The sequence below is a fragment of the Dipodomys spectabilis genome, unplaced genomic scaffold (genome assembly GCF_019054845.1).
Source record: "Dipodomys spectabilis isolate Male_0828 unplaced genomic scaffold, ASM1905484v1 ptg000240l, whole genome shotgun sequence".
Lineage (NCBI taxonomy): Eukaryota > Metazoa > Chordata > Mammalia > Rodentia > Heteromyidae > Dipodomys > Dipodomys spectabilis.
In genome coordinates, this window is record NW_024870917.1 from 3,753,531 (window position 1) to 3,887,877 (window position 134,347).

Here is a 134,347-nt window from a genome sequence, read left to right on the forward strand (position 1 = left end):
TTTAGAGCCTCAGGATCCTTCGGCTTAGTGCCTGTCATTCTCCTGGCTCTGCGTAAGCCCTGGATGCGTGTAGGGGATTACTGGGGTCTAGGAGCCCTTACACAGGGAGGGGCTGCACTACCAGTACTGCCAGTCAAATAAAACCTGGGGTCCTCTCAGGGCCCCCAGCCTGCACGCAAGGGGGCCTGGGCAGTGGGCGCTCTTCCAGGAGGGCCTCCTGCCGCTCATTTGCCCCACGGACCACAGCCCAGCCCCAGAGAGCCAGGGAGAGGCGTAATTATCCCGACTCATCCGGCTCCCAAGGGGGACCAGCCCGCTTGGCAGCCTGCTTTCAAGGCGTGTCATTCAACTTTCCACACCGCTAATTACGGGGGCGGGAACATGAAAGTGGAGGGAGGGGCGGGGGTGGTCAGCGGCCTCCTGCCCCTTCCTTTCAAGTGCGCCTTGTGAAGTATTTATCTGATTGACAGCCCCGACAGCTCCGCCTCTCCAGGCACTTTCATGTTGCGGGGCTCAGAGCCCGGTCCCTGCCCCAGGCCTCCCAGCCCGGCTCCTCCCGGCTCCCCCTCCCCCACTACTACCAGGAGGGAGGGGAGGCCCTGGGCTCACCTTGGAGGAGGAGCCTGCCCTCCACCTGGAGACTCCTGAAGTTTGGAGGACTTGTCCTTCATTCACCTTTGTGTGAGTGAATGAGAGTGTGTGTGTGTGTGTGTGTGTGTGTGTGTGTGTGCTGGTCCTAGGGCTTGAACTCAGGACCTGGGCACTGTCCCTGAGCTTCTTTTGCTCAAGGCTAGTGCTCTACTACTTGAGCCACAGCACCCCTTCCCGCTTTTTCTGTGCATGTGGTACTGAGGAATCGAACCCAGAGCTTCACGCATGCTAGGCCAGCATTCCACCACTGAGCCACCTTCCCAGCCTTCATTCACTTCTGGTGAAGCTGAACTTCTGGAAGAAGAGATGACAGGAGCAGGCAGGCTTTTCAGTAGATGTCTGACATGAGATGCCCGCCCCCCCCCCCTCCCAGGCACCACTGTTGGGGGAAGGGCGTGAATGAATCAGGGACATATGGATCTGGTTTTCTGTCTATGAGACCTCAAAAACAGTCTCAGCAGCCACAGACAAAACAGAGCTGGTCTGCTCCCAGTGTGAGCGGCTGGGGAGTCCTCACCCCAGACGGTCCCATTAGTTACTCACTCATTCAATCAAGAGATACCTGCAGCCCTACTGTGTGCTGAGCACAAGCCACGCCTGGGATGATGGGGACTCAAGGAGGCAACCACCGCCCTCCCCGCCCTCCCCAGAGTCAGCCTAGAAGGACCTATACCATCCTGGGGCCGCGTAGGCACTGAGGGATTGGGGTGCCCCTTCCTGTGGCCCCCATCTGCAGACAGGACACTGAAAGGGGCAGCGCTTTCTGTCCCAAGCCTGGGTTCGAGCCATCTCCTGGTTCGAGCCCCAGCTTCCTGCCCCTCTCCTCCTCCTCCACTGGCTCTTCTCCTCTGGTCTTCAGGAGGACAGTGCTCTTCACCTCCTGAAGGATCACATGACCTTTGTACATTCACCCCTACACCCTTGGAGCCTTATTAGGGGATTTTCCTAATGTCAACTTCTCAGTCCCAGAACACTCCGACGCCCGCGGGTTGCGGGAGGGGATCATCTCTCTCTTCTGCAGCATGGCTTTTTTTTTTTTTTTCCTGTAAAAGGACAGACAGAGCCTTAGGGCCACCTTTAGAGGGCAAAGGCAACTAACTACCCGTAGATGTGTGCATGGGCCTGGGTACCAATAAAACTTTATTTGTGATGCGGGCAGGCGGCTGTCTGCAGACCTTTCTTCTCTGAGGTCGCTCCTGGCTGGCTGGGGCTGCTTTGTCACAGGCAGGACTCGTGCTGTGGGACGGTGCGGAGTTGGCTTCAGAACCTGCCCCTGATTTCCCAGTTCCTGAAGCCAGGGTGCAGGGAAAGCGGCTGGACAGTGTCCATCCGATCCTCGGCGTGTATGCTTATTTGGGAGCAGCGCTTTGTCGAGTCATTAGGATAAAGGTGGAGATGAGAGAGGACAGGGCAGCCCCTAAACCCAAGCGGAGGGAGCGTCCACCGGCCGACGAGGAGCTGTGGGCAGATGGGGCCACAGCAGAGGCGGGGGAGGCCGGAGCAGGGCCTTCTTTCTGGGAGAGCTTTTGCTCCAGAGGGAGAGGACTCCTCCTAGGGTGCTCGGCCACCCAGGGGGGGCCCCTATCATGGATCGCGGCCCTCGTCCTCCATGTTCCTGTCCCTGGAGGGAGCAGCAGGTCTCCCATGGGTCCGTGCCAGGGCTCCCACAGTGCTGGGATTTCTGCTCCCGTTAGGTGGCTCCACAGAAATGGTGCAGAGTGCCTGCAGTGCTGAGCCAGCCAGGGTAGGGCAGCCTGGGGGGCAGGTGACCTGGAGCAGGAGGCGCTGGCTGCCTGTCCAGGGTCAGGGCAGCTGCTGGGGCTCGGGGTTTGTTTGGATGAGTCCCAGCGGGGGCCTGCCCACCCCAGTGCCCCCTGCTGAGAAGCCGATCTCAGACAGCCCCCCATGGCACACTCTGATGACCTGAGAGAGGGCAGAGGGCGGGCCCCACAGTGGGGTGGGCGGGATGGGGTGTGTGTCCAGCTGGGAGTCCCTTTCCAGGGCAAGGAGATCAGGTTTCGCCAGGGCAGGCAGGCAGGATGGCAGGCGGGGAGCCGAGGGTCAGGGACCCCTCTGGAAGTGAAGAGACAGGGTCAGATCTGATGGGAGAGCAGGGAAGCCCCTCCTCCACGAGGCCAGCTCCCCAGGAGGCCGGGAGGCCAACCGGCCCGGGTGTCCCAGCCACCTCTCAGCTCCCCACTCTTCCGGATGCTTGGCCCCCCTCCCCCGCCCCAGGGCCTTAAAAGCCAGACCGACCTCTCTAAATATGAGCTGAAAAGAAAAAGAAAGGAAAGGAAGGGAAAATGTCTTGGCAGCATGTGTCACCAGGGGTGAGGGCCGGTCCCCGTGCTGGGCGTTCAGAAAGATGCTTTTCTTCATCTCTCCAAACTGCCAAGTCCCAGTGACTTTCAGTAGCACACAGGCCGTGGCGATCTTTATGGGCCAAGCAAAGTCCCACAGAGGGAGTGTTCCAGCCCTGTCCCCTTCATCCCAGGCCTCGGGGCAGATGCTCCATCTCCTGGCCACCAGCTCCAAACTTCATTTCTGTCCACGAAGAAGAAAGCACGCTCTCTGCGTCCCAGATCATTCCAGAACCTGGTTGAAGTCAACCCCAGGGGATCTGAGCCAGACTGGGAAGAAACCATCAGAGAGCGTTTCCATGACTACTGATTTTGACATGATGGACTGGGAGCATTCTAGCATTCGCCACCCCAGGATGACAAAACTCCGGTAACTTCAAAGCTGTTAAGGATAGCTCCGGGGCAAATTTTAATTAAAATTAGATAGCATATAGAAAAGCATCTAATTTGTACTCTATAAAGAGTTTGGGAGGCATAACTCCAGAGCCCCAGGACAGTGGCTGTAACAATTATCCTGCGACTTTTCACAGCCCCGTCACAACATGTTAATTTGTTAATGAGTCAGTCAGAGCCAGAGAGAGTTCTGACAGCGGGAGGAAAACATACAGGCTGCATTTACATTTCTATTTTTAAATAAATTAAATGTTTCAAGTCAAACTCCAACTTGGTGTGGAAGTTTGCATTCGTACTTTTTTTTTTAAGAGAACTTGATTTGCCAGCTGACAGACCAATATTAAGATTCTTAGATTTCTCCCAGAGAAGTAAGTGATTTCTTTATTCCAAAGTGGTTACAATTACATATGTGCTAAACGCGTCCATTAGAGGAGGGGAAGTGCTGCTCTCCACTCTCCTCTCCCTCTCTCTCTCCTTTCTCCTCTTCTGGTCTCCTCTCCTCTCTTCTCATCTCTCTTCTCCTCTCCCGTCTTCTCTCCCTCCCATCTTCTCCCCCTTTGTGGAATTCTGGACTCTCAGGAAGGAGAGAAAAATATCTCAAAAAAAAAAAATCATAGTTAGGCCCTGCCCTGTTATTGGGTAATGCAAAGACAGCAGGTGAAAGGGGGAAGAAGGAGGAGGGAAGGCGGGAGCAGGGGAGGGGTCAGGCTCTGATGACCTTGGATGACTTCTGACCGCACTTCAGGAGAAGATCTTTTTTTTTTCTAAGTATGACACCGAAAGCTTAAACAACAAAAAGAAAAAAAAAGTCGCATCAGCCTTCATCAAACTTTTGGTCACCAAAGGCCGTTTTCCAGTGAAAGTTAACCTAAGGAGAGGAAGAAGGTGTTTTCAGATCATCTATCCGGTTAGAGTTTTATGTTCTTCCTGTTAAAAAGAATGCAATAGCCATCTTTAAAAACAATTTTAAAAAACAATTTTTTAGATGGTTACCTCCAAAGTGGAGCATGAATTGACACGCGCTTCCATAATTGCTCTTCCAGGCACGTTCCAAACACCCGAAAAGCAAAGACTCAAGCAGATGCTTTTTCAGGTTGTGAGTTGTAATATTATTCAAAGCAGTACCCCCCGCCCCAAATCCACCAACAGATCAATAAATACATGAAATGTGGTCTGGCCACATTGTGGAATATTATTCAGCCATAAAAAGAAATGAAGAGAAGGGGAGTTCTCAAGATGGCGACGGGGCAGTAGGGAAACGCCACAGCTCTCTCCAACCAAAAAGAGAGTTCGAGTTCCAACCTTTAATCTCCCCAAGAGACCGACAACAACAAAAAGACGAACACTCAGAGAAAAACCAGAGGCGGAAAATAACAAAAAAAGAAAGAGAGGAAAAGAAGAATTTCAGAACAGAGAAGAGCGAAGACCCCTCCCCCAACCTTTACTGGCCGCGCGGCAGTGCGCCAAGCCGCCGGCCAGCCGGCCCGGCGGGGGCTGCCGGAGCCACAGAGACACAGGGGGCTGCTTGCAGATCACCAGGTACCGGATTGCAGAACAGCGGATCGCCAGGAACAGAGAAACCTACCAGCCGGGAGTCTCCAGGAGGATCCCACCCCACCCATCACTCTCCACCGGAGCGGAGAGGCTCCATCCCGCCAAAGCCGCCCGGCACCAGCAGCGCCACAAAGGGACCTGTCCCGATCGCAACGACCCGGCGGGGGGCCGCCCAACCCAGCCCGCAACCACCCCAACTGAACTCGGACTGCAACAACAACTGACGGACTGCAACAACAACTGACGACCTACAGGGTGAGTACCCATCAGGGGACAGGGAATCCATCAAGGGAGACCAGAGCTGGAGGGAATCCCCAGACCCTGACCTAGACTCCCTACCCCAACACCCGGACCACAGGACCCACTAAAACTGGGAACTGTTCGAGAGCCCCACCAGCCGGTGGAGCACACTCTGCTGGCCAGGCCAGAGCAAGAGCGCCCCGGGAAGGGAGCTTAAATGCTCAAGCCAGGAACAGTGCCCCTGGGTCAAGACTACCAACAGTAGAAGAAATTTGAACTGTGTCCTCCAGGCTGCATAACCAAGGTGGTATACACATTAGCACAGGCCTAACGAGCGCGCTCCAGGCTGGGGCCGGAACCAGGCCAGGGGACCGGCGCCTGAACAAAGCAAAAGGGGTCAGAAGTGGGGCTGTGGCTCAAATGGTAGGGTGCCAGCCCTGAGCTGAAGAGCTGAGGGACAGCACCCAAACCTAGAGTTCAAGCCCACAACCAGCCCAAAACAAACAAAAACACATCAGGAGCCCATAGCAGACTCCAGTATTTGGGAGAGTGCATCCAGAGCATCTGATCTTCCCAAGAGCACCCGCAGGAGCAAACACAAGCAGTCTAGGCTGCTCAACCCTTCCAAAGGCGGGAATTGCTACAGCAGAGAGCTGAGAATCCTAAGTGAATAGCAGCTGGAAATAGGCTCCCAACAGAATCCAGATCAGACACAGACTCTCTCTACCAATAGAGAATCAGCAACCAAGCAAAGACAGACACACCAAAACAAGATTGAAGAGCAGTCTCCTGAACCCCCATGCGAAAATCACAGAGAAAAATCACAAGGTTTACCACTACCCAGGACAGCAAGCTCACCTCAAAAGCCAGCAGCCACGCAGGGGAGAGCCCCAGTGGGAGCAAAGCAGGAATGGAAGACAAAAACTACATCCAAGGGTTGCTGGAGGCAATGACTCAAGAAATAAAGCGAGAAATGGATCAGAAATTGAAAGAGCACAAGGATGAACTATCAAAAGATATACAGGATATCAAACAAAAATTGGATGCAAAAATAGAAGCTGCACAAACCTCAGTAAGAAGTGAGATAAACGCCAAATTAGAGGTAATGCATACTGATATCACCTCATTGAGAGGTGAGATCAGTACTCTGAGAACCAACATTGAATCCATAAAGGGATCCATTTCCATCATGCAAACCACAATAGAAGCCACGGTCAACAGAGTGAATGAAATGGAAGGTAGAGTGTCAGATACAGAAGACAGAATACACCAACTGGACCAAAAAGTGACAGATATGGAAAAATCACTCAAATTAAACCAAAGGGAAATTCAAGAGCAAGCAGATAATGCTAAAAAATTTAACCTTCGCATAATCGGAGTGGACGAAGGTGAGGAATTCCAGAGCAAGGGAATGCAACACCTATTTAACAAGATAGTCAATGAAAATTTTCCCCACCTCAAAAACGACCATCTTAACTACATCACAAAAGCTTATCGAACACCCAACAAGCAAGATCCCAGGAGAAACACTTCTAGGCACATAATAGTAACAATGATGGATCTGAATAATAAGGAAACAATCCTGCATGCAGCAAAAATGAAGAAGGAGCTATACTACAACGGGAAAAAAATTAGAATCACTGCAGATCTCTCCACACAAACAATGAATGCAAGAAAAGCCTGGGAAAGCACCATACGAGCCCTGAGAGCCAATAACTGCCAACCCAGACTGATATACCCGGCAAAGCTAGCATTCACATTCGATGGAGAACTGAAAACTTTTAATAGCAAAGAAAAACTAAATGAATACATAAACATTAAGCCAGCATTACAAAGAATTCTAAGAGGGGGGACACAACCTGAAGAAAGCAACCAGGAACTGGGACCTGCCCCAAACAGGCATTACTCAAAGTCTAACTGAGCAAGCACAGGAGGAAAGGAAAGAAGAAAAACTTAGGAAAACGGAATGGCAGGGACAACAATGCATCTCTCTATACTTTCTCTTAATATAAATGGGCTGAATTCGCCAATTAAAAGAAAACGAACTGAGGACTGGATCAGAAAACAAGACCCATCCATCTGTTGCCTTCAGGAGACCCACCTCTCAGCCAAACATACAAACAAACTCAGAGTGAAGGGGTGGAAAAGGATCTACCAATCAAATTCCCCCAATAAGAAAGCAGGTGTAGCTATCCTGATATCTGACAAAATAAACTTTTCATTAAAATCAGTACAGAAAGACAAGGACGGACATTACATATTAATAAAGGGAACAATCCAAGAGGAGGATATAACCATCATCAACTTATATGCCCCAAATATCGGTGCACCCAGATATGTTAAACAAATGCTCTCAAACTTACAGAATAAAATAGATCCCAATACGATAATACTAGGAGACTTTAACACGCCACTCTCACCAAAGGACAGGTCTACCAACCAGAGGATTGGCAAAGAAGCTACCGAATTAAGTGAGGCCATACTTCAAGCGGAATTAACTGACATCTACCGAGTATTTCACCCTAAAACAACACAGTACACATTCTTCTCAGCAGCTCATGGAACTTTCTCCAAAATAGACCATATCATAGTTCATTCAAGGAACTTAAGCAAATACAAAGGGATCGACATAATCCCCTGTATCCTATCTGACCACAGTGGAATCAAGCTAGCTCTCAATAACAAAGCATACCGCAGAAATTTCTCTAATACATGGAAATTGAACAGCACACTCCTTAACAAGGCCTGGGTAACAGAAGAGATCAGAGAAGAAATAAAGCATTTCCTAGAACTCAATGAAAATGAAAACACCTCACAAAGAAACTTGTGGGACACAGCAAAAGCAGTCCTGAGGGGCAAATTTATTGCCCTCAGTGCCCACATCAAGAGAATGGAGACAGACCAAGTAAATAATCTCATGTTGCAACTAAAACAGCTAGAAAAACAAGAAAAAATGGGACCTAAAGCTACTAGACGAAGCCAGATAACCAAATTGAGAGCAGAGATTAACCAATTAGAAAATCAGAAAACCATAACCAAAATAAACCAAACAAAAAGCTGGTTCTTTGAAAAAATAAACAAAATTGATGGCCCGTTGGCAAGATTAATTAAAAAAAGAAGAGAGGAAACCCATATTAATAGGATTAGGGATGCCACGGGAAACATCACAACACGTACCCAAGATATCCAAACAATTCTAACAGACTACTTTCAAAAGCTATACTCTCTAAAGGAAGAAAATCTGGCGGAAATGGATGCATTTTTAGAGAAATACAAATTACCCAAACTGAGCAAAGAAGAAGTTAACCAATTAAATAAGCCAATATCCTATAATGAGATACAGGAAGCTATCAAAAGTCTTCCAACAAAAAAAAGCCCAGGACCAGATGGATTCACAGCAGAATTCTATAAGACCTTTAAAGAAGAACTAATACCCATACTCCTCAAGCTCTTCAGAGAAACAGAGAAGGAGGGAGCTATCCCAAACTCATTCTACGAAGCCAATATCACACTCATCCCCAAACCAGGCAAAGACCCAACCAAAAAGGAGAATTACAGGCCAATCTCCTTGATGAACACAGATGCAAAGATCCTTAACAAGATTCTAGCTAACAGAATCCAGAAACACATAAAAAAAATAATACACTATGATCAGGTAGGCTTCATCCCAGAGACACAGGGATGGTTTAACATACGTAAGTCAATAAATGTAATCCAGCATATCAACAGAGCCAAGGTCAAGAATCACATGATTATCGCCACAGATGCAGAAAAGGCCTTTGATAAAATTCAACATTCATTCATGCTAAAAGCTCTGGAGAAAATAGGAATAGAAGGTACATTTCTAAAAACAATAAAAGCCATTTATGACAGACCAATAGCCAATATTATACTTAATGGGGAAAAGCTACAACCAATCCTCCTAAAAACAGGAACAAGGCAAGGATGTCCACTGTCTCCACTCCTCTTCAACATAGTCCTAGAACCCTTAGCCAGGGCAATAAGGCAAGAAAAAGACATTAAAGGGATCCGCATAGGGAAAGAAGAAGTGAAACTATCCCTTTTTGCAGACGACATGATACTATACCTCCACGATCCCAAAAACTCCATCCCCAAACTTTTAGAAATCATAAGTCACTTCGGCAAAATAGCAGGATACAAAATAAACCCACAAAAATCAGTTGCCTTCCTATACACTGATAACGCACAGGAAGAGAGGGAAATAAAGGGAGCAACCCCATTCACAATAACCTCCCAAAAAATAAAATATTTAGGAATTAACCTAACCAAAGATGTAAAAGAACTATTTAATGAGAACTATAAAAAGTTAAAGAAAGAAATTGCAGAAGACACTAGGAAATGGAAAGACCTCCCATGCTCCTGGATAGGCCGACTTAATATAGTAAAGATGGTGATACTTCCAAAACTAATATACAAATTCAATGCAATTCCTATTAAAATCCCAATGACGTACATCACTGAAATACAGAAAACAGTCCAAAAATTTATATGGAACAACAAAAGACCTAGAATAGCCAAAACAATTCTAGGGGATAAAGACAATATGGGAGGGCTATCCATGCCGAACTTCAAACTCTACTACAGAGCTATAATCACAAAGACAGCATGGTACTGGCACAAAAACAGACCCGAAGACCAATGGAACAGAATAGAAGATCCAGATATAAATCCACAGGCCTACAGCCAGCTGATATTCGACAAAGGAGCCAAAGACATACAATGGAAGAAACACAGCCTCTTCAACCGCTGGTGCTGGGAAAACTGGACAGCCACATGCAGAAAACTAAAAGTGGACCCCAGCCTATCACCATGCACCAACATCAACTCAAAATGGATTAAAGACCTTAACATTAAACCTGAATCTCTGAAACTACTGCAGGACAGAGTAGGAGAGACACTTGAACTAATAGGCACAGGAAGGAACTTCCTGAACAGAGTCCCAGGGTCACAACAAGTTGGAGAGAGACTCGACAAATGGGACTACCTTAAAATAAAAAGCTTCTGCACAGCTAAATCTATCGCAACTAAGCTAGAAAGACAACCAACTAATTGGGAAAAAATATTTACCAGCAATATATCAGACAAGGGGTTAACATCCTGTATATACAGGGAACTCAAGAAACTAATCCCTCCCAAACCTAACAAACCAATTACTAAATGGGCAAGGGAACTAAAGAGGGACTTCTCAAATGAAGAAATAAAAATGGCAAAGAAACACATGAGGAAATGTTCATCATCCCTGGTGGTGAAGGAAATGCAAATAAAGACAACCCTGAGATACCACCTTACCCCAGTCAGAATGTCCCACATCCACAAATCAGCCAACGACAAATGCTGGAGGGGATGTGGAGAAAGAGGAACCCTATTACACTGCTGGTGGGAATGTACACTTATACAACCACTTTGGAAAGCAGTCTGGAGGGTCCTTAGAAAGCTAAAGATTGACCTCCCTTACGACCCAGTCATACCACTTCTAGGCATCTACCCTGAACAACAGGAACCAATATACAAGGACACGTGCACCTCCATGTTTATTGCAGCACTGTTCGCAATAGCTAGGATATGGAAACAACCTAGGTGCCCCACCACAGATGAATGGATCCAAAAATTGTGGTATCTATACACAATGGAATATTATGCAGCCATTAGAAATGACAAAATAATGGCATTTGCAGGGAAATGGATGGAGCTAGAAGGAATCATGTTGAGCGAGGTAAGCCAAGAACGAAGAGACAAACGGTACATGGTCTCCCTCATAAGTGGATGCTAAATCCAAAAGGTTAGTGATACGACAAAACTAACAGGACTTAAGAAACAAAGAACTCCCGCTCATCTGGTTGAACCACTACTAAATATCCTCATGCTGCTGATCACAAATATGGTATATAACATGTGAACACTGTTATATATTACAGACTGTGGTAGACAATTTGCTCCAGGGAAGTTAGAATGAACTTGTGACTTTGAAATTATGTAATCATTTAATCACAATCAAAAAAAAAAAAAAAAAAAAAAAAAGAACCTCGGGGAAGGGAGGGAGGGAGGGGATGGTAGGGGGAAAACAATGGAGGGGGTAACAATGTTCAAGAGGAAGTGTACTCATAACCTCACTCATGTAACTGTGACCCTCTGTATAGTAGCTTTACAATAAAAAAAAAAAAAAATAAAAAAAAAAAAATAAAATAAAAAAAAAAAAAAAAAAAAAAAAAAAAAGAAATGAAGAGCTGATACCTGCTTCAACATGAGGATATGAATCAGATACAAAAGAACCAACCTTTTCTGGTTCCATTTACATGGAATTCTAGAACTAGCCAGTGGATAAGAGACAGAGAGCAGACCCGTGGTCCCAGGAGCCTGGGGTGCGGGTGGGGGCGGGCTGGGGGGGGGGCGGGGGGGGGACGGGGGGGGGGAACGGGGGGGCAGGCAGGGGAAACAGAGGAACCGGGGAACAAGAAGCTGTTGCTTCATCAGTTTCCATTTAGTGTGATGAAATCCTCCTGGAAATAGACAATGGCGGTGGTTTCCCAACACTGCAAATGTAATTAATGCCACTGAATTAAATGGAAAATTTTATATTGCATGTATTTTGCCAGTGTTTCCCACACGGCCTCCAAGAGTCAGTCATACTAGAAAAACCAGTTCCAGCCCAGGTTCAGCCCCCAAGAGCCGCCCGCCCGGGAGGCAGCAGGCTGGCCGAGGCTGTGGGCCTGGGCTCCTGGGCTCTCACTGCCTCATCCAGAAAGCCCAAACTTACCCACAAGCAGAATCTTCCTTTAAAATCTGATCGGGGCAGCGGGGCTGGTGGCCCCAAAGGTATTTGGTCAGTGATTTCAGGAAGAACCCAACAAACCAAGCAGCTGGCCCGGCTGGGCCTCTGTGGTGAATTCAGGCTCTCCCAGGGCCGCCCCAGCAGAGGTGACGATCGTTCCCTCGTTCATCTCAGCGATCCTGACAGCACCGCACATTCAGAACATCAAACAGCCCGGTGCCTGATGAGAAAAGGTGAAAAAGACAGCCACAGCGCCACAGCTGAGAAACAGAACCAACACGGCGCAGAATGAATGCGACACAGGATTCATGCGAGGCAGAATTAACATGATACAGAATTAATACGATATAGAATTAACACGGTACACTCAAGACAACACAGAATAGGACACAGCCAATGACGACTCAGACCCCACTGCTGTCGCCCAGCCAAGCCCTCCGCACAAAGAAAATGTCATCATGAATTCCCCCCATGGTGTACTTTCCACATTCACAGGGGGGTGAACTGAGGTGCAGGGATCCCACTCCCCAAGGTCATGGGCCAGTCTGCGGATCCAGGGTGCATCCTGTCCCTTTGCTTAGAAGCTGGGGACGCAGTGGGCATGCCCCCCTCCACGGGGGGTGGCGGCGGAGAGTCAGGTCCCCCTGGGGGCTGCATGGAGAAGCCCCTGGTCACTGAGCAGACCTCTTCAGGAAGAGGACCAGCATATGCCAGGAGCTGGCAGAAGCTGGGTGAGTTGGAGTTTGGCTGTCAGATGAGACCTGAGTAGGGGCTGTTGGAGAGACAGTTAAAGTTGGTCGTGGGGCTTGAACTCTGGCCTGGGCGCTGTCCCTCAGCTCTTCGGTTTTGCAAGGCGAGCACTTTACCACTTGAGCCACAGCACCACTTCCGGTTTTCTGGTGGTTCATTGGAGATAAGAGTCTCAAAGACTTTCCTGCCCGGGCTGGCTTTGAACCTCGAACCTCAGATCTCAGCCTCCTGAGTAGCTAGGACAGGCGTGAGCCACCTGCGCCTGGTGATTGTTTATTTTTCTAAAGCCACCTTCAAATGTAACAGAATGGGATTCACAAGGTGACACGCAACTGCACAGCTGCAACCTGGCTGAGCGGGGGAGGACAGGGGCGCTCCCTCGGGGGATGCTGGGCATCGGTTCACCTACCTCCCACTCTGGGGACTCCAGCAACCCGGCCCTGGCCCTGGCCATGCCTCTCTGCTCAGGGTTCGGACTCCTGACTCCCCCAGAGCTTGAGGGTTCAGCCACCCGATGGGTTCCTCTAGCAGGGGACCCCCTCCGCGGAGTTCTTTTCCAGGGACCTGTCCTCTCCTGGCCACACACGGAGGAGGAGCCAAGAGCCCCGGGCTTCTTGCTTAGGGCAGTAAGCGGGGCTGTGCTGCCCTGGAGCCCCAGGCTCGAGCTGTGGGCAGCATTAACTGAAGGCACGTGGAGCACCCAGCAGCTGCCATGAGTCACCCACTCCAGCAGACAAGTGGAGGCTGGCTTGGTACTCGCAAAAGTTGAAATGGCCCATTCCAGTGGGCTTCACGTGGGCGGCTGCGGGCTTGGTTCAAGTGGTGGAGCACCAGCCATGAGCAAGCTAAGAAGAGCAGGAAGCCCTGAATTCAAGCTCTGGAGAGCACCAGCCATGAGCAAGCTAAGAAGAGCAGGAAGCCCTGAATTCAAGCTCTGGAGAGCACCAGCCATGAGCAAGCTAAGAAGAGCAGGAAGCCCTGAATTCAAGCTCTGGAGAGCACCAGCCATGAGCAAGCTAAGAAGAGCAGGAAGCCCTGAATTCAAGCTCTGGAATGCCTCATGTTCTTAAGTGCCATAAAGATGAGGTTTCCTGTTGCTTCAGGCCCTAACCAATGATGAATTCCCAGTCTCTCTTCCAAGAAACAGCATCGACAGCTCTAAAGTGCTGGATTTCCTCATGCAAGAATATTGTAGGGCCTGTCTCACCTGGCTGCTGTATCACAGTGTGCACATGCCAGAGACGCAAGCTCAAAATGATGCATTGGAGCTGGCTGCCATGGCTCACGCCTGTCATCCTAGCTACTCAGGAGGCTGAGATCTGAGGATCACGGTTCAAAGCCAACCCGAGCACGAAAGTCCATGAGACTCTTATCTCCTATAAACTACCAGGAAACCGGAAGAGATGCTATGGCTCAAGTGGTAGAGCACTTACCTTGAGCTGAAGAGCTGAGGGACAGTGCCCAGGCCCAGAGTTCAAGCCGCACGCCTGACCAAAAAAAAAAAAAAAAGTGATTTCCAGAGAAGGAAATGCTGCCCCCCAGAGGAGGGGGAGGAGAGGAGACGGGGTCTCTGCTGAGCTCTGGGGCAACTCACCAGCTGCAGACAGCTCTGCACAGGCCCATTTTACAGACAGGGAGACTGAGGCTGAGGCTGGGTCTAATGGGTCCTCCAGGCTGGACATGGACACAGCTAGTTCTCACCCTGGGTGATGTGTCTGTATGGAGATTGCCCTGGGCCATGTGTCTGCATGGAGATGGCCCTGGGTGGTGTGTCTGCATGGAGATAAACCTGGGCAGTGTGTCTGCATGGAGGTCACCCTGGGCGGTGTGTCTGCACGGAGATCGCCCTGGGCGGTGTGTCTGTATGGAGATAAACCTGGGTCATTTGTCTGCACAGAGGTCGCCCTGTACCGTGAGTCTGCATGGAGATGTCCCTGGGCGGAGTGTCTGCACGGAGATCACCCTGGGCTGTGTGTCTGCATGGAGATGTACCTGGCCCGTGTGTCTGCATGGAGATCGCCCTGGGTGGAGTGTCTGTATGGAGATAAACCTGGGTCATTTGTCTGCACGGAGGTCGCCCTGTACCGTGAGTCTGCATGGAGATGTCCCTGGGCGGTGTGTCTGCATGGAGATCGCCCTGGGTAGAGTGTCTGTATGGAGAGTTGTTTGGCCGTGGCTTTGCTCCCGACCTTGGGGTGACCCCCTCTGTGGGGGTGAAGGGCACTGCTCGTGTCAGAGCCACCCCAGCCTTCGCCAGGGGCCGCCATCAGCCCAAAGTGTGACCAGCAACAATCCTGGACACATTGCTGGACGCCCCTGGGAGGGAGGAGGAAGAGAACACACACCCCGACCCCCACGGTGGCCCTCGTGCTCTGTGAACCCCAGCAGAGCCTGGAGGAGGCCACGGTGCACATCCGCACTCAGTGGCCACTGCGGGCCAGCCACCACCCCAAATTGCTCCCCCATCTGTCCCGCTCTGTGCCCTCCCCCACCCCCCACCCCCACTGCCATGTTGTCTGGCCAGAGAGTTTGGGTTTCCAGAGTGGCCAGCACCTCCACCGGCCCTGCCTCTGCCCTGCCCAGCGTCCCAGAGCGGACCCTGCAGGACCAGAGCCCCCAACGGTCACACAGCGCCAGCCGGGGAGACACTGGCATGAGCGGACGGTTCCCAGGCCTCCTGGAGCTCAGTTTCCCCGGCTGGAGGCCGCAGGAGGCTCCGCATCTTAGGGCTGGCGTGGGAGCCAGCGAGGGCAGCGGGACCCGCGTGGAGCAGCGGCCTGGCTGAGACGTGCGGCCACAGCAGCCACCACGGGTGCACGTCCCAGGGCGAGGCCGGGCCTCGGGGTGGCCCTGCCCCCCAGGGTGAGCTACCGATGGAGCTTGGAGCCCAGTGTGTCTCCACATTGGAGAACGGGAAGGTCTCACTCAGGAGTGCCCGTGTCGGGCTTCCTTTGAAGAAGCCGGGATCCCGGCTCCGTCCCCACCGCCGTGCGGGCCCGCCAGGCCCTGACCTGTCCAGCTTGCACAACTCCTTCCTGATCTCCTCTGGGGACACTGGGGACACAGGGACGGGCGCTGGCCGCTGGGCTGGGAACAGGAGGTGCTCCCCAGGTCCCTTCTGGGGGTCCCCACATCCCCCTCCCCATCTCAGGACAAGAGCCGCACCCAGCAGCGCACTCGCCCACCCCCTCCCTCCCCGCCAGGTAAGAGCTGTGCCGCAACAAGTGCAAGACGCTTCCCAGCGCTCCTGCTGTGCTGCTCCTTCTTTTCATAGTTTTCCCAGGCTTGCTCACCTCTCAGTTTACATTCGCTGCATTTTATCTCATCAGGACAGGACAGCAAAATACACATAAGAATTTGGGGAATTAAAACCACATGTCAGGCAGGAATGCTGCTGGGGGAGCCGGGCGCCCCTGCGAGACCCCACGTTCCACACGCCAGGCGGTGGGCAGAGCACGCAGACCCGGGGTGCCCTGCGCCCCCCATGGCTGGGGTGACAACTGGATGCTGACCATGGGGTCCCACGTGGGTTTAGAATGGCTGCAACCTCGGAGCATTGTAAAAAGAGAAACAAGGGCCTGGAGAGGGCCAGATACCCAGCTCAGGCTTATAAGCTATCACGCTCAGAAAGCTGACAGCTAAGGATTATGGTTCAAAGCTACTCTGGGCAGAAAAGTCCATGAGACTCTTACATCTAATTCAGCACCAAGAACTGGAAGTGGAGCTATGGCTCAAGTGGTAGAGTTCCATCCTTGAACAAAAAGGCCCAGGGACAGCTCCCAGGCACTGAGCTCAAGCCCCAGGACTGACATAAAAATAAAAAAAAAAAACTAAAAACATAGCAGAGGGAAGAGCCCAGTGTGATCTGATCCTTTTCCTGGTATTGATATGAGATCAAAGTTTCTTTTCGGGAAATTTCTTTTACCCCATTTTGCTTTGGGGTCAGAAAAATGGGCTTTAGAGTTCCGCCTCAGCCACTATGCAATCCAGAGAGACGTGCCCAGTTCATCCTCAACCTCCCTTTCCTGTGTGTGGGGCAGGAGCGGAGCTGTTGCCCTGAGCAGACCATTCTGGGGGCGATGGAGTTGGGAGGCCCCACATGGGCAGGGGGGAGAGGCAGAGGGGGGGAGAGGCAGAGGAGGGGAGAGGCACCAGGCTGCAGAGTTCCTTTGTCCCTGCCCCCCACCCCCTCCACCACACACACACACACACACACACACACACACACACACACACACACACACACACACACACACGAGAGACATTTCACTTCACACCCAGGTGTCTGGAGCTGTCAAAATTGAGCAGAGGCATTGCTAATTCTCCACCAGAGGATGGAGGTCACAGCGCCGAGAGATGGAGGAGAGGGAAGATTGGAGGGACTGTGGCCAGGGCAGGGAGCCTCCGGCTCCTCTGGGAGCTCTGCACCAGGCTGCCAGGCTCCCACCAGGTCTCAGAGGAAGGCTAGGGCCAAGCCCCGCCCTCCGGCCTCTTATGGCTCTCTCTTGAGTCCTATGTGTGTAGCTGAAGGGGAGCCGAAAAAATGCCCAGACACTAGATTCCAGGAATGGACTTGGCTGGAAACTTTCTTATTAATTCCCCAAAAGACATGAGCCCAACAGCCACGAAATACTCCAGAAAATTCAGTTAGTGGCTTTCAGGAAAATGAAAGACCTGGGAGCACCCGGACAGGGAATGCATTTGGTAAGATTCCACCTTGGCCTGGGACCAGAAGCCCCGGCTTGGCCTTGCAATCCCTTTCCAACCCCCACCACTGGACAAACAGCTGCACCGTCTCCTTTCCTGGGCCTCAACTGGGCACCCAGTGTGTGCATGAACGAGCAGATCGGTGGGGTGGTAGATAGTGGAGAGATGGGTGGATGCATGCACATATGTAGTATGTATGTAGGTAAGTAAGGGCAGAAGGATGGATGGATAGATGGATCAATGGGTGGTTGTATGTATGTATGTATGTAAGTAAGGATGGAAGGATGAATGGGTGGGTGGATGGATAGATGGGTGGATGGGATGGATAGATGGATGGATGGATAGACAGAGGATGGATGGATGGTTGTATGTATGAATGTAAGGATAGAAGGATGGATGAGGGCTGGGAAGGTGGCTCAGTGGTAGAGTGCTTGCGTCGCATGCACGAGGCCCTGGGTTTGATTCCTCAGCACCACATAAACAGAAAAGGCTGGAAGTGGCGCTGTGGCTCAAGTGGTAGAGCGCTAGCCTTGATCTGAAGAGGCTCAGGGACAGTGCCCAGGCCTAGACTTCAAGCCCCACAACCGACAAACAAAACAAAACAAAACAAAAAAACCAGAAGGATGGATGGGTAGATGGATGGGTGGGTGGATGGATAGATGGATAGATGGGTAGACAGAGGATGGATGGATGGATGGTTGTATGTATGAATATAAGGATAGAAGGATGGATGAATGGATGGATGGATGGGTGGATGGGTGAGTAGATGGATGGACAGATGGGTAGACAGAAGATGGATGGGTGATTGTATGTATGGTTGTATGTTTGTATGTATGTAAGGATAGAAGGATGGATGGGTGAGTAGATGGATGGACAGATGGGTAGACAGAGGATGATGGGTGGTTGTATGTATCTATGAATGTAAGGATGGAAGGATGGATGGGTGGATGAGTGGGTGGGTGGATGGGTGAGTAGATGGATGGACAGATGGGTAGACAGAGCATGGATGGTGGTTGTATGTAAAGATAGAGGGATGGATGGATGGATGAGTGGGTGGGTGGATGGGTGGGTAGATGGATGTACAAGTGGATAGACAGAGGATGGATGGTGGTTGTATGTAAGGATAGAGGGATGGATGGATGGATATGTGGATGGATGGACAGATGGGTAGACAGATGATGGATGGGGTGGTTGTATGTAAAGATAGAGGGATGGATGGATGGGTGGGTAGATGGATGGACAGATGGGTAGGTGGATGGATGGACAGATGGGTAGAAAGAGGATGGATGGTGGTTGTATGAATGTAAGGATAAAAGGATGGATGGATGGATGGGTGGATGGGTGGATGGGTGGGTAGATGGACGGGCAGATGGGTAGAAAGAGGATGGATGGATGGATGGATGGGTGGATGGATGGGTGGATGGATGGATGGGTGGATGGGTGGGTAGATGGACGGGCAGATGGGTAGACAGAGGGTGGATGGGTGGTTGTACAGTTGGGTGCAGCCGTTGTCTAGGTCTGGCTGATCGGTGGATGGAAGAATCTGAAATCCAAGAAAGCCAAGAAGACGCCTCAGGGCACAAGTGAGCCTCGGGCTTTCTCAGCCTCGGTTGCGCTCACCAACCCAGGCCGCACCCTTGCCCCGCCTGCCTGCCGGAGGATGCTGAGAGCCGAGAGGAAGAGCCAGGAGGGAGGACTCCGAGGACAGGGCTGGAGTCACCATGACAACCTGAGTGTCCCGCTGGCCCCGTGGGCTGGAGAATGGTGTCTCTGGCACTCAGTCTCAGACAAACATGGAGACACTGAAGGAATCCGAGCTAAGTCAGTTGGATCTTAAAGGGTGTGAAGAGGGTCAGTTTGAACTTGCACCCAAGTCCCGAAGTTCCAAATGTCAGGGACTTGAATTGAGGACGTGTGTACCAGGGAGCAATCTCCTACAAAGGGCTTGCCTTCGGCGTTAGTGCTTTCCTGTGGGAGGAGTGGCAAGGAATGGAGGCTTTGCAGACAGACAGATGGAACTTTGAATCCCTGACCAACTCTTCTCCTGAGTTTGGCATCGGCAAGGACTTGCTTCTCTAACACTCAGTTTCCACATTGGAAAATGGGGATAATGACACTATCTTGCGCTGAAGGAAATGGTGGTAGGCCAAGATAAAGGGCCAGCATGTGCAAAGGCCCTGGGGTACTTGGGAAGTATCATCTAATGATCAAGGGGAGCAGTGTGGTAGTGGCTAGCTCAGGTACAGGACTGGGGCTGTGGAGGGCTGTACAAGGTTTAGACGGTGGAGTCTCAGAATTTGGATGGAGAGTTGTAGGAGCTGGAGAAATTCAAACCCTCAGGCCCCAGCCGACCTCCTGAATGAGACACTCCAGGGCAAGGTCCTGGGGTGCACAATTCCACACACCAGAGCAGGAGCCCCATGGCGAGGGGCTCCAGGATACAGCTGGTGAGTTTTTCAAAAGGCAGTGAGCACTGGGCACTGGTAGCTCACGCCTGTAATCCTAGCTATTCAGGAGGCTGAGATCTGAGGATCGAGGTTCAAAGCCAGCCCGGGCAGAAAAGTCTGTGAGACTCTGATCTCCAATGAACCACCAGAAAAATGGAAGTAGCACTGTGGCTCAAGTGGTAGAGCGCTGACCTTGAGCTGAAGAGCTGAGGAACAGCGCTCAGGCCCAGAGTTCAAGCCCCGTGACTGACAAAACAGGCAGTGAGGGTCAGATTCAGGTTTGGAAAAGCCTCCCTGTCTTATGCTATGTTGAGGTTCCAGGGCTCCAAACGTGGGGTTCCCCCTCAGCTAGCCCCAGTGAAAGCAGGGCTGGGGTACAGGCTGGCCTCCTCAGAACCTCCTGGAACTGGGGCGTCATCCTGTGATGCTCCTACTGATACAATTACCTGCAAAGGGGGACGGCTCAGCACCTGCAGCGTGACTCACACTGAACCCATCCGTCCCGGAAGAAAGAAAGAATCGTAAAATGACGGAGAGGAGAGCGCGGCTCCTACGGGCTGTGTTTCTGGCCGCGGTATGGCAAAGCCGTGATTGATGGGCCGCACTCTGAGGAGCTGGGACCAACCCTGCCTGGGGGGCGCTTTCCACCACGGGGAGGGAGCTGTGAAATGTCCTGTGTGTGTGCACGTGTGTGCATGTGTGTGCGCCTGTGCGCGTGTGTGTGCAGTGCTGGGAGGGCTGGTACTCAGGCCGTGGGTGCTGCCTCATAACTTTTTCCACTCAAGGCTGGTGCTCTACTACTTGAGCCACAGCTCCACGTCTGGCTTTGTTGGTTCACTGGAGATAAGGTCTCATGGATTTTTCTGCTTGGGCTGGGTTCAAACTGCGATCCTCCAGATCTCACCTATTGAGTAGCTGGGATTACAGGTGTGTGCCTCTGGTGTCCGGCTTCCTTCCATCTTGCTGATAGCTGGGAGCTCCGAGGCGCCCTTCACTGGCCCCAGGAGGCTGGAGGAGACTCACAGGGCTGGGGCGGGAGGGTGGGAGGGGAGGACTTGTTTCTACCTGGCCAAGCTCAATACACCATGCACCCCATGTTTCCTCCCAAGACCATGGAACCCAGGGACTACAGGTGAGCCACCGGTGCCTGGCAGAGAATGCAGTGATTTTAAAGTTAAAATGAATTAAATATCACTGGGTGCTGGGACTCACACTGTGAGCCCAGCTACTTAAGAGGCTGAGATCCAAGGCTCCCGGTTCAAAGCCAGCCTGGGCAGGAGAGACCTTGGCACTCTTTATCTCCAGTCACCAAAAGCCAAAGCAAAGCTGTGGCTCATGTGGTAGAACACCCACCTTGAGCAAAAAAGCCCAAGGACAGCATCCAGGCCCTGAATTCAACCCTGGTACTCTCTGTCTCTGTCTGTCTGTCTGTCTGTCTGGGAGAGCCCAGCCTGTCCAGCCACGGCCTGACCCTGGCAGCACCCTGGGTCCTGGCTTGGGAAGTCTGTCCCCAGAAGGCGCTGGCTTGCTCTGTTCTGTCTCCACAGCCCCGAGGTCTCACCCAGCTGCCTGCGCCCCGGCCCTCCACTGGCCTGTGTCCCCTCCGGCCCTCCCCCAGCCCAGAACCCCCCCCCCCACCCGGCACCCCGCCTCAGGGTGGGGCCTTGCCGAGTGCAGCAGACCTGGGGGGTTCACAGGTCAGAAGCAGGTTCGAGGACCGGCTCCCCTAGCTCTGTAGGTGTGGGGGCTGAGCCGGGGGCTCACCGGGTGGGGGGGGGGCAGCCCAGGGCCTGGATGGGAGTGGCACAGGGTCAGGTGAGGGGGCGGCCAGGGAGGGGTGACGTTGGGTGGGGTGTCCATCCCGATCCCCTGGTCTCATGCAGGAAATCGGGGTCCCCTCAATCCAGTTGGCAGAGGCCGGGCAGGGCTCAGGATCAGCATGGCCGGTCTGAAAGCCTGTCCCCTGCTGTTCCTGTTCCCCGCCCCTCCCCCTCCCAGCCAAGGTGGTGTGACTACAGGCAGCATTTGGGGGACAAGCCAGTGCAGGGCCAGAAGGGAGGGAGGTGTTTCCAATAAACCTCGGGCATCTAATGAGTCCTTTACAACTGCTAAACGATTAAGGCCAACACTTAAACCAGGGCCCCAAATCTTGGCAGCAAATGAGAGGGCCCGGCCCCACCCTGCTGTCCCCTGGGGCACCCCCCCCTTCCTCCCCTCCCCCCCCCGTGAATGACGTCAGTAAGCCAGGTGCATTTAATTAATAATCTAATAAACACCGCCAGGCTAGTCCCCCCCCCACCTGCCTTGGTTTTCTTTGGGTTCTGGGGAGAGGGAGCCTCTCCCCAGCAGGATGGGGACCCCGAGGTTCTCAGGGGTGGGGACCCCTCCTCCCGTGGGGCTGTGGGCTGGACCGGGCCTGTCCTGACCCGCTGTCAGTAGGCAGAATCCCAGTGCATCTGAAGCTTTGAGAAACTGGGTTGCTGGGTGCTGTGGCTCACGCCTTTAGTCCTAGCTACTCAGGAGGCTGAGATCTGAGGACTGTAGCTTGAAGCCAGCCCAGGAAGGAAAGTGCGTGAGACGCTTATCTCTGATTAAACACTGAAAAGGCAGAAGTGGAGCTGTGGCTCACGGGGTACAGTGCCAGCCTTGAGCGGAAAAAGCCAAGGGAGAGTCCAAGACCCCGAGTTCAGGCCTCAGCACGGTCACAAAATGATAGTAAAATAAGAAAAAACCAACATACAAAAACACAGACAGAAAGGAGAAAAGTTGGCTGTGGAGCCCAGGTTTGCACTCTGCCTTTTTTTTTTTTTTGTGGTTAGACCCAGGAAAAAGGTAAAAAGGCAAAACAGTAGAGACGGAGCACAAACTAGGGCCTTAAACTTAGTGGCCTGCTTCCTTCTCGTGGAAACCTTGTCTGCAGGACAGAGACATCAGAGACATCAGAGACAGAGACTCCTGCCTTTCATTCTTAGCATGAGATGTGCAACCTCCTTGGAGCATCCTCATGATCCAAAATTGGCTGCTGGAGTTCCAGCAATTACGACTTATCCCCGGAGGAAAAAGGAAGGGAGTTTGTACTAAGACAAAGATCCACTTAGGAGGTGAATCAGCCTGCCCTCAGGAAGCCTGCCTAGCACCCCTGAGTGACCTGTCTTAATGTCCTGGGCCTCCTTCGCCTGCAGGAAGTCTAGGGGAAAAGGCGTGGGATGGAACATAAGGAAAGAGAAGGAAGGGTGGAGGAAGGAGCCATGTTGGTCAGGCCCCAGCCATCCCGGGACTCCTGACCCCAACCACATCTCCAAACACAGAAGAGGAAATCCAGCCTGCGGGCAGGGGGCAGAAGGCGGGGCTCCAAACCCCAGTGCCTAGGAAAGGCCAGCAGAGCTGCCCGGGGTGGCCAGACCGGGGGCAGTGGGAGGAGCCAGCCATGTCCCAGCGCCTCAGCGGCTCAGCTCTGACTGGTGGGTGGGGCCAGGCTCGTGCTGGAGCCACGCCCCATCCCTCTGACTGGTGGAAGGGAACAGGTTTGTGCTGGAGCCACGCCCCTAGCCTCTGACTGATGGGTGGAGCCAGGCTTGTGATGGAGCCAAGCCCCCAGCCTTCTGACTGATGGGTGGAGCCAGGCTTGTGATGGAGCCACGCCCCCAGCCTCTGACTGATGGATGGAGCCAATCTTGTGATGGAGCCACGCCCCCAGCCTCTGACTGATGGGTGGAGCCAGGCTTGTGATGGAGCCACGCCCCCAGCCCTCAGCTTCCAGCTCGTGGTCCAGGTCTCCCACTCTCGCCCAGGCCCAGGCCCAGTCCTCGACCGAGTATCCTTGGCTTGCAGACGGGACCCCGCCCAGTGGGGTGCGGGCAGGGAACGTCCCCAGGAGTCCCGGACACGCGTGGGGAGCGCCTGGCCCCGCAGCCTCCTGGGGGTCGCGGGCACCACGGCTCACGGCTTACCTAGCTAGGGTACGGGCGACACGCGCAGGCCTGCGCGGCCCTGCACCCGAAGGAAACTGAGTCACCCCCGGGAGGATGTCGCAGAGGCCCCGGGGTCGCGTCTGGGCCCCACCACGGGTGACAGAAGGGACAAGAGGTCCGTCCGCAGTGGCATCGGAGGCTGCAGAGGCTTCTATGGCCTGGGGCAAGGGTGGGGGTGAAGAGCCCCCAAAATCAGGGTCCCAGAGCCCCCCGCGCCTGGGTCCCGAGCAAGGTCAGGGTTCAGGTCCAGCGAGGGGAAAAGCCACGGGTCAGCTTGGGGTCTTCAGTCCTGACAGTGCTTTCTTCCTCCTAAGAGCGGCTGCTTCCTCCTCCTCCTCTTCCTTCTTCCTCCTCCCCTTCCTCTCCCTCCTCCCCCTTCTCCTCCCCTCTTCCTTCTCTTTCTCCATCTCCCTTCCTCCTCTTCATCCTCCTCCCTCCTCTTCCTCCTTCTCTGTCTCCCTCTCTTTCCCTCCCTCTCTTCTTTCTCCACTTCCTCCTTCTCTTCCTTCTCTCTCCCTCCTCTATGTTCCCTCTCTTCCTCTTCCTCCCCCTCCATCTCTTCCTCCTCCCCTTCCTGCTTCTCCTCTTCCCTTTCCTTTGTCCACCTCTCCATCCTCCCCGCCCCCCTCCTCTTCTTCCTCATTTCCTCTCACGAGTGGACTTTCCACCTAACCCCACAAGTGGGCTCTGTGGAGCCTGCGCCCGGTGCCCGTGCCTGGCTCTCGAGGTTGGGCTGGGTCTTTCTCAGGGCCTCTCTGGTGTGAAATAGGACACATTTGCTTGCACAGCTCCTTGGTGTAATTAATTAAGCCTGTAATTACAGAGCAATCTTTAAAAAGGTAATTTGTAGCTTCCCCACAAAGCTCATTTCAAATCCGACTTCTGATGTGGCCTAAATTATATTGGAACCAATATTTTACTACTTGGAGACTCGGGAGAAACCTGGCTTCATTGATGATTGATTGAGTTTTATTGTCATTTCCACATTTATTGGAGTGGCTGGAGCCAGGCCTCCCCTGGGTCTGGGCGCAAGGCTGTGCAGGGGGCGTTGCTTCGGGTTCACAGCGCCCTCTCCTCACTTCCCACACTGGGGAAGCAGCACACGGAGAGGCAGAGCCTGGCTGGAGCCAGGGCTGCACCTCAGTGCCAGGCCACTGCTGTGCCAGGGCCACAGTGCCTCCACATGCAGGTGCGCATGTGACTACATGCGTGTGTGCATGCATGCATGTGTGTGCATGCCAGTCCTGGGGCTTGAACTCAGGGCCTGAGCGCTGCCCCTGAGCTTTTTCACTCAAGGCTGGTGCTTTCCCACTTGAAGCATGGCTCTATTTCTGGCTTTTTGGTGGTTAATTGGAGATAAGAGTCTCTCGGGCTACCAGGGATGGCTTTGAACCTTGATCCTCATGGCTCAGCCTTCCAAGCAGCTCGGATTACGCCGGCAGGGGAGTGAGGATTGTTGTTGTGATGAATTTGCTGCACAAAGGGGTGACAGTTCTGTAAGTCGAGTCACCAGATGAAGTGTCACCCTTGTCAGCGTCACCCCTTGCTCTGTCCCCGTCCCCAGTTTAGGAGAGGGGAAGAAATGAGGTCAGCAGGGCGATGTCTGGGGTGGGAAGAAATGGCTGCTGGGGCCTGGCTATGGTTTTCAAGGCTGGGCCAGGCTCTCCCTGGAAGGCTAAGGTGAAGGAGCTTAGCTGGAGGCCCGGGAGGGGCTCAGGTAAGCGCGACTGCGAAGTCTGGGGCTTTGCCTCTGCTGAAGGCAAAGGCCTCGTGTAGAACGCAGACGCTGGAAGGAGAGCACTCCCACGGCGCAGCCACACAGGCCTGGTCGCAGCCAAAGGAAGATGGCAGGGAGCCTTTGCAGCCCGGCCGGCCCAACTTTTCTGGGCAAAGGCACTGTGGCCCCTGGGCTTTTGTCCCAAGAGGCAGCAGCAAGGAGAGTCCCTAGTCCTTGGCTCTGTGTTGTGGATTTTTTTGGGGGGTGGGTGTGGGGGGGGCTTCCCACGCCTAGGGAGGAGCCCTTGGCTGCAAACACCTGCCAGAGGGGCGTCTAGAACATTCCTCCACCCTTACAGGTTTCCGGACTTTGCACTTTCACCTTGGAGCCGGCGGGGGGTCTGGGCGGGGTCTGCGTCCGGGTGGGCGGGGTCTGACCCCACCGTTTTTAACCCCCCCCCCGCCCGCCCACCTAATTCTAATTCCATCTTTAAGCTGGGCTCTGGCTCTCGAGTGCCGTCGGGGCTCCCGGCCCCGCCCGGCCCACCCCAGACCCCAGCCCAGACCTCGGCCCCAGACCCCACCCAGACCCCGGCCCAGACCCCACCCAGACCCCGGCCCAGACCCCACCCAGACCCCGGCCCAGACCACACCCAGACCCCCCCCCGGCCCCAGACCCCGCCCCAGACCCCGGCCCAAACCCCGCCCCAGACCCCGGCCCAGACCCCGGCCCAGACCCCGGGCCAGACCCCGGCCCAGACCTCGGCCCCAGACCCCCGCCCCAGACCACACCCAGACCCCGCCCCAGACCACACCCAGACCCCGCCCCAGACCACACCCAGACCCCGGCCCAAACCCCGGCCCAGACCCCGGCCCAGACCCCGGCCCAGACCACACCCAGACCCCGGCCCAGACCACACCCAGACCCCGCCCCAGACCACACCCAGACCCCGCCCCAGACCCCTGGCCCAAACCCCGGCCCCAGATCCCGGCCCAGACCCCGCCCAGACCCCAGCCCCAGACCCCGCCCCAAACCCCACCCAGACCCCGCCCCAGACCCCGCCCAGATCCCGCCCAGATCCCGGCCCCAGACCCCGCCCAGACCCCGGCCCAGACCCCGGCCCAGACGCCGCCCAGACCCCAGCCCCAGACCCCGCCCCAAACCCCACCCAGATCCCGCCCAGATCCCGGCCCCAGACCCCGCCCCAGACCTCACCCAGACCCCGCCCAGACCCCGCCCAGACCCCAGCCCAGACCCAGACCCCGCCCCAGACCCTGCCCAGACCCCATCCAGACCCAGACCCAGACCCGCCCCAGACCCCGGCCCAGACCCCATCCAGACCCAGACCCAGACCCGCCCCAGACCCCGGCCCAGGCCCCACCCCAGACCCCATCCAGACCCCGCCCCAGACCCCGCCCAGACCCCGCCTAGACCCCGGCCCAGACCCCACCCCAGACCCTGCTCTAGACCCCGCCCAGACCCCGGCACCCAGTCCAGACCCCGGCCCAGACCCCACCCCAGACCCCGCTCTAGACCCTGCCCCAGACCCCACCCCAGACCCTGCTCTAGACCCCGCCCCAGACCCCGCCCACACCCCGCCCAGGCCCCGTCCTAGACCCCCATCCAGACCCCGCCCAGACCCCGCCCAGGCCCCCGTCCTAGACCCCCATCCAGACCCCGCCCAGACCCCGCCCAGGCCCCGCCCAGGCCCCGCCCAGGTCCCGTCCCAGACCCCGTCCAGACCCCGCCCAGACCCCGGCCCACGAGACCCTGGGCCCATTCGCCGCTCCTGCAGTGCCCCCTGCTGGCGCCGCCCCGGGCCGCGCGGGAGGTGAGCCGGGGAAGCGCGGGAGAGCCGGGCCCTGCATCCGCTCGGCCCCCGGGCCCTGAAGACTATGCTCAGAATGCCGTGAAAGGTCGTGATGGAGACGCAGTGCACGCGCACAGGGTGCACATGTATAGACGGCATACATACCTATGGTGCACGCACACATAGCACGTGTGCACACAACACACATGCACACACAGCACGGTGCATACACAGCACCGCACACAGCATACATGCATACACAGCATGCATACCTAAAGTGCATGCACACATAGCACATGTGCACACATATGCACACACGGCACTGCATGCACAGCACAACACAAACTGCATACATGCACACACAGCATGCATGCATATAGTGCATGCACACATAGGTGTGCACACAACACATGCACACGCGGTACGTGTACACAGTACAGGCACACGATATGCATATGCACACAGCACACATGTATACACAGCTTGCATGCATACATTGCATGCACATATAGCACATGTGCATACAACACATGTACGTGCATACAGTGCATGCACACAGCACAAGTGCACACGTGTACACACATGTTCCTACCCCCCTTCCTCCACCACACAATGTCCATTCAGTCCCTGGGACCCTGCAGCTCAGGCCTTTCCCCAGGCTGCCCACCCCATTCCCCACACCTCGCTGCAATATGAACCCCAGAGAAGCCCACAACCCCAGGCCCAGCAGGTCTTCACTAAAACAGGGCAATCAGAAACACACACACACACACACACACACAATCACACTCCAGTAAAACACACACATACAATCACACTTCAGTAAAAAAAAAAAAAAAAAAAAAAAAAAAGACACACAGTGGGCGCTGGTGTCTCACGCCTGTCATCCTAGCTACTCAGGAGGCTGAGACCTGAGGATCACGGTTCAAAGCCAGCCCAGGCAGGAAAGCCCATGAGACTCAGATCTCCAATGAACTATGAGAAACCCAGAAGTGGCGCTGTAGCTCAAGTGATAGAGCACTCGTCTTGAGCTGAAGAGCTGAGGGACAGCGCCCAGGCCCAGAGTTCAAGTCCCATGACCAACAACAACGAAAAAGTCACAGACAGCAAACCCACATGCCAGGAGCCACACCGGCTGCCCGGCACCCTGGTCCTCTGCTGGGCTGGCACAGCAGGCCTTGCCTGTGGGAGATTCAGCGTCCCCTCTGCACCATAGACTCAGCCTGTGGCCACTGTTTTAAGCAAGAGAGTGGGAGGGAGGTGCAGGGGGAGGTGATGTCTCCCTCATGTGCATGTGTGGAGATGCCACACGAAACCCCTCCCGTGTGTGCTAAAAGAACACGGAAGGGAAAGGAAGGCAGGTGGACTGGATGGAGCCCAGTTTCCGTGCTGCCAGGCTGGCATCTCTCCCGCTGCTCATCTTCCAGAGAGATCGGAGAGACCAGGAAGGGGAAGCCAGGTGTCTGAGGCTGAACAGCCCAAGGCAGCCTGCTCCCTGGCCTGGCCAGGGACAGGGGCCTCACTGCCCCGGGCTGGGGGTGTGGGAGTTCAGGTCTCTGTGGCACCCATACACCATGGGGGCCGCAAGGACCCCAGCCCAAGAAGCAGGAGAGGCCCCGCCCACCCAGCAGCACAGAATGCCAGAGCCATGCAGCCAGCAGGGGCCAGCAGGGGCCAACTGTGGTCAGCAAGGGAAGAAGGGTCAGCAGTGGACAGGGGGCAGCAGGGGGCAGCAGTGGCCAGCAGGAGCCAGCAGGGGGCAGCAGAGGAAGTAGGGACAGCAGTGGACAGTAGGGGCAGCAGGGGCCAGCAGGGGGCAGCAGGGGAAGTAGAGGCAACAGTGGCCAGCAGGATGCAGCAGCCGCCCCCTGGGAAGGGCCCAGGTCGCCCCAGCCCAGGTTGTCCATGAGGTGGGGCCGGAGCCACGCCGCGAGGTTCCCTGGGATCTGCACCCCGTCCCCCGTGCAGTCCGCAGTGCCTTCTCCAGCGTGATGAAGGCCCCAGTGAGGCCTGGGGCCATCCCCAGGGGAAGGCAGGAGGGGCAGCGGGGGTACGGTGCGGCCCAGGCCCCACAGGAGCAGGCCCAGGGCTTCCTGAGGGGCGTCGGGGCGTCACCCCTCCGGGCCACGCCTCAGCACCAGCATGGCGGGTGCCGTCCCGGGACCCCGGGTCCCCAGGGCACACGGATGGAGCTGCCGGGTGCCAGGCACAGCCCTGACCAGTCCCCACGGCGTCCCTCCACTCCTGGGGTGCCCGGGTGACCACAGTGAAGGGACCCTGCCTTCCCCACTGCGCGGGGTCAGCGCCCCTAGGCCCTGCCTCTCGCCGTCCCTGTCCCCGGCTGGCCATTTGTGTCAAGGACATCTCCCGTCCACGGAGACAGAGCAGGAGGACACGGTGCCACCAGCCCTGGCCGAAACGGGTTCACACCCGGGGCAGCAGGAGGCAAGCAGGGGTCCCAGGACGGAGGGCGGGCGTCCCGTGACGCGGCCGTGACCACCACAAAGCAACACGGCCACCGGGGTCTCAGGCCGTCCATCACCAACCCCGTGCCCCCGTAACAGAGGGGGAAACCGAGGCACGCCGGCCTCCTGGCCTGCCCAAGCCTGCAAGGGCAGACTCAGGGTTCAAACCCCAGCAGTCTGTCCCCCGTCTCATCTAACAAAGCGTCCAGCAGAGTGGCTTAGGACAGCGCGGCGGAGTCACAGCCACGGCCGCTGCCCTGGCTCCGCCCCGTGGTGCCCGTGCCCTGCGCGGCTGTCACCTCCCGCGCTCTGTCCCTTGCCATCTCTGGGCCTCACGCCACCCCCCACCCCCCACGTCCCCCGACCTCCCGCGGCCCTCCCCTCCTCGCCATTTGCTCTCCCCCATCCCTGCCTGGCTCCCCCTGCGCGAGCGGCCCTGGTACCACCTCTCTGCCTCTCCTCGTCCCCACCCCTGCGTCCCCCCTCAGCCCACCCCTGGGGCCCCCTGCACTTCGCCCCTCCCCTCTGACCCCAAAGCCTCTTTCCCTTTTCCTCTTCTTCAAATGGGGGTGACATAGGGTTGTAAAATCATGCCCTGGAATTTGCAGGAAGCAGCGAAGCCCCCATAAAAGTCTTGTCGTCTCTCACACGGCGTTCACAAGCCAGTTACCCGGAGAGCTGCTGAGCACCCCCGCTTCAACGCACCCCCTTGCGCCCCCAAGCCTCCAGCCCCAGCCTCGCCCGCGGCCAGGGCCGGGTGCGGCGCTCCCTCGGCTCCCATCGAGGGGACCCTGGGTAACCTACTATGGCCCCAGTCTAGGCTGTTTCCCTCCACATTGGATTCCCTCACCAGAATAAAAGTCCCTGCTACTCACTGTCAAAAGACAGCTTCTGATGGGGTGTGGGGGATGAGTGTGGACACGTCCTCCACTCATGGAGACCTATCCTGACAGCTGCCCGGGAGCTCCTTCCTGCCCCCAGCCAGGGTGTCTGACGTCCTCGCCCAGGGCGCCCTTCCCTGCCCTCCGGCCCCGCAGGCTCCCACCTTCCAGACTTTGCTTACGTGCCACTCCTGCAGGGAGCCCTCTTGACAAAGTAGAACACTCTGGACAAAGTAGAGCCACATCCTGCATGCACAGACACACGTGTTACACAAGACACACACATACCTAGACACACGTGGAAATACAGACACGCAGACAACTGTACACAGAGTACACATATGCATAGAAATACACACAGACACACACATGCACAGAAATATAGACACACAGACACAGAACTGCAGACACATATACACACCAATGTCTACTTTTTCCTTCTCTATGGTTTGTGGCGCACACAAATTCATTTGTTCAGTAAGGATTTATGAAACACGTACTGTGTACTCGGCACACACATATGCTCACACACACACACACACACACACAGACAGAATCTAGCCCAGGCATGAGGCTGGACACTGTGCTTCCGTCCGCGGCCAGCAGGGGGCGCTTGCCAATGCCGCGCTGCCTCCCTCCTGCTCGGCCTCTTCCAGTCCCAGCCCAGGACCCTTGCCAGGCACCTGCCCTTGAGGGGCTAAGACCCCAGGCTCTGCCAACCTGCGCCTCTGTTTCCCCACGGACATGCCAGTGGAGCCCCAGCCCCTAAGTGCTGGGTTGGTCTGGCTGCCTGGACGTTTCCAGACTCGCAGTAAAATCTGACCTTCGCTTCAACTCAGCACCAGGAGCGAGGCGGGCGTGGGCCTGGGCGGCCTGTGGGGCTGGGCGGCCGGAGGCTCCCTCTCCTCACTGGACACTCGCCACACCCAGCCCTGCGGAGAGGCCGTGAGCTGCAGACTCCTGGGGTGTGGCCGCCCCGCCCCTCGGCGCCCAGGCGCAGGGGTGCACGGCGGCCTCAGTGGTGGTGGTGGCGGGGTGGGGGTGGGGCTGAGGGATGGTGAGGTCGGGCGCACGGGGCACGGGCACGGGCGGCGGGGTTGTGTGCCCGGTGCCTGCCGATGTGAAGCGGGAGGGCGCGGTGACCCTACAACCTCACCCCACGCGCCCAGGCCTGTCGCGGCCCCGCTTTGCGTGTCAGGAGGTGACGGGACCCTCCAGGCAGGTCTGGGGCTCATCCGCCCTCCAGGCCGCTGCGTGTGCAACACCATGTTTAATGTGGGGACTGAAGCGTCACCGCAGATCAGATGTGTCATTGGTTTCCAGAGCCCGTGAGCACCGCGCTGTGCGGGGGGGGGGGGGGGGGGGGGGGGGGGGGGGGGGGGCACGCTGACGGCATGGCTGCCTCCCGGATGTGGAGCTCGTTTTCCCAGCGTCCCGCTAAGAGGGAGGAAGAGCAGAGGGGGCCTGGTGACAGCCCCGCAAGGGCACAAAGTTCACAAAACCCTGCCGTGGACAATCGCTGGGAGCGGCGGTGCACGCCTGTCAGCCCAGCTCTGAGGGAGAAGAGAAGCACGTGTAGGACGCCCGGGCAGAAATGTCAGATCATATTAAAAAGGCAACCGAGCCCAAGGATGGGTTGTAGCTTAAGTGGTGAAGCACCTGATTGGCAAGCTCAAGGTCCTTAGTTCAAACCCTGGTACCCATACCGATGATGATGATGATGATGATGAGACAGAGACAGAGAGATGATAGATACATGGATGATAATTAGATGGATGATTGATAGATGATAGAAAGATTAGATGACAGATAGATGAATAGATAGATAGCAGAAAAGTAGGAAGGGAAGGAGAGAGGGAGAGAAAGAGAAAGAAAAGGAAGGAAGGAAGGAAGGAAGAAAGAAAGAAAGAAAAAAAGAAGTTAATTTTGCAGTTCTATGCGCTGGCCGCTGTGGACGTGGGGAATTCTTTCAGGCCCTGGAGGAAGCGGTCAGCTTTATTTCAACTGGTGTCTCAGTTCCCAGTTCCCAGGGTTGCAAACTAGGGCCCAAGGGCCAGGCCCAGCCCCTGCTTGTCTATGTGAATAAAGTTTTATTGAAACAGCCACACGCTCTTTGTTGCACATTGTCCGGAGTTGCCATAACAACACTAAGAAGCAGCCACAGAGAAGGGCTGGCCCTAAGGGACCGTGGGCCTTTGTACAAGCGTGTCCCCTTCTGCCCCACAGCAGGTCACCACAGTCACAGCCTAGATGCCCCACATTCTAGAGCTGTACCCCGCTTCCTTCTCGATTCCAGCCATGCCCGGGAAGGGGACACTGGGAGAGGGGAAGCGAGGCTGCTTCCTCCAGACTCGACCCTCCGCTTAGCCAGCCACTGTCCCCTTCCTGCTTGCGATGGATGGGGTTTCCCGTCATGGCTCCCCAGGCCTCTCCACACCCCGGTATTTCTCCCATCACCCTGTGTTCCAGGAGAGGTCGAGGCCCACCCACCCTACACCACAATGCCAGCTCCCACATCTGCCTCCATGCATCCCAGCCAACCTGAAACCTGAGCTCAGAGATGAATGGGAACGGCGCAACCCAACCCCAGGAGTATTATTATTATTATTATTTTTTTTTGTCAGTTGTGAGGCTTGAACTTTGGGCATGGGCGCTGTCCCTGTGCTCTTCGGCTCAAGGCGAGTGCTCTACCGCTTAAGCCACAGCGCTACTTCTGGTTTTCTGGTGGTGAATTGGAGATAAGAGTCTCATGAACTTTCCTGCCTGGGCTGGCTTTGAACCACAATCCTCAGATCTCAGCCTCCTGAGTAGCTAGGATGACAGGCGTGAGCCACCGGCGCCGGGCTTGGAGTATTATTTTTATAAGCAAGTCCCCAGGGCTGCTAATTGGATGCACGGTCTGCCAGATTCGGGGAAGACGGGGTGCTCCAGCCGCCAGCTGGCGGCTTGCAGCCACGCCAGGGCCGCTTCCCAGGCACCGCCAGGCCCTACCTCGTGTGGAGCCTCCGCGTGTCCTTAGGGATCCACTTCTCCACCCCCACCCGGCCAGCCACGTCCAGTCCGGGCCCCAGATGAGCTGGGAGGACTAGAGGATGTCCAGTACCACCACCACCCCTTTCTGTTTGGCCTGCTGGGTGTTTTGAACCTTTCACCAGTCAAACCCAGATTTTCCTGCCGCTCCAGCAGCACCATCCCGCTAAGGGAGCGATGTGCGTGCTGGCGGCCCCTTGTGGCGGACGCGGGTTCTGCAGCCTCTGTCCCCACCCGGGGCCTGTGGTCTCGGCCCTGGCCCCGGGATGGCTTCGAGTGTGCGCGGTCCTCAGGACCCCGCAGCATCTGAGGATGAGCTTGGTCCTCAGGACCATCAGCAGGTGGGGCACACGGTGTTGAGAAGCCACAGGAGCTCCCTGGGGGAGACACGCAGGGCCTGGAGACAGGGAGGGAAGGAAAAGTCACACCAATAACTCAACGGGGCCTTTTGATTTCCTAGCCTGCCTCCAACACGGCTCCAAGCGAGGAATCAGAAAAGCCCATTTCCTCTGCTTTAACCAATAATAAGAACCCAGCGAGCAAAAGAAAAAGTCAACGTTCAATAAAACGCGGGGGCTGATGCAAGCCTCGCCCCCCCCCCCCCCAGCTGTTAATTGCTTCCTTCCCGGACGCGGGCCCCAGCGCGTGTCAGGGAAAATGCCAGCCCCGTAACTCTCGGGGTGACACGACACAGCCCCCGGAGGGAGCCAGGATCAACACGTTGTTAGCTGTTTGATCCTGGGAGTCAGAATTAATGCTAGGTATTTTGCACAAAGGGGAAAAAATGGATGTTAAGAGCCTGTTTACACTAACCGAAGACATCCCGAGCACCGGGCTGCGTCGGAGGCGGTTTCCTGCGGCACAGCTGGTTCACGTTTGGTTGTCTGTGGGTGGTGGGTAGCAACTGGTAATCGGAGCCAGACTGAGGGTGGGGGGGCTCAAGGGGGAAAGGCAGAAGCCAGAAAGCCCCAGGGAGCTGCTGGAAAAGGGGTCCTGGGCTGGCGCTCAGAGACTTGGGGAGAATCGGGGTTCATTTATAAACGTCCATCCTTCAGCTGATCCTGCAGCTGAGCCCTGGGAATGGAGTGAGCCAGGCAAACACCTAGGGCAGAATGTTCTGGCAGAGACTATAGCCAGTGCAAAGGCCCTGAGGCAGGAGAGACTGGAGGGTCTTCCGGCCACTGCAAGGCTATCCTTGTGGAGGAGCTGAGGGAGGGAGGGGATTGGAGAGGGGCACCAGAGGCCAAGGAGCCTGGCTGTAATTCTGAACATAAAGGCCTCTAGTAGGCGGACACTAATGAGATCTGATTTTTCAAATCTCTCTGGCTGTGGCTGAGAACGGGGGGGGGGGGGGGGGGGGGGGGCGAGGGAACAGTTGGAGGCCAGAACCCAGCACAAACAGCTGGAGCCATCTGGGCTGGAGGGAGGGCGAGGTGAGGAGGGGGTGGCCCAGGCTGGCACGAGGGCCCGCACCGCCCAAGCCTCAGACCAGAGGGGAGAACTGCCACCAGCTTGGGGATTACTACTATAAAAACTCCCAAGGGTCAGCCGGGTGCCGGGGGCTCACGCCTGTCATACCTAGCCACTCAGAGGAGGCTGAGACCAGAGGATCGCAGTTTAAAGCCAGCCCAGTCAAGAGAAGTCACTGTGAGACTCCTATCTCCAATTAACCACTCAAAAACCCGAAGTGGCCCTGTGGCTCAAGTAGTAGAGCACTAGCCTTGAGCACAAAGAGGCTTGGGCCCCAAGTTCAAGCCCCACAAATGACCAAAAAAACAAAAACCAATCTCAAGGATCAAGATAAATGTGGACACATCCAAGTGCTGTTTTGCCTCAGGTTCCCCTGGGGCCTGGCACTGCCATGACGTCTCTCCCTACACTTTAAAAATTTTACTCACTGTGGATTGCTAGTATTTTATTCACCATTAATTCTGATCTTTTAAAACACTGCATTAAAAGTTGCTTATCAGAGCCTGGCAGGCCCATAACCACAGCACCCAGAAGATGGAGGTGGAAGGATTAAGAGCTCAAGGCCACCTGCCGGAAAAGTGAACAATGGCTGGAGATACAGTCCTATCTCAGCAAGTGGCGCTGTAGCTCAAGGGGTAGAGCGCTCGACTTGAGTTGATAGAGCTGAGGGACAGCGCCCAGGCCCAGAGTTCAAGCCCCACGACCGACAAAAAAAAAAAAAAACTATATAGAGCAGTCCTATCTCAGCTCAGCGGTCCACTGCTTGCCTAGCCTGGGCAAAGCTGTGGTTCTGAGAAGAGGAGAGGAGGGGAGAGGGGAGGGGGGAGAGGAGGGGAGAGGGGAAGGGGAGAAGAGAGGGAGGGGAGGGGAGGGGAGGGGAGGGGAAAGGAAGGGAAGGGGCACAATCACCAGAGGACTCGGTGCCCAGACCCTTGCCTCGGGCCTAAGGCCTAATCCCCACTCTGTGCCAAGTCTCACCAAACTTGGGGAGTTGGTGTCACTGCTGTCACTTCTCAGTCCACAACAATTACAGGAAAGCTTCCTGGCCACGGAGGAACAGGTGCCAGGCGGTGTCCAGAACCTTCCTGAGTCCCCAGCCCACCCAGGACCTTTCCTCCTCAGCCTCTGGTTCTAGGTCAAAGTCCCAGGAGAGGCTGTGATTGGCTCGTCGTAGGTCACATGTCACAGCTGAGCCAATCAGCTCACACTCAGGCAGTCCGTGAGAACAAACGTGGCTGCCTGGGAGGGGCAGTTCTGGAGAAGAGAGGTGTGGGGCCAAGTGGGATTGCTCACACTCACCCCGGCTTATGTCCTCAGAGCGCATGCTTACTCGCAGGGGACGCTTGGCAATGTCTGGAAGCAGCTGGGGTTGTCACACTTGAGGGGAGGCTTGTGGGGGGAGGTTGGGGGGGCCTCCCCAGTGCGGCCCCCACCGTGGAGAAACACTGGTCTCCAGGGCCCGGATGCCCACAACGGGCAAACTGTCAGCACACCCCGCACTCTGGAAAACGCTTCCCAGGATGGAGGGTCAGACGGACCTGCCTCGGCACTGGGCCTGGAGTTTGTCGAGATGGCTGAGCCGTGGAGAAGGGTCTCGGCCGCACTGTCACACACCAGGTATGTCTTCGGGCCCGGGGGCCCCAGGGCCCAAGGAGTCAGGTAGGTCCGTCGGGAAGGTCGGGCCCCGCCCCGGCGCTGGGGGAGGGGCAGCGGCCTCAGGCTGGCGCAGGGTTCGGAGCCAGGCGTGGCGGTTGCAAGAGTCTGTATTCTCCACGCAACCATTTTAACAGCTCTGGTTATGGGAAGCACCTGCCGCCGCTCGCCCTGTTTTGGGTGTCGGGAGACGCGGCCCACAGTCCCCCGTTTGTCCTTCATTTCCTTTCAGTCCCAAGTGCCAGGTAAACCCAGGCTGGAGGGGTTCACACTTGGGAGGGTCCGGGGCACAGGCTCTGCTTGGCGGCCCCCACGGGGGCCGAGCCGGGCTCCGGCTTCCCCAAGGTGCTGCCAGTGCTCATGGCCCTGCTATGCGCGGATGGGACTCTGGGGGATGGGGGTGCCATCCTGGCAGCCCCGTCCCCCCACAGTCCGGCCAACACCAACGCCCCCAGGCTGGGCAACACGCCCTGGCCCACCCCTGATCACCAGAAAGCCACGGAGCACACGGACGCGACCTTCGACCCCTGCAAGTCAAGCACTGCCACGCACGTTCAGATCCCGCAGGGAGGGCTCAGGGGGTCCAGCGGGTGCACGGCGCCCACGCCACCACCCGCACACCAGGGGGCTCAGCTCAGAGCCCCCTCTGCCAGCCCGAAGCCCAGGGAGAGCCACGGCGCGGGTGGGTCCTGGGATCCCCCCAGGAGGCTGGGCAGGCGTGGAAGGTTCTAGCGTGGCCTGCAGACATGGACAGGGCCATCGTGAGCACAGCTGAGGCCCCGCCCCCAGGAGCCGGCCAGATGCAGGTCAGGGAGCCCAGACCACACCAACGCGGGCAGAGCTCAGCCGCAGCGGGCCGGGCCGCAGCGAGAGCAACTCGCTCTGTGCAGGCCTTGAACCCCAGCACCACCCAGCACCAGGCGCTTTAGCCTCCGAGCCTCGGTTTGCCCATCTGCACCTACCTCATGGGGCTGAGCACAGCACCCAGCAAGCGCGGCATACACGCTGGCAGCTGCACGGGGCGGGGGGGCGGGGGGCGCTGCAGGGCGGGGGGCCCTACCCCTGCCCAGTCCCCCCAGCTCCCTGACTCCTGCCCTTGCTCTCTTACGTTCGAACCCCCCCCCCCATACGTCCTGGAGTTGGCCAGGCCTCCAGACATCTGCGATCATCACCACCAGTGCCAGCTCCACCCCTCTGGGGTCTCCAGGTCCCACCCCAGCCCAGATCCCCATGGTAACCATCGTCCCCGAGACCCCCAGCCGCAGCTTCTCCCACACATGGTTATCCTAGTGACAGACTTGGCCACCGCACCACTTAGGCCGCGAGACCACACAGGCTGTCCCCCAAGGGGGGCACGGGCTGGAGACCAGCCTCCCAGCCCTCCCCCTGATCTCCCCCTGTGCCTCCCAGCCCCCCCCCCCAGAGCCTTCCCCCCCATGCCCTGTGCCATCAGCTCCAGGAATCTACACAGCAGCAGTGACTGGTGCTCAATACATGCCACGGCAGAGGAAAAGGAGGATCAGCGCCCCGGGAGGGGGGGAGAAGGGGGCGCTCAGCAGGCCTCTGTCCTGCAAGCGTCTGTCCCCACACAGTTAGAGCCAGTGACCGGAAGGCCAATGCATCACACCACCAATCTGTGGGGGTTCGAATCAAGAAGTCGCAGATGGCCGTTGTCTGTGGGGGGAGAGGGGAGACCTGAGGGGGTCCCACCCAGAGGCCCGGGCGTGGTGGGCTTTTACCCATGTCAGATGATGTCACCTGGACCTAGTTCCCCAGGGACTTTCTTGGGTCAGGCACGGAAGTCTCCTCTGGAGCCCCACAGGCCCAGGCCCAGGCGCAGCTGGATGGGCGGTGACCCCGCCCAGGCCCTTCCTGCTGCTCTGGTGGCCTTGGAGGGCCGGCCCCATGCACACACCGACACGTGTTCGGCAAACTGCGGCCAAAACCATCCCTACACCTTGTTTTTTGGGTTGGTCGTGGGGCTTGAACTCGGGGCCTGGGCGCTGTCCCTCAGCTCTTCAGCTCAAGGCGAGTGCTCTACCACTTGAGCCACGGCGCCACTCTCGGTTTTCTGGTGATTCACTGGATCAGAGTCTCACGGAGTTTCATTGCCCTGGCTGGCTTTGAACTGTGATGCTCAGATCTCAGCCTCCTGAGTAGCTAGAATGACTGGCGGGAGCCACCGGGGCCCTGCTATCTCTACACCTTTATACAAAACCCCTACTGCGATGCTATGGCTAGCCCTCTCCTTTTTTTTTTTTTAACATCTTAATTCTACAGCCTTTTCTAGGCCTCTCCCGCCTTTCTGGACATGGCCCTCGCCTTGTGTGCATCCTAAATCAACGAGAACGCGGCCCTGGCCCCACAGCTGCAAGCCCAGCAGAGCGGGCCAAGCTGGCGGCTTCCCCGCGCCCGGGGAGTTCTCAGGCTGAATTATCGGCTCATCTGGCACGCCCGGTGGGCAGGATGCTTGCCAGATCTCCGCTCGGGACCGTGCAGTGTCCGTCACCAGGGAAGAGACTGTTTTCCTTTCATTCATCTCCACGGAGCCTTGGCTAGACTTTCCCAGTGCACGTTCTCAGAGCGTGGCCCTGCACTGCTAGGGCCTGGGGCGGGGCCAAGAGGAACAGGAAATGACCACGGGTCCATGGAGAGTCTACGTCTGCCCCCTTTGCCTGGACAGAGATCCTTCCAGAGAGTAGAATAGTGCCAGGTGCATAGCCCTGATGTAGCTTGTGACCTTGGCAGGTTACTGATTCTCTCTCTCTCTCTCTCTGTCTCTCTGTCTCTCTCTCTTTCTCTCTCTCCTCTCTTTCTCCTCTGGGACTGTCTCCGAAACCTCTGAGTATGCATATTTATGTCTGGATGCAGTGACTTATGCCTGTAACCCCAGCCACTCAGTAGATGGATATAGGAGAAAGAAAGTGATACCTCATCTCAACTAACAAGCCAAATGTGGTGATTTGTGGCCGCCATCCCAGCTATTCAGGAGGCACAGGTGGGAGGATCCTGCTCAGAGGCTGACCCTAGGTAAAAAAAGCAGGAGACCTTGTCTAGAAGATAACTAAAGAAAACTTGGATGGGTTACAGCTCAGTGGCAGAGCTCCTGCCTAACAGATGCCAGGCCCTGAACTCAACCTCCACTATAGCACACACGCGCGCACACACTGTAGTCTTTGTGTATTCTGTGCACACCCGTTTTCAGTGGATACTTTTATTCTACACACGGCCCTCATTGGACAGTCACAGAACTCACAAGGCCTCAAGCAGTGTCTTCGATACTGACCCCTGCTAGATGTCTGCCGGTCGTCTTTTCTATCTGGAACCGCGGTGTGGACGGGTCAGGGGTCACAGGGGTCAGGTGCGGGGGGGGGAGGGGCAGACCAGGGCCTCCTGGACAGGCTGGGCCAGTGCCCGAGCAGTGGACGGTGTGTGGCAGGGCCGGAGCAGAGCGGCTCCGGAGGGGAGGCCGGGCAGGGCAGGGCTGGGGGCAGCCAGGGGGCAGGCCCAGGGGACAGGAAGGTGGCCACACCACGCATGGTCTTTGAGGGGCTGTGGCCCGGCTGTGAACCCGTCCCCACGGCCGGAGGGGCCGCTGTGCGGAGTGTGGGGAGGACCCGCATTCGCAGCACGGCACCGGCGTTTCAGGGCGTGCCACACGCCAGCGTCGGGAGGGGCCGCCGTCCCCACGGGCCCCGGGGACCCGGACGTCATGCGTGACCGAGCAGTCAGCGTGCGGTGGGGGTGAATCTGAGCCACACCAGCACTCACGCAGCCCTGCCCGCGGCCACGCATCTCCGGGTTCGCTTCCAGTTATGTCTAACGCTCATAAACGAGACACGGCCGCGGTCAGGCGCTACGCTGGCCTCGGAGAGCGCGGCCAGCCCACAGCCAGCAGCCTCCGTGCCCTTCACCTGGATATTCCTGCCCCTCTCAGCCTCGGTTTCCCCACAGGGAGGGGCGTGACAGAAATGTGCTCAGGAGAACCCGGGGAGAGCCGCCGGCGGGGAGTCGGAGAGGCCGGCGCCAAGGCCAGGCCACCCGGCCCTCCCAGTGTGCGCACTGGACCACCACTCTCCATGCGCATCCTGCGTCCACTCATCCCTCACTGACCAGCCCCACGTGTGTGGAGAAGAGGGGGCGGAGGGACGGTGAAGATGCTGGTGCTGGTCGTAATGGTAAAGGTGGTAGTGGTCACAATGGTAGCAATGGTGGTGGTGGTGATGGTGGTGCTAGTGATGGTGGTAATGGTGCTGGTGATGCTGGTGATGATGGTGGTGATGATGGTGGTAGTGGTGATGATGGTGGTGATGATGATGATGATGGTGATGGTGGTGATGGTGGTGGTGGTGATGATGGTGGTGGTGGTGATGGTGGTGATGATGGTGATGATGGTGGTGATGGTGGTGGTGGTGATGCTGGTGATGGTGGTGCTAGTGATGGTGGTGATGGTGCTGGTGATGCTGGTGATGATGGTGGTGATGATGATGGTAGTGGTGATGATGGTGGTGATGATGGTGATGGTGGTGATGGTGATGGTGGTGCTGGTGATGATGATGGTGGTGGTGATGATGGTGGTGATGATGGTGATGATGGTGGTGGTGATGGTGCTGGTGATGATGGTGGTGGTGGTGATGATGATGGTAGTGGTGATGATGGTGGTGATGATGGTGATGATGGTGGTGGTGGTGGTGATGGTGGTGGTGGTGATGGTGGTGGTGGTGATGGTGGTGATGGTGGTGGTGATGATGGTGGTGATGGTGGTGGTGGTGATGGTGATGGTGGTGATGGTGATGGTGGTGGTGATGATGGTGATGGTGGTGGTGGTGGTGGTGATGGTGATGGTGGTGGTGGTGGTGGTGGTGGTGGTAGTGGTGGTGGTGGTGATGATGGTGATGATGGTGGTGGTGGTAATGGTGGTGTGGTGATGGTGGTGGTGATGGTGGTGGTGGTGATGGTGATGATGGTGATGGTGGTGATGGTGGTGGTGATCGTGGTGGTGGTGGTGATGATGGTGATGGTGGTGGTGGTGGTGGTAGAGTGAGGGACACTCAGAGCCAGGCACATTCCTGAGCCCTCCCAAGTTCGAGTGGTCATTAGTTCCGTTCGTGGCAGTGGCTTGCCACGGGTCCCACCCTCGTTGTGGGGCAGAGGTGTAAACCCAGGCAGCCCAGCGCCCAGGCGCTCAACACCATCAAATACCCAGGAGGCCGAGGCGGGAGGATGATGAGTTGGAGGCCAGCCTGGGCTACCTGGTAGAGAGAGGGAGCTACGGGGCCAGGACAGCACTGCGATCCACCAGTGAGACCAGGACACAGCACAGCACAGCGCCCTCTGCGTCTGAGACCCCAGCGCGCCATCCTCCGTAGGACAGGTGAGCTGAGGACCTGCGGGAACCCTTGTAGCGTGCGGGAGGAGGCGGCGGCCGGGGCGGGCCGCGTCTCCCCACTCCAGGCGCCAGGACGCAGCAAGCACTGGGGAGAAGACGTGCCGGCAGCAAGGAAACGCAGCAGCCGACACTGAACACCAACACCCCACCCAGGACAGGGGCTGGGAGGCCCTGGCTGGGGAGGCTGGGAAAGTGAGTCCCCCAGCCTCCCAGGAGCTCGCGGGCCCAGCTTGGCTATGACGTGTGGGCAAGGCGGCCGGCCTCTCCACGATGGGGTCCAGCCTGCTATTTATACTCTCCGGATGCCATCAGACAAGCCGCGTAGCAGACGCCTTCAAGCCCAGCACTGCTCCTACATCTCATCCAGCATATCGGCCAGGACCCACTGCGCGTTATCACAAGTGGCTCCACAGATAAGAGCTTCCGCCCCCGCGGTGTTATTTTCGGGAGCACTCGGGACAGGCCGGGATGGAGGCCCGGGTCATCTGTCATCTTTCCCTTCATTGACACCCGAACACAGGCAGAACAGAGACCAGCGCCTTGTGGAGGCTGGAGCGGATCTACCACCAGCCCTCCCTCGAGGCCGCTGGGCGGGGAACCCCACGCACACAGCCACCGCAACGCTCCTATTCCATTTTGCTACAGCTCCATTAGGCTGTCCGTGCCCCAGCGGGGGCCCAGTTCAAGGACAGGGGCCCTGAGCCCACGGGGGCCAATGTCCCCCCCCAGCCCCCACCTCCACATCCGTACCCCTGGGATCCGTGCACCTGCTGTGGAGGTGTGTGGTGGGCTTGGGCTCCATTCCAAGGCCAGACGCAGAGTTCTCGTGTGAATGTGGAACCCTGAACTCAGAACCCCAGGGGTGCCCAGCCGAGAGCAAATGCTTGGTTTACTGTGCCACACCTTGCGGAGGTTCATGGCTGCGTCAGGTACCCGTCGCAGGAAGAGGAGAGAAGTGGGGGGGCGCAGCTGGGGGCTCTGTGTGTGTGTGGCCTGTGGAGGGGTCTCTGCGGGGAGGGAGAGGGGGATGGGAGGCTCGGCATCGTTTAGGAGACTCGAAGGTGGTGCCACAGCAAGCAGGGCCGCTGGCCAAAGGACCGGCCTGCCCAGCCGAGGACGTTCCGGAGCCTCACACCCGCGGAGCTCCTGGCAGGGGACCCAGCCGTCACCACCTCCCCGGGGTCCTGGGGGCCGGGGTGCGTCTCAGCTCTCCCTCTCGCCCAGTAGAAGTCGGTAGAAGGCTGGGTGGCACCGTCTGCATGGGCACCATCGCCCCAACGTGGCTTCCCCGGACACTTGTCACCAAGGGTCACACACTGAGCACCTGACAACACCACGGACGCAGTCTCCTTGGCTCCAGAGCCCTGTGAAGAGCCGCTTTCCCCTGAGGCTCTGCCCCGGGGACCCTCCCCAAGCCTGGCCGGCAGCCAGCTCCACTGGGGGCTCCCGGAAGCAGGGGGGGGCTTCCGTCCCCGGACCCCTCACCTGCGGATCCTGAGGGTCACACGCGGACCGCCCTCCCCCCACCCCTCAGCTCCCAGGCTGGAGCCTGGCTTGCTCTCCATCGTTCCCAGGCATTTGTGGCTGGGAACAGCTGTGCCCACCTGGGCCTGTGAGTGGTTGGCACAGGCAAGGCTTTGCCTATAGCAGAGAGGTGCTCACATCCCGCGTGCCCACGGTGTCCCTCCGCCCCCCAGGGGATGGGCCAGCCGCCCCATGCGGTCTTTCCCCGGGCAGCTTCTTCCCGCTGGTCCTCTCCTCCATCTGCCCCTGGGCCTCAGGGGACCCCTGCTTGCTTCCCGTCGCCCTCCTCCACGGCGCCTGGCTCCCATGATGCCAGCGCCCTCCTGGAAGCCAGGCCCTGCTCTCCTGCCCCCCTCCTGCCCGGTCCGGCCTCCTCCTCCACCGGCGGCCCGTGTGCTCCCTTGATCGCTTCATCGCCCACAGCGTGGCCGGCCGTGAGGCCTTCGGGCTTTGTGGTCCACGGCGTGTGCTTCATGCAGAGGCCAAATTGGACCCCGGGACCTGGCTCGATCCCTCCCCAGGACAAAGGAGTAGAGGCTGCAGAGTCTGAGGCACCCAGAGCAAAAGGATTGCAGCCCTTGTCCAAAAGCCGGTAAGAAGTTTAAGACATCCAGCAGGCCCAGCGCCCTGGCTGGCGGTGGCTGGGGCTTGGCTTGTAACGGGCCAGTGGGGCGGGGGGGAAGAGCGCCTGCCAGGGCAGCGGGGCTGTGCGGGGCCAGGTGCATCCACCGCCGTCCAAGTAGCTGTCAAAACCCCAGAGGTTTGGAGAGCTGCGTGTTTTCTTCTATTTTTACTTCTTCAAATCTAGGACCAAGAGAGGCCAGCGCCAGACTACTGTGGGCCCGAGCCAGGAGGCACTGAGGCACAGGCGGAGGGGGTTGAGGAAATGGTCACGCTTGCCGTGGGTGCCGTGGATGGGAATGGGGGGGGGGGGGCTCGCGCTGGCAGCACTGAGCAGCACCTGCACCTAGAAAGGCCCCTCAGCCCAGGACCTGCCTGATCCTAGGGGCCAGCCTGAGCCCCAGCATGGCCGCTCAGCCGGTCGAGGCAGCACCAGTAAGTGATAAGGACCCCGGAGACTCTGAGTAGAACGAGGGTTCCAGAACAGGAGGGTCACCCCCAGAGCCAGGAGCCCGGGGCTGCATCTCTGCATGTGTGGCTGGGGAGGCTTCTGCGTGGATCAGCCTGCAGCCTGTGCCAGACCCCAAATGTGACGCAGAGAGACAGTAAAGGCCTCAGGAGGAGGCACAGGCTGGGTGATGGGACCACAAGCCAAGGGATGCCGACGAGAGGCATGATGGGCCTCCCACCACCTCCAGAGGCCCATCAAGTTCTGTTGTTCCAAGCTGCGGAGGTGTGGAAACTGGCTGCAGTGACTGCAGGCAATGGTCGCTCACCAAAGGCCAGATCTGGAGAAGGAAGGGCTGCGATACCCACCACCTTCATGGGGTCCCAGCGGCCAGATGGGGACCCCCCTTGGGAGTGAGCAGCAGGGTCAGGACTGTTAGTATACCGGCAGGTCAAGATCGCCTCAGGTCAAGGCCTAGGAACGCCAAGCACACGGGATGGAGGCCCACGCCCTGAACACAGCCGGGAATGGAGCCTGGCGGACAGGGTTTGGGGGGACAAAGCTGAGAGCTGGGGATCCCATTTCCCATGCAGCCCCAGGAGATTCTAGGCAGGGGGTTTGTCTTCCTGGTCCAGCCATTGTTAGCCGGGGGCACGTGACGCTCGTTGCCTGTCTGTGTCCAGCAGCAGCGGGCAGGGGAGGGAGGAAGTGTGAACAGGCCAGAGAAAGGCAGAGGAAACAAGCCAGGGACGTGGCCACGGGGCCCACCACGGTGGAGCGAAGCCACGGGGCCCGCCACAGACATGGCCACAGGGCCCGCCACGGCGGAGCGAAGCCACGGGGCCTGCCATGGACATGGCCACAGGGCCTGCCATGGCGGAGCGAAGCCACGGGGCCCGCCACGACGGAGCGAAGCCACGGGGCCCGCCACGAACATGGCCACAGGGCCTGCCACGGCGGAGCGAAGCCACGGGACCCGCCGTGGTGGAGCGAAGCCACAGGACCCGCCACGGTGGAGTGAAGCCACGGGGCCCGCCACGGACATGACCACGGGGCCCGCCATGGCGGAGCGAAGCCACAGGACCCGCCACGGTGGAGCGAAGCCACGGGGCCCGCCACAGACATGGCCACAGGGCCCGCCACAGCAGAGCGAAAGCCACGGGGCCTCGCGTTCCTGCAGCCAGTGCCTCTTCCATCTTCACCTCCCACGCTCACGGGAACATGGGCACGAACAGATGTGCATCCGCCCGTTCTTAACCAGTCGCTGGCCTTCACCTCTTGTGAGGGGTCGCAGGGTGCTGTGGAGGCTGCGGTGCCGGCTAGCCTCGCCCGTCCCCGGCCAGGGCAGTGGGCAGGAGCGGCCAGGTGGCCAGCATGGCTGGTTACTCAAGAGAAGACAGATTTGGGGACTTTCCCCTCTACCTTCTGATTTAAAACATGTTGGCAGTGAATTGACATTTAAAAAATGTGTGAGCAGCATTGCGGGGAATAAGACATCCTCGGGCCACATCTGGACCTTGGGTCTCTGGCCTGGAAACGAGAACAAAGGCGAAATTGTGCAGCAGAGCACTGACAGGAGAGTGTGGTAATCACGGCTGCAACTCATTAGGCACAGTGGCTGGGCCAGTCGATGCTGGAGGGGTCGGTGCCGGAGGGGTCAGTACCAGAGGGGGTCAGTAGCAGAGAGGTCAGTACCAGAGGGGTCAGTGCCAGAGGGGTCAGTGCCGGAGGGGTCAGTATCAGAGTGGTCAGTATCAGAGGGGGTCAGTAGCAGAGAGGTCAGTACCGGAGGGGTCAGTGCCAGAGGGGTCAGTATTGGAGGGGTCAGTACCAGAGGGGGTCAGTAGCAGAGAGGTCAGTACCAGAGGGGTCAGTGCCAGAGGGGTCAGTATTGGAGGGGTCAGTACCAGAGGGGGTCAGTAGCAGAGAGGTCAGTAGCAGAGGGGTCAGTGCCAGAGCCACAGGGGCCAGGGGTCAGTACCGGAGGGGTGACTTAAACTGCACCTATTAGGTGACCTTAGTCACACTTCAAAAAGCCTGGAGCTCAGCACACCCAGAGCAGTGGGGTGTGCCCGCCCCCCCCCCCCCCCCCCCGCCTGGCAGCCGCAGTCCCCACTGGCCTGGCCTGCAGGGCAGCAGCTCCTCACTGCTCAAGGGCTGTGCGGTAGACCACGGCTGCTTTCAAGTTTTGGGTGAACATCCCTCCACACCCCCCCACCCTGTTTCTGTTCTTGTGCCTCGCTTTTATTGGGATGACTGAATCTTTCAGCTATGCTAGCCGTAAACAGTGCTCATTTAACCCCCCCCTGCCCCGCCCCCGAAGCAGCTGCTGACAGCTGGGCTGTAATTCAATCAAGGATCTCTGCAGTCAGGGCCTACCAGAGTCCCATTTGTTGCGTGGATGCATCTGCGGCCCAGAGCGGTACACAGCTGCAGTAAAATATCAACGGGCGCTCGCTTCGCCCCAGGCCTAGACAAGAAACGGCGAGTTTGCGGTGGGGGCCGAGGCCCTGTGCGGCGCTCTGGGAAATCCAAGGACGGCCCAGTGGGGAGAGGACAAACTGACAGGCCAAGAACCACACCACAAGCCTCCTTGTTCTGCAGAGTCAAAACCCTTTTATTTCATCTAGTCATACAGAATTTCCACTAAGGACCACTTTCTTAAACAGCCACGGGTACAACTGGTCCAACCATTAATAAATAGTCTTAAATAAGAAAACAAACAGGTTGTAAGAAAGCGAGCTCACTGGTCCCCAACAAGGATGCAAAGAGCTTTCGGGAGAGCTTCCGATGGAAATAAATAATTTCTTTGTCTTGTCACAACTATTTACATGTTTAAACGTACACATGAGAACTCAAGGCAGGTAGGAGCGGTGCGTGTGGGCAGACCGAGAGTGGGAGACGGGCCAGCACACAAAACGGGTGAAACAGAAATGCTGCCCCTCGCCGTCGCCACGCGGCGTCCAGGCCGTTGCCCAAGCGACTGAAGGAGAAAAAAATAAGGGCGTACAAGTAGAACCCAGGAAGCAACTCCATGGAGGCAGAGAAGGGCTCCCAGGGGGCTGGACTCCACAAGGCCACAAGGCTTGCCTGGGCAGCCTGTGTGTTGGTGCAAACTCGGGAAATGTGTGCACACGGCTTCTCCAAGGCCTTGTGCTCAAGACAATCCTGTGATGAGACTCACAGGAGGACTCGTCCCAAGAGCCACGTCCGAAATGCCATCCCCAAGTCGGACACGTGGTCGGATTGCCCTCTACAACCGCTGTCTGCAGCTGGCCGTTGGCACACCCTGCACACGTGAGACACACCCACACCCACGCTCTCTCCCTCGTTCTGAGAAACCAGGGCACTGCCGGAGAGAAGCCACACATGGACTCCATCCGAGGCCAGGGCTTCATTCCCTCGGTGCTTCTCAATGTCACGGGTAAGCTGTACGTCCCATCCTACCTGCTGCCCCGTCCCTTCCGCGGTTTCTCAAGTATCCCCTGCTACGTGGCGTGGGGGCCCCTGCGCTCTGCAACATGCTCCCATCCTCCTCCTCCAAGCAGACCGCTGTCCTTCCCCTCCCTGGAATCTCTGATGCAGTCCGGTGTGTGCAGACGCCCCTGCAGCCTCAGACCGAAACCAAGCGGCAGAGGGGCCTCGCTGTCCTCCGCCGGCCGCAAGCTTCTGTTTACAAAATCAGAGTAAACCAAGAAACGGGGATAAACTGTTTAGGAAACATATCTGTAACATCCTGGCCGCTTTCATTCATTCGTTTTATTGTGACATTTAGTAAAGAAACTTCCGCTGGGCCTCCCTTCAGCACAGAGACCGTGGGCGCCACCCCTGGCCACGCCCCTCCTCCGCACCGGTGCCACCGGTGGCAGGGGGCGCAGGCGCAGTGCGCGGAGGCGGGGCTGCACAGCCGCGCCTGGGCCCGGCTGGTTTTCTTTGTGGATTATTTTTCCGGCTGGTCTTTCTCTGGCAAAGCTGGCCAAGATCTCATCCACAGGTGACTAAGCAATCGAAGCTCCGACCCCAGTGAGCTGGGGAGGGGAGAGGTCCCAGGGACGGTGGAGGGCCTCGGGAGCTTCTGGGTGGATCCGGAGAAGTGTGGCCGGAAGGGTTGGATTCCTGGAAGGCCTAGTGGCAGCCGCAGGCCCGCACCACCATGTTCCTGTACTTCTTCAGAATGACGTTGGAGCTGTCGTCGAAGTAGAGCACAGAGATGGCGTTGAGCTGGGTGGGTGCGCAGCAGGGCTTGGGCACCGTGTCTGGGTTGATGAAGTGGACCTGTAACGCACCGAGCGTGGACTTCCGTGAGAGGCGTGTGAGTCCCTGCGAGTGGCCCCGGCTCCTCTACTGTGCTGCCTCCCTCGTGCCCCCCATCCCCCTATACCCCCCAACCCAGGTGGGGGGTACCCACCAGCGTCTGCACAATGGCGTGGTTGGTGGCGTTCATGTAGGAGTTCAGCGGGAAGGCGCATTCTCCCTCGCAGTAGTAGGCCGCATAGCCCTCGGGTGCGATGATCCAGTCCTGCCCAGGGAGAGGAGCACAGGCGGCCAGGGCCAAGGTCAGCAGAGGCTGGGGGCCCAGGGAAATGAGCGTGGCTGCTCACGCTCGCCGCAGAACGAAAGCCAAGGGCAAGGCGCGGCAGGGCCGGGCCACGGCAGAAAGCGCATGCCTGGAGCGGCCATGCTTCCCGGGTGGCAGGGGCAGCAGCAGGGGAGGCTTGGTGCCAGGCAGATCTGGTCTAGCACCCACTCCGCCACACCCCAAAGCTTCAGCAGCTGCAGCCCGCCGGAAGGAGCCCTCTGCGCTCTGGGTGCACTTCTCTGCCAGGAGACCAGGGAGCCACCACGCGGTGGCGGATGCCAACAGCCGAGGCGGGCACGGGGGCCCTGGGCCCGTTCCACGCTGGTCCTCGAGGTCCCCAAGCACCCGTGCAGCCCCTCACGGTGAGGGCACACCAGGCCTCCCGCAGACGCCCCTGGAGTTGGGGCTCTGCCCAGCTCCGGCCCACATGTGCTCCCTGCCACCCTTGGTCATGGCACCACCGTGAATCCCAGGACAGACCACAGGAGACCACCGTGCTGCCGTGGCACCTGTGTTCTGTGGGCGACTGGCCTGAGCGCGCTGAAGAAACCGGACTCCCCAGTGAGCTCACTCACCGGACTCCCTTACACCCCTGCTGGGGCTCTCCCCCACACTCCCCAGGGGGCTCTCAGCAGATTCTCCTACTGGACTCCTCTCGGCTCTGCACTGGACTGACTCCCCCCTGGCTCTCTCCTTGGGTTCCCCACAGAGCTCCCACATGGAGAGCAGCACCATCTTATAGCATCTGGGCTCCGTGGGGCAGTCCCGTGCTCAGCCACGCTGCACCACGCAGAGCCCCGAAGGCCGCGGTGCGCCCGGCAGCTGCTGAGGGGCCTCCCCGCCCTCTCCACCTGGGCGGACGCGGTCGAAGGGCTGCGCTCCCACGATCCCACCCGGAAACCACGCGAGGGCCGGTGGCCGGGGCAGAGGGGAGCTGGCCATGCCCCACATTCCACATTCCCCGCCAGGCGTGGGGAAGCAGCAGGCCACGGGCAACAGGCGGGGCCGGGTACGTGGAGAGTCCAAAGGGTCAGGGTTCCTAGCTGCACCGGGGCCCCAGCCCAATTCTGCTCTCTGGTTTCAGGGACCCCCCTCCCCGTACCCTTCGCCCTAGTCCTCCCCTGCCAGTCCACCCAGCACTGGGGCACACACTGGCCAAGAGGCCAAGCCGGCCCCCACTCACCGCACTGGGGAAGCAGCCCCTCGCCTGGCCACACCAGAGTCCTGGTGAGCCTCAGAGCCCTGACCGGCCCTGACCGGCCCTGACCAGCCCTTACCTGCCACCCCAGGTCCCGGAAGCTGACGTAGAGCTCATGCTTCTTACACGCCTGCCTCTGGTCACTGCTGCTGTTTTCTGCATGGTTGGTGGAGAGCGAGCGCAGGGCCCGGGAGGAGAGACAGGCACAGGCGGTCAGAGGCCCTCCGGGGGCAGCAACCAGGCTTCCAGCCCAGAGACCCCAGCAGGAGAGCGCCCCCACCGCCCCTCACTATGGCTCAAGGTCTGCACTTTCCAGATCTTTTGTAGACATTATTTCCTTTATATGTATGAGGGTTGTTTTCTTTTGTTTTCCAATACTGAGGATTGAACTCCGGGCCTCGAGCTACCACTTGGGCCCTACTGCCTGACCAGCTCTCAGTCTACTTTTTAGGAAGCATTTTGCTAACTTTTTGTGGGGGCTGGCCTCATAATGATGCTCGGCTCTCTCCTTGCCTGGGATTACAGGGATGTGCCACTGTACCTGATCTGATACGTGTGTTTTTTGTTTTGTTTAGTCTTTTGGTGGATAGAACCGGGATTTGAACTCAGGGCCTTTTGCCTACTAGGTAGGAACTCTACCACTTGAGCCATGCCCTGAGATCTCTTGCTCTTTTTTTAGTTTCTGAGGTGGTCTTTGTGGTGTTTGTACCCCGGGCTAGCTTTAGCCCACAGCCCAGCACCCACGCCTCCGCTCACAGGTGCAATGCCCAGCCCACAGCCTTGTACCCACGCCTCCGCTCACAGGTGCGATGCCAGCCTGGCTGGATGCCGTCTTGCTCACTTTTTGCCCAGGCTGGCCTCACACCACAGTCCTCTGGAGTGGCGTGGCGGGGGCAGGAGGTGGGGGTACAGAGGACGGAGCCCTTGCCACCACCAAGAAGAAGCCGGAGGGCTGCAAGGTGGAGACCTTGAAGCCTCCTACACGCAGCGGGGCAGCGGCTTTCCAGATAGGCTGTAAGCGCTGGCAAAGCTGCAGTCATAGCTGACGGCTGCACACACACATGCACACTGAAATCCCCCTCCCCCTGCTCACACATACACTGCGCTCCCCCCTCCCCATGCACACTCACATTGCACACTGAGAGGGGCTGGTGTGTTGTTGACCACACCTGTCTTCCTCTCCCGGACACTCGCCAAAGCTGCCTGATAGACTCAGAGCCACCCAGAACCACCTCAACACCAAGCCAGCGTCACAACAGCCTCTTCCCGGGCTCCAAGTGTGGACCTCTGGAGCTCCACTGTCTTGGAGAGGGCGCAGCTCCCGGGCAGCACCAGGTGACTTCTCAGAGCAAAGCACCCGGACGCCAGCACCCCTCCCCCACAGCCCAGCCCTCCCCCCCAAGCCCTGGGAAGCCACCAAGTCAGGACCAGTGCATGCACATGGCTGCCACTCTGCGGGTCATCTGGTGAAGGTGGCCTTTGCCAGGGTGCTGGGCCCCAAAGGGGACCAGGGACCCAGGCAGGCTGCCCACCCTAAGCCACATCATCCGAGGAGCAGCTGGAGGCCGGCGGCAGGAGGCCAGCCTCCGGGAAAGACGCTCACAGCAGTGGCGACACGGGTTCCACACACAAAGGCTGCACGGGGAGAGAACGCAACTTGTGTGGCCCCACAGCCCACGGGGGGGGGGGGCACTGCAAATGCTCAGGGCCACGCGGGGCAGGGGCACTTCAAACACTCAGGGCACGCCCATGCACGCCGGCCGGGCTCAGAGCCCAGGGTGCCGCCCAGGCCCAGCTGGCTTTCAATTAAACTCCCAGGCAGGGCTGAGAAGAACTTAGAAGCCCAGGGCACTGAGACGCACAGGAAGGAGCCAATCCCAAGCCAGGGGAGCAGCTGCTGTGTAAGGCAGTGGGGGGTCCTTGGGGGGGGGGCCTGGGCGGCAGATACCCCCCCAGGGCCCGGAAAGGATGCTGTGGGAAGTTGGGGGTAAGGCTGTTCTGTCTCCTCACTCTCAGCACACACCTGGCAGGGCTGGGGGGTGGGGGGGCATGGCTGGGATGGGGCATCACAGTACTTTCTTCCAGGAGGGTTTACGAGAGCTTCCAATGGCCTCTGGGCTCTGAGCTGGCCCCCACACCCTCCTGCACCCACCTCTCTCGGTGCAACCTCACAATGCACGAAACTTGCCCCTCATCTAGGGACGGAGATCCAAGACATGGCTCCCAGGGAAATCACCACCTCGTTCCAGCCAACATAGCCTCCAAACGCCACAAAACCTCCCACCACAGACCTGCATCGCCTGCTGGGTCTACAGCCAGCAGCAGCAGGACCAGCCCAGCCTCGCTCGGGACTCGGAGCTCACTGCCCATGGCGTCCCATCTGCACCCCTGGAGAGCGCCAGGGTCCCCCTTGCCCCTCCCCTGGGGCCTGTCACCACACAGACGTGGCCGATGACCGGTCAGCCCATCTGAATGACCCCTTGGGGTGGCCCCTTCCGGCTTCCGCCACTGAACCCCAGCCCAGGGAGGGTCCCCAGATAAGGAAGGGGTCAGTTGGAGTTGCATCTGGATTTTGCATTTGTGAAGCTTAGAAAAGAGTCCAGAAGAGAAGCCACAGGAGATCCCTACCCACACTCAGGACGACTCTGTGGGGCTGGGAGCACGGATTACAGCAGTGTCTGGCCTCAACGGCACCATCTTGTAAGAACAGCTCGGACCTGTGCCTGTCTACTGTGAGTGTGACTGCCCACAGCAGGTGCATGCACACCTGCGCGTGTACCTGCGCGTGCACCTGCGCGCGCAGCGAGGAAAGGTCTCACCTCTGGCCCTTCTCAGAGCCTCTGTGTTGCTCACAATGAAAAATGACGACTCCATCTTTCATGCGCTTACCTTATAGTGATGAAACATTTCAAATAAAATCTAAAAGTACCCAAATAAGATGTAATTAAAACCCTCTCATTCATACTGAAAAAGGATTTGAGTGGATCACATTTTTCGCTTTTGTTTTTGATGGTACTGGGGATTTGAACTTAGACCCTCACATTCTACTAGGCAGGTGCTCTACCACTTGAGCCAGGCCCCCAGCCCTCTAGTTATATTCCAGATAGTTTTAGTCTCCTGACCCCCTGCAGGGCCAATCTCAGACTGGGATCCAAAAACATACATCCTTCCACCTAGATGGGATTACTGGCATACTCCACTACATCTAGCCATCTAGCTGTGTGTTGAGATGGGGTCTTGCCAGCTTCTTTGACCCTCCTGAATTCTACCTCCTGAGTGAGAAGGACCACAGGCACGAGCCACCACGCTCAGCCCAAACTTCACATGTGTTTCATTTTAAGAACAGAAGAAGCAAACCTTGCTGCTCTGAAGGAGTGACTCCCCTCCTTCCCCAAAGCCACCCCACCCTGTTTGCACGGCTCCCCTTCAGCCCAGTGGGCATTGGTAAAGCCGCTGTTGTGTCTATGTAGAAACGGACACAATGGGCACCTTGTTCTATGTGTGTTCTGCTATTCACATTTCTAGACTAATTCCCGGCTTTTAACAGGATGGGGATGTTCGCTCCACACAGCAAGCGACGGAGTCTGCTGCAGACCCATCTGCTCGGCACCCGCACGGATTCCCGTGACCTTGGCTGGGCCTATGGGGCTCCTGGTCCTCCACCTGGCCGTCCTCCACCTGGCGGTCCTCCCGCCCCCAGGGCCCGAGCGTACCTGCCACGTTGGCCAGCCTCAGCGCCTCCTGGTTCTTGGGCGTCTTGGAGCGGTTCTGGCTGCGCTGCTTCGCCCCCGTGGAGCGGGCACTGCGGAGGTGCACTTCCGTTGCCTTGAAGAAGGCCACCATGAAGGGCTGCTTGTTCTGGGGCCCGTGCCGCCCGATCAGCCCCGCCAGCTTGGGGTTGATGCTCTGCCCTAGAGCGGAAGCGGGAAGGCACAGAACTGTGGGCACAGGGCAGGGGAGAGGGGCTGAGGGCGGGCTAGAGGCTGAGCATCCGCCTCACCCACCCTGGCGCTGCCGGCCAAGCATGCGCTCTGCACCCGGGAAGGCGGGAAGGCGTGCTGTCCCCGGGACTTCCGTGCAGGTGGGGAGGGGGGGTTGGGTGAGCACACAGCATGGGGAGGGACCCAGTGGCGATGAATAAGTGCATGGAGAAAGGCCAGGCCAGACAGGGGGCAGGGAGCCAGGTCAGGGTTTTGTGGGTTTGTCAGTCACAGGGCTTGAACTCTGGGCCTGGGCGCTGTCCCTCAGCTCTTCAGCTCAAGGCAAGAGCTCTATCACGTGAGCCACAGCGCCACTGCTGGTTTTCTAGTGGTTTACTGGAGATAAGAGTCTCACGGACTTTCCTTGCCTGGGCTGGCTTTGAACCATGATCCTCAGCTCTCAACTTCCTGAGTAGCTAGGATGACAGGTGTGAGCCACCAGTGCCCGGCCAGGTCAGGGTTTTAATGACCGTGTGACCTGGTGACAGCAAGAGAGGAGCCCCGAGGGCAGCTGAGATGGCCAGGCACAGGGGCCAGCAACAGCAAATGCCTGGAGGTGGGGCAGAGGGTAGGGTCCAGGGGCAGCTGCTGGGGGACAGTTGGCCCTGTCTCAGCGAGCACCTGCTGTGTCCTCCAAACTCAGGCCACCCAGAGGCTCGCAGATGGCTTGCTTTGGAAGTGAGGTCCCTGCAGGTACAATTCCTCAGGGAGCAGCCACCCAGGGTGAGGGGCCTTGAGCCAATGGCTGGCGTCCTTGAGAGAGGTCATGAAAAGACCCGGAGGCCCTGACCCACGCAGGAAGAGCCGCCTGCAGCTGGAGGCTCAACAATGGGACTTGAACTCGAGAGCGTCACACTTCCTTGGCAGACGCTTTACCATGGAGCCACACCTCCAGCCTTTTTGAGACAGGGCCTCTGGCTTATGCCCAGAACCACGATCCTCCTATTTAAAATTTCTGTGTAGCTGGGGTGAAAGGTGTAAAACACTGCACACCCAGGCTCAGTGCATAGCCACGAAGGCCAGCCCGGGGCCGAGGCCTGGCCAGCAGCTCCTTAGCTTGAGAAAGGGGTTCACAGCCAGAGCTCCTGAGCTAACAGCTAAGCCAGGTGACCTCTCCCCTCGCTTGAGGCCAAGGTGTGTGGCAGCGATTGTGTGGGGAGGGATCTGGGGGGTGGACAGAGGCCCCAAGAGGCCATGGAGTGCCGGGAACAGAAGGAACGGTGGACGAGGCAGAGGACTCAGGATGGGCTGTCTACCCACGATGAAGTCACTGTGGATACAAGCTCAAGGTCATAGCTCTGGTGATGACCGGTCCACGGGGGAAAAAGCCAGAGGGAGTCAAAGTCTATGTGCACAAGACAGAACAAGCTCAGAGAGGCTGAGTGACCTGCCCAACAACACCCAGCTTGGCACCAGCACGGTGGAATTTGAACCCACAGCACGCCGAGTCAGGACACATACCCACCATGGCTACAATGCCACCAAGCCAAGTGAGAGGAGGCAGGGTCTCCCCAAAGTGGCAGCTCTGGGGGAGCTGGGCCATCTACATTTGGAGTTCACTTCCGGAGGCCCCCGCCCCTCAGGCCAGTCAGAAAGCAATCAACACAGCTCCCCAGGCCAGCTCAGGACTGGGCGGGGGGGGGGGGGGGGGGGGGGCGGCTGCTTTGGCTTAACAGCGAGCACTTGAGAGGATGTTTCCCACCGCCACCCCGAGTTTACCTTGCCCCCTCCCCCCATCAACGTCTGGCTTTTCTGCATTCTTGAGCGGGGTTTCCCTGAGTTCATCCATCTATAATGGGAGAGGTTCTATAAAAAAAAAACACACACACACACAACAAAAAACCATTAAAGCCAAGCCCCCAGGAACGGCCATTCCCCCTGGAAGGCTTTTAAAATGAGCAATATAAAAATGCCTGGTCTGCAAGCCATTGCTGGCGCACGCGCAGTCCCTGCCCGGCCCCGCAGCCCCGCAGAGGCTCTGAGCATGAGGCTCCCGTCGCCTCCCCGAGGGGCGGCAGGTGAGGACAGACTCCCGCCCCTGGCCCCAAACCTGGGAAGAGATCCAGGGTGGCTAGCTGGAGGCTGAAAGGCACCACCACAGGCACAGAAAACCACCGGGGCCCGCGGGCTGGCGGTCAGTCAGGCACGGTCACCCTGTGAGCCCACGCCCGTGTCTGGGCAGTAACCTGGTGACGGCTACAGGCAAGCCACATTGTCCCTAACAACCCGAAAGCTGGATCCAATGCCAGGGTCTCGGGACCAGTGTGGGCGGGTGATTGGCGGGGGGGGGGGGGTGCTGGGGACGGGGAGGCGTCTGGGTAGGTGACTGGGCGGGGGCAACACCATGCCCTCTCCCCACTGCTGCCAACAGCACCCCATCTGTGACCATCAGCAATGTCTCCTGCTGTGTGCCCGGGGTGAAGAAAGTCCCCGACAGAGCGCTCCGTGTGCAGTCTGAGGAGCTACCGCTGAGGGCTTTTGCTTTGTGGGTGCTGTTTTTAACCCAGGCCTTGTTCCTGCTAGGCAAATGCCCTACCACTTACTTCGTTCTCCGAGCTCTCTTATTGTTATTTATTTGTGCACGTGTGTGCGTGCTTGCACTTGTCCTGGAGCTTGAATTCAGAGCCTGAGTGCTGTCCCTCAGCTTCTGTGCTCAAGGCTGATATTCTACTACTTGAGCCAGAGCTCCACTTCTGGCTTTTGGTGGTTCACTGTAGATGAGAATCTCATGGACTTCCCTATGTGATCCTCAGATCTCAGCCTCCTGAGAAACTAGGACTTTCCTGTCAGGTCTGGCTTGGAACTGTGATTCACTGATCTCAGCTTCCTGAGTAGCTGGGATAACAGGCGTGAGCCACACAGCACCAGGCTTATCACTGACAGTTAACTATAAATAAGTAATTGCATGCTGCTAACGAAAGCCAATACCTTATAACTACAACAACTGTTACATACACAGTAAATTTTATGTTTATTTATTTATTTATCTATTTACTTATTTTGAGGCAGACAAGGTTTTATTGTAAACCCAAGGCTGGCCTGTGATCTTCCTACCTCAGCCTCCCAAGTGCTGGGATTACAGGTGTGTCCCACCGCACCCAGCCTCAACAAGGATTATTGCAGGGGATAATGTTTTTCTTCTTTGTGATGTCAGGATATGATGTTATAATGTATCAGCTTTGCTTCATAAATCCAACTAATTGCTTTGATTATCTGTATTTTAGTATGCAGCCAGAGGCAGGCATGGTAGCTCAGGTCTGTAATCCCGGCACTCAGGAAGTAGAGGCAAGAGGATCACAAGCCCTAGGCCAGCCTAGACAACATAGCAAGTCCAAGACCAGCCTGGGTTACATAGCAAGAGAAGGGAGGGAGGGAGGGAGGGAGGGAGGGAGGAAAAAAAGGCCACTAAGAATATATAAGGCTGGCCGGGCGCTGGTGGCTCACGCCTGTAATCCTAGCTACTCAGGAGGCTGAGATCTGAGGATCGCGGTTCAAAGCCAGTCTGGGCAGGAGAGACCGTGAGACTCCTATCTCCAATAAACCACCAGAAAACTGGAAGTGGTGCTGTAGCTCAAGTGCTAGAGCACTCGCCTTGAGCTGAAGAGCTGAGGGACAGCGCCCAGGCCCAGAGTTCAAGCCCCACGACCGACAAAAAAAAAAAAGAATATATAAGGCAGGTGGAAATGGGTTGATTAATGCGGACAGAAAGACAAGATATACAGAACGTTTTAAACTATGAAATCTGTGTCTTTGGGAAAATTGGAGAGGATTTCCACTTTAGCTAAAAGTTAAGATTTTTTTTGTTAAAGCTTAGGAATGGCCAACTTTTGCAAATGGAAGGCAGAACATTCTCCTGAACTTGAACTTCAGATAAGCAAAAGCCTTCCCCAGTGTGCACGATCGTGTATCGTACTGAGTCACCCGGGATCTGTGTCTCACCTTGGAGGGGTCCTCCCCAAGGCCGGGCGCTGTGGCGATGCCCGTGCTCTGGGCCCACAGGCGGCAGGACTGAGGGGCGCCTGGCAGGACTGAGGGGTGCCCTGGCCTTCCAGCCAGGAAGTGAGCCACGTGTCAGATGAGGAGAGCGCGTGGCTCGTGGGAAGCCAGCAGCCCAGGGCCCCATGGACGCGAGATGACGTGCTTCACCACCATGCCACCTCCAAGGGGGGGTGTGGAGAAGGGACCCCCGAATTCAGCCAACACACCATGCCTACATGGAGCAGCTGTCCAAGGCCTGGGCGGCCTTCGGAAGGGCGCGGGAGGGGAGGGGAGGGGAGGGGAGGGGAGGGGCAGCTAAAGGGCAGGTTGAGAACAGGCAGGACCGTAGGTGGCACTTGACTGCCTGGTGACCATGACCGGGTGCCCCAAGCGGCGCCCAGGCTCTTCTGAAGATTCCAGATGGCAGGCAGAGAGCCCAATTGGGGCTCAGAGGCCACCCACAGAGAGGGCAGCACCCCAGCTCTCTGATGGCTTGTTTTCCAGGCCCAGGGCCATCACCGCCCCTGGGGCCCTCAGCATAAGAGTGTTCCTCATTAACTGTGGGAAGCAGATGAATCCCAGCCTCTGCCCTGCATGGACCCGGGACCAAGTGACAAGTGAGAAGGCGGCTGAGCGTGGCATCCGCCAGGCCGCGGTGACCCAGCAGCCACCCTGCCTGGCCACTGTGCGAGGACGGACCCCAGGCCCCCCTTCGCTCCCCCCAGCTCATGGGAAGTGAGGTGATCATGAGGAGTTGGGCTGTGAGTAGCATCGCACCCCGGCCCCGGCTTTCTGCCCGCCACAGGCAAGCCGCGGCCAGCGGGAGGCTCACTTCCACGCACACCGCCCAGCACGGCCCTGCAAGCCCCAAGAAGGACGTGTGCTCTTTAACATGAACACACACTTGTGCCGGGCTGACTCCCGGGGGGGGGGGGGGGGGGCGGGCCACGAGATGAGCAGCCAAAGCGGCAGGTGCGGGAGGCACCGGCTGTGCACGGAGCGCAGGGGCAGACGAAGGCAGGGTCCTCGGGTTGGAGGCTGGTGGGCGCCATCCTCCTGAGCCTGTGCTGCCTTCGAGCCAGCCAAGCCCAAACATCGCCCCGGCTGCAGCGCTGTGGGGTAGGGAGCAGCCCGGGGCGCAGCACTGGTCCACACAGCCTCAGCCTCTCCTTCCAGGTGTGGCCCCTGACTCACTGTCTGTCTCCTCAAACCTTCCTCACCCACAGGCTGTCTGCTGAGTGACCAGCATGTGCTGCCCACGTGAGCAAAGTTCCTGCAGGGGTGGGGTGGGGAGGGGGTCAGCATGGCTCTCATCCCGGCAGACAGCGCTCAGGGCCAATAGTACACTGAGGGGACCGTGAAAGGTCCCTTAACATGTAAGTCGGGCATGGTAGTTCACGCCTGTAATCCCAGCTTCTTGGGAAGGGGGGCAGAGGCAATCAAGATTATCGATACCAAATCCACGCCCACCATTGTGGCTACCTGGGAGGCTGCGACTAGGGCTGGGACTACAGCAAGGCCTCCTAGAGCCCACCAGCACTGCTCAGCAGAGGGTGCAGAGCCAAGGAGTCTGTCGGCTCAGGGGTCCTCTCTGCTTCCGCCCAGCCCCAGACAGCTCCATTCATCTCCAGCAACCAGCTTGGGGGGGAGGGGGGACAGGACCGCAGCCCTCACCCCTGCACTGTCCACCCCTCTTTCTGCTGCCTGGTTACCTCCCAGAAGCCACAGGTGCGGCAGCTTCCTCCCCCAAAGTGGGCACGGGGCGGGGGGGGGGGGGGGAGCAGACCCCCCGCAGCTGCAGCAGAGCCAACAGAAGGGCTGCAGCTGGCGAGCAGGGAACAGGCTCTGCGCGTCTCCTGGGTGGTCCTGGAAGGGCACCTCTGACCCAGCCTCCCCCAGGGCAGACGGGGAGGAAGTGAGCACACAGGCCTCCACGTTGGTCGTGGGCAGGCAGGGCCTGGCACAAGCTTCGGAACAAAGCCCTGCAGCACCAGGGCAGCCATTTCCACCACCCATAGGCCCAGGCCTGGGGAGGACGCAGAGGCCCAGGAGGCGGGGGCTGGGAATGCGGGCAGACACCCGGGAGCCCCTCTGTGTCCCTCAACTGTAGCCACAGATACTGCACAGCCAGGACCCGACGGAGGCAACCTCCCCCCTCCCGACACACCCCGGAGCTCTGCCACCACCCTGGGCAGGGCCACAGATCCGAGTCAATGGGTTCCCAAGTTGAGGCTGGCACCAGCAGCTCTGCTAGTAGCTCAGGACCGGGCACACAGCAGGTGGTTTCTGATGGACCAGCCAGGATGGGCAGGGGTGCTGACAGCTGGAGGAGAGGCCCCTGTGGGAGGTGTCACCTTCCAAAATTCGGTCCACAAACAGCCACCACGCGCAGTTTCCCAGGCAGCGTGTGCAGTGCCCACAGTGGGAAACAGCATCCCCCCCCCCCCCCGCCCCACCCAGAGCCACTGACAGCTCTGAGCTGGGGGTCCAAGCCCTCCTGGCTGGAGCCTGGGCAGCGGCGGCAGCAGCCTGGCCAGCCCCCGGGGCTGCCTGGGGCTGCCAGGGAAGGCAGGCTCCCCCTGTACCCCAGACTCGCTTTGCAGTCTCCACACAAACTGCCCAGGATACTGCACTGGGGACGCTTTCAACGAGCAACAGCCACGCCTGCCCGCGGGCAACACGGCCACCATGCAAAGCGAAGGCACACTTTGGTATTTGGGTTTCTTTTGCAATGCTGAGGTTTGAATTCCAGGGCTCGTACTTGCCAGGCAGGTGCCCCACCACCCATCCACGCCCCAGACCTTTTTGCTTTCGTTATTTCTCAGTCAGGGTCTTGTGTTTTTGTCCCGGTCAGCCTGGACAGTGATCCTCCTGTTTGTGCTTCCTGAATAGCTAGCATGACAGGTGCACACCGCCACGCCAAGTTTATTGACTGAGATGGGGGTCTCATGACCCATTTGCCTGGGGCTGGCCTCAGATCGAACTCCTCCCAATCTCTGCTTCAGGAGGAGTTGGGATTACAGGTATAAGTCACCGAACTCAAAGTTCTTCCTCTGTCAACCCACGAAATCTCCTAACAACCCTATAACCCCAGCCCATCCCCATGTGGGGATGATAAAGCCGCAGCTCTGCCAGGTCAGCAAAGCCATCGGAGTCGCAGAGCGGGAGGCAGGCCAACCTTACAGACCTACAACCACACTCTCTATAGGCACAAGTCTTAAAAAGGACACTCCTTCCCGGTGGACAGGGCCAACCTCTAAGAGAAGTTGTCAGATGGGGCGCACTGGGTACACTAGGCTGTCGCTTGTGGGAGAAGATGCAAAGTCGGGTCTATATGCAACCACTCCAATGCCAGAGCGCATCCCCGAAAGTGAGCCCTGATGGAAGTGGCGCTGTGGCTCGAGCGGTAGAGCGCTCGCCTTGAGCCAAAGAGCTGAGGGACAGCGCCCAGGCCCAGAGTTCAGGCCCCACAACCGATTAAAAAAAAGAGTGAGCCCCGAGACAGGCGCTGCCATGGGAAACGGAACTCCGCAGCAAGGGGGAAGGAAGTCAGAGGGAAAGCATTTACTGGTGCACATTCCCATAATGTTTGCCTATGTAGCCATAGGCAAGTAAGCCATAGGCTTCCCAGTCCAGTGTAAGTGGGGGGAAAAATACGTTAAAACCAGTGGAAGTAAAACACTACACACGGAGTAACAGTCCCCATTGAATCAGAAACTCACTGTGGGGCCAGAAGAAATGAGCAGATCCCTACCCCTCCAGCTCTCACTCACTTCCTGTCCACCCTCGGCAGACTGGGTAGGGAGTAGAAGAGGCTGGCAGGGCTGGGGCTGGCTACTGATGGACACTTGGCCCTCGGGTCTAATGTGGGAGAAACAAATGCCTTAGGCATTTGACTGGCAGTATGGACAGTTGTGTCCACACAATCTAAGTGGCACTGGCCTCTGGCGGGTAAGAGCCTAGCAAGCCACTGCCTGTGCCCCAGAGTCAACTTGGCCTAGATAGGTGTCAAGAGCGCACGCTGCCATGTGCAGTGTCACCTCTGAGTGCCGGTCCACGTGTAGCAGGTCTGCTGTGTCTGAGACCGTGCGCCGCTCACAGGCAGAGGCTGCCACCCTGGCTAGGGCAGGGCCACGCGGAGAGGCAGGGCCTTACTCGGCCCGGCTGGGGTCCACGTGCAGGGGACAGGGGCTGGGCATTACGTCCTCGCAGGGAGGGCGAGAGAGCTGGCTGGTGTGGAGGCGAGCATGCGCACAGAGCCCCTCCCCCAGTGCAGGGACACTGGCTGTCCTGGGACCAGCGTGGCGGTGGCCACGGACTCACCATGCAGAGTCTCCACTGAGAGCTGCAGGCCCAGGTTGTGTCGAGGGTTGACCACCCAGTGGTTGCTGGTGGCGGTGATGTCGAATACCAGCCAGCCCTCCTCAGAGGCCCACAGGGTGCGGCTGTCCAGCAGGAAGAGGTCCGACTCCCTGGAGAGAAACAGAGATGGTGCTAGGTTAGCTGGCCATGGCACCTCCACACCAACCACCAGCCCCTTACTGGAGGGGGAGGAGGGGCCCCTGGCAGCCCCACAGCAGGGAGAGGGACAGGGACACACATAGGGGACAGGGCTGCCACCAGGCCATCTGGCCCTAGCCTCGGGGCTTCTTGGCAGGTGGTGCCAACCTGCAGGCTGCTGGAAGCCCCCCCGGTGGGGGGGGGCAGGGCTCTACACACACTTAATCCTCCCAACCTTGATGTGTGAGGAGCAACTTAGTACATGGCACAACATCACTCGTCCAAGGTCACTTAGCCAAGGGTGCTGCGGGGCTGAGCAGCCCTTGCCAGAAGCTTTGTCTTATTCCCTCCCTTCATCCCTTCTTTCCTCCCTCCCTCCCTCCCTCGCTCCCTTTCTCTCCTTTTCCTTTCGTGTGTATATTCAGGTGCTGGTCATTGAGAGAAGGAAAGAGGGTGCCCTTTAGTTCTTTCCCTCGCTTTTTGTAGTAGTGAATTAGCAAAGTCACAATTTGCCCTGTGGATGGGTAGGCAGGTGAGTGGGTGGGGGGTGGATAGCTGGACAGACAGAATGGGCAGACAAATGGATAAATGGATGCAAGGAAAGGCGGATGCTTGAATGGATACATGGATGGGTGGATGTATGGACAGACAGATGGATGTTGGATGGGTGGATAGGGGAGTGAGAGGGTAGCTGAGTAGCTGGGTGAGTGGGTGAGTGGATAAATGGATGGATGGACGGGTAGGTAGGTAGATAGGTAGGTAGATGAATAGTCAGGTGGGTGGCAGATTGAGTGGATGGACAGATAAATGGATGGATAGATGGATGGATGCATGCATGCATGCATGGAAAGCACCATGGTAAAACCCAAAGAGAGTTTCTGCTCTTTACACACAGTCACCAGCTGTGGCAAGTACGTACTGAGCAGTTACTACACGCCAGGCTCTGGGTGTACAGCCTGACCAGCTTCATGTCACCGACTTCTCTGAAGGTTGGGGAACTCTTCCCAGCAGTGTGTGGCTCTCAAGGGCAGCGGCTCAGAAGGCCGGAGTTGTTTACCCAGGATTCTATCACCAGACCAGGAGCCAGCTAGGCAAAACCCAGCCAGGTACCATGCAGGAAGATGGCTCTTCCGGCGTCTCTGCTCAGGTGGGGCTGTCAGCGTCTCCAGGCCTTTGACCAATGAGACTATGAAGAACTTCCCGCTCAGCCAGGGGCGGGAAGCAAGCCGGGGACTCCAGGTGGGCAGGGGTCCTCCTCAAGCTGCCCTCCACAGCCCCCCAGGCAAACCCAGGAATAAACAAACTTACACCATAAACCAGTGTCCTCAAGGGTTGTTTTTTTTGTGTGGGGGGTGGGGAGAGGGCGCCAGTACTGGGTCTGGAACTCAGGGCCAGAGCTTTTCACTCACGGCTGGTGCTCTACCAATTGAGCCACTCCTCCACTTCCAGCTTTTTGGTAATTAGAGATAAGAACCTCACAGACTTTTCTGCCCAGACTGGCTTTGAACCATGATCCTCATATCTCAGCCTCCTGGATAGCTGGGACTACAGAGGTGAGCCACTGGTGCCCGGCCTTCGTTTGCCCTTGAGAACAGGAATGGGGCGGCAGGGCTAGAGATGGGGGAGGGCCGGCAGGGCCTTTGCTACTCCCCACAGTGAGGCAGCTCGGAATCTCCCAGCCGCCCTGGGATCCCCACATCCACCCACAGGTGTGTAAGGCCACTCGTGGCTCTATGAGGCGCTCTGCCAATGCAGCCCCCCCCCCCCCACGTTCCCTGTCTGTGCCCGAGCGCCACGCTCCCAGCTGCTGGTGGAGTCTGACCCCATCTGTGGGGTCTGGACGGACCATGCAGCTCACGGCATGCAGGAGGTGCCCGAGGAGACCAGGCCTGGTGACTCAAGAGGCCTGGTGGCTTCTGGGCTTGTCCTCTGCAAGGCCAGGCTGACATTGCTGAAGACAGAGACGTCCTGGGGTCGGGGGGGGGGGGGGGACCAGGAACCAGGCTGGCTCCAGGTGGGGTGCCATGGCTGACCACAAGCAATGCCCTCTTCCCCCCCCCCCCCCCCCACAGGGAAGCAGCAACAGCTGGCTCTGCCCGGCCCCATTCCTGAGCCAAAGAATCATTGTTGGTTCAACCACAACATGTGGGCGGGCACAGACCATCCAAATAACACTCAACCGAAAGTGGGCCCTCTTCTGAGGGGCACCGGCGAGGACTCGGGCCTGTGCAAGGCAGGCAAGGCAGGGGGCCTCGCAGCCGCTGCTGGGCAGGGCCGGGTTGACACCGGCAGGGCCGGGACCACCCGCTCCGCTCCGCCACGCGGGCAGAGGCCATGTGAAACAGTGCACAGTGCACATTCCAGGAGGCAACAAAATGCTGAGACCGAGGCAGAAAGAAAGGGAACGTTTGAACAGTCAAATAAGACATTAAAGAGATTCCAGTAGAGAGCCAAGCACAGGAGCACGTGCCTGTAATCCCAGCTACTTGGAGCAGTGGGCGGGTTGTGGGGGGGGGGGGGGTAAGCCAGGTCACCAGCTTGGGCAACTTAATGAGATCCTGTTTGACAGTAAAGTAGGGCTGGGTATACAGCCCAGTCCAGTGGTAGAGCACCTGCCTGGCATGTGCAGGAAGGAGGGAGGGAGGGAGGGAGGGAGGGAGATTGTGTTGCAGATCAGTTGTGATGTGAAGGGCACACACCTGTGGAGAAGCTTCCGGAGCACAGGGCAGGCAGTGGGATTCCTCTGAGGCCCGCTGCCCCCCATTCTCTCCAACATGCACCCATCATCCACAGCACCTCGGCTCAGCACGCACACCCCGGTTACCAGCTCAGAAAACCCCGGTCTGTTTGGATCAGCTTCCCGTGGTCCATGTGACCCTCCCCGGCCCCCTCAGGGTGTGGGCAGGCTCAGCAGAGATGTCCTCTGACTGCCTCCCACCTCATGCTGCTTCTCTGGCTTTTGAGTTTTGTTGGGAGTATTGCTGAGATTCAAACTCAAGGCCTTGCACATTCTAGACAGATGCTTGACCACTTGAACCATGCCCCCACCTTCCCCCTCCCCGTTTTTTTGCTCCAGTTATTTTTCAGTTATTTTTCAGGTAGGGTCTATCTTTTGTCTAGGTTAGCCTTGGACAGTAATCCTCTTCTCTCTGCCTCTCAAATAGCTGGGATTCCAGGCATGGACCACTACACTCAGCTTTTTCTTTGAACTAGGGCTTTGCGAGCTTTTGGCCCTGGTGGTCATTGAACTGTGATCAAGTAGCTGGGTTTAAAGGCATACCTCACTGGGCACGGCCTGCAGCAAAAGCTGGCAAGCCTGAACCCCACAAAGCCCTGCTGTGCAAGGGATGAACTCACAGGAGCTCCAAAGTCACCAGCCTGGGACACAAGGGCTCCCCATTCTAGGTCACTCAGCAGTGTGTGTGTGTGGGGGGGGGGGACGGGGAGCGTTGGTTTCCTATGTCTCCGCCCACCTTCCTAGGAAAGTTCTTCCTGCGTGGAAAGTGGATATTTTAACATCTCAAGCGTGGGAGGTGGAAAAAGTCCCTTTTTGGCCCTCTGGCTAGAGGCTATTTAGAGCCTGTGACAGGGCCTCCTCCCACGGGGGGCCGGAGACCCCTCCAACCAGGGCTGCAGAGTAACTGCAAAACTCCAATCAGCCCATCCCAAGGGAGCCCTGAACCCGCCCCCCCCCCAAAAAAAAAAACAGGCTGGGCCTTGCTGTCTCCTGAGGTCCGGACTCGGGATGAAGGGTCGTGGAGAGTCTCCACCTTCGGCTCCTGCCAGGGGTCCCGGTGCTCCAGGGCCCCACGGGGCCTTGGAACTGCATGGGTGGCATTTCAGCCTTCCACGGCGGGCGGCCTGGTCTCTGGCGCAGGCTGCAGGGTGGGTGAGCATCGGGTCCGGCCCGGGCAGCGTGAGATCCTGTGCGCATGCGCAACCTTCCACCCCGAGCTCAGACCGCAAGGCGGGCAGAATGACACCCGCTCCGAGGGTCTCCGAGGGGTCCTCATCCAGGTCTCGAGGCAGCTGCCCCAGCCCCCCACCGCGGGGAGCAGCACAAGCTGGGGCCCAGGGGCCTCCAGGGTGCCTGGGCACCCTGGCACCACAGCCTGGGACCTGGTCCTCTCTCGGCTAACCTCCACCAAGACGCAGGTCCAAGCTGGACCCCACTTAACAGGAGAGGTGAAAGGAGCGGAAGGGTCCCCACCCAGGGTCATGGGCACTGGCCATGTGGGGGTGGGGGGGAGTGACTTGGAGAAGATGCCTGTCTAAGGGTTCTGTCCTGAGCCCTAGCCTGGCCTCGATTAAATGAACCCAGGAGATGACCTGGGTGTGCAGAGGGGCCTCGCGGAAGGGGGGGCAGGGCCAGAAGGGGAGGTCAGAGCTACATAATTGCTGCCCCCTTTCAACTTCCCCAAGAAATGAGGCGGCTTCCAGAGCCGGAGAGGGCCAGGCGTGATCCTGACCCCCATTTCCAAATCACTGCACGAGAACGGATTTGTGGTTTGAGCGACTACACCTGGGGTCACTTATTACAGCGGCCAAAGAAACCCACACCGTGCTCACACACAGGCATGGCTTCTCCTCAGGCCGCTGTGTCACCTAACTAGGTCGGCAGGAAGGAGAGAAGCCCTGCACACAAGCACCCCAAAGTCACGGGCAGGCTGCCACCTGAGGGGGGGTGCAGGGACACGTGTCCCTAGCAGAGGGCTAGAATGCGGAAAGCCTCTTGAGAGACTGGGGAGGGGCGGGAGAGGGTGGGGGGACACAGGTGCAGGCAGGCCCCCAGGACCTCTGACCACGGACGTCGGGTCCTGAGAACGGGGGTACAGGAACAGCAGGAACGGGGGGGAGCGAGGGGATGACCATGTCCCAAACTGCCCCCCCCAACCTGCAGGATCGCTCTGCTGCCTTCCACAAAACCGTGAGGCTGGCATGCCAGGCACAGCTGCCAGGCCACGGGGCACTGGTCAGAGGATGGAGGGAGGAGGGGCGGGCAGCAAGGAGGGCGGGCGTGACATCATCGGGCGGGGGCAGGTATGCATGAGTCAGGCAGGGTCATGGGTGGCCACAATGCGGGGGGCCTCCCCCCACCTTGCGTCCCACCCCACCTCCATTGTCATCAGATCACCCCCAGCGGCCTGGGCCCCCCGGGGCTGGAGGATGAAGTCAGGGAAGGCCAGGGCTGTTTTTAAACACTCTCTCTAAAAGCTGAGCACTTCTGGGAAGACTAAAATTAAGTCACCCAGGAAAAATATACAAGGAATACATGCCCCCTTCCCCCCCCCCCCGACCGCAGGGAGAGCACGGAGTCTGCCCCCAGCTTCCCCGGGGTCCTGGCAGCACAGAGACCCACGGAGGGAGCGAGCATGTGGGGGGGGGGGTCTGCGTCACCCCCATCCAGCACCCAGAGAGACAGGGCCAGGAACACAGCAGCCACGGAGCTCTGGGCCTCAGTTTCTCCTTCTGCAAGAAGGGTCTGGAGTTTCTCAAAGTCTCCAAAGATGCATCTCATCCACAGAGGCCCCGCAGTCAAAGCATCATGCCCGGTACTGACAGCCAGAGAAGGCACCACACATGCGCACTTCAAAGTTTCTGAGAGGTCCTGCTGTCAAGACCTGGTGTGTAACTGGGGTGGAGCACCAAGTGGTAAAGAAATCATGGCGACACACAGAGGGTTCTCCCCACGTGAGATGTGGCTACCAGCATAGACAAGCAGAGGTGTAGGCAGGGCCAGGGCCCTCTGCGGGTTGCCCCGGGAGGTCCTGGGGCCCCACGCAGCTCTGGGGTGGTAAGGCGGTGGCTGGGACCGCAAAGGGAACCTCGGGGTGTCCCTGCACCCAGCAGCCTGCACGGGCAGCTCACCCCCCGCCCCCAAGTCTCGTGTTCACTCGGGATAAGCGTGACCCTTCTGTGTCCCGCAGCTCGGGAGCTGATGCTGCTGACCCGGAACTCCAGGGAGAGCAGAGCTCCCACAGGGACTCACGGGGTGCCTGGCTCCATCCGCGCCAAGGTGCCCGGCCCTCCACACGAATCCTCCCACCCAGGCTCCTTCGGGCTCTCATTTACATGAGAGGCCTTGGCACACGCAGTTCCCTCTGCCTGCAACACTGTTCCTTCCTCTACTGCAACCGCTCCCCACAAAGCACCACGGGCCCTGGGGACACCAGGAGCCAAAGTCCCTCCGGGACAGCCGGAACTGTGGCCACACCATCACCGCCACATCGCCACGTGAGGCATCCTCTCCATCCCCATTTGAACAACTTGTCAGCCAGGTCCAGCCTTATTTTCCCTCCCACTGTACTGACTCAACACCCATCCAGTATCTAACACCCATCACCCACCACCTCGCTCCCAGCACTCAGCACCCAGTGCCTAGCACCCAACATCCAATTCCCGGCACCAGCATCCATTACTAACATACAGAACCCAGGGTTGGGCACCCAGTACTCATTACCCAGTACCAAGCTCCAGCACCCACTGCCCAGAACCTAGTGCTCAGCACCCAGCAGAGAACCAGAACTTGGCTGAAGAGACGCCAGCCTACCCTGGCACCTCCCTTCTACCACCTTCCCCAGGCCTGGCTGTAGCCTGGGCCCTGGGACCTTGGGGTGGGGCTGGGTCCCTGCTCCTCTCGCTGTCTGCTGTCCTGGATCCCCATCGGGAAGCCTCGGGGAGCAACACTGGGAAGAAAGAGGACCTCCACCCTCTTCTCAGACCCAACGCTTCCTCCCCGGCTTAGGATGCCAGGGATTGAACCCCAGAATTTCTGGAACACTGGGAAGCTGGTGACACACTAGACCCCCCCTTTGGTTTCAGAACATGCACCCCAGCCTTGTGTGTGTGTATTGGGGGGGGGTAGTCGTGAGGTTTGGACCCAGGGCCTGGGAGCTGTCTCTCAGCTCTTCAGCTCAAGGCCAGCTCTCTGGTGACACACTAGACCCCCCTTTGGTTTCAGAACATGCACTCCAGCCGTGTGCGTGTGTGCGTGCATGTGTGTGTGTGTGTGTGTGTGCGTGCATGTGTGCGTGTGTGCGTGCATGTGTGTGTGTGTGTGTGTGTGTGTGTGTGTGTGTGTGTGTGTGTGTGTTGGGGGAGTAGTCATGAGGTTTAGACTCAGGGCCTGGGAGCTGTCTCTCAGCTCTTCAGTTCAAGGCCAGCTCTCTACCACTTGAGCCACGGCTCCACTTCCGGTTTTCTGGTGGTTTATTGGAGATAAGAGTCTCATGGACTTTCCTGCCTGGGCTGGCTTTGAACCACGATCCTCAGATCTCAGCCTGCTGAACAGCTAGGATGACAGGTGGGAGCCACCGGTGCTGACCAACCCCAGCAACCCCAGAGGTACACAGTTCAGCCCCGTCCACCCCTGAGACCCAGGAGTCCCCAATCTGGGAAGCTGGTGACCAGCCGGGCTCCCCGGTGGATTCCAGCTCACGCAGCCCAGACGTACATATTCATTAAGACCCTGGGCGTTGTTCACGCAGGGAGCCCCCGCAGAACTCTGAGTCAGCTCTGGGAAGTCCACACAGATGGGCAGGGCCTGTGACTGGCATGGTGGAGGCGGATTTTCTAGACTTTCCCTGGTTGCTCCATTTCCTCTCGCTCCAAACCAAAATAGCACAAGGTGAACTCAGCCTTTTCCTCAGCGGTCCAGGAACAAACAAACCAACACAAACAAGTTTGCGTGCTGCGTCATCCTTCCAACCTTTCTAAACAGAACAAAACAAAGAGAACCACAGGCTGTTTTCAGATCCCAAGCCCAGACTTGGAGAAGCGCAGCCACATGACGCAGGAAGGAAATGAACGTGACAGAGGGGCTGCAGGCAGATGTCGGCCACGCGCTGGCCACGGGCACGAAGCCTCACCCTGCGCAGCCACTCACACACAGGCGTCACTGCCCGCTGCCCCTAGCCCCGAGGGACTCTGTTTTATAAAACAGCCAGTGCTCACAAGGACAGCCACCACCGGCCCTGCACAAACCACGAAGCAGAGACTTACAAATAATCCACACAAACGAAAATGGCCACCTATGAACGAACAATGCCTTGAGGGAAATCGGGAACACACGCACACATGGAGACTCTAAGCCATTTGCTCAGAACATGAGCCTGCGTGTCTTTAACTCACCAGACCAAGAAGTGATAGGACTCCCCACCCCCAACCTGCTCACACAAATTGAGAGGCACCTAACCTGGGGTTCAGCACCACCCACTGACCTATCATGAGCCCATCATACCACGAATGTGAGGACAAACCCTGCCCCAGGACTTCAGCCAGCACGATTCCCCAAAGTGACACAGCCCACCTGAGCAAGGTGGCAGCCAAGGTGCACATGTGAGGCACCTTGAGCCAGCTCTGAACCCCGGCAGTCTTGCCCCAGAGCAGCTGGGTTCCCTGTGCGTGTGTCTTACGTCAACCTGCAGCGACTCTATGTCTGCATCAGCTTTCCATCCCGGAAGACCTCTGAGCCCTTTAACCCTTCCGTAGCCAGTCTGCAAGTATTATTTCATGGTGTGAAATGGAGCATGTCACTAAGAGCCAACCTTCAGAATTAAAACCAGAATGGAATAAAAAAAAAACCCATGTTTGCCAACGGTCCTGAGTCCCAAGTAAAATCAAGAGTACGCAGACCCTTCCTACATGGATGAAGTGTTATTCAGAAAATTCAGACATTTGTAGAGAGACACAAAATGTGTCCATTTTTGACGCTGACCAGGCTGATAATTGCAATTATTAAGCAAGATGAAGATGGATATGCAGAGGTTGGGATGTATAGTCGAAGGGCGAAGGGGCATCTGCTGGAGGCAGATGCTAGAGGCAGCATCCAGAAGTAACCAGGGGGACCAGGAGGAGAGACGGGGAGGGAGGATGGCTCACCCTTCCCGAGCGCCTGCCAGGTTCCTGGAGCAGGACCAGGTGTGGAGCGGGCCTTGTGTCACAGGCTCATCACGCTCCAGGAGACCCTCAGAAATAGACCGGGCTTGAATGGACCTGAGCAGTGACCCAGGAGCCATCTGGAGGGGCGGGTAGAGAGGCAAGGAAGGAAGTCACGTGGCACTCTGGTGGCTGGGCTCGGAGAGCTCTGGGTGGCCTCCAGAGACTCCCACCCACTGGCTGGGGATGTTGGCGCATGGGAGAAGAGCAGGCCCCATGTGGGGATGGAAGCCTCCGTACTCAGTTCTCTGCCATCACCGGTTGAAATCACCATCGCATTTGTATCAAGGGGCTCCATGCTTCCCGCATCCAACCGCACAAGTGGCCAGCACTAGAAGCTTGTTTCCAAGCACTGAGTGCAGCTTAGGGCCCGTGGGACATGGGGCCCATGTTCTTCTCTTTAAATGAGATCCCAGGTGGGACCTGCACCTCAGGCATCGTCATTCCCCAGAAGCCGATGGGCAGTGGGGGGGCCGAGGGGGGCGGAGGAGGACAGGAAGAGGAGGGCCTTCCCACCCCAAGAACCACCAAGCCCTGGGGGCCTTAGCTGGGATTGCCCCAAAGCCTCTGGGATCTTCACAGCTGAGCTCTGAGGTTTGGGTGGGGGGATGTCTTACACCCAAGATCCTGGGACCGGGCATTTCCCCCACCTGGTGCTCTTCCATCCGGAGCCAACCTGCCTCACCCTAGGGGACTCAACAAACCCCGGAGGTGCTTCTGCCTGGGGTTTGTTTGTGGGTTTGTGTATGTGTGCCAGGACTGGAACTCAAACTCCGCCTATGCTCTCCCTTAGCTTTTTCACTCAAGGCTGGTGCTCTACCAATTAAGCCATACCTCCACTTCCAGCTTTTTGCTGGTTAACTAGACACAAGAATCCCTTGGATTTTCCTGCCTTGGAGCCTTGAGTCTCAGATCTCAGCCTCCTGAGTAGCTAGAATTGCAGGCATAAGCCACCAGCTCGAGAGGTAGCCCAGGCTGGTCTCGATCTTTTGATTCTGCAGACTCATCATCCTGTTTGTCTGGAATGTGCCACTGCAGGCATGTCTGGTTTTGAACTTGCATGCCAGGAGGAAGCCAAGAAACACAGCCTTGAGCGATGTGTGAAGCTGGTCTGGACAGTGCAGTTCCCTCCACCCTGGCAGGGTGCAAGTTTATCCCCGGCCTCCTTTACCCATGGTCCCACTGCTCAGCATTGTGGGCCCTTCGGGGTCATCAGCTCCCACACTCACACAATCCTCAACTCAAGGTCGGACCTGCCTGGATGGGAGGCTTCACTGGATGGCAGGGTTGATTAGTGATGGCTGCCTCCTCTGGTGGAGATGTACTCCAGGCACAGCGGGCAGGGGTGCTGGGACTGATTAGCAATGCCTGCCTTGACTCCCAGAGGGAGGCTGGTGGTGTGCATGCTGGAATGCAGGCCAGATGTCCACTCTGCTTGCTCGGCTCTCAGAGTGGCAGGATGGAAAACCACGGGCATTGTTTGGGAAAACAAACTGGCCCCTCTGGGGCGGCAGCACTGATGAGATGGAGGAAGAAACTGACTCTGGACCCGGCTTTGAAATAACTGGCCTTTGCTAACCAAAGTTGATGTGTAAACCATCCTCCCCGGTGCATCCGCACGCCCCATCCGTACAGAGTTAACATCTGAGCAGGCCCTTTCCTTCCCCGCTACAGATGACCGCTTGTGACCAAATTGAAAAATATTAATTCTCTTTGTCTCCTGCCAAAAAGGCTAAAGCAATTACAGGCTGCGATATGAAACACAGATGTTAATACGTTTGAAAAAATAGGCTTCTATAGGCGAGTAGAAGTCCTGGTCCAAGTATGAAGTGCTTTTGGAATTAAAGTGTCGGGTCAAACTATCCAGACAGCCCTGCTCCCAAGGCCTAGTGTCCCCAGACACAGTCCAGCGCCAGGGACCTGGGCCACAGCACACAAGGACAGTCCCGCTGCTGCCAGTGAGAGCCAGCCGACTCGTGGATACCCACTGGCCCACCAGATCTAAATAATATAATTATAATCACCACTAGGAAACTTGCATAGGATCACAAGTACTATAATTACAGGCAATTTTCACTTTTTGGAAATTGAGCTCAGATGCCGAATAAAGATCGCAAACAAGACATTTTCCAGGTTCAGTTCTGGAGGAGAGAGCATGCTGGGAAGTGTGCTGGGGTGGACCGACCCCAGGGCAAAAATGCTGGTGGCCAGAGGCTTGCCTGCGCGTACCTCTACCACGTGCCTCAGGGCCAATGTGACACGGGCGTGCAGGAGGGTGCTAGGGTGCCCGGAGAGCGTAGGAGCCCAGCAAGGCAGAAAGCCAGATCCTTCTTTTATGCGTCTGTGAGGCAGGTGTTTCTCTGAGCACCTACTACATTCAGGGTCACAGGCAACATGGACTGGACCGTGAGCAGCACACCGAGGGCTCTGGTCCTGCTCAGCATCTTCACGGCCCGTGTGCTGGGCCACCCCCAAGGCACCACGCAGCCACGCAGCTTTGCCACAGAGCCTTGCCACAGAGCCCAACAAGGCTCCACCAAGGCCTGCGAGCCAAACCCAGTTCACACGACTTTAAGCAGTGGAGACAGAGGTGCTTTCGGTGGCTGCACTGCTAGACAGTCAATTTGTCTGCTCTGCCTTAGTTTCCCATCCCACAGTTTATACAATTTCCATGGGGGGAGAAAGGAAGATGTGCTCTCAAGAAGCCCAGGAGATGGGGAAGGAAGATCTGGGCTGCCTTCATCACTTCCAGGTGCTGCGCCTCAGTTTCCTTGTCTGTAAAATGGGTGGACAGGACCACCTCACGGGGAGAGCTGCTCAGAAAGTATAAAGAGAGGTAGCCAGGTTCTGTCATCACCGCTGTCCCCAAGGATGGCCACCTCTTGCCCCAGTCCAGAGACACGTCAGAGCTCCAGGACTGAGCAGGGATACCTGCCCAGCTGGATGCCACGTGACAATGCTGGGAGGAGGGGAGGGGGGCTGCCAGGCTGCTCCAGCCATCACTGACAAGCCTGTCGCTGTGGATCCCGACCACCCCCACCCCCACTGTCCCTGAGACGCCGGGCTGGAGATGAAGTATGGCAAGAAATCAAAGGCTCGAAGATCAAAACGGCCACCACGGCCCACCAGATGGCCTCAGACCACAGGACCGGAAGCCGGCAGGCATTTGGCCCTGGGATGCTGCATTTCCAGCGCTGGTGGGATGGGACACAGTAGCCTGCTGTCCGGCCCGGCTGGGTGGCACTGACTGAAAGCAGGCTTTTTTCCAGAATGATCCTTGCAAAGTGGTGAGAGGAGGGTCCCAGAGGAACCGAGAGGCCCTGAGGGGTATTGCCTGGCCTGAGATCCGGGCTGTGGAGTAAGGACCAGGGAGAGGGCTGAAGGGGGCACCCAGGCCGCCAATCCTCGGCCCTTGGGGACGTGCTGGCCCTGTGGCCGCCAGCTTCCCCCTCCTGCTCTCCAGGGGGCTCCCAGGGGAGCTGAGCTGGTCCATCCTGAGAAAGCAGCTCCAAGGCAGCTCACACCCTGAGGCTGAGGTGCAGCAGCAAGGAGTGAACGCCAGGAGATGTGGAACCCAGCACGTAGGCTTCCAGGAGCCGTAAGACGCTTCCAGAAGCTTCCAGAAGTCGCCTGAGCCTGAAGGCAGCACCACCCCCAGCCAGTTCCTTTCGTGTGTGGCTAAGGCTGACAATCCAGGTCTGGACCACAATTTGGGCTGAGTCCTGCAGGAAGTAAAAGTCTCAAAGAAAACAGGCCCAAGGTAATACAATGGGCTGAGCCCAAAGAAATCCCCTTCCTTCCAGCTCTGGGGAGACCGGACGAGGTCTCGGCCACCAGCTTTAGCCCAGCACACAGAGGACAGCCTGGGAGATCCCGACTAACACCAATGCTCCGTTCAGCCCAATGAGCTGGGCGGACAGATGGATCCTAAACAATCAGCTGAACCGATTTTCATGCACGACCAAAGCAGAGAGCCCAGCTGGAGCTCTTCTGCTCGCCCACCAAGGCCCAGCCAGGGGAGGAGGGGAACAGGAAGCAACTGCGCGCTGGGCTGCCATCCAGGGGTGCGGGGTCCCTCACCTTCTGCCCCTGAATAAACTATGAGGCAAAGCATTTGAAAGCGAGAGTGCAGCGGGGGGGCGGGGCAGGAGGGGGAGACAGGCAAAGCCTCTGAGCTATTGGCAGGTTGGTGTCAGCCCCAACCCAGACGCCAGGGTGCAAACTTCTTGGTGGGACCCAGAAAATCCATAGCCTGATGTCGGCTCCTGGGGTCTCTCCTGGCCCACTGTCCCCGCTCCCCAAGGGGAGGGTACCTGTCCCCGCACGGGTCCACTCCAGGGTCATGGGGGCGTTGCTTACATCAGAGCCACTGTCTTGGCTTTTAGGGTGTTCAGAAAGAAGAGCACTGGGCCTCCCCGCGGCCCCAGGGTCTCTGGGAGGGGGGCATTATCTCCCCAGCCACTGACTCCGCAGGTGGGAGGCAGTGTCCATGTCCCTCTGCTCCAATGTGCTCCGTGACTAAAGTCACCCAGGCCACACTCAAGCCCTCTGCAAGGCTGGGGAAAGGCAGGGCAGGGGCGGGGGGAAGGGTCCCATCCCCCCTGGGTCACCCTGTGGCCTTAGGGACACAGGGACTGCAGGCAAGTGCAAACCCTTTCAGCCAAGTACCACGTCACCAGCACCTTCCTGGAAGCAGGTGAGACCCAGCAGTGTGGCCTCTGGGAGCGGAGCCCGAACACAGGCCCGGCCTGGCTCCCTCCTGCTCCAGCCCCTCGCTGGGGAACAGAGCTGAAGTCTTCAAGGGGGTGGGAAGCTGAGCTACAGCAGGTGTGTGCCCAGGAGGCTGGGGGGGCCTCGAGGCCTCCCAGAGGCAGGGGAGGCCGCTGGCTGGGCCGGCCGGCTGCAGCACTGCCCCAACCAGGACGGCCCAGGCACAGGAACACAGGCCTGGACCGGACCGAGAGGGGCTGTGAGCCGCTCCTGCGGGGCCGGGCGGGACCGCAGCCCCCTCGGCCTCCGAGTGACTCAGGCCGCAGCTGACCTGGGTCTTGGCACGGCCGGCACACTGAGGTCACCCTCCTGGCAACCAGAGTCCCTGTGACAGACCAGGGGACATTTCTCTTTCAGTCGCTGACATCCTCGCGACCTCGGTGGTGACGAGGATGGAGGCCTGGCTTCCGGGGCTCTGAGCACAAGCACAGCCAGGGGAGCTGTCCTGGGACACAGCAGAGACGGAGGACAAAGCGTCCGATCCCAGCTGCAGGACTGGGCAGGGGCCGGGGTCTGTCCGACCCCTCCCCTGGGCCTGCTGCTTGTCCACAGGACAGAGGGAAGGCGGCCTCGGGAGGCTGGGCCCCAGCTGGCCCGGCTTCCCGCCCAGGGTTCAGAAAAGGAGAGGGAGACTCTGCTATCCGTTCACTACACCTCCCCTCCACCTCAGCGAAGCCCCACGCTGGCCCTCAGCCCACCAAGGGCGGCTCCCCGGCTGGGCTTGAAGGAGTGCCCGGGGCTGTGGAAGGCCTCCAGCTCAGCTCATTATCGGAATTCAATCTGGATTCTGAGAGATCAAGAGGACTTGGTGGAAAGTAATGCTCCAGGGGAAGAGGCCCTGGGGCTGCCCCGGCACCCCGGCCTCCCAGAGCTCCGGCAGGCTCTGCCCAACAGCCAGATGTCCTGGCCCTGGACAGCTGGGCGGCGGGTGACCGCAAGACCACAGCTCCCTCCACTCGGATACCAGGGTGGCTACACAGAAGACAGTGGCAAGGGCACTGGGCTGCCAGAGAGGCCTGGACAGCAGGGAGGCCATCGGCTGGAAGAGAACACACAGCCACATTTGGTGGGGGAGGGGGAGGGGGAGACACAAGGGGTGCAGAAACAGCATAGCTGTCCCTACCAAAGCCACCAATAGGTGAGGCCCTGGCCAACTAGGCTACGTCCAGGGCCTCAGACACACCCAGGTGTGTCACTGAGACCCACGACACTGTCCACACTAGCAGAACGGAGAAGCCACCACGTGCTCGTGGGCATCGGGTGAGATACCCCACCCACACACCCACACACCCACACAACCACACAACGGGGCTCTGCGGAGTCTAAAAAGCACAAGACAGGAAGGACAGGCGAGGCTGGCATGAAGGAACGGGGCAGGAGGAAACGGTCAGTGCCACTGACCATGGAATGGACGAGCAGACAAATAAACCTGCTGAGTAAGAAATGGGGTGCAGGCCAGGCATCAGCGGCTCACGCCTGTAAGCTTAGCTACTCAGCAGGCTGAGACCTGAGAATTGAGGCTCGAAGCCAGCCTGGGCAGAAAAGCCCATGAGACTCTCACCTTCAATGAACCAGCAAAAGCTACAGCGAGCTGTGACGTAAGTGGTAGAGCACTAGCCTTGTGCTTTTACAAAAGCTCAGGAATAGCATCCAGGCACTTTCAAGCCCCGGGACTGGTGTGTGCACACACACCCAGGCACACACACACACCAAGCAAGAGGGTGAGGCCCTGAATTTAAGCCCCCAGATTCAAAACACACAAAACCCAGCAGAGCTCAGGCTGCCCAGGGCGGGCAGGCTAGGGGCCTCATAGGAGGAGTCAGCCTTCATTTGTGCAGTTTTATTCTGCGAATGTGCCTTGCCTATCCACAACTGAGCTTTTCTCCCCTTTGCCAGGACTGGGGGGTGAGCCCCCAACCTTGCCCTTGACCAGGGAAGGCGCTCCACCACTGAGCCACACATTTCCAGCCCTCCAAACCAAGTTCTGCATGGAAATTCTTTTTTTTTTTTTTTGCCAGTCATGGGGCCTGAACTCTGGGCCTGGGCGCTGTCCCTCAGCTCTTCAGCTCAAGGCTAGCGCTCTACCACTGGAGCCACAGCGCCCCTTCCGGCCTTTTCTGTTTATGTGGTGCTGAGGAATCGAACCCAGGGCCTCATGCTTGCAAGGCATGCACTCTACCGCTGAGCCACCTTCCCAGCCCAAGGAAATTCTTTTTTTAAATATGAATTTTTCCAGCTTCCTGAGCCGGGTCACATGGCTGTGTGCGTGGCTCTAGACCACGCCAACTCTGCCTGTTTCACAGTTTCACAGTCCGCAGAGGTGAGGCAGCTATATTCAAGATGACATTCAAGGTGACACATTCAAAACACTGGCGATACTCTATCTAAGTTCTGTTATCTTGGTAATCAAGATGAGCACCCCCCTAACATAGCGGGGTTCCCTGTCCCATCAGCTATTGAGTCTCCATCCTGTAGGAAAAGACCAACCAGCTCCTAACAACTGCCACAGCACACCACTGGGGACAATAAAAGTGGCATGATCGCTGGCTGCCAGGGGCTCACGCCTGTAATCCTAGCTACTCAGGAGGCTGAGATCTGAGGATTGCAATTCAAAGCCCAGGCAGAAAAGTCCACGAGACGCTTATCTCCAATAAACTATGCAGAAAAGGCCAGAAGTGAGCTGTGGCTTAAGTGTTAGAACACTAGCCATGAGCAAAAGAAGCTCAGAGACAGCATCTAGGCCCTCAGTTCAAGCCCCAGGACCAGTCCAAAAAAAGCCAAGATTTATGCAGTCCCAAAGTCCAGCCACAGAGAAACACGACACTGGCCATTTAGTCTCCTCAGACTTAAGTTGTTATTTTTCTTTTCTGATCCGTTGTAGGGCTTGAACTCTGGGCCTAGACGCCATTCCTCAGTTCTTCAGCTCAAGGCGAGCGCTCTAACACTTGAACCACAGCACCATTTCCAGCTTTTTCTGCTTATGTGGTGCTGAGGAATCGAACCCAGGGCCTCATGCGAGGCAAGCGCTCTACCACGGAGCCACCTTCCCAGCTCAAGACTTGTTTTTAACTCACTAGCCTTTCACAGTCCCTGGCATTAAACCACCTCCAGAAACACATGGGTCCCCCCAATGTTGGTACCTCACCTTGCTAGTGATTCTTGCACAGCTGTGAGTTCTCTGCTGTTTGCTTTTGGTTTGGGATTTTTCCCTCCTAACATTTAATTACAAATGCCACTTTGATCGGCTGCCAGGCATCACATGGGGCTCTACTGTGGGGGGGAGGGACCACGGGGTACCCTGGACCCTGACTCTTCCCTCTCTCTATGCTCCTGAGCATGCGAACAGAACCACCTATCCCCACACACGGCACAGGTCCTGGCGCCTCCTGTCCCCGCCTAGTCCTGCCCAGATTTCAGGGCAAACAGCATCACACCACATACACCTACTTTAACAAAGACACCACTCCCTGGTAGGAGCCATCAAGATGGTCTCGGCCTATCCACTCCATCCCTGGCCAGCACCCACCTGCCCAGGTGCTCCTGCAGCACCTGGTACACGCTGATCCGGAAGGTCTCATTGTCGAAGCGCTCCCGGACATAGTCCTTGTAGATCCGGAACTCGGCCGAGGTCACGGCTTCCCCCTCTGGGATCTTGGACAGATCGAAGCGGAACTCCCGGTGGTGGTAGCGCGGGTGGAAGAACTCCTTGTCATGTTCCACTGCAAGAAAGGGGACATTAGTCTCCCTGTCTCCCCTGGTCAGAGTCCAGGCTCCTGACCAGAGCGGGGTGAGGCCCTGCCCACAAGTGACCCCTAGTGACAAGCGCAACCCCACACAACACGCACAGTCAGACTGCAGGGTCACGGTGCACCCCAAGGTTGCCTTGAACATTCAGAGAGTGGGGGGGGGTCTTGGCCACAATAATGGATGGGCTGGTCAGTAAAGTACATGGGACTAACCCACGGAGCCTGCTCATTTCCAAGTGCAGCACTGAGAGATGGGCAGATTTCAAGCCTGACTTCTACCCATTCAGGGCTGGGAACTGGGGGCTGGGGGCTGGGAGCTGGGGGCCAGGGGCCGGAGGCTGGGGGCCGGGAGCCAGGGGCCGGGGGCCGGGAGCTGGGGGCCGGGGGCCGGGGGCTGGGAGCCGGGGGCCGGGGGCTGGGGGCCGGGGGCCGGGGACTGGGGGCTGGGGACTGGGGGCTGGGAGCCGGGGGCTGGGGGCTGGAAGCCGGGGGCCGGGAGCTACCCGGCCTCAGGCATCTCACCTCACCTGGGCTAGGACCCTCAACAGCTGGGCAGAGGAGTTAGAAGTCGCCCCTTTCAAATCACCCCCACGTATTTCTAACGAGTAACCAAGATGGCAACCACAGCCTTAGACTACAGCCCTGAAATAGGAGAATGGCCAAGCCTTGGGGGCTTGTGGAGATGACCTCAGGCCCGCACCTTGTCCCTTCCACATGGGATGAAAGTAGATATGGGGTCCCGGTCACAGACCACAGACACCAAGGAGGAGGAGGAGGAAAACCCAAGGCCATGGGGCCCGCAGCCGACCCGGCTGGGCACAAAAGGTCTCAGCCTTAGGACGACCTTGGGGAGGTGAGCTCTGACCACAGCTGCTGGCATGCCAGGACACTCATCATGGAGCAGGGGACAGAGAGACAGACTCCCCAGAAAGCATCCACACGCCTCCCGCGACAGCTCGCCCGCTCATCCCTCACACAGCATGACAAAGGCCGCGTGGGAAGAAGGGACGCTGCTAGCGCCCTGCGCACTTGTTGGCTGCGAAGGCGGAGGGACAGTTCCTGAGTGGCAGCTGCTCCAAGGGCAATCCTTTGGCCGTCAGGTGCCCAGGAACCCGAGGTGAGGGAGCAAGCAGACAGCCAGGGCCAATGCCTGTCACGGGCCAATCCGTGCCACCCCGTGGGCCCCTGGGAGGGGAGGGCCGCAGTCCTGAGCACCCTCCCTCCCCTGTACTCCCTCCCTCAGAGGACCCCACAGGGCCCACAGCAGAACAGGGCCAGCCCCACCCCCCACCCCCCAGGCTGGCTGCCCCGCTTCCGGAAGCCACTCGGGAACGTGGAGGCGTGCATCCTGCCCCTGGCTCCTTGGGTCCCTCCACGCTGCAGTGCCTGTCCACTTACTCACCCCGAGAGTTTGATGGCGCTCTAATCCACCTGCCCATTCCACAGTTCCAAACCGGGGCTCCTGAGGGGAGGCTCTAGAAGCCCGCAAGGGGGCATCTGGTTGGGGCGCCGCCTACGTCCCATGGAGTGGCACACAGCTCTCACCGGGCTGTGGCCAGTGGGGCTCCCTGGGAGGTTTTTAGGGCCTCCTGGAAAGGGGACAGCAGTTCAGGATGACTCATGGCTGTGATGCCTTTTTTCCTGGGGCTGAGGCCCCAGAGGCCTTGAGTCCTAGAGTATCCATGGCCCCCTCCCCTCGCAGGGAGAATTTCCACACTTGCTCCCCAGGAAGTAGCTCCCCCCGCCCCCCCAGTCCACCCATCAGGCCACTCCCCACAACGACATCTGGACTAGTGCAGAGAACTAGCTGTCATCAGGTAGAGCCCCCGGCCAGCAATCATGGCTCCTCCCACCCAGAACCCCCACTTTCCTTACGACACCGGGAACCCTTAGGTCACCAGCCCTCCAATGAATGCCCTGCCCACCCCTTCTTTTGTGTGTCAGTCCTGGCACTTGAACTCAGGGCCCAGGTGCCATCTCTGAGCTTTTGTGCTCAAGGCGAATGCTCTACCACTTGAGCCACAGCTCTACTTCCAGCTTTTTGGTGGTTAATTGGCGATAAGAATCTCATAGACTTTCCGGTCCACGCTGGATTCTGTCTGCAGACAATTCCTCTCCTCCCCTCCCACGTTGCTAGTGTTCCCTAGGCTTGGCCCTGGCCCCTATAGCCTCCTGGGAGTTTGTCCAAGTTCGACTGTGGTCACAGTCCCTATGTGAGTAGCTCCCTGCACCCAGGTGATCCTATATGCAAATGATCTCCTGCAAGCAAATGACCTCCTGCAAGCAAATGACCTCCTACACGCAAATGATGTTCTACATGCAAATGACCTACATGCAATGAACGTCCATATGCAAATGACTATGTAAATGCAGATGACCCAGCATGCAGGTAGCTTGGTCTCTTCTGAGTTGGGAGACCATGAAGCCCAACATGTCCCATTCTGAGCCTTTGACTCCCCAAAACACTCATGAGTTACCCCACTCAGAGCTGTGGAGGGAGATGCACTGCGGGCAGGCAGGAGACATCCCCTCAGAGCCCCTCAGAGGGCATCCACAGCTTCATGGGCACTGCCCGTGGAGGCACTGCCAGGCCCTGGACCCACTGACTGACGTGAATCCCACCCACTTCTCCTCCCCTCTCTCCTCCCCCAGCCGAAGAGGCGAGGAAGGGCCCTGATAGGTGCTCTTCCAGTCAGGCTGCGGGGTCCCATGACCCCTTTCTCCCACACAGAGGGATGGGAGGAAACAAGTTTTTTAATAGAAAACAGACAGGGTTTGTTCTCCTGCCTTGAACGCTAGAGGTGACATATGCCACTGAGGGGGAGAGGGGGAGGGGGAGAAAGAGGGAGGGGGACAGGGAGAGAGAGGGAGAGGACGGAGGGAGTACCCGCAGGTTCAAGCCCGTCTGCGGTCCCCACCTCTCCTGGAGGTCAGGGCTGCTGTCTCCTGATCTGCTACTTCAAACAAGACCTCTTTAAGCTAATTAGAGTCGGGGTGCTCTGCAAACACAGCAGTTCTGAGCCTCACAAACATGAGCCCAATTATATACACACCCAGAAACGCACGGGCAGGAAGTGCTCACGGGGCAGTGCGGTCATCTCAGGGTGGCCATCTGCCATGACAACTGCTTTCTTGGAGCTTGAATAAATTCCCAAATGCAAGATGCCCCGCCTTGACGGAGCTCTGTAGGAAGAAGGGTAGAGAAGGCCTGCACCCTGAACCCCAGGCCCAGCCCAGCCCACCGCTTCATAGGGCTCCCCAGGTATGACAGAGGTCACTGGACCTGACTCCCACCTAGCCCACAGTGAGGAGCCCAGGGGGAGTTCTGGAAGCTGAAGAACTTCCCAACAGGAGCACAGCCAGCGCAGGACTCAGCTCATCCCGCACCAAAGACACCAGCAGGCTCCCCGTGCCCCCCACCCCCACCCCCAGGGCCAACCATTAGCCCACCACCACCATCAGGCACCTGTTGTTTGACCCTCCCTGCTCCCCTCCCTGCTCCTGCCCGAGGCTATCCCCAAGGTGCTGGGTCTCCACCCCATCTGTCTCCACTGAGACAGATCCCAGCACAGTCATAGGCCGGAACTTTTTTGCTTTTAATTGGTTAGGACCTAGGCAGTATCCCTGCGCTTTCATGCTCAAAGCTACTACTCTACCTCTTGAGCCACAGCTCTACTTCTGGTGGAGCTTTTCGGTGGTTCATTGGAGGTAAGAATCTTCTGGGCTTTCCTGACCATACACAATCCTCCGATCACAGCCTCGGAGTAGCTGGGCTTATAGGCTTGAGCCACCAGTGGTGTGTGGCCCAGCTCTTTTTGTTTTTGCCAGTCCTGGGGTTTGAACTCCAGGCCTGGGCACTGTCCCTGGGCCTCTTTGTGCTCAAGGCTAGCGCTCTACCACTTGAGCCACTGCAACACTTCTAGCTTTTTCTGCACAGCTTATTAGAGATAAGAGTCTTGTGGACTTTCCTACCCAGCTGGCTTTGAACCGTGATCCTCAGATTCAACCTTCTGGGTAGCTAGGATCACAAGTGTGAGTCACCAGTGTCTTCGCTGTGTGTGTGTGTGTGTGTGTGTGTGCGCGCGCGCGCGTTTTGTGGTTTTTTTTGTCGTCTCCCACCCACCTACCACCCCACCCCACCACCCTACCACTCAAGGCTAATACTATACCACTTAAGCAACAGCTCCACTTCTGGCTTTGAACTGTGATCTTTAGAGCTCAGCCTCCTGAGTAGCTAGGATTACAGGCGTGAGCCACCAGTGGTGCCCAGCGCAGGACTCACTTTTGATGAGTCTGGCTATGTCTTTCACTTTCCTCTTGGTGCACACATCTCTGTTGGGCAAACACCTTACGTGGAGCTGCTGTGTTCAAAGTTGGAGGAAACAGGGGATGGATCAGGAGACCCAGTCCCTAGGGGAAGGTTTGTTCCATTGACTTGAACAACTCTAAGGTGAGTTCTCACAGAGAAGGAGCTAGAAGGATTCAGGAAGAACAAGGTTGGCTGGCCTCGGAGGCCAGGGCAAGGCAACACAGGCAGAGGGAACAGCATGGCCGAAGGACTGGGAGACAAGAGTAAGACGTGGTTAGCTCTTCACTGGGAAGGGGCTTGGGCTCCAGGCTGAGGAGCCACTCCTCCATCCATTAATAAGACTGGTTTGGTCCCTTGTGGTACAGGCCGGCACCCTGGGGAGAGCTTTGGCTCCAAGACAAGTGATCCCGTGGGAAGTGTTGTGAGGAGAATGGAGGCAGCCAGAAGTTGGAGGAAGGGCCTGGACAGGGCATGGTGCATAAACAGTACACTCATCCCGTCTGCCTTCCTGCCCACAAGGATCACTAAGCGATCACGGCACTCTTTCCTTCTACCTGGCACTCGGGCGGCCACTACCAACCCTGGCTCCATAAATGAGCCTATATATCTTGCCCCCAATCTGGCTCCATAAAAGGATGAGGGATGGATAAGAAGCCTCTTTCAAGACAACAGGAAGAAGCCAACACCGGCTCCGATTCCAATGTCTGAAGACGGGGGATGACAAGAATGCCCAGGGCTGTGGGCACAGCGCCATCCCTTGGCAGGGACAGAGCTGCACGGCTAGGGGCAGGGGAGAGGGAGCAGCTGACAGCTTCACAGGAGGCGCCCAGGGAACCACGTGACCGCTGCCCACCACTGGGGACCGCCCCGGCCCAGCCCACGGCTGCTGCTCTCCGTTCTGCTCTGCTCTGCTGTCTGTGACGGCATCCGGGCCCCAGATGAGGCAGCGTGCCCACTGGCCGGGTGTCATGTCTCCCCGGCACCTCCCTGACCCCTGACCCGAGGCTAGCACACGCACCTCGCCCCCTCCACAGGTGAGGATGCTGAGCTGGACAGACAAGTCACTTGCCCTCCCTTGATGGCCAGAGCTGACCAGAGGCTCTGCAAGACTCCACCACGGCCATGTCCCGCTCCCTCACCTGGGGACCACTAGCCACAGCGCACCCACGGCTCACCCGTCATGCTGGTAAAAGCCGAACGCACCATCCACTCTCCCTGGCTTTACCAGGGAACTTCCCCCCAACCGGGCCCCAGGGTCCCCCCCCTAATGCCAGTCCCCTCAGCAGGGCGTTGTAGATGGGGGGAGGGGGGTGCACACAGAGGCATCTGGGGATCTTTTCGTCCTGATTCCGGTGGCTTGCACAGATGTTTGTGTGACCAGGCCCTATACAACACTGCTCACAATGCCAGCGGTGGCAAGTGGGCAGAGCTGGAGAGGAAGGCAAGCTGGGGCTAATTAATGATCTCCAGGGCTGGGACAGTTCTTTGCCTAGAAGGGACCCAGAGGTGAGAGGAGGGGGAAGAGGAGCTGTCCACGTCCATCCATCCTGCAGCCCTCAGTCCTCAGGCCAAGGAACCTCCCCAGGGGTCCCTGGGTCCCCACTTCACCCTCTAGGTCAGAGGATTGCTTAGCCTGGGCGTCATGGTGAGAGCCTGCCTTGGCTGCGCCGGTCCCTGCGGGCCGCACCTCGCAAGTCACTCTGCCTCCCAGTGGCGATGCCAGGCAAGGCGCCAACACTGCCCATCGCGCCTGTACCACCAAGATGGCAGCCACAAGGGCCCAGGGAGGTGGCCAGTGCGGCTTAGCAGCTAAGTGCTCTGCTTTGCTGTTATCCCCTGAGCGCTCTGCGTGGCTCGTGGTCACCTCCGTGGGAACTCACGTGGCTCAGCTCAGTCCCATGGCACCCGGCGCCTGCCACAGCCATCACTACTGAGGGGCCCGAGGCACGGGCAGCGACACACAACACAATTTCCTTTTAGACGGTCCCCAGGGCGCTCTGTCCCCAGCTGGGTTTGCACCTGTGGCGGCCTCTGGTGACCGGTGAGCTCAGGCTGGGCCACCTGCCAGCAGTGTCAGGTCCCAGGGGCCTGGGGCAGCAGAGCCTGCCCCACGAGCAGGGTGAGCCCTGGGCTCTGCAGCACTGTCCTCCACCAGGGATTCTGGTCCTAAAAACCGCGCACCTGGTCCCACGCGCTGCTGCCCGCAGCACGGCCCACGCTCGTCTGCGGTATGCCTGGCCGTTCTCTGGGTGGTGGTGTTGCTTGGGATCCCCCGCGCAGCGCCACAGTCCTTGGGGTGCCTCGTGCCTTTGATGGGCTTCCAGGATGGACGCTGTGTTGTTTGCTTGTCTCTGCTCTGCCCACGTTCACCTGCCTGGCACCTGGCTGCTCCCCAGTACGTCAGGAGAGGCTGGAAGCCCCCCTCAGGCCCACTTAGAGGAAGAGACCCCCCCCCGCCCCGGCCTCACTCAGCTCACGAAGCAGCTGGGTTGCCCGTGGGAACTGGGGTCCAACGGTCTGGATAGGACCCAGGCTCTGCCAGCCACCAGCAAGGGACCCAGGGTAAGTAAACTATCCTCCTGGTGAGACTGGAGGCAGAGGTCGCCATCGGAGGGTGGGAAACTCAGGGTGCTGCTTAGGTCGCTGTTTTCCCAGGTGGCCCAGTGGGAGCAGGGCTGTGGCCCCTCCCTGCCTGTATCCCCCCACACCTCTCCCTGCCTCTCACCCCCCCTCTCCCCGCCCCACAGCAGGGAAACCCAGCCTTCCCAGCAAGGCCAGAGCTGCTGGGGTCAGCGGGGCAGACACAGCTGGTTTCAGGTATGTTAGCGGCAAATCAAATCAAATGAGAATTTCTAATCCTTCCTGGGGTCTGGGTTCCATCAGCCTAAACTCATTAGACCAGGAGATGCAGGTGCAGAAAAAAAGGGGCCAGCTCTGTCTCCCCTTCAAAATAAGAGTCTTTAAATCCATACACTGTCCCTGCTGGTGACCAACTCCTGTCATCCTAGCTACTCAGGGGGCTGAGATCTGAGGATGGAGGTTCAAAGCCAGCCCAGGCAGAAATGTTCCAATTAACAAGCAAAAAGCCAGAAGTGCAGGCATGGCTCAAGTGGTAGAGTACCAGCCTTGGAGCAGAAAAGAAGGGCCAGCACCCAGGTTCTGAGTTCAAGTCCCAGTACCGGCACACACATACAACAACAACAACAACACCTAACAACAGTCATCAGCTTCATTTCTCCAAGCATGATGTGTAGCAGCAAGTAAAGGCTCAGAGCTGGCCAGCCATATTTAAATTCCTGTCCTCCACCCTGCCAACAGCCATGAAGGGGCACCGCTGCCCTCCAAACCCACCTGTGGACAGGGAGGAGGAGGAGAACCTGAGCGCACAGCGGCTTTTCAAGTTTAAAACCCACGGTCACGTGTGGAGGAAGCAGGTTTATCTCCGGGGTCGTGCGTGGAGGAATCAGCTAGCAGGGGACACACTGACCCGGACGCAGGTCCAACCGACCATGGGCCCAGGACGGAAGCGTGAGCAGAAAGGATTCTCCTGCAACTCAATTTGTGGACTTCTGGGTATGGGCGCTGCACACGCACAAGTGTGCCCGACTCGCACACAGCCCTGCACTTCCAAGCAGACCCCAAGAGCGAACTACAGCTCCTGGGCGCACGACTGCAGAGGCGTGGGGAGCGGCTTCGCCCAGCCCTGTGTCCTCAGAGCCTGGCACGTGGGGCCTGGGACACCGGGCCTCCGAAGCCAGGCACCAACACTGGCTGTGCAGCCTGCGGCCAGCCACTCCCTCTCTGTGCTCTCAGAGCCAAGGCCTCCACCTGAAATGGCTTTTGGAAATGAAGTAAGTTACTACAAACAAAGAAGAGGATGATGGGAGGGAGGCATGGAGCAGACCCTCAGCAGATGTTGGTAACTAAGGCATAGCCCAAGCACCCCCACCCTGTCACCTTCTCCATGGGGCCTATCTAGCTTCCAGATCACTGGACAGGACAGAACACGTCATTCATTCAGACCACCGCACACAGCTCAGCCACATTGCCAAGAGCTCAAGTTCCTTAGGCCATTTTTGCCCTGCCATGGTTTTTACACAGTGACTGTCATCTTTAGACTTCTTGCTTAGTGGGACACAACGTGGCTGCTGTGGCTCCAAGCATCTGATCACCTCAGAAGCACCATTCAAAGCAAGAAAAAGGGGAAGAGGACACAAGTCTGTTTGCCCTGCCCTCACTCATCAGGCAGCAAATATTTCCCTGAGCCACCAGCTGGCCTACCTATCACTGACCATACCAGCATACCCCATAGACCCGTACCCCCATACACCCATACACCCATACAGCCATACCCCCATACCCCCATACAGCCATACCCCCATAGACCCATACAGCCATACCACCATACACCCATACAGCCATACCACCATAGACCCATACCCCCATACCACCATACACCCATACAGTCATACCCCCATACAGCCATATCCCCATACACCCACACAGCCATACCCCCATACCGCCATACCACCATACACCCATACAGCCATACCACCATAGACCCATACCCCCATACCACCATACAGTCATACCCCCATACAGCCATATCCCCATACACCCACACAGCCATACCCCCATACCCCCATACAGCCATATCCCCATACACCCACACAGCCATACCCCCATAGATCCATACCCCCATACCACCATAGACCCATACAGCCATACCACCATAGACCCATACCCCCATACCACCATAGACCCATACCACCATAGAGCCATACCACCATATACCCATACAGCCATACCACCATACCACCATAGAGCCATACCACCATACACCCATACAGCCATACAGCCATACCACCATATACCCATACCACATATACCCATACCACCATACACCCATACCACCATACACCCATACCAGCATACCCCCATACCACCATACCCCCATACAGCCATACCCCCATATACCCATATAGCCATACCACCATAGACCCATATAGCCATACCACCATAGACCCATACCCCCATACCACCATGTACCCATACAGCCGTACCACCATATCCCCATACAGCCGTACCACCATACCCCCATACAGCCATATCCCCATACACCCATACACCCATACCACCATACCCCCATACAGCCATACCACCATATACCCATACCACCATATACCCATACCACTATACCACCATAGAGCAGTATCACCATACCCCCATACCACCATAGACCCATACAGCCATACCACCATAGACCCATACGCCCATATACCCATACCACCATACACCCATACAGCCATACCACCATATGCCTATACCACCATACCACCATACCACCATACACCCATACCACCATATACCCATACAGACATACCACCATAACCCATACCACCATACACCCATAAAGCCATACCCCCATATACCCATACCACCATAGAGCCATACCACCATATACTCATACAGCCGTACCACCATAACCCATACCACCATACACCCATATCACCATATACCCATACAGCCGTACCACCATAACCCATACCACCATACACCCATACCACCATACACCCATACCACCGTACACCCATACCACCATACACCTATACCATATATACCCATACCACCATATACCCATACAGCCATACCACCATATACCCATACCACTATACCACCATAGAGCCATACCACCATAGAGCCATACACCCATACCACCATACACCCATACCACCATATTCCCATACCACCATACAGCCATACAACCACCACTACCACCATGCAAGCTACTTAGTACACATGTCTGCTGTCTACATACAGAGAACTCTGACAAGCATGCTTTGCTCTCACCAAGCATACTCTGGCCAGAAATAATTTCTAAGAAAGACTCCCTTCCCTCTCCTCTCCCCTCCCCTCCCCTCCGCTCCCCTCTCTGCTGGGGACCCCGCCTCTCCCTGCTGAAGCAGGCAGCATGGCTGGCTCAGAGCGCCTTCACCCCCGGGGACGGGGAGGTGGGAGCTGAAACCTAAGGATTTGGGAGCCAGGAATGGCAGCACACACGGTGATCCCAGCACTCAGGAGGCTAAAGCAGGAGGATCAGAAGTACGAGGCCAGCTTAGGCTGCGTTAGGGAGATCCTGTCTCAATAAAAAGAAAAAAGGGGGGAGAGGGAGGAATCAGGGAGGTGGGAGGAAAGGGATGGTAGGGGAAAAACAAAGGAGGGGTAGCAATGCTGGACAGGAAATGGACTCATTACCTTGCCTCTGTACAGCATCTTTACAATAAAAAAAAATATAAACAAACTTAAAAAAGAGCTAAAGTATTTTGGAACAACCTGGCCTTTAAATCCAAGCCAAGTATTTCTCCTGCGTGGCGAGAGCAGCAGGTGCCTTCTACGCGGAGAAGCCACCTGGCTCGTTCTGTCCTACCCGCGGCCTCCAGCCAGTCACACAGGGGGACGGTGCTGCCACCGTCCGCGCTCAGAGCTCTGGCCTCTTGTCAATGGTGGAGCCGAGCCGGTAACACAGACCTCCGCTGTTCACTGTGCCACAGCGCGAGGCCCAGGCTGGTCTGGGACAACCGCACAGCCATGCTCAAGACGTCACCACTGTCAGAATGAAACCTAACCCTCGGTCCTGCCCAGGAGGCCGGGAAGGGCTCTGCAGCAGCCAGGGACAGGGCACCGCAGGCCCTGGAGCGGCCCATGCACGGCCCCCTGCACGTGTTGGCTGGGCCCTTCACCACCACCTCCCAGCCCGGCTCGGTGGCGCATGCCAGTAATCCCAGCTGCTCTGGAAGCAGAGACAGGAGAATCACAGTCTGAGGCTAATCAGGCACAAGCACAAGACCTTATCTGAAAAATAAACTAAAAGCAACAGGCAGGGATGGGCTTTTTTTTTTTTTGGTCAATCATGGGGCCTGAACTCTGGCCTAGGCGCTGTCCCTCAGCTCTCAGCTTTAGCGCTCTACTACTTGAACCACAGCGCCACTTCTGGCTTTTTCTGCTTATGTGGTGCTGAGGAATAGAACCCAGGGCCTCACGCATGCAAGGCAAGCGCTCCACCACTGAGCCACCTTCTCAGCCCAGGGACATGGCTGAAGTGGTAAAGTACCCGCAAACTAGAGGCCCTGAGTAGAAACCCCAGTTCCAGGAAGGGAAAAAAAGAAAGGGAGGGAGGGACAGGAAAGGAAAAGAAGGGAAGGAGAGAAGAGAAAGAGGAGGGAGGGGAAGGGGAAGGGGGAGAGAGGAGACAAGAAGGGGAGGAGATAAGAGAGGGGAGAGAGGAAACGGGGAGAGGAGAGGGGAAGAATGGAGACTCAAGGCCCGGGCACTCCCTCAATGATATAAACTCACAGGTAGACAGGCTGGCCACTTCCCAAACCAAGCAAGATTGTGGCCATCGCTGATGCTATTTCCTCACGGGTAAAACAAGGGTGGGCTCCCACCATCTGATGAGCAGATGAAGATGGGAGGGGTCAGCTGTGGGGACGGACGAAAGGAGGGGATGCGGGAGGACGGGCTGACGCCACATTGAGGAACAAAAAGAAGCATGGCCCATTTTCCTGCGATTGAACTTGGACGGCCTTTCAGAGTGGCTCCGTCTGTGAGCAGCGGCCTCCCTGCCCCACACCACCCGTGGCCCGGACCACCTGCAGCCTCTCCGCACAGCGCGGTGCTCCTTAAAACCCTGTCCTGGCAAGCACATCGGGACCAAGCGCAGGAAACATGTCACGGGACAGGCTTCATCCGGAGTCACCACCTTCCCGGTTAGCCTGGTGCCCACAGGCCAGTGGTGTTCCAGCCAGTGGCACCGCTCGGGAGAGCCACCTGCCAGAGCCCAGCTTCTGCGGGTCCAGAAAGAGCCGGGCGCTCAGCCCACCCACCTCTGCCTATAAGCTGCACAGGCACAGTCAGGCAGACACCGACAGACGCAGGTGGGTAGCCCAGAATGGGCACGGGTGGGCAGTCCTGGATGGGCACAGGCGGGCAGTCCCAGATGGGCAGAGTCTCTGCGCCCAGCAGCTGATGTCGCGATGGCTGGGCGCTAGGACGCAAGCGTGTGATGTCAGCTCTCCTCCAGCGGTGGCACCCAGATTGGCCTGTCACCACACCCCAGGTCAGGGGCAGGGGTCAACTTCAGAGGATGCGGGAACCCCCCCCACACACACTCAGCAGCCCACCCAGGGCCTCGGGTTAGCAGTGGCAGGGGTGGGGCTCTGCCATCTGAGCACCTTGGAGGAGGCAGAACTCAGGGCGCAGGGCGGGGGCCTTTGCGGCGCCTTCAGGAAAGGCTGCTGGAGGTAGCAGGGCTCCCGTGGGGAGCTCAGAGGTCCTCAAAAGGCTTTGAGTGAGGAAGAGCCTGTGTGACAGGGCGGGAGAGGCACCCGAGCTGCTGACCCCCGCAGGGCAGAGGGCAGGCGAGAACACCGTCCCTGGTAGGGGCTGGAGACGGTGGAAGCAGAGGTCAGCAAAGACCCGCTGAACCTGCGAGGCCCAGTACGCCCCCCTCACGTCCACACCCTGATACCCAAAGTGCATATACTTCTCACTGGACAGGCCATACTGACCTATCACTCGTTTTCTAAAATGCACAAGCCACAGCTCAGGTGGTAGAGCACCAGCCTTTGGGCAAAAAGCATCAGACACTGAGTTCCAGGCCTGGGCCTGGGCCTGGGGCGGGGAGGGGAAGGAAGGGGGGCAGGATTCACAGCCCAAGGCCCCAGGTCAGTAGTTGAAGCCGAGGTGCCAGCTGGAGAAAGTCCCCCCAAGTCTGTAATCCTCGGCCAGGCCCCACTTGGTCTCCCAGGGGAGCTGCTGTGGCAGTGACTGTCACACCTTGGGGCGGGCATCCCGTGGGAGGAGACACGCTACAAGGCCGGGGACTCCTGCCCTGCAGCCAGCTAATAAGAAGGGCTCCCAAGCCCCTGGGGTGTTGGGGACCCTCGGACCCCCTCCCCCGCCGGACACGGGGCCATTAGAAGCTCAGAGCCTAAAGGGAAGAGCCATAAACATCCACTGGCCCCAGAAGGTTCCAGGCCCTACTGGTACTTCGAGGGGCTTCTCACTCAACAAACCTAGGGTCAAGTGAACCCAACAGTGGAACTTGAGAAGGGAATGGTGGGGGGAAGGGATTTTACAAAGTTCAAGGCCAAGAAGAAACTTGGAAGACCCCCCAGCCGGGCGCCCCCCCTCACTCATAAACAAATGGCCGCTTTATTTGGGCACCCTAGGGACAGCTGAGAGTTTTAAAGTTCTCCCGGGCAGGGCCCGCGGGCCTTTCATTTGCCCCAAGTCTCCCCTCACGTTAATAGGTCTGAAGACTGCATGGTTATTGGCCTGTGGGGTGCGATACCCCAGCGCCAGCAGCACGCCGGGCCCCATAGAGCCAACCCCCCCTCACACCCCACACCTCACCCCTACCCCCGCCCCCCCCCCTCCCCCCCGCGCTCAGCTTGCGGGCATTTCCTGCTTTGGTTTGCTGGGGCTCAGGGAAGAATGAAGAGCCAAGGGCCACGGGCACCCCGGCCCCTGATCCCGGTCCACAGCCTGGCTGCCTCCTGCCTTTACCAAGTTCATTTCACTTGGGAATAAGTTGAGATGCTCTGCCTGAACTACAGAGGGCTGCGCCTGGCCCCGGCGTGTCCACGGAGGGTCTTGCTCCACCCCAACCCTCGCCCAGACACCACAGCGTTTCCTATCCTATTCTATTCTGGTTTGGGGCAGTGCTGGAGCTTAACCTCCGGGCTGTGTCTTCTCGAGGCAGGTGCTCTACCACGTGAGCCACACCCCTGTCCTTTTTGCTTCAGTTAGCAGCTCACATTTTTACCCAGCCCCACCTAGACCAGGCCCCTGCCACGCACCTAGGATGAAGGTGTGCACCACCACATTCAACTTACTGGTTGAGATGAAGTCTCATCTACTTTCTGCCCCGCTGACTTTGAGGAAGATCTTCCCAATTCCCATCTCCCAGGTAGCTGGGATTACAAGTGTGAGGCACCGGGCTGGGATGGTGGCTCAGTGGTAGAGCGCTTGCCTTGCATGCCTGAGGCCCTGGGTTCGATTCCTCAGCACCACACAAGCAAAAAGAAAAAAGCCGGAAGTGGCACTGTGCTCAAGTGGTAGAGCGCTAGCCTTGAGCTGAAGAGCTGAGGGACAGCGCCCAGGCCCAGAGTTCAGGCCCCACGACCGGACCCAAAAACAAAACAAGTGTGAGGCACCGTGCCTGCGCCTGGTTTTGCATTGTTAAAAGAAATAAAACTTGACAGGAATAGGGTTTGTTGAGAATTTCTCCCCATCCCATCCCTTGCCTGAAACCGAACCCCAACAGCTGTCACCCTGAAGCTGCTAGAGATTTCCGCCCATACTCACAAAAGTGCCTCACGGGGCAGTGTGCACAGTGCTTACGCAGCAGAGGTTCAGCCCTAGCACCTGACGCACAAAGAAGCCACTGAATTTGAACCCTTCTGCCACTTCCTTTCCAGGCGCCCAGCCCTGCTCACAGGCGTTTGGATGTGGGCGACTTTCCTTTATTACAAACTGCCCAGGACACACAGTTAGACTGGGAATAGGACTGTAATCCCAGCTACTCAGGAAATGGAGGCAGCAATCCAGAGGATGATGATTTAAGGCTAGCCTGGGTATTACCGAAAAAAAAAAAAAAAAAAAGTGGGCAAGACCCCGTCTCAACAGTAAAAAGCCAGGCACAATGATGTGTACCTGTCATCACAGCTACGCAGGAGTCCTAAATAGGGAGATCAAGATCCAGGTCAGCCCTGGGCCAAAGTGTAAGATCCTACCTGAAAAAAAAATCACCAAAGGGCTAGGGGCATGGCTCCTATGGCGGAGCACCAGCCCAGCAAGTACAAGGCCCGGAGTTTAACCCCCAGTATGAAAGGGGAGAGGAGGGGAGGGGAGGGGAAGGGAGGGGAGGGGAGAGGAGGGGAGGGCAGGGGAGGGCAGGGGAGGGCAGGGGAGGGTTCCTATGGGCTTTTCAGCCTCCTGAAGCTTGGTCACTAAAATGCACACCTGTATGTAGCTCTCCTGGAATTGTCTCCTGGAGGGGTAAGGGTGTACCCTGGGCCCCACACTGGGGCAGGCGGGCCCTTTGCCCTGACAATTAGCCATAAAGACAGGGAAGAGGAGCTTTGTGCACACAGGACAGGTACTGGAGGGGGAGGCGGCACCTGCTATCTGTATCTTACTCAGCAGAACAGGACGAAGTCGAGGTCACGGGTTGGGCCTCTGTTCACAGGGTGTCCACCCTGTCTCCTCCACACCCACTCCCTAGCTGAGGCCCCCACAGAGGCCGAAGGCAGGAGGCGTTTCCAGGCCCCACATGGCCCTCCTGTGAGCACGGGAGGCGGCTGGCCTCCTCCCTGTGGAGGGCACAGTGCCACTTCCTGTGCAGAATGCCAAGACGGGAAAGATGGCATGTCTAGGCCCTTCCTGTGAGACTCCTATCTCCAATTCATCACCAAAAGCAGCCAGAAGTGGCGCTGTGGCTCAAGTGGTAGAGCGCTAGCCTTGAGCAAAAGAAGCTCAGGGACAGCGCCCAGGCCCAGAGTTCAAGCCCCAGGACTGGCAATGCATTCATGAAGGTTAATTAAATTCTGTACTAATGACTGCGTATAAAGCGTTGCACTGTACTTCATCTTTGGAACTCCTACTTAAATTTCTACCTTTATCCACCTTCTCTAGAGTAAGGATGTAGCCTGACTCGGTAGGCGTTTCACAGTTCGTTTGTTTGTGCATGCGCGCTAATCTGGGCTAGAGACCATACACGCCTGAGGAAGCCATGCGCACGCTCTCCCTGTTCCCGGGTCCCCACTATGCCCTGGGTAGGCTGGCTGGACGGTGCCCACGCGCGCCAGCCATGGAATCCAGGCCCCGGCTGCCCTTGTGTGGGAGAGCTGGGGGCAGCAGAGGCCAAGAAGCTGTGTGAACTGCAAAGCTGAGCACTTAGATGTTGTTGTACTTCTGCTTTATTCAAACAACATGAAAGTTAAGACAAAGGCCGGGGTCAGCGGGCGGTCCAGGCCTCCGTCCAGTGCCTTGGATCATGCAAGCCCTGGGTTTTGGAAACACTGAAAGTTTTTATGTGTAGCCAGATCAATGAAGCCAGACAACAAAAGAGAGAAACCTGAAAACGCCTTCAGAGAGTTAAAGGCGAGATGACACGTGACTTCAGAGAGGAAGAGAAACTGAACACTAGCTAAGCCGGACTTTCGAGACCCAATAGACAAAGGGCAGGGCAGGTGGGGGAAAGCCGGAAAGGAGAATCCCCACAGGCACGGTCGTGGGCAGCCCTGGACACGGCTCTTTGGTCCTCTGGTCTCTGCAGGCATCGAAACACACTGAACACCCCCCCCCACCGGAGGGCCTTGTTACACTGCCGGCCCAGCTGCAGGAGTGGCGGCTGCCGCCCGGCACCTGCTCCCTTAAAAAGTGGGACTGTTGATGAATGCAGCGGCTGTGGCCCCTGGAAGAGACAAGACCACTTGTGCTGGGGCCAGCTTCCCGGGCACTTCAGCAATGACGGTTTTACAAAGTCAACTTTCTCATCTGGAGAAGCTGTCGTCATTGGCAGTTGCCGAGGTAGCAGGTGGGTTTCAGTATGTCCCCACAGCTCCAATGCCATCCCCCAAGTTGTAACTTTATTTTTTGAGGGTCCAGTCGTAGGGCCTGAACTCTGGGCCTGGGCGCTGGGCGCTGTCCCTCAGCTCTTCAGCTCAAGGCTAGCGCTCTACCACTTGAGCCACAGCGCCACTTCTGGCTTTTTTCTTTTTGCTTATGTGGTGCTGAGGAATCAAACCCAGGGCCTCAGGCATGCAAGGCAAGCGCTCTACCACTGAGCCACCTTCCCAGCTGTAACTTTATTTTTAAATCAGCACAGACGCCAACACAGAAAGAAAGACCCATAGCAGCGCACAATTCTCCATCCAGGGCGTCGGGTTTGTCCGATCCCACTTCACAGGTCTCTAAAGAGAAGGGATGCCCGAGCCCATGCACATGGTGATGTCTTTAAAAAAATACAGTAAATAACATGAACAAGAAGCTGGGGGCTCATGCCTGTCATCCTAGCTACTCAGGAGGCTGAGATCTGAGGATCCAGGTTCAGAGCCAGCCCGGGTAGGAAAGTCCGTGAAACTCTTCTCTTCAATAAACACTCAGAAAACCAGAAGTGGCACTGTAGCTCAAGTGGTAGAGCTCTCGCCTTGAGCTGAAGAGCTGAGGGGCAGTGCTCAGGCCCAGAGTTCAAGCCCCATAACTAACAAAAAAAAAAAAAGCTAGAAATAGAGCTGTGGCTCAAGTGGTAAAGCACTAGCGTTGAGCAAAAAAGCTCAGAGCCAGGCCCAGAGTTCAAGCCCCGGTGCTGGAACAAAAAGACAACAGCACTTAAACACTAAAATTCAAGCACCTATGTGGCTCGTCCCTGTAAATCCTACTCGAGAGGCTGAGACCTGAGGACCCCGGTTCAAAGTCAGCCCGGGCAGGAAAGTCCATGAGATTCTATCTTCAATTAACCACGAAAACAAAAATCCAGAAGTAGAACTGTGACTCAAGTTGAAGAGCACTAACCTTGAGTGGAAAAGCCAAACAAGAGTTGGAGACTTTGAGTTCAAGCCCCAGTATCAGCACACACACACTCACAAGAAAACAAAACACCAAAATTTAAGACGAACACAGGAAAGTTAGTATTTATCTGACTATCTCAATAAAAACAACCACAGCTACCATTTATTGTGCACCTACTGTGTGCCAGAACTCTGCACTTAGGTAATATGATGTTGTCATATTGAGGAAGGGATTATCTGCCTTTATAAAGAGAGGCAAGAAACTCAGAGATGTTAAGTAACTCGAGCAAAGTCACCCAAGCTAATGTGCAACCACAATGACAGCAGACCCATGGGTTTATGCAGAGTCTACAGACAATCACCAGGGATGCCTTCCCCTTCTGCCTGGCCAAGCCACGCCCACTGCTGTCACCAAGAACTTCCGTTACACACGGCAGGGAACCCCCCCCAACCCCCCTCCATATATCACCCAGAATTAGTTGCAAAGTGTCAGGAAACTTGGCCAGGCGGCCCCAAGCCTAAGCGAGGGCTGGAAGCCCTTTATGGAAAGCCGCGGTTGGCAGCCGAGGGCCTGCATGGGAACAAATTAACATTGGCATTTGGAGCACAGGAAAGGAAGGAAATTAGAAACACAGCTTATACTTGGCCAGCCCTTTGAAATACTGTACCAGGCTACCGACATCAATTAATGAAAAGCAGCGCTGTGCTGAGAGGCTCTGGTTTGGAAATGCATTAACACACGTTAAACATGTTTGTACAGGAACCGGATTATAAGCACCCGGGCTCCAAAACAATAAAGCCATTACCCTCAACCTGGGCCCTCAGAGTCGTCATTAATTCAGCGCACTCCACTCGGATCAGAGAGGCTTTGCCTTCCAAACACAGGCTCAAAGGCCAGCGGCGGCACGCCGCACACGCCTGCCCCAGTGTCACTTTGGGGCAAGTGTCAGCCTCCTTGATGCACGGGAGAGGGGGAGGGGAAGGAGGAAGAGGGGGTGGAGGAGAGGGGGAAGGGGAGGACAGGGGGGAGATGAGGAGGAAGGAAAAAAAGTCCCCAACCCAGCCCTGGTAGTCAGTGATTTTACTTGGGTTGGGCAATTTTTCACCGGGGAAGGTGAACTATGAAATATCTGTTCCACATTAAGAAATACTAGGTCACATGTTTTGTCAAATAGTATTTGTCAAATGCCATTTTCTACAAAACCCAGAATTCAATCCCAGCTGAACACATGGCTAATACCGACCGGCTCACATCATAATCATGGTGATGTGTGTCCGGGATCACTTGCCATGCGCCAGCTCTCCTGACTCTACAAACGGTTGCAGAGAGGTTGGGAAAGAAAGTTCTGGAATAAATAAAGCCTGGGCCTCCAGCTTTCCAGCACAAAGGAGCCTACACACTCACAGGTTCTCAGCCAACCGAAAGTCAAGTGTCCACTGCTCTGAAGTGCAAGAATTGCTTACGGGGAAGTGTGTATCTGTCTGTCTGTCTGTCTGTCTCTCTCTCTCTCTCTGTCGGTACTGGAGCTTGAACTCAGGGCCCAGGTACTGTCCTTAGCTGTTTCACTCGAGGATGGCACTCTGTCACTTGAGCCACTTCTGGTCTTTTTGCTAGTTCATTGAAAGTCTCCCAGACTTTCCTGCCCAGGCTAACTTTGAACTGCGATCCTCAAATCTCAGCCTCCGTAGTAACTAGAATGACAGGGGTGAGCCACCAGCGCCCAGCCAGGGGAAGGATTTTAGATCTGTGGAGACTCAGCTTTGTGACCTGCAGAGAGAGAGTTGTTGTTGTTTTCTGAGTCCAGCCTCCCTTGCCTGTGCCCTGGCACCCTGGCTCCAAGCCGCAGACATTGCCCACGCCCCCGGTCTGCTCCCTCATCTGGCTGAGGCCACCCCTCGGTCCCCGTCCCCGCGTTGCTCTGGGGATACTGAAGCTGGAGCCATTGTGCTGTGTAAAGCTGAACGCGTTATCATTTGCACCGCAAATTAACAGTTTCTATGTAAATATTGGTATTTCCTCACGCCATGAAGGCGAGAGGCGGTTAAAAAAAATGGCCCGGGCTCATTTGATTTAAACTAATTAAAAGCAGAAGGTTGTGAAATTCAATGCATTGATTTTGCCAATGGAAGTTAAGTCTTTTATAGTAAACGCCACAGCCGCACCATACCGCTCTAAGCTCACCCCCAAATTCCTGCAGACGACCACATGACAGGTCCCCACATCCCTGCCTGGGCCTGACCCCAGAGGGCCCCCCCACACCCTCCCCCCCACTGGAGTGCATTGGTGGATACTTGGCCTGAAGGCCAAAACCCAGTGGGTCCACAGCCCTGGGCACCGTGGCCACAGCTGGGCGCAGCAGCTGGGCGCACCGGGTCCTGGGTTCCATAAGAGTTCAGCAGGCCAGGAAGGGCGGAGGAGGGCAGCCTGAGGACACTCATCCCCACCGTGGGCCAAATATGACCTTAGCAAACGGGGTTGGGCAAGATAGCGGGCGATACGGGTAATCAATCAGTTCAGATGGGCTCTCCCTAGAATGAAGTCACCATTCGTGGGGGGCGGGGGGCATGTGATACTCGCTCGCATCGCAGGCATGCGGGCCAGGGGACAGTCCACCAGCTGTGTTTATCCGGGCAGAGGCGTGATGGCCGCCAACGGCGGGGAGGTAAGGCCCAATCCCACCTTCAAACAACCATCCCCTGCCCCCCTCGAGGCCCCCAACCTCCTTTATCTGGGCTGCCTCCCTTGCTCCTTCCATGAGGACCTTGTCACTAAACAACAGCTCTGGAATCCAACCTCCCGCCCCCCTCCCCCCAAAAAAAGCCACCCAAGCTGGCATCCGGGACTCAACCTCATCCTGCTTTGATTCTAGAAGGGAAAGCCACAGAAGGATCCCAAAAGTTCAAACATGGGTCACCTACAGAGATCCCCGGTGGGGGGTGGGGGGTGAGAAGGGGAAGGGGAGCAATCTTTGATTTATATAAGCAGGAAAATGAGCTTTAGAAGAAGTGATTTTGAAAGGTTTACTAAAAACACAGCTGTTGGTCCACTCCTGGCGCGAAGGCCGGCCGCAGGAGGAGAAAGAGGGTGCGGGAGAGAAGGGGGAGCCTGTGTGACATCTCTATTAACCCCTGGCCGCGGCCCAAGGAGAGCCGCGCTGCGCTGGAATGCGGAGCCCACCCCTTCCAAAGCCTAACACAAGCCAGGCTGCAGCTGCAGCGCCGGCCGGCCTGCGGACATTTTTAAACTGTAACAGAATCTTTTCCTAATACTCTACAGTGGTAGGGCCTGTTCTGAAGGGGGAGAAGGCGAGCTCTTAATGCCAAACACTTGTCAACAAAAAGGACGGCCAGATGGTCAAAGCAACCAGCCAGCCTCCAAGCACAGCCCCTTCCTCGCTCGAGCTCCGGGTCGCAGTCACCAAAGCCCCTTCCCTGCCGCTGGCTTCCAGAACAACCAGGTTTCAGCTCTGTGTCTTTTTTGTTGTTGTTTCCAAATGAGCATCAAAGATGAAACAAATTTCATTCCTTCATAACCTGGCCCCAGAGATAAACACGGGTCACCTACCCCCATGCCAGCCGGCCTGTCTAGAAAATTCTAAGCAGAGCTGCTGGGTTTTCCAAAGAAAAGAATGAGCCGGCAGGGCTAAGGGGAGAGTCATCTTAGAATCGCCGTCGCCTGGGGACTATTTAGGAGAGAGGAGCCTGTTTCAAATTCCCAAATTAAATCTACATGGAGGAGTCGGGGACTTTTTAATCCAAACCAGTTTACTGATCTTCCCATTGAAGTTAAGGGGCCTGAGCTGGGGAGACGTGAGGCTGGCTCAAGTAGCCAGCTGCCCTGGCTGCCTGCTTTGGAGGGCTCATGGGGGCTGGCCTTGGTCTCAGGTACCCTCTAAAGCTCTCGAGGGAGCACATGGTTTTGTCGTAAATTCCCCCTGTAGAACAGATCCTGCTCAGCCTGGCAAAAAGCTCGAATTCCAAGGAGAAGAACGTATAAGAACAGAAACCAGGGTGGCTGTGGACAGAGGGAAGAATAAAGGCAACAGGTCTCCAAAAGCCTTCAGGATGCAGGCAGGGTCCCCAGGCAGGCAGGCAGGCAGGCAGGCAGGCAGGCAGGCAGGCAGGCAGGCAGGGAGGCAGGGAGGCAGGGAGGCAGGCAGGCAGGCAGGCAGGCAGGCAGGCAGGCAGGCAGGCAGGCAGGCAGGCAGGCAGGCAGGGAGGCAGGCAGGCAGGCAGGCAGGCAGGCAGGCAGGCAGGCAGGGAGGCAGGCAGGCCTACAGGACAGCAGAAGTATGCCGGAGGGGGAGGGGTGGCAGGGAACATTCCCACCATTTCCCCCCCTCAACTCTCCTCCCCCCCAATACAAGAATCTCACCAGGGGTCTTCAAAGTCAAGGAAACATGCAATGGTTTGACGTGAACAAGTGATATTTTCTCACTCTTAGGTGAAGTGTGAGAACAAACTTGGCTTTAAACAGCTTTGTATATTACAGATCAACGTGATTTGCAGCCCCAGAGAAAACTGGCTTCCTGGCCAACACAGATCAGGGTGTCTGTCTCTCTCCCTCGCTCCCTCTCACTCTCCCTCCCCCCATCCCTCTCTCTCTCTCTCATACACACACACACACACACACTTACACACACCCCTCTCCATACCAACTTCCACCCTGAGTCTCTCCTATGGAGCCTCTTGTGACAGAAAGGATAGAGGGTTGATTCCTGTGCTGTTGCTGAGCAGAAATACACACACACCCTTGGGGCATTTAGCAGAAAGCTGTTCACCAGACTACAGACTGTTCTTCCCCTAACTAATTACCTCGAGTTTGGGGACAGAGAGAAAGAAAGAAAACAAGGTCACCGTGCGCTCTCTTAAAAGCCACTCGGCCATCTAATTTGCAGTGATGCTCCAGAAAGCTAGACCTGAGAAAGTCAGGCCGGTCCCACAAAGCCCAAAGCCAGCCAGCCGGCTGATTAAGAGGCTCAGACAAGCCAGTCTTTGTCCTTTCAAGATGAAAGAACTGGACTGAAAGGTATGCGTGCAGCCAGAAGAGGAAAACCACCCAGCTGTGGCCTTCCCAGGCAAGCCTCAGCTTGCTCTCAGGCTGAGGGGGAGCGCCCAGCCCTGCCCTTGAGTTCCCAGCAGCACCCGGAGCGCCCGGGCTCTCCTACGGGATGCCACAGCGCCCTTCCAGGAGAAGCAGCAGGGCAGAATTTGCACGTGGTTGGCAAAGCCTGCTACTCAAGTCAGTGATTACAAATACTTAAAAAAAAAAAAAAAAAGGAACTCCAGCCAGGCTGAGTGTAGTTCTGGGACCTACAGTGTTGTGTGAGAATCAAGAGAGAACACCATGTGAAGTGCAAAGAAAAGGCCTGCTGAGCTGAGCAGGGCGGGCATCCAGGGCTACAGAAGTCCCGGCACACACATGCGTGCTGTTAGAATCTTTCTTTAGCTCTTGATATCAGCAACAAGCACACACATTTGGAAAACCACACACACAAGCACAATTGAAAAAAAAATCAGACTCCAGTTCCCAGTGTCGAGTTCCTGTGGGCCATAAACTGCAGTCCCTCCAGCGATCCATACACCTACAAAGGGACACACAGCTAAAGGCTTGGCTAACTTCAACTTGCTTTAAGTTATTTTGAAATCTCGGTCTCCCACCTCCTTGCTCCTGAGCCTCATGCTAGTCTTTGATTTTTGACTAGACAATCCCCCCCCCCCACCTCGGGAATCTGGAGACTCGGTGTGGAAGGGAGCATCTAGGCAGATCTCGCCTCCCCCAGCCCCTCCCCCAGGCACCCCAGGTGCCCAGCAAGGGGCACATTATTCTCAAGTAGACCCAGCTCCCGCCCGTGGGCCTGTTTGCTGACTTCACTTGGTTGGGGATTTCGCTGCAAGTTACACAAGTGCAATGAAGGGGCTCAGGAAACAGCATTCTCCTGGCCTATTATCTCCAAAGCCAAATATTTGATTGTCAGCCCCTAAAGCGCGCTGCCTGCCGGGGGTCAGTTTGTACAAGTCTCAAAGGAGGGGGGGGGCGGTGGGGGAGTGGACTCCGGGGCCAGCGTCCCTGCGGTCCTAGGGCCTCCAGGTGGGAAGGAAGCGGGCACCCGCCGACCCCGCCGACCCCGCCGCGGCTTCTGCTCCGAGACCTCACGCCAGCCGCCCAATCGCCAGAACCCGTGGTTTGCGCGCCACACGTGATAAACGCTGGAAATGGATCCTGCCCGCTCGGGACCTATCATTAAATATTTAAAATAGAAAGCTCGCGATGGCAACATTTCTCCCCCCAGCTTCAGCCGCGCGGTGGGCGCGGGGCGCGCGGGGCACGCGGCGCCACGGAGCAGGCGCACCGCGAGGGGACAGGGAGGGCCGGCCGGGGCGGGAAGGGAGGGCGACGCCCGCGGTGCCAGGGCCGGGCCGGGCGGAGACGGGCCCAGGAAGGACGGGAAGGCAGCTTCGCCCAGAAGGGCCCTCGAAGTCCAGGTAGCGGAGGCCGAGGCGGCCGGGACGGCTCACAGACCCGGCCGAGCGCTTTGAACTGAGCCGCGGCCAGGCAGGCGCCAGACCCCGACGAGGCGTCCCACGGGCCCCGGCCTCGCGATCCCCCACCGTCGCGGGCCAGCTGAGCCAGACGGGGGGGGGGGACAGCCCGCGGAGACCCCGGGGCACTTGGGGGACGGATCGCGCCGAGTACCCGCGGTGCTGCGAAGGGCGCTGAATGGCCAGATGAATGGACGTAGCGCTGGCTCCCTCCGGGTCTCAGAGCGCCCCCAACATGGGCACACCCCCTCCCAAGGCGTCCTTAAGCAGGACGCACAACACCCCGTCCCGAGCGCCCCCCCCCGGCAGGGGCGCACTGCCACCCCCCCCCCCCCGCCGCCCCCCACTCACCGAGGTTGACGAAGCTCATGACCATGTCGGCGTCGGTGAGGAAGTGGCTGTCCTGCAGGCTGGCCAGAGGGGGGCCCTGGGTACTGAAGACCGCCTTGTAGGGGTAGGAGAAGCCCTGGCCGTCGGGCCCCGCGCCCTCCTCGACCGCCATGGCGTTGTACAGGTCCAGCATGAACATGGGCGCGGAGTTGTACTTGCCCTGGAGGTGGGGGCGCGGGCGGTGCGGCAAGCCCAAGATGGAGAGGATCTCCCGCTGCATCTCGCGCCGTTCCTGGCTGCGGAGGCGCCGGTGGATGAAGCTCGAGTGCACCTCGTTGTCCAGGCTGAAGTCGGCCAGGGCGGAGCGCAGCAGGAACAGCGGCGCCCAGAGCGCCACGAAGCCGCGCGGCGCCGCGGCGCGCAGCGAGCGCACGTGCATGGCTCCGGCTCTACGCGCGAGCCGGGCTCGGGGCGCCCGGGCCGCGCCGCCCCAGGTGGCAAAAGGCGGAGGGGGAGGCGGAGGGGAGGCGGGCGGCCGTTCACGCCGCGCGGTCACTCGCTGCAGACGGGCCCCGCGGCGCCCGCTCCACACATGGCCACTCTCCGGCCGGCCGCGCTCGGCGCTGGCCCGGGGCCCCTCGCCCCGCACTCGCTCGGGCGCACCGCAGGGCTAGGAGACCCAGCGCGAGCGAGCGAGGGAGCGAGGGAAGGATCCGGGAGGCGGGCGCGGGTGTGGGAGGAGCAGCCAGCAACCTAAGAGTCCGCAGAGCCGGAGCCGGGCCAGGGAGGCGGCGAGCGCGCTCCTTCCCCGGGCTCCGCTCGCGCCCTCGCCCTGGGGCGCCGGCGACCCACGCTCTGGGGAACTCTGGCCAGGGAGGAAGGGACCCCGAGTTGCTCCCCCAGCCCCGCGACCTCACGAGAGCCGCCCCGGGGAGCCCGGAGTGGTGCGCGCTGGGGCCTGGGAAGAGGAGGAGGGTGGGGGAGGAGGGCGGGCTTGGCGCCGCCCCGCCCGCGCCCGGCCTCCCACCTGCGCTCGGCCACGCCCTCTCCCAGCTGCGCCCAATGGCCGCCTTCCCTCCTTTCCGCAGCGCGCTCCGCGAATGCCTCGCCGTGCCCACCGGGTTCCTCGGACCCAGACGGCCGCTCCCGGGGGTGCGAAGCAGCGCGGAGTCCGAGTCGCCCGGCCCTTCCCTGGGACCAGGAAAGAACTGTGCCGACCGGTGCGAGTCGGGCAGTGATTGTGGTGAGAAGCGGCGCAGAAATGGGAGAGGGCTCCCCGGAGGTGGTGACCTTGGAGCCTGCCTCGTCCTTCTGAACCCCTAACATTCCCTCCACCCAGCACGTCGCGTCGGCCGCCCTCCCCACCTACTGCGGGCTTGACCTCACTAGCCTTACTCTGTGCCTGAGTGCACACGTGCACACACACACACTCCTACCTGGGCCCCTGTGATAAAGCCACTCCCCCTTCTCACACCAGGCACACACATGTGTGTTCTTTTCTGTGATTTCCCTCACTGTCTAGAATTGCCTTGTCTTCATGCTCTTGTCCCCACTGCGAGCCACACCCCTAGGGGTGGAGGCCCGCCGTGTTTTCAGGAGCTCCTTAGCTCCCTGTGGGAAAGCCACCGGGGCTGCAGGATCCAAACTGTATTTGCTGAGTGTACAAGTGAAATGTGTGTGCAGGGGAGCACATCCCCACCCAGCCCTCTGCCCCGGACAGACACCTCAGTCCCCCCTTGGCCCTAGCAGTGCAGATGCAGTTCACCACCAAGGGGCTGGGCCTCTCCTCAGCCCCCCCCACACACACCTCCTCTCTTCCCTCTCCCCACCTCACAAAGAAGGAGCCACCCACTCATCCAAAGAGGCCCCAGGTGACTCAGAACTACCAGGGTCCTCTCTGCCTGGTGGGACATGATGCCTTACTAGTCCAAGGAGCCTCTTTCCTCAGCTGTAAAAATGGGAGCAAAGCCATACCTAGCCTGGAAGCCAGGGCCATGTGTGGGGTTATAGTTCAACCTCTTCCTCCTGCTCTCCTGTGGCCGGGCTTTGTGGGTGATCCAAGTGTTGGGGTAAGCAATTGAAGGTCTGAGTCTAAGAAAGGGACTCTGGCTGAGCCTTTCTTAGGGGCTAGTTGGAGCATCCTGGTCTTCTACAGCTTCTGACCAGCCATGAGGCTCTCTAGGTCTCCTTTTGGGGAACTTAAGGACAATATGGCAGCCCAAGAGGCCACATGGAGAAAGAAGGAGACGCCTTAGCCAAGCAAGGACCAACCTGGCCCAGCTATTCCTCCTTGGACTGCAGAGTGTGACAGATCTGAGCTCCTTCGCCCCTCACCTGCCCTGCCCTGTTCATTCCTTCCACACAGGATGTGGGCAAAGTGGCTGCCGCCCTTGAGGCCCTGCGGTCACCACACTCCAGTTCTTAATAATCAAGGGCCAGAGAACCCCTGCTCTCATTTTCACTAGGCCCAGAATGTCATGTGACCGGCTGGTGCTGACCAGTGCCCAGTGAGGACAAAGCAGAGAGCAAGGCCAGGTCCCAGAGACACCTGCTGTCAAGCTGGGGGGCCGGGGAAAGCCAGTTGTTGCCCTCTGCTTCTCTCTGAGACAGAACCCAGGAGGGAGATGGTCCCTCAGCCAAACTGTGAGGATATCCTACTAGCGGCCAGCCGGGAGTCACCACCATCCATCCGTGACTGTTCAGCCCGTGACGAGTGATCAGACAGAGGGGAGGGGAGGGGAGGCGGGCCACGGGGGCTGCTGGAGGTGTAGCCTTGGCCCTGGATCCTGAGGAGCGGTGAGACCAGGTCAAACAGCCTCCCAGGGGAAGCTGCCAGCCGGGGAACCGGCCAGCACACGGGCCCTGCAGCGCTGGGGACAGGAACCAGCCTTGTCCTCAGCCCTGCCCGTGCCACCAGGGCAGGCTGCCCAGGGTGAAGCCACAGCAGCTGCGCTGACACCATGGCTATGAAGAGGTGGCTTCTTTCCAAAGTCTGCAATAAAAAGGAGACTCAGGAGGCATCGTCTCCCACACCTGCATCCTCTGTCACCCACTCTCAGCCCCAGGGTGCATCACCTCTCCAGGCCCCCCCCCCAGTCCCCCACACAACAGGTGCTCAGTAAAAAAACCTGTTGGATGAATCATTGCCAAACCTGAAGAGCCAGGTGTCTCCCAGGCCCCTCACCCCAGGGGCTCCAATGGCAACTGAAGAGATAAGGCTCCCCCTTCTTCCCCCACCCCCCTCAGTTTATCTCCCAGGGATCGCTCTGGGGAGGAGGGGCTGTCTCTCTTCCTTGCCTCCTTCCCCATAGAAGCCCCCAATACTACTCCAGGCTCTCAGAAACAGGAAGCAAGAGACACTGAAGCCCCCTGGGGAGACCCGGGTGTGGAGTGGAGGGGGGGACCACACTCAAGAAAGACCTGGGATTGATGGGGAGTCTCAGGTATGTTAGGAAAATGGAGGGGAACGTAAAAGGATCAGCCAGGGGCTCAGACCTTCCCATGGGTTTGGGTTGTGCCTAAGAGTTGGGTCAGGATCTGGGTTTTTTTTTATAGGAGGTTCTAGCAAGGAAGTAGAGGTTAGTGAAAACGCCCCTAGCTCAAGGAAGGTGGGGGCCTTTCAGTTGGGCCCACAATGGGATGTTTACAGCTGGGCTTAGGTGGAGTTCACACATACCTGGGATTTTGCCTGGAGTCTGTGTGGGCCTGGGACAATAGGATGGGGGTCAATCCTTCAGGGTGGAGGGGGCAGTGTGCCCACCTGTCCCCACACTCATCTGCATTTGCCTTTGCCAGCTGGGTGCTGGGTACGATGAGGGAGGGACTTCACCTCTGCCTGCCTCCGTTTCCTTCTGTAGAATGGGCAAGTCATGGGGGCACCCTGTGCATGGAAGAAACTAAGTATCAATCTGTGTGTGTGTGTGTGTGAGTGTGTATGAGTGTGAGTGTGTACTGACACGAATTCAGGGCTTCCAGTTCTTTCTTGGCTTTTTTACTCAAGACTGGATGGTGCTCTATCAGACTAGCCTCACTTCTACTTCTCCCTCCCCACCCCACCTTTCTCCCTGCCTCTCCCTCTCTCTTCCTCCCCCCTCTCATAGTGGGGCCTGAACTCAAGGCCTGGGTGCTGTCCCTGAGCTTTTGTGCTCTACCATTTGAGCCACAGCTCCACTTGGAATTTTTTGATGTTTTTAATTAGAGATAAGAGTCTTTCCTGGGGCAGGCTTCAGACCGTGATCCTCAGATCTCAATCTAGAATTATAGGCATGAGCCACTGGTATGCACCTCTTTTTTTTTTTTTTTAATAACTCAGGGCTGCTCCTGCTTACTGGGCCAGTGCTAAACCACTTGAGCCACGCCCCCAGTCACAGAAGTACCATCCAGATAAGAATCTGAGTTTAAAAATAACCAGGGACAGAGCCTTTCCCGATGGTGTGATTTGGGGCCCAGCAGAGACCAAGCTAACCTGGCCTGGTGAGCAGAGAATGGTGGGTGTCAGGGAGCCCAGCCCAGCCCGGGGCTGGGAGATGAAAGGTAACCCTGCATTCCATCTGCCCAGGTCCCCAGCCCCCACCCCAGGCCCGCCTGCACCCAGGGACTTCCCAGTCATTTTTCTCCCACAGCCAGCCCCCCACCCCCACCATTCCCCTCCCAGTTCTCCAGAGCCAGGGCACCCAGCCTGGGGCTCCAGTGCTGTAACCCGATCTGCCTGGAGTGCGGCACACCTGGGCCCTGGGCCGGCTCTGCTGAAAGAAGGCCTGGAATTGTGAACGGGGTGACTGTGTTCCGACCCGAGGCCCACCCAGCCCAGCCCCGCATCCCACCCCAGCTGGCTGCTCTCCGGACCCAGCCAGGACGGTTCACCTCACACATCATCAGTCACATCTTGCAGAAGCGGTTTTGACCAAGTCAGCATACGTCTCCAAGGCAATAAAAAGAAGAAACGGATTCTGCTGACACACACATTGCTAGCGGAGGTGAGGGAGGGCCGCGGCTGCTTCCCTAGAACTTCATTCCATCTGCCCTGCAGGAAGCCCAGCTGGCCCCAGTCCCTCCAAGCCCGCCCGCCCCCCCCCAAAAAAAACTGGGGCTGCCGCCTCTTCCACCCCACCTGGCCTCGGCCGGCCAGATGATCTGGGCCTTGGGCCCCAGCAGGGAACAGAGGGTCAAAAGCCTGCTCTGCTCTGCATGATTGAAAATGCCTGTGTTCTGTGAGAGCCACCAGGAGGCAATTATCCTGCACACCTGTGGTGAGATTCTCCTCCCTTGCAAAGCTTGCATTGCACAGGGTACCGTGGTGAAATTCTCGCCCTGCACCAGCTTTCAGTGCACTAGGCACCGGTTCGTTCCCCATGGTTGCTCGTCCCTGGTGTCCTTTGCACAATGTTTAAAACAGTGGAATAAAAGGCTCAATGTAGTTTCATTTTCATCAGCCAGGCATAGTGGTGCACACCTGTAACCCCAGCACTCCAGAGGCTGCGGCAGGAGAATCGTGAATTCAGGGCTGACCTGAGTATCCTAGAGAGAAAACTTGTCTTTGAAAAAAAAATCTTCCATCAGTCGTTAGTTCCAAATGGAAAACACAGACAGACAGATGAGCTGACACACACACAGAGAAAAGTGGTGGCCCGGCAGATGACCAGGCTATGGCAAACATGGGGAGGGATGGTTTTGTACACCACCGCCATGGTGACCCTGCTTCCTCTGGTGGAGAAGCCTGGCTGGGCCTTGAGTCCCAGCTCTCTCTGGCTCACTTCTAGGCTCCTTTCCTCTCCTTTGCTCTGACCTGCAGAGTGTGTGCCCCTGTGGGTGGCATCTGCTTCTTCCCCCTTCCCTCATCCCTGCCCCCCACCCCTGCCCTCCATGGAGCACTTGTCAGGTGCCCAGGACCAGCCCCAAATCCACAGCTAACCAGCAATGGCCATGGGCCATGCTTAGTCACAAGTAGCACCCCCCAGGTTTATCAGGGAGCCCCACTCTACCCGGCTGTGCACACGACCTAGTACAAAGCAGACACCCAGGAGGCTGGTGTGCCAAGGAATGCACTGTGCCCCGTTCTGGGTATGGATGCTGCCGCCGCTGCCTTTGAACTCCATTAAGAGCAACGCCCTCCCCTAAATTTTCAGTTTGAAGCTTCAGACTGAAGTATCTTCCAGCTACAATCTGAAGCATATTATTGTGTTTTGTTTTGTTTTTGGCCAGTTCTGGGGCTTGAAGTCACAACCGGAGCACTGTCATTGAGCCTCTTTTTGCTCAAGGCTAGCTCTCTACCACTTGAGCCACAGTATCACTTCTGTCTTTTCCTGTGTATGTGGTGCTGAGGAAGCGAACCCAGGGCTTCATGCATGCCAGGCAAGCAGTCTACGCTGAGCCACATTCCCAGCCCTCATGTGTTTTTTGAGTAACTGATTGACTCTCACACGCACGCACATACATGCTCTCTCTCTCACACACACACACACACATTCTACCTTATGGGGTGCTGTTGTAGTTATCTCATTTTAAAGATGAGACCATCCCAGCTCTAACCCTTAGGGAACCTTCCAGAAGCTGATGGTGGGTAGATGGCCCAACTACCTCCTATTGCAGACTATCTGATCCCAGGACCTGCACTGGGCCACACCAAGGCGTCTCATGCACACAGTAGGTGCCCTATTCCTGTTGGGTGAAGACCCAGTGCCCCTTGAGTCCCTCTCCCACTCCTCTCATTAGCCAAAGTCCTGCACTTCGGTGCTCAAAGGCAGCGGCCGGGTGAGCAGCACAGATATCCGAGGTACATGGCCTGAGCAGTATTTCTTCTCCTGATGCTACTGAGGGCTGAGCACAGACATGATGTCAGGTGGCAAGAGACGACGCTGCCTAGTTCAATAAAGAGGACAGGGAGCCAGGGTGGGCGGTGTGCCCACAGGCCCACAGCCGACCCGTCCAGGCTTTGAGTCCCACACAACCAAAACACTGGATCTCAAGGAGCCAGAGAGCTGGGTTTGCACTAGACAATTCTCAATGCTTAATTTGTCTCTTACTCATTCAATTTGGGCTTCGTCTGCTAAACAAAGAAGGTTCTCTGCCCCGGCTTTGTGGAGAGCTCCGTTGGATTTAGATGACCCCAGCTGCCACCATACACCCAACCAGGCCAGTTGGGATATCTCATGGCAGTTCCAATGAATTCATCATCTAAGGGCCACCAACCAAGCCACGGAAAAGTCCAAGGCTGCCCACCAACATGGGGACTGGGGTTCTCAGAAACTCCTCTTCCCACAGAAGCAGCCAAAACAGAATTCTTGGTTTAGGAGCCTAGGCATTTGTTGCTCTAGTGTCTCCCTGCTCCAAACCACACCTGACCCCAAAGATGGAATCCCTGTCTTTGAAGCAGAATTGGCCTCTGAAAGGAGAGCTGACCCTTTGGGAGAGGGAGTGTCCCAGCCCACCCTGCAGCCAGAGGCTGGCACGTGACCAAGACCCAACTAATCAGAGATGTCACCGAAGCTGTCCACGCGACAGCACTGCACAGAGTGGTTTGGGGACACATGGTTCTCTGTCTTCCTGAGGGACCTGGGCATCCCACAATCCTCTGCTCCTTCTCTGAGCCAGTCAACCCTCAATGCCTCCTGCCTCCTCTGTAGGGTGGACATGAGTCGCTGGGATCCCTGTGGTAACTGTGGTAATCACACCAAAGTTAAAAGCTTACTCCTCCTCGTCAGGAGCTCTAACTTTTGTTCAAGAACCTTCTCACAGAACAACAAAAGCAGAGCATCTCTGGCTAAACAGAACTGTGATGTGGTGGGGCAGCAGCATGTAGGGAAAAAATAAACTGATATAGGCTGCTGTGGATGGGATGAGACACACCCCCCACCCCCACACACACCTGGCTCATGTGTTGAAGTGTGGCCCCAGCTGGCACCATGGACTGTGATTGGTCATCTGTGAGTTTCTCCGGGTAATGGGCTGGTAGGAAGTGGACCACTGAGGGCATGTCCTGGAAGAGTAAATCTTAACCCAACTCCCCTCCCCCGCCACTCTGCTTCCTGGCTGCCATGAAGAAGGCAGCTTCCTCCTCCTCCGCTAGCTCCCACCCCAGGATACTCACATTTGACCCAGATCTAAAGCAATGCAGCCAACAAGTACCCAATGGAACATTCCAAAACCAGGGACCAAAACAGATCCTTCTTCCATTCAAATGTTTTGTCAGAGTGACAGAAAGTTGACCAACAGTGGGAATGTGTGATACACTGCAGAAAGTTGTGTCCCATGCATTATTTCAGACATATATAAACTAAAATGCCGCTGGCAGTGTATCTGACATTCACATCAATTTAGATATGGAGCTCGTCATATAAGCCCTTGTCACCAGTCAGGTGACAGAGCCAGTAGACCACCAGCTGCAAACTCCCAGGGACCCTGGCTATGCACTGCATGCCACCATCATCTTCTTTCCTTTCCAGCTCACACCTGCTAGTGGAGCCCAGGGCAACAAGCCGTGAACATCAACTTGCCCCATTCCTGTCCTGTGCTCACTTGAGCAAAGGCAAGCCACCCACCCCACATCTCTGCACAGGCGTAACACACTGGTTAGCTGTAAAGAGGAAGAGAGCACGCCTGGCTGAGCCTCTAGACCAGGCATTGCTGGGCACGCACATCTGCTGCTCCCAGGCAAAGTGCCTCATCCTCCTCAGCCAGACCCCCTTCCTCAGGCCACTCAGCCCCTGCGGGCTGCCAGGGAGTGTCTGCTTCCCAGCCAGGAGCCCTGCGGTTGCCTAACATCAAAGAGGGTACAAAAGCATATGGTAGCCTTGACCAGACCTGTTTCTGCGGCTGCTGCTCAGATCTTAAGCCCAGAGGCTTCTGTTCAAGGCCCCCAGGAAAAGCAGGAGCTGTGGAGGCTTCAAGCTACCACCAGATCAGTGGCTCTGCAAGTCCCTCCCCACTGTGTGTGACGTTGTTGGCACCAAGGCCCCGGTTTTGTTTTTTATGGGGCAAAATCCTTTGATTCCCCAAAGCCATCTGAGAATCTGTTGGGGGTGGGGTGGGAAGCTGGAGAACAAAAGGATGATTTACGGGGCTTCAAAAGCCTTGTTATAAGCAGAAAATTTAATTTGCGCACATTTGGTTCTTTCATTTCTCTTTCTCCGGAAACATCGCCGGCCAGGGTGGCCGTCCTTGGAGGTCGGTTCAAGACATCTGGAAGCCTCCTCAGCACCAGGCAGCAAACAGGCCACGCAGATAGAACCTCACTGTGTTCAAAAGGCAGGCCTGGTCCCGGGCAGCGATCTCCTAGAGGAGACAACAGAACGTGACTCAGCGCGCAGCACAAGTGGCTGGGCTCAGGCCACGGCAGCCCAGGAAGACTGGAGGACCGAGATGAGCCATTGCATTCTGATCAGCGTTGTGTTGCTCATTTCACCGGCCACCCGTGGCCACCCGTGGCTGAGATGTCCCTGTCAAAAAACACGGCCATGTGTTAGGAGAAGATACTCTCAGGTAACTTGATTTCTTCACTGGGAAAGAGGAAGGGAGGCCTTGGAGCTTAATTCTTGGGAAGGGGGAGCAGTGTTTCTGAGCTAGTTTCTGAGGGGTTTCTTTGTATGTCTGATGGTTGACCCACAGCCTGGAACTTGCTGGGCGAGCTCTGATCCACAGGGCCAGCACTGTAGTCATCCACAGGCTGAGGAGGTCTGGCAAGGGGGCGTGGCCTGAGTCCAGGCCAAACAGCCGAGCGCCCAGGTCAGGTGATGTGCCATCTCCCTGGCCCTGGGCCTCTCTATATTTCAACTCAGTATCAATCCCAGCATTGGCCTCCTTAGATCCCTCCCCTGCGTGCCAGGCTTCTGCCCCAATGGCTGCAGCTGGGCAGAGCCAGCTGGTGAAGGGGAAAGAGCTACTGGGGCCTGACATATCCCAGCTCCCCTCATGGGTCATGATGGACCTCGGGGTACCTGAGGTATCTGCTCATCTAAATTAGGAGTTAGGGCCCCATCAGGCACCCCTGCAGTGAGACAATTCCCTGGAGTGGAGGAGCTGTCATCAGGAAAGGCACTAAGGCACACGGGACACGTGAAAATGAAATGAAGCTCAACCAAGGAGTCCCTGTGGGTAATGCCCCACTAGGCTGGGGCTCACGTGGGGCCCCTGGGGAAGCAGGACACTGCCAGCCTCACGCCCCTTACGAATCCAGCCCGCCTATCTGTCACAAATCATCAGCACAGACACCCACAGCCCCAGGAATACCCAGGACATGGTGCGCAGGGCTGTTCGGGTCTGCCTGAGCTTGACACAGGTCTGTACACAGTTGGTGTTCAATAAATACTCAACTGCAACTCATGTCCAGGCTGATGATGTTAGTGCCCCATGCCAACTTGAAGCAGGGGAGTCCCAAAGGTCAACTGCCAAGGGCAGCCTCTGCCAGCCCCAGTCAGCAAGGAACTCCGTGAGCTTGAATGACAACCCGCCCGGGATGAGCCTTCAGATGAGAACCTGCCACACCTGGCCACAGCCACAAGGACCAGGGAGCCACAGCAGGTAGCCAATGCTGGGATTGATGCTGAGTTGAAAGCTAGAGAGGGCCAGGGCCAGGGAGATGGAATGTCACCTGACCTGGGCACTCCAGGTCCAGGGGGCCTGGACTTGGGCCATGCCCCCTTGCCAGACCTCCTCAGCCCGGTAGATGGCCCGCCGGTGGATCAGAGCTCGCCCAGCAAGTTCCAGGCAGTGGGTCAACCATCAGACATGCAAAGAAACCCCCAAACTAGCTCAGAAACACTGCTCCCCCTTCCCAAGAATTAAGCCCCAAGGCCTCCCTTCTTCTTTCCTCCCAGAGCCGGGAGGAGGTGGGCACACAGGGTAGCAGCCACCAGCTTGTGACAGTAGGAGGCAGCAATGGGCTCTGGACTTGGGTCAGGAATCTGGGGAGGGCCCAAGCACAGGAGCCGTGGGGTGGGGTGGAAGTTCCAGGGCTCACCCTGCTGCCCAAAGAACACAAGGTCCTGGGAGAGCCCCAGGGGCAGCAGGGACCAGCAGGAGACCTCAGGGGACCCAGTGGCAGATGGCAGAAGGCTTAGCTTGCTCAGCTGGTAGCCGCTGGAGGCAGACAGGGTCTCCAAAGGCTGAGGCTTCCGACCTAAGCAACTGGGTAAAGGGCGGTGGCATTTACTGAAGCCAGGCTCGGCTTGGGAGGAAGGGAGGCTGGAAGTGGGGGGCATCTCCATGGCCGCACTCAGCAGATTTGAGGCCAGCCTCCCTCTCGCTCCCCATCTCCCCAGTCGCAGCCCTCAGAGGCTCACAAGGACTGAGAGGGAGGGGAGTGGGAGCAAAGGGCCTTCCTCTTCCTCTCTTTTTGCACAGGGAAAGACACTTTCCCGGGGGCCCTGGCAACCTATCTTTGCACCCCATTGGTTAGAGCAGATCACATGACCACCCCTACTCACAAGGGAGGCTGGGACAGGAACTAATGTTTAGCTTAGCTGGGGGTGGGGGTGAGAGAGGGGTAGGAAGTCCGGGAGCAGGTGGAAAGCAGTTGCTAGGCACAGACTTGAGGTGACCCACTGGCCAGACAGCTCTGCTCCCCTAAACCTCTATGGGCCTGTGTGAATGACTTCCAGGTGCCAGTGTTTGGCAGGACAGAAACTATGGCAACATTGTGAAAACCTGTGCAGAGATACAACCTGTCCCCTCCTGCCACTTCCCAGGACAAAACACTTCCCTTCTCCCCCCCCCCTCCCCCCCCCCCCCGCCTCGTGTCATTCACCTGGCCAAGGTCAGAACCCTGAATGGTCATTTGTCCACACCTGGCCCAACACTGGGTTCAGAATTTCAACCCAGAGGTTCCGTTTTGCTCCATTAGAACCTGCTTTTACTGCATTCACCAAACAAGAGAATGACTGGTTTGAGTTTGGGTTTTTCTACAGAGGAGCAAAGTTTATGACTTTCTTCCAGAAAGGTTGCTCGGCTCTCCTTAGCCTGTGGTTTGCAGTGTGTGAGCCGCTCCAGCTCCCGGCACTGCATCACCCTTCCAGGCGGGATGAATGGGAGGAGGAGGAAAGGCAAGGTGCACTTGTCTTTTTTTCCCCCCCTTTTTTTAGGACAATAAAAGCCTTTCTTGATATCATCACATCTCAGCCAGCACAGGATTGTGGGAGAAACAGCTAACTGGTGAGCCCTTTTAGCTGGCACAATGCCAGTTGCAGTCGAAAAGAGAGAAGAGAATGGGAGAATGGAACTGCAGCATCCAGCCCCGGCCCGCACACACCCCGGGTGTAACTCGCTCATCTCCAGCACCCTTTCGAAGTAGGGATGGTGCACATAGCACGTCACTAGATCAGAGATTACCACCACGCTGGGGCCCAAAACCACATGTAGCTGCCTCCTTTAGTTTCAGAACTTTGATCAGAACACAACATGACCACTCGCCAACACTTTATCTACAGCTGCTTTTTATTCTCAAGCTGCATCTGAGATGTGATGGAGACCGCCTGGCCCACAGAGCCACAGAAGACTCACAGTCCCATGCTCGCAGAGAAAGGCGTCCATCTTGGAACTAAGGCCTAGCTATCAGGGGGTTGCTGGGCCCAGCGATCGGGCCCCCCGACTCTGCTGTGATCTCACGGGGTGCTGACTGCCCACGCCTCCACGTTCCCACGGGGCCTCCTTTGTCTCCCTCGCACCGGCCCAACTCAGTGAGTCTGGGTGTGGGGGTGGGACGCAGACAGCATGGGAAACGATCTCATTTGGGTGCTTGGGGGACTCCACACCACATGGCCTCAGGGGAAGGAATGCAGGCTCTGTGGCCCCTGACTACCAGCAGCCTGGCTGACCTGTCACTTCCCATTGTTTCAGGCTCTGCCCCAGCTCCACAAAGAAAGGGCAGCATTGCTCTCCACACACAGGTTCTGCAGCCCTGCGATGGACGGACGGCTCTGTGGGAGCTCTTTCCCGGTGCTTTTGATCCCCATGTTTCAACAAACCCACGAGCCCTCGTGCACCACATGAGACCCTGCATAGTGCAAGTAATGGGCAGCTCAGGATCAGCTGCTCTCGAAATGGGGCCAAGAATTTCAGAGGCCACACAAAATGAGCCCATTACCCCAGGCTCCCCTCAAATTCATTAATACAGAACAGTAAAGATCAGATTCTTCAAAATGAATCATAACATGATCAGGGTGCCAGTGGTTCATGCTTGTAATCCTAGCTACTCAGAAGGCTGAGATATGAGGATCTCGGTTCAAAGCCAGCCTGGGCAGGAAAGTCCGTGAGACTCTTATCGCCAATGAACCACCAGAAAACCAGAAGTGGCGCTGTGGCTCAAGTGGTAGAGTGCTTGCCTTGAGCTGAGGAGCTGAGGAACAGCACCAGGTGCAGAGTTCAAGCCCATGATGAAAGAGAGAGGGGGGGGGAAGGGGAGGGGAGTGGGGGAGGGATGGAAGGTAACATCTTACAGGGAGTCCACTCCAGATGTGGTATAGAACTGACCTCCTTATATGACCCAGAAAGCCCACCACCTAGCCCCACATCCCTCCCCTTGGATCAATCCTTCCATCTCTGGAAGGTTCTAGAGGGGGGCTGCCCATGCCCAGCCTGCCTTGGGCTGCTCAGCAGTGAGACCGCCGACCACAAAGCTTCCAGGGCACCTCAGGTAGGCACGAAGCCCCCCCCCCGTGCCCCCCTCCCCGCTTCCTGCAGCGGCAGGACCCTGCCCAGCCTCCAGGCACCATGAGGACCCTGGAGCCAGTGTGGGAGAAGAGGCTTCTAGAGGCTTCCGTGGCTTTTAATAGAAAACATTTGCGCCAAATAAAAAAGGCTCTCCTGTGCTGGGTTTCAGCTGTAAATTATCTGCCTGGCGATCCGGCCAGACACGCCAGCCCGGGCCGGAGCCTCAGCCAGTAGATCCAGATCAGCCCCGGGTCCAGATCGATTTCCAGGGCTGCGTCCAAACGGAGGCCAGGACAGCGTGAACAGAAGTGCTTTTGTCTGTGGAGGCCTCAGGGCAGGGGGGCCATGAAGGCCGCTCACTGGGACACCCTGAAGCCCAGTGGGGCAGGGCAGCAGCCCCTGGAGGCCTTGGTCCTGCTCCGCCTTGGTGGTCCCACCGCAGAGGGGCTGGCTCTTACTTGTTGTCTAGGATGGAAAAAGGGGAGGGCGCGGGAGATGGGGCTGACCCACAGTTTCCATCATTAGTGCCTCCAAAGTGCCTCACACATACATACACTCATATAGGTGTATACACACACAGAGGCACACACAGGAACACAGACACACTCATATAGGTGTATACACACACAGCGAAGCACACACGGGCACACACGCTCATATTGGTGTATACACACACTGAGGCATACACAGGCACACACTCATATAGATGTATATATAGAGAGGCACATGCAGGCACACACTCACATAGGTGTGTACGCATAGGTATATACACAGACACACACACTCATATAGATGTAAACATGGCCTGGGACCAGTGGCTCACACCTGTCATGCTAGCTATTCAGGAGGCTAAGATTTGAGGATGGCAATTCAAAGCCAGCCTGCTCAGGGAAGTCCATGAGACTTTTATCTCCAATTAACCCCTGGAAAATTGGAAGTGGCACTGTGGCTCAAGTGGTAAAGCATTTGCCTTAGGCTGAAGAGCTGAGGGACAGTGCCCAGGCCCAGAGTTCAAGCCCTAGGACAGACAAAAAAAATTAAAAAATTAAAAAATGATGTATACATATAGAGGCACATGCAGACACACACATAGGTGTGCACACACAGGCGTACACACAGACGCCCAGTCATAGGTGTGCACACATAGGCACACAACACACTCCATATGCACACAGATACATATTCATACAGGTGTGTGTACCCACAGGCACACACATTCACACACACAAACACACAGCATACGCCTTACACACAGACACACACATGCTGTGACACCAGATGCCGTTCTGGATGGGACCTTGGTTTCCACCAAATGATCACGCATGCTCAGACCGTTGTTTTGCACCTGGAGGCTGCAGCTACATTCACTGTGTGAGGAAGCCAGTCCTGAAGGGCCACCCAGCAGCACCAGGAGGCCGCTGCCCATCCCGGTGACAAGGACACAAGAGCTGCCCTTCCCTCAGGACCACTCCCTTTTCTCATGGCCCCAGTGAGGTGCTAAGCAGGGAGCCTCATGCCCCACAGCATGGGCAGCAATGTCTGGGGACATTTTGGGGTGTCCTAACTGGAGGGGGCGCTTCTGCTCTGGGTCATAAGGCCACCACCTGCAGGGCACAGGGCAGCCCCAGCCACAAGGCCCGGGCCTTGTGGAATCCTGGTTGGGGGGAGTAGAGACCCCAGCAATGCCCGCCCCACAGCCGAGGTTTTCAGATCCTCATGAGCTTGAAGACTAAGGAGGGCCAGACTATGATCTGGCTGGTGGAGAGGAGTTTGGGGGAGTGGTTATCTCCCCCCAAAGTGTGGGGACACCTCAGGAGTCCCAGTCTCTGGGGCTTGGGGGTTCTTCTGCATCTCCTGCTGTCCAGCCGCACACAGGGAGATGGAGCCCACTGCACGTCATGTGAGTGGTCAGCCCTGCAGAGGAATAGATCACGTGGAGGACATGGCCTTCAGTCCACTCACAAGGTAGCTGGCTTAAAGAAAAGCTTCAGGGGCTGGGAAGGTGGCTCAGTGGTAGAGCGCTTGCCTTGCATGCCTGAGGCCCTGGGTTCGATTCCTCAGCAACACATAAGCAAAAAGAAAAAAGCCGGAAGTGGTGCTGTGGCTCAAGAGGTACAGCGCTAGCCTTGAGCTGAAGAGCTGAGGGACAGCACCCAGGCCCAGAGTTCAGGCCCCATGACCGGACCCAAAAAAAAAAAAAAAAAGCTTCAGACTTGGCTCCTGATCCCTCCTGCTCCCAGCACCCACCGACTAACTATCTAGAAACAGGAAATGGCTAACTGCCTCTCCTTTCCCCCAGGAAATGGAGGGAAGGTGGACAGCAGCGAGGCGGTCCAGGGCTGCGTCCAGGTTGGGTCCCAGCGACCCAGCACTATGACATGGGTGCACTGCACCCCTCCCTGTGCCAGCCCTTGGGGTGGACCCTGGCGACTTCAGAAGTCAGCCATGTTGCCAGCGGAAGCTCTGGCTCCCTGCGCTCTGTCCTGGGGTTGGGCAGGGCCGGGGGGGGGGGGGGAGAGGGGGCAGTGGCTCTGGGGGTGGGGGCAGGGGCAGGGCCCATCTGAGCAGGTTGCAGAGTTTTTCTGTGCGAAGAAGAGAACATGGCCACCTGACCTCAGTGCAGCCATGTGCACCCAACACACTTCCTCCCCCACCTCCTTCTTTCTTCTGTTCCTCCTTCCTCCCCTCCTTCTTCCCTCCCTCCTCTTACCCTTCCTCGAGCCCTCCTACCCTCCATTCCTTCCTTTTGTTCCTCTTACTGTGCATTCCTTCTTTCCCCTTCCTTCATTTTTAATTAAACATCGGGATTCCTTTCTAGCCTGACTGCACTTAGTGAAATCACTTAGCAACCTGGACCACTTCCACTCAATAGCTTCCCGCAGAGCAGGGAGGAGGGGAGGGGAGGGCCAGGAGGGGAGGGGAGCAGAGGGGAGCAGAGGGGAGCGGAGGGTCGTGGGGGCCGGCTGGTTCAGCCACTCCGTGTAGATCTGGGTGGATTGGAGGGAGCAAAGCTGAGTGAGCGTTAACAAATGCTGCTCAGCCTTTCTCTCCTTGGGCAGGACTTTTGTTTGGCGTTGACCTTCAAAGGCTTGAGGGTTGAATTCCCGGCTTCAGTTCTCTCTCTCCCTCTCCCCCACTCTGTCTCTCTGTCTCTGTCTCTGTCTCTCTCTCTCTTCCCACTATAGGTTGTAGGAATAGGAATTTAGTTGTCAAATAAAAAGAGAAATGGGGACCTGGTGTTAGGGGGTGCAGTGTCCCCTGGTGGCACCCACAGGTCACACTGTGAGGCACCAAATGACACTGGGGAACAGAGCCCCCTGAGAGGGGTGCTGATGGGGCCTGTCATAAAGGCTGACATCCTCTGAGCCTCGCCCTAGGAAGCCTTGACACCATCACCAGGGCTGAGGGACAGAGAAGGCAAGCAGCTTGTCCTGGGTCACATGGGTGTGTCAGTGACCTAGAACCAAGTGCAATTCATCTCCGAAGCCTGCCTGCCTCTCCCAAGTCCATTTGCTCCCAAGGAGCCAGCAGCTATCACTTAGGACAAATAAAAGATCACCTTGGAAAGACTGCACAGTGATGAGAAGAGACGAAGGGCAGTGGAGCTCTGACCTGTGATTGGCCATTTCCTGCCTCTCCTAATCACCGGCAGACACATTCGCAAGTAGCGAAGGCAGATGGAGATAGATGAGGGCTCAAGTTGTCCACCGCCGCCGCTGGCGGCCATGTCACCTTGGGCAAATCACTTAACCCTTCCTGACTCTCAATCTTCCTCATCTGTCTAGGAGTCTGGGCTGATGGCGGAGCAAATTCAGGGGCTGAGGTAAGAATTAAGGGAGAAGGAGGAGGGAGAACCCCACCTAAGCCGTCTAGGTTCAAGAAAAACAATCAGTAACCAGGCCCTGCAGCGCCCCCTGCAGCCCTGGCTCCCCTGAGGCAGGGGCTCCAGGCAAGCTGGAGGGAAACATCAGGACTTTCTTGGCTAGTGTACAAGTCAGTAGTGGAGTGATGGCCTGGCATGCTTTAGGGCCAGCACTGAAGGAGGAAGAGAAAGAGGAAGAAGAGGAGGATGGCAGGAGCAAAGGAGGAAGGAAGGAAGGAAGGAAGGAAGGAAGGAAGGAAGGAAGGAAGGAAGGAAGGAAGGAAGGAAGGAAGGAAGGAAGGAAGGAAGGAAGGAAAACATGGAGGGAGGGAGAGATGCGCATAGATGAGGAGGATGGTGAAGACTATAGAAGACCAGGTGGCATCTGGGCCCTTTGATTCCTCCTGGATAGGCCCAGAGCCACCTCCCTCAGCGCTGGCCTTGAGCCGAGCTCTAGGCAAACCTTCCTCCTCTCCTTTCCTCTCCTCTAACCTCGGCATCACCCTGGGAACTGAGGCCTGACGGGGAAACTGTCTTCAGCACGGAGGCTGTCCGGAGTTCAGCTCTTACTTTTCACCACAGCGCCAGCCCCCCCCCCCCCGTCGCCCCCTCCCCTCAGCTGCTGGAGGGGACAGGTCAGTGGCCACTGCAGCCCCCTGGGGCTAGCTTGGCCTCCGGGTCCCGGGTGCTGCCAGACAACACTGGTCTGGGATCTTGACCTTGAATCCTGCATCCTTTAACGTTGTGTCCCCCCACCCCCCACTCCCTTGGAGTGCCCCAGCACTGGTCTGGTTCTGCCTGATCTTCCAGCCTCCCCATTAGGTTGTGTCTGGAGACTAGCAGCCCTTTGTCATGCTAATGAATCATCTTAATGGGGTGTCTGAACCCATTCATCACCTTCCGTGCGAGAGGACTTCCCTTTTTCTTCTACTTAAATAGCTAAGTAGGTAATAAACGCCCATCAGCCCCAGCCAGCCAGGCCATCCCTCCAGACCGTAAATCATATGAGGGTTATTACTGTCCCGATGCACGAACGCTAGAGGAAACCAGCGGCCAGCACAGGCAGGCCCACCCCGGCCCTGCACTCCCCCCCCCATGCCAGCCTCCCAGGGCACCCCCCACCTGCACACTCCACCAGAAGCCCCTCAAAGGTGCCCCGCACTCTGCTGGGCTAGGGACACTGCCTTGCTGTCCTCAGGAAGTGTGGCTGTCCAGGGATCGCATGTGCAACTTCCCCTGTGGGGACACCAGGAAGGCCTGGGACTGTGCGCCTCCCCTCCACCGCCCCCCACCCCCGCTTCTCTCCTTCCCTCCCCCCCCCCCCCCCCCCCCCCCCGCAGCACAGGGGTCAGATCATGCTGAATCCATGCAGTTGGCTTGGCCTCCCTGCTTCTGTGACCTTCTTCCTCTGACAGCTATAGCGGCCCTCCGTGTGCGTGTGTGTGTGCGTGTGTGTGTGTGTGTGTGTGTGTGTGTCCACCCATCCCCACAGCACGTGACCTGGGACATCCAGACACAGGAATCTTACCACAAGGCACCACCATGAGCAGCCTGCAGAACCTCTCCAAAGCCACACCATTCAGGGAGATCCAGGGAGTTCTGTGAGCCGAAAGCTGTGTGTGCTGTCTGGCTACCCCCTTGCTAGTAGGGAGTATGCCATCAAAACCCAGGAACTCGCCTAGGAGAGTTGAGACACCAGACCAGTCAGAGCTGAAACCAAACCCACCGAGCCCTGGGAAGACTGGGAGAAGTGGGAGCCCTTGCTTGGTCATCTTTTAGGCTTGCCAAAAACAGAATCAAGTTCCTGCATACCCCTCACCCAGCATCCCCAACATCATCTTCCTATGGATGAATCAGATTCGTGGCCATCTTGTGAACATTTGAGGTAGCCAGGGCTATTTTGACTTGTGTGTGTGTGTGTGTGTGTGTGTATAACCTAGGCTGCCCTCAAACTCCAGTTACTAAATTTCAGTTTTCCCTAAACCTGTATGAAATAACTTTTAATTCTGCATTGCCTTATAGTCATGCTTTAGAACTTATTTATTATTGTTGTTGTTGGTCATGGGGCTTGAACTCGGCCCGGGCACTGTCCCTAAGCTCTTCTGCTCAAGGCTAGCACTCTACCACTTTGAGCCACAGTGCCACTTCTGGTTTTCCGGTGGTTAACTAGAGATAAGAGTCTCATAGACTCTCCTGCCTGGGCTGGCGTGAACCATGATACTCAGCTCTCAGCCTCCTGAGTAGCTAGGATACAATTCCAAAACTAAAATGGAATGATTGATGGAGACAGGGAGGAACAGATACACAGGTAGAAAAAAACCGAAGTTTAGTAAAAAGTGAATGATAGAATCTTCGCTCCAGGGGCCGGATGTTCATGGTACAGTTTTTCCCCCCATTTTTTTTTCTATCTTTGAACATTCTCATGATCAAAAGAAGAAGTGAGGCTTTCCTCCTGGAGCCGATCTTAGGTGTGATCCTGTAAGAACACAGCTGCTGTCCTTACGTGGGCTCATCGTAAAGTCTGTTTCATCTTAGGACTCCAAAGGGCACATGAATGGAAAAGCCAGCCTGTCCATCCAGCCGGCCTAGGCCAGATTCCCTGGTTTGGCAGACCCAGGCTTGGGGAATTCTGGGTACTCCTGTGGTGGGCAGAGGGGAGGGTGACATGACGGAGGCATCGAGCAGGTTCACCCGGATTGTCCGTAGATGCATCAGCCCCAGGTGCTCATGTGGGGTCACCGCGCACAGGAAGAGCTGGAGAGGCCCCAACAGACCTTCTTTCCTGCGGGGCCAGCACCAGGACCCCTAGAAACCTCCCCCGTTTTGAGGGATCCTACGTCACTTGTTCCCCAAGATTAGAAGTTTGCAGTTCATCCAAGTCGGTCATCCTTTGGTGGCCCCAAGTCTTTAATGCTAAGGTGTCCAACAACAGTCCCCATGTCCAAGCCCCTGGTGAGCCCCTCTGCTAGGACAGGATCAGCAAGTGACTTGATTTTGACCAAAATCAAGGGACAGTGTTGGAGGGCCTTCCCGGCGGCCCCTGGCCTCCTGGGCTTATGCTGCTGGATGAGAAGACCTGGACAAAAACATCATTAGAACAGGAAGCAGCCATGGGACCTTCCATACAGCAAGGACACAGACGAATCCCGGACACGAGGCTTGTGTGTCCATAAAAAGTTCTTCATGGAGAACGTTGGGCGTTTTCGTCTTCTTTTCTCAGTATGTTCAGCGCTTTCTTCTAGAAATTTCCTTGGAGATATAGTCCAAAGGCTCTGTTCCCTCGGGTTCCACTGAGGCGGGGAGGGCTGGGCCCTGGCCTGCTCAAGATGGGAAATCCAGGTGAGCACAGGTTGGGGGGCCAAAGCTGGCCATACGGGCATCCTGAGTGCAAATTTCCAACCTCCTCTCTGAAATGTTGGCCATGGTAACACCTCCCCCACCCCAGAGCAGCACAGGACCGCCCTCCCTGGTTCCAAGTCTTCCTAGTTCAGGATGGACAAATGGGTGAGCCAATCTGAGGATTTCCTCTCTGCCCCCAGCCACTGTGATTGGCTCAGGGTCAGATAACTAAACAGGTCTGGCGATTCAAAGTCAACACTTCTTTAGTTTTTCTTTTTCAAATTATTAATTTGTGCTTTAATGGTGAGCAGGTGTAAAAGATGTACAGTTCAATTTACACATATCATCTATTCCTTTATAGAAGGCTGGTGTCAAGTCAGCTTCTAGATGTGTGTTTAAGGTAGCAATCCTTGGTTCCTGAAACTTGAACCTTATCAGATGTGGTTTTAAGCTTTTGTTAAAGTAGGCGTGAGCAGCTGGGTCCTGGTGGCTCACCCCTGCCACCTGGCATCCCAGCTAATCCCAGCTACTCAGGAGACTGAGGTCTGAGAATCGAGGTTAGAAGCCAGGCCAGGCAGAAAAGTCCATGCAACTCTCACCACCAATCAACCACCAAAAGTAGAGCTGTGGCACAAGTGGTAGAGCACTAGCCTCAAGTGAAAAAGCTAAGGGACAATGCCCAATTCCTGAGTTCAAACCCCAGTACTGGTACATGCACATGTGCATGCGTGCGCGCACACGCACACACAGACACACACACACACACACACACACACACACACACAAGCCACGGAGTAAATGCTATGTTTGCATAATGAGGCTTTCTCCTGGATGTCTTGGGGAAGGCATATCTTCCCAAGGCAGCTGCCAAGAGCCTGGCGTGTCTGGCCACTGTCTTGGAGACTGGCTAGCTGAGAGAGGAGACAGAGGGAAGCATTATTTGAGCACGTGCAAGCTGTCTGCTTGGGGCTATGCCGTGACATGAGCCAATATTTATTTTTCTATTGGGCTGTTTGATTAGGTTTTCTGTCATTTGCAACCTATTCATACTCAGAGGCAAAAACCATCCCACAGTTGCCTAACACTTGGGACCGAGAAGTGCATCCTGGGTGATTTTCGGGTTTGAGCACGCGTACACACCTGGGCCTCTGAGGACCCCATGTCCCTCACCCACGGGAAGGGTGCTGGGTAGTCACTGGACGTTGCTTCCTTGGCCACGATTTGCCTTCAAGTGGCTGTACGCTGACCCTCGGGTCCCAGTTGATCCCTAACACCTGCCCCCTTTGTCTGTGCCTCCTCTTTCGTCTTCTTCCACCTTCCCTTCTTAGAAGGAAGATGCCTTCTTTTCTGTTTTCCTAAGAGGGAGAGCTGGGGCTCAGTTAAAGCTGGTGGAATCTGAGCGAGGCGCTCCAGCCAAGTCAGGCATCCTTCAACCTTTCAGCTGTGGGCCTGGGCAGATTACTAATGCTGCCTTCCTTCCCTCCACCTAAGCTAGTCCACCAATGACGCCACAGCCCGAGGGGACTGTGCGGGCCACAGAGGACACCCACCCTTGGCTATGGCCTTGGCTTTCTCTGTGAAGTCATCACCAGCTCTGTTAGCTGATGACTTAACTGTTCAAACGCGGCCCACCCCAGGGAAAGGCTGCCTGCTCAGCTGGGCCCGAAGACCATAAACACCCCCATCGGCTGGGTTCAAAGGCGGGAGCTGGGTAATGACTACCGCTAACGAGCTCTTCATGTGAAGCAGGTTGCAGCTTGCTCTGCAGGGAAGAGAGTGGCTCTCTTTCCCTCCCCTGTGTGGCCACAGCAAGCGGCCTCACCTTGCGAGGTGGAGTGGCTTCTTCCCACTTTCCAAACAAGAAACTTGAGGGAGCCGGACTGGCGGATGGGCTGCAGGGGCCTGGCTGGCTGGCCGGCCACCAGCTGCTGGGCTGCTGGCAGGCTCAGCACCTTGCAATCGGAAACCAAACAGGGCCAGTTCACGGAGATCTGGAGAGCCACAAGATGGCACAGGGCGCTCGCTCCTGCAGCTGCGCTGAGGCTCGGCTGGGCTGGGAGGGCACGCCCGCTCTGCCCTGTCGCTGGACATTCTGGGTGGAACTTAGCAGTCATTTATTTATTTAGAGCCAGTACTGGGGCTTGAACTCAGGGCTTGGGCCCTGTCCCCTAGCTCTTTTACTCAAACCTATCACTCTACCACCTGAGCCACAGCTCCACATCTGGCTTTTTGGTGATGAATTGGAGATCTGAGTCTCATAGACCTTTCTTTTTCTTTTTTCTTTTTTTGGTCGGTCGTGGGGCTTGAACTCTGGGCCTAGGCGCTGTCCCTGCGCTCTTCAGCTCAAGGCGAGAGCTCTACTGCTTGAGCCACAGCGCCACTTCCTCATAGACCTTTCTGCCTCAATCCTCAGATCTCAGCCTCTTGAGTAGCAGGGATGACAGATGTGAGCCACCAGCCTGCAGCCACAGCACATTCTTCAAATGCCCTAGTATGGGTATAAAACGCTTCCTAAGCTGGGTGCTGGTGGTTCATGCCTGTCATCCTAGCTACTCAGGAGGCTGAGATCTCAGGATCACAGTTCAAAGCCAGGTAGGAAAATCCATGAGACTTTTTTTTTTTTGTGGGGGTCCGGTTGTGGGGCCTGAACTCTGGGCCTGGGCGCTGTCCCTCAGCTCTTCAACTCAAGGCTAGCGCTCTACCACTTGAGCCACAGCGCCACCTCCGGCTTTTTATTTTTTTTGCATATGTGGTGCTGAGGAATCAAACCGAGGGCCTCATGCATGCAAGGCAAGCGCTCTACCACTGAGCCACCTTCCCAGCCCAGTCCATGAGACTCTTATCTCCAATGAACCACCAGAAAACGAGAAGTGGCACCGTGGCTCAAGTGGTAGAGCACTAGCCTTGAGCTGAAGAGCTGAGGGACAGTGCCCAGGCCCAGAGTTCAGGCCCCACAACTGACCAAAAAAAAAAAGTAAAGCAACAGCTAGAGAAAGCTACACATGCACCAAATGGGCACAGTTTATAGTTTTGTTGAAATGTGTTAACTTTAAATGGGAGAGGCAGTGTGGAAAGTGGAAAGGGAATGTATTTTGTCTTGCTTTGCTCAGATCAAATGTCCCCACCTAGCAGGCAGATGGTAGCAGGGTTCTAGATTGGCAACAGAAATAGGTGGCTGGGGAAATTGTGTGTGTGTGTGTGTGTGTGTGTGTGTGTGTGTGTGTGTGTGTGTGTGGTGTGTGTGTGTGTGTGTGTGTGTATGTGTGTGTATGTATGTAAGAGAGAGACAGAGAGAGGAAGAGAAAGAGACTGAGAATATGCCTACCCAGCGGCCAGCCTGTGGTAAAAAGACCAGCACCAAATCAGAGGATCAGAGTATGGCCTCATGCCCCTGGGCCCAGCATGGAAGCTTCGATAAGCCCATGGGGATGTCACAGGATCCAGACACCATGCCCCAGGAGCTGGACACAGCGCGAAGCCTCATGAGCACATGGCCGTGCAGACACGTCAAGGGCACAGCACACAAAAGAGGGTGGGTGCGGCAGAGTTGTAGACAGATGGATTAAAGAGCCAGAGAAGCCAGAATCATCTCCCCATTCTGAGTCACGAGCCACCGAAGCTCACTGGGGACTGTGGTCCGCTGGCTGCTGGCCTCCAACTGCCAGCCTCTGCCGCTGCCTCCTGGGCTCCCTCCCGTTTGTGACTCTGGGGAGCTCCGTGGGGATTTTATTCGTCTCCAGCTCTGACCACCACAGGGAGTCAGCTGTGTAGTGTCCAGGTCAAAGCTCGCTGAGGGAATTTCCAGAGAGAGCAGGGCTAGGTTGAAGAGCAAACTGGCCGTTTCTGACCACAGGCTTCCCCCGGGGTGTGTGGAATGTCACTTAGCACAGGAGGACCACCACAGGCTCCTCTCCTGGAGCTAGTTACCTCGCCATCCCCTCCTTGGGCAGACAAGATTTTAAAAGCCCCGCAGAGGTTGGGATCCTGCCTCAGAGACTAAGGTCTTCCAAGAGAACACAGCCTGGGCTCAGAAGAGGAGTTGCTCAGAAACCCAAAGGAGGCAAAGATCTGGTCAAACAGCCCCCAGTGACATTGGATCTGCTGTGCTACACACAGACCCCTCTGCATCGGGCTTGCCCGAGCTAAGGGCCAGAGCTGTCAAATGACACATGGAATTGTCCCTTGCCTCCAGCTGCCGTGGACGTGGCTTGCTTGGCCACAAGCAAGAACATTCTCATTTCATTAGCAAGGCCTCCGCGCCAGGGCGTGGCCGCTTCTGCCTCTCTGGGGAACACACAGGACCAAGCCCAAGGCAGCAAGGCCTCCTCGGGCTCTGCAGGACCCAGGGGCCTCTGTGCACCTCAGCTTTGTGGCTCACACATGCAGCCTCCACCATCCACCAGAGATGGAGGAGTTCTGCGGTTCCGTAGACAGGCCTGGCTCCAGTTCCCACTCTCTTTTCTTTCTTTGTCCTGGTCCCAGGGATGGAACGCAGACACTCCAACAACCTAGCACCACGCATCCGTCACCACTCCAGGCAAGGGGCCAAGTGCTTTGTAAACAGCTACCTCGATTCTCACAGCAAACTTGTGACCCAGGGCTATCGCTACCACATCTGCGCTCACCTCCCAGCAAGTCCTGGGGCAGTCAGTTTTCAGAAATATTGGGGAATGAGGACAAGATGTCCTCTCCCAGGAAGTGGCTGTCCATGGCTGGACCATGTCCTCATAAATAAAGTCTCTTCCAGCTTTACTGATGGTTAATTGGAGATAAGAGTCTCATGGGCTTTCCTGCCTGGGTTGACTTTGAACTGTGATCCTCAGATCTCAGTCTCCTAAGTTCCTAGGTTTGCTGGCACGAGCCACCAGTGGTTGGCTTGTGATTTGTGTATGTGTGTGTGTTGGTCGTGTGTCTTGATCTCTGGGCCTGGGCACTGTCCCTCAGCTCTTCAGCTCAAGGCGAGTGCTCTACCACTTGAGCCACAATGACACTTTTGGCTTTCTGGTGGTTAAGATAAGAGTCTCATGGACTTTCTGCCTGGGCCGCCTTTGCATTGCAATCCTCAGATCTCAGCCTCCTGAGTAGCTAAGATGACAGGCGTGAGCCACCAGCACCCACATGATTTTTTTTTTTTTTTGTCGGTCGTGGGGCTTGAACTCTGGGCCTGGGCGCTGTCCGTCAGCTCTTCAGCTCAAGGCAAGCGCTCTACCACTTGAGCTACAGCGCCACTTCCGGTTTTCTGGTGGTTTATTGGAGATAGGAGTCTCACGGTCTCTCCTGCCCGGGCTGGCTTTGAACCGCGATCCTCAGATCTCAGCCTCCTGAGTAGCTAGGATTACAGGCGTGAGCCACCAGCGCCCGGCTGATTTTTTTTTTTTTAAAGAAAATGTTATGGTATTTTCTCCACCCTTTTCTTTTCTGTCATCTCCAGAGTACTTTAAAATTGATTTGCTAAGGAAAGCACCTGGACACTTCCCCATCTTCTCTAACCTCCTTTTCCTGGCTTCTTGGGTCAGAGGTGGAAGCAATAAGTGGACCTACTCTAAACATGTCCAGTGGGGTCAGACGGAGGGTGGAAGGAAGCCCCCAGCTGTGTGGGGCCTGGGGAGAAGTCGCTGGCCTGGAGAGTAAGGGCCCGGACATGGGGCACATGCCAGAGCGACTGGCACATGCCAGAGCGACAGGCCGAGGTCTGCCGAGCTTGCTGTGGGGGCGCAAGCAGCCACGGAGGGTGCATCCATGCTGAGGTTGGAGGTGGTGACCAGGAGGGCAGAGGCTGGGGCAGAACTGCCTTTGTCTGTGGCAATGGAAACCCCACAAGACTGGGCTTCCGGTGCCTGCCCGCCCTGTTCCCTCAGGACTTCCGTCTGTGGGGTCCTCTCTGGAGAGGATGAGGGAATCCTGTGTGCGGCCCTCATGTAGAGATATGAGGGTCATTCTTCCCCAGGGAGATGTACAAAATGCTGCCCCCACTTAGAGCTAGACCTCTAGAAGCAGTTCCCCCTCGTAAGGGTCCAGAGCAGGAATGAAGGGTCCTCTGAGATTTACCTGCAGGGGCCATCTTGCACATGTTCTTTGACCTCTCCAAGCCTCTGTTCCTCTGCCGATGAGATGGGAGTAATGAGTTTCACCTCCGAAGGTAGCTGATTTGTGTGAAGCGCACGTATCTCCCTCCCAGTGGATCCAGGTGTTGAACTCCTTACCGTCAGTTCCGGCCCTCCCTTAACCGTGAGCTCCCTGAGGGCAGGACTCAGCCTGCCTGGACCCATTGCGTCCTCAGTGCCCAGCACTGCTTAGCAAGGGTTGGAGGCAGGAAGTACTATGATAGCCCACAACACAAGTGTTTGCCCATGGACACACACACGCACACACAGGACAACCATCACCAAGAACGGAGAGTCTATTAGACTTGGAAACTAGTTTCAGATTCTAAACTATGGAATAGTCAGCAATTGAAGAAGCAAAGCAGTTAGGGGTGACGACGGCCAGTTGGCTCCTCTGGGACCCCAGTGCCCCATCCACGCAGGGCTGAGGCCTTGGAGCCTCCTTGTTTCAGGCGCTGACCCTCCTGTCCCATCAAGGATAAGACTCGTTCCCTCCCTTCTCCAGGAACTCATGGAAGAGCACCAGACAAGGAGCTGTTCACCAAGTCTGTAATGAGAGGTTGAGGCACAGCAACACAATGGCCAGGTAAGATGCAGGATGTCTGGGTCGATTTGAATCTCAAACCAACAATAAAATAATGTGGGGTTTTTGGTTTGTTTGTTTTTAGTAAGAATATGTCCCATGCATTACATGAGTACGTGCTACCCTACAGAAGACTCCAGTTCTCATGGGATGAAGGAAGTTGACTATAGTCCAAGTCGATAATTTGGAACTATACACACAGAACAATGAAACCCATCAAACTGTTCTGGGAAAGGGGGAGAGTGACCGAGGAGGTGACATTTGCTGAACACGATGTAAATGTGTGGAGATCGAACAATGAAATCTCCTGTATAACTAATGTAAACTAATAAAAAATTTTTAAAAATTAAGTATCAGATGAGCAGTAAAGCTCAAAAGCTATGAACACATGACCACATAGATGATGCTAAGTGAAACGAACCCTAAGAGATGGACACAAGAGGTCTTTCTTTGTTGTTGTTTTTAATGTACTATGTAATTTTTTGTTTCCTTTGTATGTTCTTCCCCTTATGGTATATCCCCTGTTGTCACTGTACTTGATTTTGGTACCCTTCATCTTGTATATACATTTGTCTAATTTGGGGAGGGGAAGGGGAATAACAAAATGCTGAAACAAGGACACAGGATGAACCAATGCAACAATGAGACCCACAAGACAGTCTATTGGAAATGAACTTTAAAACTTTGGGGTGGGGGGAGGGAGGGAGGTGAGGGCCGGAAGGGACAGTGGGAAAATAACAAGGGAGGGGTAACAATGCTCAATAAGAAATGTACTCATTACCCCACTCATGTAACTGAAACCGCTCCTTACAGCATCTTTACAATAAAATAACATTTAAAAAATTAAAGTCCTCGCTGGGCGCTGGTGGCTCACGCCTGTAATCCTAGCTACTCAGGAGGCTGAGATCTGAGGATCGCGGTTCAAAGCCAGCCCGGGCAGGAGAGACCGTGAGACTCCTATCTCCAATAAACCACCAGAAAACCGGAAGTGGCACTGTAGCTCAAGTGGTAGAGCGCTCGCCTTGAGCTGAAGAGCTGAAGGACAGCGCCCAGGCCCAGAGTTCAAGCCCCACGGCCGACCAAAAAAAAAAAAAAAAAATTAAAGTCCTCATTGTTTATCTGAAACTCGAAGTCAATTTGGGTGACCTCCATCTTAACTGGCTAGGAGGGACGGGATGGCCTGGTGAAGCTGGGATTTCAGCCCAGGCCTGACTGCCTGGTGTGGCCTGCAGGCTAGGGTGAGCAGGTGGAGGGAATCAGAAGGCATAGGCATTCAGAAGAGCTGGGATTCTGTCACCCCAATCACAGGGAAATCAGGGTTTGGGGCTTGCGGCTAGTGGGGTGGAGATGGCTCTGACCACCTGATCCTGCGCTTCCATACTTGTGGCAAGGCCTCTACCTCGGACCCGCATCCCTGCTTCCCTGGTTATTTGCTCTAAGGAAAACCGTGGGTATTAATCTCGAAATAGTAACAGGTTGGAGGTCATCTCAGCTTAGCTCTGT

General features: G+C 57.1%; 1 protein-coding gene across 1 annotated transcript; it reads right to left on the reverse strand.

Moving 5' to 3' along the window:
- Window positions 1-47,467: 47,467 nt before the first annotated feature.
- On the reverse strand, window positions 47,468-105,886 carry Bmp7 (bone morphogenetic protein 7). Its single transcript, XM_042699229.1, has 7 exons — window positions 105,337-105,886; window positions 80,340-80,532; window positions 62,930-63,078; window positions 54,362-54,559; window positions 50,728-50,804; window positions 49,280-49,390; window positions 47,468-49,146 (listed from the first exon to the last, which is right to left on the reverse strand). The coding sequence occupies exons 1-7, from the start codon at window positions 105,752-105,754 to the stop codon at window positions 48,997-48,999; spliced, it is 1,296 nt and encodes a 431-aa protein (XP_042555163.1). The 5' UTR covers window positions 105,755-105,886; the 3' UTR covers window positions 47,468-48,996.
- Between the last annotated feature and the right edge of the window lie 28,461 nt (window positions 105,887-134,347).

Excerpts from the sequence above, each read along its gene's own strand:
- Bmp7 (XM_042699229.1), bottom strand. The coding sequence starts at position 105,754 with ATGCACGTGCGCTCGCTGCGCGCCGCGGCGCCGCGCGGCTTCGTGGCG. Across the intron at positions 63,079-80,339 it reads CTGCAGGAGCACCTGGGCAG|GGAGTCGGACCTCTTCCTGC; the intron begins GTGGGTGCTGGC and ends GTTTCTCTCCAG. Across the intron at positions 49,391-50,727 it reads TCCGGGACCTGGGGTGGCAG|GACTGGATCATCGCACCCGA; the intron begins GTAAGGGCTGGT and ends CTCCCTGGGCAG.